A 136,911-nucleotide genomic window follows, 5' to 3' on the forward strand; every position below is an offset into this window, starting at 1 on the left:
ATTGCTAAGATTATTACAATTGTTTCTCCTTTTTCCCCCCATAGCTCCCTTCCACCCGGTTCCCACCCACCCCTGCCCTTACCCCCCCCCCCACCTTGTCCTCATCCATAGGTGTAGGATTTTAGTCCAGTCTCTTCCTGCACCCCCACACCCCTTTCCTAATAATTATCAATCCACTCCCTTTCTATGCCCCCGATTCTATTGTATTCACCAGTTTATTCTGTTCCTCAGATTTTTAATTCACTTGATTTTTAGATTCACTTGTTGATATATACGTATTTGTTGATCATCATTTTTATCTTGACCTTTTTCTGCTGCTTCTTCTTCTTCTTCCTCAAGAATACCTTTCAGCATTTCATGTAATACTGATTTGGTGGTGATGAACTCCTTTAGCTTTTTCTTATCTGTGAAGCTCTTTATCTGACCTTCAATTCTGAATGATAACTTTGCTGTGTACAGTAATCTTGGTTGTAGGTTGCAGGTGGCTATTCATCACTTTGAATATTTCTTGCCACTCCCGTCCGTCTGCCCAGCCTTTCCCCGCTGGCTGAGGGCCTGGGCTCCGAGCCACGCGGGCTGGCCTTTCTGGATTCTGATAAAGTGCAACGATGTCAATGAATTCCTGGCCAGGTCCCCGGGAGGCTGCGGTCCTTGGTCCCGCTGGAGGACCCGGGAGGGATTCTGTGGGGCAGGAGGAAGCCAGGCGAACCTCACCCCTCTCTGAGATCACCCCTTTTCCTAAGTGACTGGGGCCAGCTGGAGACTGGGCTTTCCTCTCTGGGAACAGTGCTATCGGTCCATCTAAGCAGAGAGAGCGATAAATAATAGAGCAGGAAGAGAGCAGCCCGGGTGAGGCCGCAGGGTCTGCTGTGGGCTCCAGCCTGCAGTTCTCTCGTAGTCCAGGCCCCTCTTCCTCTCTCGCCCACAGGAGTGCTGCAGAGGCCCCTGAACTGATCCTGGTGTCTCCACGGTCTCTGCCCTACGTCCCCTCCCCCTCCCCCTGCCTGCCTCCCGAGATCTGCCCACGCCTCGGACCTCGTCATAGCACATTCCTGCTTCATGCATTCCTCCTCCTCCAGGCTCCAGTCCTCATCCCTACCAAAGTACGCAAGGCTTTTCCCAATCTGTACCCCGCTCCAGCTCTCTCAGAACCCCCATCCGAGCCATTCCTCCCTGTCTTTTCATTCATTCACTCATTCATTCATTCATGTCTTCAGCCATTGTTTTTCAGGGCCTTCTCTGGGTAGTACTGTGCTAGGACCTGCTGGGAACCCCTCACCCTGGCCCGTTCATACTTCTTGTCCATCCCAAACACCTGGCTGCCTTCTAGGGCCTGGTGCCTTCTCCCGCACCCTCTCCTCAGCCGTGAGCCCCCTCCACGAGCCAGTCCCTGGGTCTCCCTTTCATTTTTTTAAAATTTTATTTAATTTTCCCTATTCCCTCTGGGCTTTCTTCCTCCTCCTCCTGCTTTATTTTGTAAATATATTGCCACTCCCAGTTCCCTTATCTTACCGGAAATGTAACTTCTCTCATCTCTGTAGCCCTGTGTGTTTTCTACACATGCCTATTTCCCCCTAAAAATTCCTATTTCACAATGGACCGCAGCTGGGAGCACAAACAAGCTAGCCAGGCGCTGGACTGGACTGCGTTTCAACCTGGAGCAGAAACCCTGGGCAGTAGCTTTAATTCTGACTCCGCTGAAGACAAAACGGGCCTTTTCCCGTGGCCGGCGGAGCACGAGGAGACCTCGAAAAGAGACATCACCGACAAAGCTTCCCAGAATGCCTCCTCCCTCTGTGGGGGCCTCAGAAAATCCTTATTCCTGTGGCACCTCTCCAGAGCACACTCCCACCAGTATCTGGTGGGGGTACTACTGGGACCCCACCAATAACACCAAGATGGCCCTGGCCAGTTTGGCTCAGTGGATAGAGCGTCAGCCTTCAGACTGAAGGGTCCCAGGTCCGATTCCGGTCAAGGGCATGTTGCAGGCACATCCCCAGTAGGGGGTGTGCAAGAGGCAGCTGATTGATGTTTCTCTCTCATCAATGTTTCTGACCCTCTATCCCTCTCCCTTCCTCTCTGTAAAAAAATCAATGAAGTGTGTGTGTGTGTGTGTGTGTGTATATATATATATATATATATATATATATATATAAAATAACACCAAGATGGTTCTAAAAGGCCATCTTCACAAACCAAAAGGCCATGACAACAAACCTAGATTTACTAACCTGAACTGATTGCACTTCCAACCTCTCCCAAAAACATCTTAAACAACCTGTCTGGAATTTTCTGGTCAAGCACCAGTAAGGTGATCTGTCACATGGGTCCTCTCCCCTAGAATCTCCCTTTCATTTATTTTATTTATTTATTTAATATATTTTTTATTGATTTTATACAGAGAGGAAGGGAGAGAGATAGAGTTAGAAACATCGATGAGAGAGAGTCATCGATCAGCTGCCTCTTGCACACCCCCCTACTGGGGATATGCCCGCAACCAAGGTACATGCCCTTGACCGGAATCGAACCCGGGACCCTTCAGTCCCCAAGCCGATGCTCTATCAATTGAGCCAAACCGGTCCGGTCCCGGCCTCCCTTTCATTTAAAAAAAAATTTATTTATTTATTTTTTTTTTATTGATTTCAGAGAGGAAGAGGGAGAGATAGAAACATCAACGATGAGAGAGAATCATGGATTGGCTGCCTCCTGCACACCCCACGCTGGGGATCCAACCGGCAATCCGGGCCTGTGGCCTGACAGGGAATCGAACTGTGACCTCCTGGTTCACAGGTCGATGCTCACCCCTGAGCCACGCAGGCTGGGTCCCGTGCCTCCCTTCCAGATCAAATGTTTTCCTCTGAGCTCCATGGCCTTCGACTTTTTTTCTTCGTTCAAGTTATCTATGTTTTGTGCTCATCCTCCTCCCGAAAAAAATCAAAATCCTGGTTACTGTTTCAGCAAAGAGGCGTAGAAGTCAGTTCCCTCGCACTGGCTTCATCTTCTCAGGTCCTCCTCCCGCCTGGAGTTTGGCGCTGAAGGGAGGACTCTGGGGGCGGATACCAGCATGGTGTGACAGGGCTACAGAGGAGCCAGCCCCTGCTGGAACAGCAGGGTCCGAGTGACCCCCCCCCCACTGCCCTGTCCCCCACCAGGGGCCAGCGGGAGTTTCCCTGCATCACCCTGCATCAGGTCGCACTTCAGCCAAGTTTGTGCAATGGTTCCTTTCCCCTGAGCCTGTTGGGGGGGGGGGGGGCAGTGTGAGTGATGTCTGGACCCCGCCCAGCTGGCCCTCCGGTATCTGGTCAAGTCATCTTTCCTCAGAACAAGAGGGGCCTGGTCCCCTCTGAGGGCTGGAGTGAGACCCTCCCCAGGAGAGTGTCCCCCTCCCCCCCCCCCCGCCCCCAGGGTCCTGGAAACCATCCCATTGAAATCTGAGGGCTCCTCATTAACGCCGGATTCCCAAGGCCTTACACACACACTCACCCCCCTCCCTCCGTTCACCCCGACTGCCCCCTCGTCCTCAGCCAGCTTTCTGCGCCCAGGGCTCCCTGCCAGCCCTTTCCTGGGGGCACCGCGCTAAGCAGCTCCATCCGGCGAGGGCCCGGGGCCTGGCGCTCCCCCTTCAGCGCCCCCAGCTTTATCTCCCAGCGCCGGGCCCAGCACTATCCAGGGAGTCCCCTAACGCGTCCGTCTCCCAGCGAGGCTGTGGCTTCCAGAGCCCAGAGCAGGGGCCCTGTCCTTCCTGCTCACGGCCCGTCCTGCTGCCTCGTGGCCTCGGCACCCGGAGAAAGAGCGGCGGTGCCCCGACCCTGTCTACGGACCGGCCCGGACCGCGGGTGACCGGGTTCAGGGTCCTGCACGAGCCCTTCGGGGGGGGGGGGGGCTGCGGGGAGGCGCCAGTGGGAGGCGCAGACAACGACGGGAATCCAGACTGCAGGCGCGGGGAGGGGGGTCCCCTAGCCAAGCCAGGGGTCCCCTAGCTCCGCGCCACCAGCCCGGGCGCCCCCCCCGGCCCGCCCCGCCCCGCCAGGGCCGAGCCGTCTTTGTGCCCCATCAGGTGCGAACCCAGCGAGCACCGGCCGAGTGAGCGCGCGCCCCTCCCCGCCCCCCAGCCGGGCCTCGCTCCCGCCCCCCCGCCCGCCCCTCCGGCAGCTCCGCCGGCGCCGGCGAGGGCGCGGGGGGGGGGGGGGGAAACACACACGTAGCCCGCCCGCCGCGGGGCGGCCCGCGGGCGGGCGGGGGAGCCGGACCGCCGCTCAGCCGCCGGCTTCGAAAGATCCTCCCGGGCCAATGGCAGGCGGGGCGGCGCGCGCCGATTGGTGCAGGCGCTCTGCTGATCGCCGTGGAAACCGCGGCGGGAGGATGCGGGGCCCGGGGCGGGGGGGACCCCGGGGGCGGGCCGGGGCGGCGGCGGGGCCCTGAGCGCCGGGAGGGAGTTTCCACGGGCGGCGAAAGGCGGGCGCCGGCTGCGGGCGGGGGCCCCGGGGAGCCGGGCGGTTCCGAGGGACCTTGGGCTGCGCGCTCCCGGCCGCGTCGAGGAAGTGGGGGGAGGGGCGCGGGGGAGGAGGAGGAGGAGGAGGGGGAGGAGGGGGAGGAGAAGACAAAAGCCGGAGGCGTGGCGGGCCGGGCCGCACTCTCGGGCTGCGGGCGCCGGGAGGCCGCGGGGCGCGGGGTGCTGGGGTCCGCGGGCGGCATGGGGAAGGGGGGCAACCAGGGCGACGGGGCCCCCGAGCGCGAGGCGCCGCTGCCCACCTTCCGCTGGGAGGAGATCCAGCAGCACAACCTGCGCTCCGACCAGTGGCTCGTCATCGACCGCCGGGTCTACGACGTCACCCGGTGGTCCCGCCGGCACCCGGGCGGCCACCGCGTCCTCCGGCACTACGCGGGCGAGGACGCCACGGTAAGGCCGCCCTCCGCCCGGCCCGGCGGCGGGGGAGGCGGGAGCCGTGCTCCCGGGGGCCAACCGGCGCTGCTGCTGGAGTTGGGCGCGGAGTCGGGGCGCCCGGGGAGCGGGGGAGAAAGTGTCTGCGGCTCTCCTCCTGCCCCGGGCTCTGTCCCGGGAGCAGAGGCCCCTGCGGGGGGCCGGATTGGGGCCGGATTGGGGGCTCCGGGAGGGAGGCGGCGCCGCGGGAGCCGGGGCGGGAGGACCGCGCAGGAGGAGGTTCCCGGCGCGCGGCGCCCACGCGGCCGCTCCTCCCGCGGGGCTCACGGCCCCGGGGCGCCCCGAAGAGGGCGCTCGGCCCCGGAGCTCTGGCGCCCCCCGGCGTGGAAGATGGCCGCCCGGCGCCGCGGAGAGCCCGGAGGAGCCAGGTGGCGGGCCCGGGCCGGCCTCACTCTCCGGCCGGCCAGGGGGAACCAGATCCGGCCGGGCCGAGCGGCCGCCAGGGCCGCCGGAGACCTCGGAGCCCCGTGCCCACGCTCAGCCTCCCGGGACCCCCTCTCCCCCGGACCTCCTTCTTGGGGGGCTTGGGGAGAAGGAGGGGGATAGGGGGGTGCAGAGCCCAGGTGGAGAGGCCGGGAGCCCGGGCATGCAGCCGCTCCGGGCGGGCTTGGCAACAGGTCCTCGGCCTCGGGGTTACTCGGGGGCGTTCAACTCAACGGCCCTCCGAGTCCAGCCGCCAGGGGTGCCCCGCGCTCTCCGCTGGCAGAGCCCTCCCCCAGGAGCTCCCTTCGTCTGCGATCGGACTCGCAGGCGAGAAACGTGAAATGGACCAACCGGGGGGACAGTTGGATAATGTGAAGTGACCGCCCAGAAAGTCATTCATTCTCCCCCGCCCCCCAACACGGGGAGTTTGGGGTGTATGGGAGGGGGACTTGGAATCCGAGGGTTTTGTTTTCAGGCTGTTGAGCAGGTGCTTTGCCCCCAGGGGCTCGGACTGACAGGGTTTGGGGAGCGCAGTGTTAGGGGCCATGGCGGTTTGGGGAGGAACCAGGCAGCAGAGGCCGCACTCCTGGAGCTCTTGATGCTCTCTGAGGAGTCCAGTGGGACTCGGGTCCTCAGGAGGCTGGAGGCCACGGGAACCTCTGGGGGTACCCAGGTTCTCAGTGGGGCGTTTCCCTGCGTCCGAAGGGACCTCAGGACCCAGCACCTCCTCTTCCCCAGAAAGGTGACCCAGAGGAGGGCCGGGCCGAGGCCCACTGGGCCCCCTGCGGCGTTAGGACGCCCTGGCCCGTCCGGAGAACAGCTGCTTACGGTGTACACACCCCATTCCTGCCTGCCGCCTTCCCCCGGGTTGGGATCAGCCCTGGACACACCTCTGACTTAAAAACGTGCCCCAGCCGGGCTGGGACTCAGCCGCTCGCTCAGTTTCGTGGAGTGTCCTCCCAAAACGCCCAGGTTTTGGGTTTGGTTCCCCGGCCCCTGGGCCTAAACTCGGGACCTGCCATCCCTGAGTTCTCCCTCCCCCCCTCCCTTATTTCACCTCGGCTCTCTCTCCCTCTGGTCCTCTGGCACTCTCTGCTCTTAGAAAATCTATATATTTGATTTCAGAAAGGAAGGGAGAGGGAGAGAGGGGGAGAGAAACACCAGTGATGAGAGAGAGAATCATGGATCTGCTGCCTTCTGCACACCCCACACTGGGGATGGAGCCCACAACCCCGGCCTGTGCCCTGACTGGGAATCGAGCTTCCAACTATATGGCCTTTTGGTTTACAGGTCGACGCATGGCATAGTCCCACTTCTGCGGAGCTCTCTCCACAAGGGGCTTTTATTTTTTTTAATTAATTAATTAATTTATTTATTTTTATAGAGAGGAAGGGAGAGGGATAGAGAGTTAGAAGTATTGATGGGAGAAAACATCAACCAGCTGCCTCCTGCACACCCCCTACCAGGGATGTGCCCAAAACCAAGGTGCATGCCCTTGGACTGGATGGAATCAAACCCAAGACCTTTCAGTCCACAGGCCAATGCTCAATCAACTGAGCCAAACTGGTTTCGGCTCCACGGGGGACTGTTAATCTCCAGCTACCGTTTCTCACACATCCACTCTGTGTCTCTGAGGCTCAGGGCTCAGAGCTGGGCCCGGGCAAAGGATGACTAAGGGAGGACTCCACTTTCCCTCCCAGTGGGGCCTGGACTGGGGATTCCTGCCTCTCCTCCCAGGTCCCTCCCCCGGCCTCCACCCCCTCTTGTCCAGCAGCTCCTGCCCTGTCCCCTCTGAGAGCCCGGAGAGGGAGAAAGGGGTCCGGACTCGAGCCTGCTCCCACGCTGTCCTGTCCCGAAAGGGCCGCGAATGGAAAGTGGGCGCCCTCCCCTCGGCCCGGGGCGGGACACCAGGAGAGGACAGCTCGGTGGGCATTCCTAGGCGGACACCGCCTCCCGCTCTGTGACCTGTGAGGTCACTGCTCAGACTTCTGACTGCCCTGCGGGTGTGAAGGATCTGACTTCACGTGTTCCCGGCACACAGGGAGGAGGCTCAGGACACAGGAGAAGGGGTGTGAAGAAGGGGTACACAGGTGTCCCCACTTTTACCAGAGGAGACACATTTATCCAAAAAGAAGTTCTCCGGGTTGTGCCTGTAGGGCAGCTCGACTCACCCAACTAGGTCGGGGGGGGGGGGGGGGAAGACCCCTGGCCCAGCCCAGCGTTCCGGTCTCTTAGGCCCCATCAGCCCAGGCTGCTGGGGGGGCGGGGACAGGGGGAACTGCAGCCAGGAGCTCTTGGGGCACAGCACTGCCCCCAGCCTCAGCTGCTCCTCGCCTCGGAGGGGACACGCCCTGCCTGCACATCTCTGCTTGGGAAGGAAGTCAGCCTCCCTGCCTCCAGCTGGGAACCCCGGGTCCCCCCTCGGCTTCCCCCTCACCACGTGTCCCAGGTCCCCTTCCCAGGGCCGCTGCCCAGCGCTGTCTGCCAGGAGCTGGCTCCTCCGCACTGAGTCCCACACTGCCCGTGCCGGCTCGGTGCCCCGTGTGCGGAGCTGGTTACAGGCCAGCGTGCTCTGCAGAGGGGCGGGGCACAGCGGAGACAGCATGGCGGGTGCTCGGGCCGGGGCCGGGCTGGGGCCGGGGCCTGTCTTCTTGCCTAAGTTGGCTGGCCTTGGAGCTGCCATGACAGAAGCAGAAGCCGCTGGCCGGACGTGTGACACCCGTCTTCCATTTGGGAGTCGGTGCTCTGGGTCTGGCCTCCTGCAGCCTGATCTGACCCCCACATGCCCTCCTTGTGGGGGGGGGGGGGGTGCTGCCCCGTCAGCCTGTCGCTGCCCGGCTCTCCCTGGGCCCGGCTCTCCCTGGGAGGTCTGTGGCTTCTCTCCCCTTCTTGTTCCCAAACCCACTTCGCTTGTCCCTGTCCTGCCCCCCAGGGGTGACGCTTCGAGGGGAGGCACAGAGAGGCCCTTCCTCAGTCCGGGAGACCTCTAGGCCCCGCGGAGGGGGCCGGGGTGGGCCCCGTGTCTCCCGGCTCTCCTAATCCTAATCTCTGGAATGGCCTGTCCCAGAGTTGGAAAGGTCGGCTGCTGCGTGCAGCCGGGGCTCCACAGACGCTGTGAGGAAGGGAGGGCAGTGTTCTGGGAGCACCCGCGGGAGTCTGAGCACAATTGCAGAGTGGGGAGTCTCCGGGGCGCGGGGAGCCGGGGAGCACAGTGTGGGGTCCTGGGTGAGCCTCCTGTGAGGCTCTGTGGGAGGCCCCGGGCTGCAGCGCGAAGGAGGCAGGCGGGGCCCTCCTGGCCGCGGTACCCTGGCGGGAGGTGGTAAGAAGTGAGTGCAGACGGCCCCGCCGTACCATGTTGGACGGGATTCTTTCCTCCCGATGCTGCCAAAGTGATTGTGGAAGTTGCATGAGGTACTGGACCCTTCATTGTCAACAGGCGTGGTGGTGGTGGTTTTGCCCATCGGTGGGCTCCTTCCTGTGTGTTCTGAGCACGTGGAGGGCAGGCTGGGCTGAGCTCCGACCCGTGGGCTCGATGCAGTGAACGCGCTTCCTGCCTCGGGATGGAGCCCTATGGGAGGTCGGGGAGCCTCTTCAGAACAGAGCCTGTGGTTTCTTTTCTTTTTTTAAAATATATTTTATTGATTTTTTTACAGAGAGAAAGAGAGGGATAGAGAGTTAGAAACATCGATGAGAGAGAATCATCGATCAGCTGCCTCTTGCACACCCCCTACTGGGGATGTGGCCGCAACCAAGGTACATGCCCTTGACCAGAATCGAACCCGGGACCTTATAGTCTGCAAGCTGACTCTCTATCCACTGAGCCAAACCGGTTTTGGCTGGTTTCTTAAAAAATGTATTTCTATTGATGTCAGAGAGGAAGGGAGAGGGAGGGAGAGAAACATCAATTGATGTCGAGGAGGAAGGGAGAGGGAGAGAGAGAAACGTCAATTGATGTCGAGGAGGGAGGGAGAAGGAGAGAGAGAAACATCAGTGAATCACGGATCAACTGCCTCCTGCACGCTCCGCACTGGGGATCGAGCCTGCAACCCGGGCCTGTGCCCTGTGCCCCGACCGGGAATAGAACCGTGACCTCCTGGTTCCTTGGTCAGTCACTGAATTTGCCAAAATTGAGCACATTACTACCTTCTACGGGGAAAGAACATTAGGATGCATAAGCTCTTCTTAGTGGCAAAAGCTCCATAGCAATGGGAGAGGAGCACGGGAAGTGATGGCAGTGACCTCGCCCTGAAGCCTCCGGGTCCGTCACACCCTCTCACGGCACGTGCTGCTGCTTCGAACGGGGAGGAAGCTCGGCGGCCGCGCTCGGACCCGAGCCTGCGTTGGTTTCTGGTTTCCCATCGTCTCCCGGCGCCTTTTCTCGCCGTGTGGTCGCCGTCTCACCGATGGCCGCCTGCGGGCTCCCAGGCCCCCAGCAGAGGAGCCGAGGCCATGTCCTTCCCTGGCCCTGCCCAGCCCGGGGACTGCTCCCTGCCTGTCCGCGGGGGGCCCTGCCCAGGGGGGCATCCTTGGCGAGCTCAGCGGCCCCTCACCGAGGCAGAGGCCCAGGTGGCACCTGGGTGGGAGCCCGGCACTGAGGGATGGGCCCTGCGTGGGGCCTGAGGGAGCTTTTGGGGCTGGTTCGTGGGAGGCACACAGGTTTGCTGGTGAGCCCTGCCCTCCCCAGTAGGGGCGCAGGCTGAGGTTGGGGTCCCCACTCACCGCTCCCCCGCTGCTCCCCAGGATGCCTTCCGCGCCTTCCACCCAGACCTCAATTTTGTGCGCAAGTTCATGAAGCCCCTGCTGGTCGGCGAGCTGGCGCCCGAGGAGCCCAGCCAGGACCGCGGCAAGAGCGTGAGTCGGACCGACCGCGGGAGGAGGGGGTTTGGGGGGGACGAGGACCCCACCTCAGGTGGAGGGTGCTGGTGTGGGGCAGGGAAGCCTTGTGTCACTCAGGGGGCGCCACCGCCAAGCCCTGGGGCCATGGAGGACTCAGCCCCTCCCTGCCCAGCCTGGCTGCCAGCCTGGCTGCCCCCCACGTGGAGGAATTCATTCCCAGCCTCTACCTCTGGGCAGGGGGCCCAGGCTGGGCAGAGGGTGGTCCCCTCCTGTCCGTGTGTCCTCCTGGTCAGCCCCTCCGCCCACTGACCTCCACATCCGCCCCTCCTCTCCTCGAGGCTCCTCCCCAGCTGAGCTGGGCTCCCGCCGGTCAGTCCCACAGGCCCCTTCCTGACCTGCTTCCCTAGCCCCTGCCCTTCCCCCTTCCACACTGTGTAAGTGGTCTCCAGGGATGCTCTTCCGAGTCTTCCTTACCTCGCAGGCGCCCAGATCTGCCCCCCGCCCGCCCGCCCGCCCGCCTGTCCCAGGACCCTGGGCGAGTCCTGTGGGTAGCTCTGCACCTGCACTCCCGCCTCCCCTCCTGCCCTTCCCCCAGCGATGCCCGCACTTCCTCGGAGCCATCCGGGCTCTGCCTCCATCACCCCTCGCCCCACCGTCGTCTCCTGCCTCCCTGCCCAGCCCTGGGGGGCAGGGACTTGGTCATGTGTCTCCCCACCTCCACCTCAAGGCCCAGCAGGGTGCCCAGGGCGCAGCATCCCGGAGCAGAGGCTGCAAGCTTGTGGGGGTGGGGCCAGAGGATGGCGTGCCCGTGTCACCATTCCGGGGGTGCAGGCCAGGGGTTCGGAGCCCACTGTGTTCACCCAGCACCGCCCCCTCCCGCCCCCCAGCGTGGTCGGCACTGCTCTCCCTTCCGGCTGGCACCTCAGGGAGCGGAGCCCACCGGGGGCCTGTCTGTTTGTGTCGGGCTTGAGGGCACTGAGCCCAGCGTCTTACGTGTGAAGATTCCTTCCTTTTTTAAAAAAGATTTTTACTGATTTCAGAGAGGAAGGGAGAGGGAGAGAGAGGAACGCCAATGATGAGAGAGGACCATCGATTGGCTGCCTCCTGCAGGCCCTCCCTGGGCATGCACATGCCCTGACAGGAATTGAACAGTGACCTCCTGGTTCACAGGTCAACGCTCCACCACTGAGGCCCCCACTGGGCCTTCTTTTTAAGGCGGAAGAGTATTCTGTTGGCCGGAGCTGGTTTGGCTCAGTGGATAGAGCATCAGCCTGCGGACTGAGGGTCCCGGGTTCAATTTCTGTCAAGGGCACCTGCCTGGGTTGCGGGCTTGATCCCCAGTAGGGGGTTGCAGGAGGCAGCCAATCAATGATTCTCTTTCATCATTGATGTTTCTATCTCTCTCTCCCTTTCCCTTCCTCTCTGAAATCAATAAAATATATATATATTTTTTAAAGAGCATTTGTTGGACGAATGGGCTCGGCTCGTTCAGCCATTCATCCACCAACCTGTCTGCTCTGCCTCTGCCTTCTGTCCATGGTGCATGCTGCGCTGAGGGGGGTGTGCACGGGGCAGGCTGTGGGGTGAGGCCCATCCCGCGCCCTCGCTCCGCAGTCCCAGATCACCGAGGACTTCCGGGCGCTGAGGAAGGCGGCCGAGGACATGAACCTGTTCAAGAGCAACCACCTCTTCTTCCTCCTGCTGCTGGCCCACATCATTGCCATGGAGAGCCTCGCCTGGTTCACCGTCTTCTACTTCGGCAACGGCTGGATCCCCACCGTCATCACCGCCTTTGTGCTGGCTACCTCGCAGGTGAGGCGGGGCCCCGCCCCGGCCCCGCTGCAGGCCCGGCCCCAGCCCCAGCCCGGGAGCCCGCACCTGCACCGCCCGCACGCCCCGCTGGGACAGCACCTGTGCCTCTCCCCGCAGGCCCAGGCCGGCTGGCTGCAGCACGACTACGGCCACCTGTCCGTCTACAAGAAGTCCATGTGGAACCACATCGTCCACAAGTTCATCATCGGCCACTTGAAGGTAAGGCCGTGGCCCGGTGCAGCCCCACTGTGTGCAGTGGGGGAGCTGTCGCTCTGAGTCCAGCTGTGAGGCTCCCCGCTCCCCGCTCCGCCACCCTCCCAGCCCGGCTCCCTATCTCCCTAGAGCCACCAGCCCCGCTGCTTCTGAACACTGACCCTCACCTCTTGGTCTGTGACTCAGCGGCTGGACGGCTCCTTATCTGAGCCGCTGAGCCGCCCCGTAGCCGTGGAACTATGTGAGCCGTTTACCACGTGGAGTTCTTCCTTCTCCCTCTTCCTCGTTCTTCTTTTGTGAAATGTGTCCTCCCCTCCCCTGAGGCGCCTTCGGGTCATTTACCGCCTTTCAGACCTTTTGTTAGAAGGAGTCCTGGGTCGTGAAGCGTCTCACTGCGCTTGGGGTTGCAAAGGGGTCTGGGATCTGCAGACACGGGCGTCACGCAGGGCCCCCCCAGACCGGGCGGCTCAGGGCCCCCCCAGACCAGCCGGCCAGCCGCGGCCAGTGTGTGTGAAACCCCAGCGGGAGGTGCCAGGGCCTGTGCTGATTTGATAGCTTATCTCCTTGGCTTCAGAAATACGTCCCTGCCGGCTCTCTCCCTGACACGCCACCTCCCCCCCAGCTGCTCCTTAGGAAAGGCTGTGTCCTGAAGACTCCCACCTCCCCACCCATGAGCCCTCCCCTCCCCACACCCTCCCCATCCCCCGCACGCTCCCCACCCTGAACCCCCACCCTCCACCCCCACCACCCCGCACCCCGGCCTGGGGAGAGCCCTGTGTCGGGGCTAAGTCTTCCCGCTGTGACCCACACGCGGCGGCCCCGGGCTCAGGCCCGGGTCTGGCTGGGGTGAAGGGCCATGGAATCGGGTGCCAGTTCTGCAGCGAGCGGCTGGCCTGGCCCTGAACCCGCAGCCGCCTGAGAAGGTGGTTTCCCAGGGTTTCGGGGCGAGGGGAGGTGTGCACAGGAGGGTGCTCTGTTTGGTTTTTGGTGGATGCTTTTTGGAGGATAAGCCCCCCTGGCATGGAAAGCAGCGTTTACCGCCGACCATGTTGTCCCCACCATGCGGTCCCCAGGCGCTCAGCTGGGCCGGAGCTGCTGCCCCTTGCCTGGGGGTCCCCCTGGGTGGGCGGCCTCCACGGGGCCTGTCTCAGGAGATGGGATCCTGGGTGGCGGGAGGCGGCCCGCTCGCAGGTGGAGGAAGCCAGGTCCTGCCGCCGCCCTCCGTGGGGCCCGGGCCAGTGGCGTGGCCGTGCAGCTCGCCCGGGTGCCCAGCCGGGAAGTCGCCAGAGGTCCTGGAGCTGGCCGCCCGGCCCGCCGCGGCACAGGCTCTCCCCGGGCACTGGGGCTGTGACTGGGCACCGGGGGGAGACTGGCGAGATGGGCTGTGCCCACGGCCAGGGGAGGCCGTCCTGGACGCACGGGCGTCGGGTGGAACGAGACCTTCGGATCCTGCCACTCCTTTGCTGCCCCAGAGGTTCTCCTTTTCGTTCTCACTAAGAATTTGGTTCCTTTTGTCTGAAAGACGAATGTGTCCTCGGAGCCAGCGGTTCTCAACCTTCCGAATGCCGCGACCCTTTAACACAGTTCCTCGTGTTGTGGTGACCCCCAGCCATAAAATATCTGTGTTTTCCAATGGTCTCAGGCTCTACAGCAGCCCACAGGTTGAGAACCGCTAGCAGGATCACCTAAGACCTTCGGAAAACACATAATATTTACATTATGATTTGTAACAGTAGCAAAATCACAGTTAGGAAGAAGCAACGAAAATGATGTTATGGTTGGGGATCACCACACCATGAGGAGCTGTGTTAAAGGGCCTCGGCGTTAGGAAGGTTGGGAACCTCTGCTCTGAGCGCTCACTCGCTGACTCTGCTCGGATCTGGGGGCTCTGAGGTGCCTTCGTGTAGCAGCCTGAGGTCCCGCCCAGCCCACTGGTCCTGGCTGGTCCCACCCACGGAGTCCACAGACTCTCCCTGGCGACACGTGTGTTGTAGCGACTAGGCCTTTGCAGGTGGCTGGACCCTGGGTCCATGCTGTGCTGGGCACTGAGCTCACCCTGAGTCTGACGTGACAGCTCAGCCTGTGCGTCACGGGGCCGCCCTCGGGAGTGAGTCAGGGGCTTGAGCGGGGAGACGCGTCCGTGGCCGGGAAGGAAGTGTGTGTGGGATGCTTCTCATCTGCTGGACGCTTAAGCTTGAGAGCCGGGAGCTCCTGCCTGTGTGTGTCAGCGTGAGCCAGTCCGCCCTGCAGCACCTGGGCCCCGGCCGCCTCCCGCTGGCAGAGCGTATCCCACTGCTTCGGCCCTTGTTTGTTTAAAACGCTTCCTGGTGATACAGCTCACATACAGTCCCGTTCGCCATTTGAAATGCACAAGCCAAGGGCCCAGGCGTGTGTCTCAGTGGTGAGCATCGACCTCTGAACCAGAAGGTCAGGGTTCGATTTCTGGTCAGTGCATGTGCCCAGGTTGAGGGCTCCATCCCCAGGGCGTGCAGGAGGCAGCCGACCCATGATTCTCTCTCATCGTTGATGTTTCTCTCTCTCCTTCCCTCTCCCTCTCTGAGATCAATTAAAATACATATAAATATAAGTGTACGAGCCGTTGACTTAACCATAATCACAGCCAATTCTGGAGGCTCTTCATCCCCCAAAAGATACCCCTGCCTCCGAGCCAGCACCTCCCATCTCTCGCCCCATGGCAGCCCTGGGCAGCCTCTCTTCCTGTCTCTATTTTCGTAGACATGGGGTCACCCGTGTGGTCCTGTGGGACTGGCATGACGTGTTTCCATGTGGAGACGCGTGTCACTGGTTCCTTGAAGGCCTGGCCGAGCGCATTCCGTGTACAATCAGCCACATTTTACTCACCCACCTATCACTAGCCCCTCAGCAGACAGTACCCTCACCTCGCCTCCCCCGCAGGGTGCCTCCGCCAACTGGTGGAACCATCGCCACTTCCAGCATCACGCCAAGCCCAACATCTTCCACAAGGACCCGGACGTGAACATGCTGCACGTGTTCGTGCTGGGCGAGCGGCAGCCCGTGGAGGTAGGAGGCGGCCGTGGGGGGGGCGGGGAGTGGTGGTGAACGGGCGGCGGTGCGGACGGGGCGGGGGAGGAGCGGGAGGCAGTGTGTATGTGTGTGTGTGCGCGTGTATGGAGGCACCATGTGGATGGGGCATGTGAACAGGGGGCAGGAAGACACATCCAGGGCTGGAGCTGCTCCAGGAAAGCTGGGTGGAGTCCCAGGCCTGGAGGCTGGAGGGCCTGGGCGAGGCCGTCCACCTGCGCCCCCCGAGGGAGGGGCTGTTCAGGGTCACACGGGAAGTGGAGGAGAGGCCCAGACCTGACAGCTCGCCTTTCCTTCTGCTCTGCCTCACGGCCTCATTTGAAGATCAGTGTAGTTTGCATCTCCTATTGTCTCCACCGCCCCTTCCCCAAACGCCGTGTGTCTTGGTGGCCCGTGACTGCATGCTGTATGTCCTCTGTGTGTGAGTGTGCACGCCTGCTTGTATGTCCTCTGTGTGTGAGTGCACGCCTGCTTGTCTGTCCTCTGAGCGAGTGAGCACGCCTGCTTGTATGTCCTCTGTGTATGAGCGAGCACGCCTGCTTGTATGTACTGTGTGTGAGCGAACATGCTGCTTGTATGTCCTCTGTGTGTGAGTTCACACACCTGCTTGTATGTCCTCTGTGTGAGCGAGCACACCTACTTGTATGTCCTCTGTGTGTGAGTTCACACACCTGCTTGTATGTCCTCTGTGTGAGCGAGCACACCTGCTTGTATGTCCTGTGTGTGAGTTCACACACCTGCTTGTATGTCCTCTGTGTATGAGCGAGCACGCCTGCTTGTATGTCCTCTGTGTGTGAGTTCACACGCCTGCTTGTATGTCCTCTGTGTGAGCGAGCACACCTGCTTGTATGTTCTGTGTGTGAGCGAACATGCTGCTTGCATGTCCTCTGTGAGCGCGCACGACGGCTTTTCAGAGGCAAACACCGAGCCAGAGGCTCTGTCTGCAGCTCCCGCCTCGCCCAGCCAACCTCCGGGAGTCCCAGCCCAGCGGCCCTGCCGGGAGCTGTCCCGGGCTCTGCTCCGTCCCTCTTCTGTGATTTCTCCCGCTGTTATAATTTCCTTTTAGCAAAAACCCCCAATTTACTTAAGCAACGTGCTCCTTTAATGCATTTTTTAAGAAAACGCCTCTGTGACGGCCTGTGTGATGGTTCCGTTTCCCCCCAGAAAGGAACTTTGATGTGGGGAGCCCACTGCTGACGGCAAACAAGGTCGGCCATCCTTGCTGCTCTGGGGCAGCCCGGCACTCCGGGGACGGGCGCGAGCAGGGGCTCCGCGAGGTCCGGGGCGGTGGGCCTCTGCAGCAGGGCCTGGGCCTCCGTGCTGTGCCCCGCGGCGGGCATTCTCACTGCCACCGGGAGGGGCGGCCTCTGCCTGGGGCCTGGTCACTGGAGGAAATGAGCCCAAACCCGGTGCTTCGGGGCGGGGGTCCTCGGGCCAAAGTCCTCCGGCGTTTCTTCCAGAAGCGCCCGCTGGCTGAGGAGGGTTAGATCGCAGCCTGGTGCTCGGGCCTCTGGGCCTCCAGGCCAGCGGGCAGGGGCCGCCCTTGCTGAGGGCCTGCCTGTTGGAGCCGCCGGCCGTGCTGACCTGAGCGCTGCGCCCGCAGGGAGACCCCTGTGCCCGGCAGTGCTGGCGGGAGGCGTCTTTCCCGCCGCGCAGAGCGGTCAGACCTTGCAGACGCCTCTCCAGGGCGCTGGGGGCAGGGCGGGCGAGGTTTGGGGTCCGGGACCCAGGTGCCGGGCGCATTTGAGCGGCCACGTGCTCCGTGCTATCCTCTCACTGTGGGGGCAGGGCGGCTGTGTCGGTTCCTGGCTGAGCTGTGCTGGACAGGACTCCGGGCCTGATAGGCTGTCTTGTGTCAGGCCCACCCCACCCCGGCCGCCCTTATCTCCGCCGTAAACCAGCTGCGGGCGCCTTCTGCCTCTGGTCTTTATGACTTCCGGGAACTTTCTTGGTTTATGTGGCAAGTCGTCCCCCAACCCCCATCCTCCATCCCCCGCCCCCAGGTCCTTTCATTTCTTCAGACAGACTGCTCCCAGGGGCTGTAGCTTTGCTTCTGGACGCTTCGCTTTTGCCCACTGTATTGGGCTGAGTTGATGGCCTGCCTTCACACCTTTCCCCAGCTCCCGCAGTGGGCGCCCTGCGCGCCCGTCCCTGCGTCACAGTGGGGACCCCGGCGCCCGGCTGGGCCCGGCTGATCTCCCTCGGACCCCTCTGGGTGACTGGGCACCCAGTAACTCACTGGAGTGGGCCGCCTTCCCTCTTCTAGAAAGAATCTGTACTTTACTTATTTTTTAATATATTTTATTGATTTTTTTACCAAGAGGGAGAGGGAGAGAGAGTTAGAAACATCGATCAGCTGCCTATTGGGTATGTGCCTGCAACCAAGGTACATGCCCTTGACCGGAATCAAACCCGGGACCCCTGAGTCCGCAGGCCAAAGCCGTATCCACTGAGCCAAACCGGTTAGGGCAGAATCTGTACTTTTAGTCCTTGCTGGTTTTCTCAGTGGATAGAGCGTCAGCCTACAGACTGAAGGGTCCCAGGTTCGATTCCAGTCAAGGGGACATGCCCAGGTTGCAGGCTTGATCCCCAGTGGGGGGCGTGCAGGAGGCAGCCGATCCATGATCCTCCCTCATCATTGATGTTTCTATCTCCATCTCCCTTCCTCTCTGAGATCAATAAAAACATTTATTTTCATTTTTAAAGAAAGAAAATAGTGAAAATGCAGCCCCGTCCTTTCTGTGTTTGTGTCGGTTTTTGAGCTCCTGAGCGTCCGGAACAGAGTGAAGCAGCGTGACGCTGCTCATCCTCGTTCTGGGCCACGTGCTCAGATCCTCCTCCACCTGCCTGGGCGCCCCCGCCCCCCACTGACCCCTGCTTCCTGGGCCAGGCAGCCCCTGTGCGGCCAGGCCTTTCTGGGAGTGACCGGGCCTCCTGCAGGCCGGAGCTGGGTTTTGGGGTCTTGCTGCTCTGTGCATGCCCGTGGGGGGAGGGGGGGAGGTTGTTGCTCCTTCCCTGTGTGGGAGTCCGCAGGTTCCCAGAGGCGGGTGCTGGACTTTGCGACCGCTCCCCTCCCCCACTCCGGGGCAGACAAGGAGGGCCTTGTCCTCCTCAGACATTCTGTTCCAACGCTGAAGTCCCCGTCCGCGCCCCTGGCATCCAAGCCTGGCCTCGTGGTCCGCCGAGAGCCTGGGGCGGGAGGGCCCGCGGCGGGCAAAGGGCGGCGGAGCTCCAACTCCAGGAAGCCAGGCCACCCGCGGGCCCCCTCCCCGTGCCCTGGCCCGCGTCCCAGTCAGCCAACGCCTGGGAATGCGGGGGAGAGAGCCCTGTGTGCCACCACCTCCTTCCTGAGCATGGGGCCCCCCGTACCTCCCTGGGTGAAAGCACCCTCTGTCCCCCGTGTCTCCCCTCCGACGGCCACACTGCCCCAAGCCCTCTCCCTGTGGGGTGAGGCTGTCCGGGAGAGGGCTGGGGGGGCCCAGTGGGGAGGGCGGCGCGCCCACCAAGCAAGTCCAGAGCCCAGCCCTGAGCTGAGCGAGGCACGAAGGTCATCACTTCGTCCTTGCTGAACCCTAGTCAGGAGTCATTTTACAGATGTAACAACGAAGGCTGAGATGGAGTAACTCGCTCCAGGTCACAGCTAGGAAAAGCCACCAACCAAACCCATGCGTCTGCTCTACACCCGGGCTCTGGGTCCCCTGGCGCCTTGCCTGCGGCCACCACCTAGTGGACATTAAGGGAAATGTGTTTTCTGGATCACCCCAGTGTGTGTGTGTGTGTGTGTGTGTGTGTGTGTGTGTGTGTGTAATGTATTTTTATTGATTTCAGAGAGGAAGGGAGGTGGTGGGGGGGAGAGAGAGAGAGAGAGAGAGAGAGAGAGAGAGATCGACGATGAGAGAATCCCTGATCAGCTGCCTCCTGCACGCCCCCTGCTGGGGACTGAGCCTGTTCTGTGGGTCCTATGCCTCCCAGGCCCCTGGGCAGCTGCATTTTCCCCTTCCTTGAATGGCCACTTGGGGTTCCCCTCCCCCCCAAGTGCAGGCCCCTCCACCCACCTCTGAGAGCTCCCTGGCTGGGCCCCTGCAAGGCCAGCCTCAGCCCTGGCCGTAATGAGCAAACGGACACGCCTCGGGGCGTGAGGGGGCCTGCGGGAGCCCAGGAGGCCCCACGGAGCCGAGGGTGGACGCACCCCGGGTGCTGGGACACGGCCCTGGCGCCAGGGGGCGGGGCCTGGGACAGCCGGGCTCAGTTCCCGTCGGGGCCCTCCGAGCAGGAGCCCACAGACTCCTGTGGTTTTGAGAATCACTGTCCTCTGTCCTCACCCGGGAACCAGGGGCATTGGCCTGGACAGCACCCGGCGCCTCCTCCCGGCTCTGATTCCCCAAAGGAGTGGGAATGGATGCATTGCAGAGGCGGCTCTGGCCCTCGGGCCCAGGGAGGGCTGCCAGGAGCAGTGTCCCGGCGCCAGCACCTGGCGCATCGGCGAGAGAGCGAGACATGGACGGGCTGCCCCCTGCACCGCCCCTCCCAGGGGTCCAGCCTGCAGCCAGGCCTGTGTCCTGACGGGGAATTGAACCAGCGACTTTTTTTTTTTTTTTTTTTTTTTCTCACCTGAGGATATTTTCCCATTGATTTTTAGGGAGCGTGGAAGAGAGAGAGAGAGACAGAGAGACATCGATGTGAGAGAAACACATCAACTGGTTGCCTCCTGCACGACCCCAATCAGGACCCAGGCCGGGGAGGAGCCTGCAACCAAGGTACATGCCCTTGACCGGAATCAAACCTGGGACCCGCTGGTCCACAGGCCACTCTACCCCCAGAGCCAAACTGCCTAGGGCTGAATTAGCAACCGTTTGGAGCATGGGACAACTCTCAACCAACTGAGCCACATTGACCAGGGATCATTGGCTTTTACTTTTTAAAATATATTTTTATTGACTTCAGAGAGGAAGGGGGAGAGAGAGAGAGAGAGAGAGAGAGAGAGAGAAACATCGATGAGTGAGAAACATCTATCAGCTGCCTCTTGCACACCCTATACTGGGGATGTGCCCGCAACCAAGGTACATGCCCTTGACCGGAATCGAACCTGGGACCTTTCAGTCTCCAAGCCGACGCTCTATCCACTGAGCCAAACTGGTTTGGGCAATTGGTTTGTTCTTTAACCACCGGTGATATGGATGCCAAATGGGGCTGGGGCTGAGTGACCCGGACACGGTCTCGCCCTGGCCTGGCTCCCCCCACAGACCCAGCTGCTCACTGGCCTCGGGCAGCTCCCAGGAGGCCCGGCAGCGTCCTCACGCCCAGCGGGCGGAGGCCGGGACTCCCTCTGGGGCTGGGCCTGTGTGCGCTGTTGGGGTGCGCATTCACCAGCAACAGCTCCTGAGCGCTCTCAGTGCAGATCCCCTTGGCCCACCCCCTGTGGCCGTGGCAGGGGCCTGACCCTGAGCCTTGGCTTCGGAAGGGCCGGCTCCCGGCTCCCGGCTCCCGGGCTGGCATGGAGCGGGAGCTGAGGCTGCGCGCAGGGGACGCACTGAGCTGGCTGAGGGCGTGCTGGCCGGTCAGCCTGGGGTCAGCCCGGCAGCCGGAGGGGCAGATTGGCAGGCGAGGGACAGAGGCCCTGAGCCGGAGGGACAGTGGTGGCTGCAGAGCGGGTGGGGAAGGGCAGGGAGGCGGGGCCCAGGGTGCAGGTGCCGGCACTCAGGGTCTCTCCTCTGTCTCTCTCCTCAGTACGGCAAGAAGAAGCTGAAATACCTGCCCTACAACCACCAGCACGAGTACTTCTTCCTGAGTGAGTGCTGGCGCCGCAGCCTCTTCCCCCCCCCCCCTCTGTTCTCCCACCGACACCCTTTGCAGACTCGGGAAGTGACACTGACCCTGTTAGGAAAGAGCCCTCAGCAGCCTCCCCTGCAGGGCCCTCCTGGGCCCTCAGACAGACGGGCCCAAGGCCAGCAGGGCCTGGCTCCTGATCCCGGGTCGGGTGTGGAGGTGTCTGCTCCCGGCCGTCTCAGCGTGAGCTGCAGCCTGTGTGCTGGCCGCAGTCCCTCCTGCTCTTCCAGCCGGGATGGGGACGGGACAGGACAGGAGGGGACGGGGACAGAACGGGATGGGGACCGAATGGGACAGGGACAGAACGGGATGGGGACCGGATGGGACGGGGACAGAACGGGATGGGGACCGAATGGGACAGGGACAGGACGGGATGGGGACCGAATGGGACGGGGACAGGACGGGATGGGGACCGAATGGGACGGGGACAGAACGGGATGGGGACCGAATGGGACAGGGACAGGATGGGATGGGGACCGAATGGGATGGGGCCAGGACGGGATGGGGACCGAATGGGACGGGGACAGGACGGGATGGGGACCGAATGGGACGGGGACAGGACGGGATGGGGACCGAATGGGACGGGAACAGGACAGACAGGACGCTCTGAGCACCTCTGCACCTCTCCCCCGCAGTCGGGCCGCCGCTGCTCATCCCCATGTACTTCCAGTACCAGATCATCATGACCATGATCGTCCGCAAAGACTGGGTGGTGAGTCGCAGGGCGTTGTGGGCCGGGGCGCGGAGGGGGTCTGGGTGGTGGACGGGGCCTGCCCTGCCCTCCTGCCTCTGTGGGGCCAGGCGTTTCCCCTCGGGCGCTGCCTTACCACTTGGGACAGGACCGGCTCTGGGCTGCCAGGGGCCGGCAGGCCCTGCACCCACCCGCAGGGCCCCGGCACAGGGGAGCCCCGGGAGCCCTCAGAAAGTTCCCGAAGGCAAGGAGGCCCGAGCGCAGGTGGCCCGCCACCCGGCTCTGCACCAGCGGGGCCTCCCGTGTCCTCCCGTGTCCCTGAGGCCCAGACGGGTCACACGCCGGGCAGGCAGGGCGGGCGCTGGCTCTCGCGGAGGCGCAGGCGTGCGGGGAGCCGGGCTGCGTGTGAAAGCGTCACGGGCTGCGTGCGTGGTGGGTCCGTCAGCAGCAGGACCGTGGTCCACGCCCGGGCTGTGGCCGGGGCGGTCCTGAGGCAGTGAGGAAGGGGCTGGGCGGGCCCCTTCTCCATGCGCCTCCTCACTTCACCTGCCCTGTGCATGGTCTGCATCTGTGCCCAGTGCCCCCTCAGAAGGGCACCTCCCGTGGGCACCGGGCCTCCCACCAGCCTGGCTCTGTGTGGACCTGAGAGGGCACTGTGCCCACGGCGGCCTGACCCGGACGGAGCGGGCAGCCTGGGCAGAGCGGGGTCCAGTGGGTCGGGACAGGGCCCGCTCTCTGGGGCCACTGGTGCCGGTGCCGCCGGTCTCTCCTAACTCGGCTTCATGAATGAAGAGGGTGAGACTTCCCTGCAGTGACACCATGGGGTGGAGGGCTCCAGAACCCAGGCTTCCCAATGACGCCACGTTCCGGGCCCCCCACGCCCACCACCAGCCTCGGAAGCAGCAGGGCCTGTGTCCCTATCGCATTCGATGGCCGCCGAGCACTTCCTCCTGCGTCCTCTCAGGGAAAGGATGGGTCGGCCCGCGACTGTTGATTCCTGTGTTTTGGGTTTTTGTGTGATAACGTTTTTATTGTTGTCATAGAGGAAGGGAGAGGGAGTGAGAGAAACCTCAGTGGTGAGAGAGAATCATGGGTCTGCTGCCTCCTGCACGCCCCCTACTGGGGATCGAGCCTGCAGCCCGGGCCCGTACCCTTGACCGGGAGTTGAACCGTGACCTCTCGGTCCAACCATTGAGCCGCACCGGCCTGCCCGTGGCGGTCCGTTCTCCTAAGAGAGCGGGACTGGACGGACTGGACTCCGGAGACGGGTGGTGGCTGGGGAGGCGGCGGGACTTTGCGCCCGTCCGCCAGGCCCGAGCTGGCGGGACCTGCCCCGCTCCCCTTCCAGACGCGCTCTCTCCCCGAAGCGAGCGTCTCGTCAGGACGGACACTGTAGTCCGGCCCTGGCATCTACGTTGTGTCGTTTAACCCCGTTTGCCAGGAGGCTGGAAGGGAGGGGCTGGAGGGATGGAATTTCCGGACCATGGAGTGATGGGAACTTGACCCCCGGTCTGAGCTCCGTGACCACGGTCTGCCCCCGGCTCCCGGGCCCGTGGCCGCGTGCCGAGAGCAACGTGAGCCGCGGCGTGGGCCGGCCGTGCTGCCGGGTGTTTTAATCTGCTTTGTGCAGGTGCTGGGAATACTTCGCCTGTTAACTGGTTGTTCCCTAAGGAACAAAGCAACTAGATAGGGGCGGCCGGAAAGCCGATCCGACGGTGCACCTGAGCGGGCTCAGGGCCGGGAACCCGATCGGCCCGCGCCTTTGCAGGGCCTGCCCTCGCTCTGCCGGGAAATGGGGTGCAGCGGGAAATGGGGTGCAGCCGGGCCTCCTACTGCTCCCAGACTCGGTGCCTGAGGCTCTCGGGGCCCACACTCAGGCCCCCTCCTGATGAGGCTTCTAAACGCCAGGGAAGCCCCGGGACCCGGGTCTCGATCCCCCGAGACCACCAGCCCCTCCCATGGGGTGTTCAAGGTTCCTCTCTGAGCCTGTCCTTGAGGCCCGGGCTCCGAATGACCTTTGCCCCCGGCAGCCCACTGAGCCTCTGACTTGGAGAGGGCACTGGCCGGAGGCTGTGGAGTGAGCGGACAGCTGCCTTGCAGGGCGAGCTGCTGAGCAGATAGGGGAGCAGCCGCCGCCGCCGCCGCCGGTGGACACGGCCTGGACATGGCACGTCCTGGCAGGCGCACGGGGCCAGCGGACGGGCTGCGGGCCAGGCAGGGGCGGGCCAGGTGTGGGAAGGGCTCGTGGGTCCTCCGCGGAGGCTGGACCTGGCCCGTGGGCCGGCAGGGAGCGAGGCCGCAGTGGCTCGGAGCGTGGCGGTGCGACCGGGTGTGCGGGAGGGGGACCTCTGGGCGGCCACGTGGTGCCGGGGCGGGCTGAGCTCAGGTGCAGCTCCACGCCCTGAGGAGCCCCCGTGGGAGGTCCTCCCCGTCCTGCAGGCGGGAGGGGGGACACACAGCTGAGGGAGCACCCACAGCCTCAGGAAGCTGGAGTTGGCTCCTCCGGGGAGGAGAGAGATGGGGGACCCCGCTCCGCACCCACATTCCTGGAGAGGACACAGTCCTCAGAGGCCCTGAGGCGGCTGAGGAGCTGGGCTCCCCGGGGCGGGGGGAGGGGGGCAGGGAGAGACGCGGTGCTTGGTTGGGAGGGACCCTGTGCCACCCGCGAGGCTCCGCTGTGGACGCAAGGGAGGCCGAGCGCGCGCCTGCGAGGCGGGGTGGGAGTGACTCTGTCCTCTGTGCTCTCTCCCCTCTACCCCCCCCCCCCGCCCTTCCCACACCCCTTCACCCTCCCCCACCCTCCCGGTGCTGGGTGAGCGTGGGGGAGGGGGTTCCTGGTGCTCATGAGTCCGGACAGGACCCGGGCTGTTCGTGAGCCTGCCGATGGGGGTGCACCGTCAGACTCCCCGGCCCACGGGAGGGCAGCTGGCCTCTGGCCCCGCCCTGTGGGGCCTCTCACTTGTCCCCGGTCCCATCCCTGTTTCTGTCCCTGAGAGCCAGCGTGCAGCTCCCTCCTGGACACCAGGCGGCCTTGCCTGCTGCCCCCGAGCCGAGCGCCCTTGGGTGCTCTGGGACGACTCTGCCGGCGGTGGGGTGCGGTGCCGGCGGGGTGCGCGCCCCGGGGAGGGGTGGGGCTGCAGTGCCAGCGGCAGCGGGGTGCACGCCGGGTGGGGTCGTGGTGCCGGAGGCAGGGCCCCGCGTCTCATCGCGCTTCTCTCGCAGGACCTGGCCTGGGCCTTCAGCTACTACGCCCGCTTCTTCGTCACCTACATCCCCTTCTACGGCGTCCTGGGCGCCACCCTCTTCCTCAACTTCATCAGGTGCCCTCCCTCCCTGGGCCGCGCCGGTGACGAGAGGGACCCTGGGCCTCGCGTCCTTACCCCCACGCCCGCCCGGGCCCCTGGGGTGGGGAGGAGCTGTCCCCGGGGCCGGGCCGGGAGAGCAGGCAGGCTCCGGGCTGAGCCCCCCCCTCGCCCCCCAGGTTCCTGGAGAGCCACTGGTTCGTGTGGGTCACGCAGATGAACCACATCGTCATGGAGATTGACCGGGAGCCGTACCGGGACTGGTTAAGCAGCCAGGTGGGTCACAGGCCCTTCGCCCACAGCCGGGGCTGCCCCTCGGACCCAGAGCCGTGCCCGCTCCTGGGTCTGACTCCCTCCGCCGCGGGGCCGGGGCGGCGCGGGAGAGGTGGGGGGCCCTGGGGAGGGGCCGGCGGGGACTGGCGGGGTGAGGGCTCGGCCGATCAGTATGACACGGAGGGGCGGCCTGGGACCTGGGCGGGGCTGGGCCTTGTGGGACAGACGAGGCTCCTCCATCCTCACCCCTGGCCGCCCCTCCCTCCCGCCCCGCCCCGCCCCCAGCTGGCGGCCACCTGCAACGTGGAGCAGTCCTTCTTCAACGACTGGTTCAGCGGGCACCTCAACTTCCAGATCGAGCACCAGTGAGTGCGGGGGGTGGGGGGGCGGCGGTGGTGACAGGCAGTGAGAGGGGTAGAGGGCAGTGTTTGGGGGCTCCCTCTCTCCTCCACTTGGGGAGATCGCCCACCTCCCAGCCCTCGAGCATGCTCCCCCGCCAGCCCCTGAGGCCGGGAGGGGCGCCCTGTGCCCCCGTCATGGGGCGGCCGCCCGTGTGGCTGGAGCGTCGCAGTCACAGCTTCCTCACAGCGTCCGCCTGCACCTCCTGCTCCGTGCGCCTCGCGGGCGGGCGGGGCGTCCGTCCCCCTTCACTGACGGGGAAACTGAGGCCCAGCTTCCCCAGAGAAGATGCCCCCGGGCTTCCCCCCAGACCCCCATCCCTGCTGCCCTCATCCCCGTCTCCGCCACCTCCTCTTCCTCTCACCCCTCCAGTTCTCTCGTTTCCTTTTTATTCTTTTACTTTTAAAATGTATTTTTATAGGTTTCAATTTTTAAAAAATAGGTGTTTATTGATTTCAGAGAGGAAGGGAAGGAGAGAGAGAGACATCCAGATGAGGAAGAAACATTGACCGGCTGCCTCCCGCACGCCCCCTACTGGGGACGGAGCCCACCCCGGGCAGGTGCCCTGACTGGGAGGGGAACCGGGACCCCTGGTTCATAGGTCAGCGCTCACCACGGGCCGCCCCGGCCTTGAGAAAAGCGCGGTGTTCCGTCTCCAGCATCACATCCACGCCGCCCCATCCCGAACACAGCCGTCCACGAACAGCCCCTCCACATGCCAGCTGCCAGGGAGGCACGCGGGGAGAGCTGCAGACGGGCCTCCCGGGCCTGCAGCCTCACCCCTCCCCTCCCCCAGCCTCTTCCCCACCATGCCGCGGCACAACTTCCACAAGGTGGCGCCGCTGGTGCGGTCCCTGTGCGCCAAGCATGGCATCCAGTACCAGGAGAAGCCGCTGCTGAGGGCCCTGCAGGACATCGTCCGGTGAGGGGGTGGAGGGGACCTGGGAGGACCCCAGGGGGGTGGGGAGGGACTGTGCACCCACACAGGAGGGGGCCCAGAGGCTGGCGGGGCCTTCCCTTTGTCCTCCTCGGGGCCCCGGGTGCCCTGCACTGCACCCCTGGCTGAGAGCAGAGAGGAAGCACCTGCACCCCAGCGAGGCTGCCCCGTCCCCTCCCCCAGGGCTCCCCGCCCTCCCCCAGGGCTCCCCGTCCTCCCCCAGGGCTCCCCGTCCCCTCCCCCAGGGCTCCCCATCCTCTCCCCCAGGGCTCCCCGTCCTCTCCCCCAGGGCTCCCCATCCTCTCCCGGGGCTCCCCGTCCCCTCCCCCAGGGCTCCCCGTCCCCTCCCCCAGGGCTCCCCGTCCCCTCCCCCAGGGCTCCCCGCCCTCCCCCAGGGCTCCCCGTCCCCTCCCCCAGGGCTCCCCATCCTCTCCCCCAGGGCTCCCCGTCCTCTCCCCCAGGGCTCCCCGTCCCCTCCCCCAGGGCTCCCCGTCCTCTCCCAGGGCTCCCCGCCCTCCCCCAGGGCTCCCCGTCCCCTCCCCCAGGGCTCCCCGTCCCCTCCCCCAGGGCTCCCCGTCCCCTCCCCCAGGGCTCCCCGCCCTCCCCCGGGGCTCCCCGTCCCCTCCCCCGGGGCTCCCCGTCCCCTCCCCCGGGGCTCCCCGTCCCCTCCCCCGGGGCTCCCCGTCCCCTCCCCCAGGGCTCCCCGTCCCCTCCCCCAGGGCTCCCCATCCTCTCCCCCAGGGCTCCCCGCCCCCTCCCCCAGGGCTCCCCGTGCCCTCCCCCAGGGCTCCCCGTCCCCTCCCCCAGGGCTCCCCATCCTCTCCCCCAGGGCTCCCCGCCCTCCCCCAGGGCTCCCCGTCCCCTCCCCCGGGGCTCCCCGTCCCCTCCCCCGGGGCTCCCCGTCCCCTCCCCCGGGGCTCCCCGTCCCCTCCCCCGGGGCTCCCCGTCCCCTCCCCCGGGGCTCCCCGTCCTCTCCCGGGGCTCCCCGCCCTCTCCCAGGGCTCCCCGTCCCCTCCCCCGGGGCTCCCCGTCCTCTCCCGGGGCTCCCCGTCCCCTCCCCCAGGGCTCCCCGTCCCCTCCCCCAGGGCTCCCCGTCCCCTCCCCCAGGGCTCCCCGTCCCCTCCCCCAGGGCTCCCCGTCCCCTCCCCCAGGGCTCCCCGTCCCCTCCCCCAGGGCTCCCCGCCCTCCCCCGGGGCTCCCCGCCCTCCCCCAGGGCTCCCCGCCCTCTCCCCCAGGGCTCCCCGCCCTCCCCCAGGGCTCCCCGTCCCCTCCCCCGGGGCTCCCCGTCCTCTCCCGGGGCTCCCCGCCCTCTCCCAGGGCTCCCCGTCCTCCCCTAGGGCTCCCCGTCCCCTCTCCCAGGGCTCCCCATCCTCCCCCGGGGCTCCCCTTCCTCTCCCAGGATTCCCTGTCCCCTTTCAGGATTCCCTGTCCCCTCCCAGGATTCCCTGTCCTCTTCCTGGGCTCCCCATCCTCTCCCCTCTCCCTCCGCCTGCCTGTCTCCTGGCCCCTGACTGCCCCCCTTTCTCCCCAGGTCCCTGAAGAAGTCTGGGGACCTGTGGCTGGACGCCTACCTCCACAAATGACAGCGCCGTGGGCGGGGGAGCAGGTGGGGTGGCCGCAGGGGGTGGGGTTTGTTCTGAGGGGGTCCCTGAGGCCGTCACAGCCATCACAGCCCCCGTGTCTGCTCTTGCTGGCTTCCTCTCCCCGTTCCCCTCACTGCACCCTCAAAACCCCCTCGGGGGCCCGCCCTCCGTCAGCCCCGGGAGCAGGGAGAGGTGGCCCCAGCCTGCCTCCTCCCTCCACCCCAGAGGCCACCTGCCTGGGCCCTGCAGCCCGACCCTCCCTCCCTTCCTCTCTCCCTCTCTCCCTCCCTCCCTCCCTCCTCTGCTGCTTTCTGTCCGGGGAGATGGCTCCCCCACCCTGTGGCTGGGCTCCCTCGGGCCCACAGCCTGCCTTTTTGTGGGGAGGGGCTGGCTCTGACCAGGCTGGAGCACTGCCATCTGTCCCCCTCTCCCCCACTCCCAGCCTCCTCAGCCTGTGCCCTGGGCCCAGGGGCAGCCACAGAGGTCAGGGGCCTGTAGGCTCAGCCCCACCCCCCCTCCAGAAGTTTGTCCTAGTTGGGCCGCCTTAGATTCTGGAGCCTTCGAACCCTCTCCAAGGACTCTTGTCTTCCTAGCTCGCACCTTCTGCTGGTTCCACCTTTGCTGCGGGATGCATTCGGCAGACAGCGGGGTGGCCCTGGGGCTGGTGTGGCAACAATCTGCCCCTGGCCACCTGCCCTCGGCCAGTGGGCTGAGCCGGGCTCACTCCCAGGCACTGTCGGGGCCACCACTGTGTGTGTGTGGGGGAGGGGTTTGGGGGGGGCAGTGGGCAGAGGAGGGGGGAGCCAGGAGGTGGTAGGAGGTGGCGCAGAGGAGCTGGGGGTTGTGAGGGCCTGAGGAGGGCCGCGTGGAGGTGGAGTGGGAGGAGTTTGGGGCTGGAGGCCAGGAGCTGAGGGACAGGAGTGAGGGGTGTGAGGGGAGCTGAGGGGAGCCCGCTCCCGGGAGGACCCAGAGCCATCGCGTCTGGAAACCTAACCCACTAACCGATTTTTAGCTGCGGGGCAGGGACGGGGCAGGGACAGCTCGGCGGGGGAGTGGCCAGCCCCAGCCCGCGCCCTGCCGCCGAGAACAGGCCAGAGAGCTGCTGTCCCTCCGCAGCCGATGGCCCATGGGGAACTGGTCTTTGTTTTTATCCTGTTGCCCCCCGCCCCCTGCCCTACACTTTTTGGAAATAAAGAGGTAATTTTATTCTCACTTCCCTGTTGTGCTCAGTCCATGCCCGCTGGGGGTGGGGGTAGGGGAGGGCGGCAGCTGGAGCCAGGCCACTGGCAGCCCTTCTGTCCCCTTCCCTGCAGCCTCTGACCTGACCCACTGCCTCCCTGATGTGAGCTTCGGGCAAAGGATCCAGAGAAAAGGGCCACCGTCCTCCTGGGCCCTCGCAAACCAGCTCCCACCAGGAGCACGGGGCCCCGAAGGTGTCCGGAGGCAGAGGAGGGGCTGGTGTCATTCCTGCCCCCTCACCCCGGACCCGCTGAGCGCCCACAGCCTCATGGGCTGGCTTCTGCCGCCTCCGCCTGGCCCGCTTCCTGGTCCACACACATCCCTGGGGCAGAGAGCATCTCCGGGCTGAGGAAATAAGTCCCCGGAGACGCTGCTGTCGGTGGCTCTGAGGTCCCAGCCTCGCCTGGCTCCCCAGCCCAGGCAGGTTGGCGTCCAGGGGGCAGTCCCACAGGTGGACGCCAGCCCAAGCCTGGGAAGAGCCCAAGGGACTGCGCTGGGCACGCGTACAGCTGGGCCCCTGCTGACCCCCACTGTCCCCCACCCTGCTCCATGGCCGCCTGCCTCTGGGCTGGCTCAGTGGGGGAGTCCAGCTGGACAAGCCAGGGAAGGGCCAGAGGGTCAGGGTAGTCCACCTAGGGGCGCCCCCTGGCCTTTCCTGCCCCCCCCAATCTTCACAGTGGACCCTCGTCCCCCGCTGTGTGGCCTGTGACCTCAGTACAGCCGGGGGGTCAGCCAGGTGACCGGGGAGGGTATGTATGGCCCCCAGTGGCGCAGGCTCAGGTCGGACGGAGGAGCAGGAGCAGCCTGAGCTGGGGGCACAGACCGCCCCGGCTCAGTGGGGGGCTCCGGGCTCTGGGCTGTCTCAGCCACGGGTCAGAGGTACAGGCCTGGTGGATGCAGTGTGAGGGCCCAGGGGACCTGTGACTTCTCCCCCAGCCTCACCCTGAAGTCTCACCTTTGGGTTAAGGAGCTGGGATGCCCATACCTGCTGCCCCCGTACTTCCCTGAGGCTTATGGGTTTCTGACCCCCCTCCAGCCCCCATCACAGCTGTGCCACCTTAACATGCAACGCCCCGAGGGAGCCCAACACCCAAAGCTTCACCCTCCGGAGGCCGAGACCCGGCGTTTGGCTGACCTCCTTCACTTCCCACAAGGGAAGGGCTGTTTCCCAGCCCTCACCCGCCCCCCTCACCCCGCCAAATGTCAGCTCTCCCAGGAGGCCCCGGGGCTGGGCCAGACAGCCTGGAGCCTGGAGGAGACCAGCGCTCACCCACAGGGAACTGAGGGGGCCGCCTTCATAATAGGGCGTCACTTGGGGGGTGGGGGTGGGGGCATGGGCAGGGTGCCGGGCACAGAGGAGGGGCCGAGGCAGCCAGTGGTGTCAGCGGTCACTCAGAGGAGGCCTTCCAGAAGGGGCAGGACTGAGGGCTGCCCTCAGGAGTGACTGGCCACACTCCAGTGAGAGCCTTGAGTCACTCCAGACCCCTCAGCTGTCCCAGGTGCACACCCACCACCACCACCACCACCCCCCCCCAGGCCCGCCCCTCCGGACAGGAAGTGAGAAGCTATGGGTCCCGGGGGGCCCTACAGCCATCTATGAGGACATTGAGGCCTGAGGGGCGGTGGCCGGTCAGGAGCTCGGTGCACTTGTGGCTGGACTTGGTCTCTTCTTGTTGAGGTGGATGTTTTGGGGGGAAGGGGCCTTGTTCTGGCCGCAACTACGCAGAACAAGGGTCCCCCAGCATGCTTGTCCTTCGTCAGCATGAACGATTCTTTCCTTAAATTATTTTTAATTCGTTAATTTTTTTAAGTTGATTTCAGATGGAGGGAGAGGGAGAGGGAGCTAGAAACATCCATGATGAGAGAGAATCATCCATCGGCTGCTTCCTGCACGCCCCCAACTGGGATCCGGGATCCAGCCCACAACTCTGGCATGTGCCCTGACCAAGCATCGAACCCTGACCTTCGGGTTCATGGGTTGATGCTCAGCCACGGAGCCACGCTGGCAGGGCGTGAATGTGGCCCTTTTGAAGGCATTTGGGAGCAAATGTCCTGGAGGGTTAGTGACGGGCCCACGGGGACATGTGCGGGGAGGGGTGTGAGAAGACCAAGGAGAGCCAGGACCTGTCCCCACAGAGCTTGCCGCCCCTCCCAGCCCCTCGGGACACGGCCCGCAGGGACCGGCTCTGTTCTGTGACTCCTCGGCCACCCTGGCCGGGCAGCCCACAGGGGTCACAGCTGAGTCACCGCTTCCCTCCGTCCTGTTGCGTTTCTTCGGGGCCCAAGGCTCTGTGCGCCCCACTAAGCAGGGACCCGGGGTTCCTTGGAGGCCCCCCTTTCACAAACCCCGCCCATGCTCCCAAATTCTTTTTTTTTTTTTTAATATATTTTTATTGATTTTTTACAGAGAGGAAGAGAGGGATAGAGTTAGAAACATCAATGAGAGAGAATCATCGATCAGCTGCCTCCTGCACACCCCCCACTGGGGATGTGCCCGCAACCAAGGTACATGCTCTTGACTGGAATCCAACCCGGACCCTTCAGTCCGCAGGCTGACTATCCCCTGAGCCAAACCGTTTCAGCGATGCTCCCAAATTCTTGCTCCGCAGCTGCCTCAGAGAAGGGAGCGCTCCGCTCACAGATGGGCGGGCCCTGCCCCAGGGGTGCCCGCTTGGGGAACTGTGAGGGGAGGAGGAGATGACTGGTGACCGCCCTGGAGGATCCCAGACCGTAAGGGGGGAGGCGCTTCCCCAGGGCCTGTGAGCGAGCTCCTAGGCAACCACCCATTTGCTGATGAGGGCGCACTCCCCATGGCTACCACCAGGGGCAGTAGGGAGCATGGCCTGCCGCCGATGGTGCAGTTACTCCGGGCGCCCCTGGGTGGCGCTGCAGGCTCAGCGTCCGCGCTGGGTGGAGGACGTGCCTGTTGTTTTTAAGTATCGCTGCTTTTATTATTATTAAGATTTTTAAAATTTATTTTTAGGGAGAGAGAGAACATCGATGTGATAGCGAAACATCAATGGGCTAGACCAGTGGTCGGCAAACTCATTAGTCCATAGAGCCAAATATCAGCAGGACAATGATTAAAATTTCTTTAGAGAGCCACATTTTTTAAACTTAAACTTCTTCTAACACCACTTCTTCAACATAGACTCGCCCAGGCCGTGGTATTTTGTGGAAGAGCCACACTCAAGGGGCCAAAGAGCCGCATGTGGCTCGCGAGCTGCAGTTTGACAACCACTGGGCTAGACTCCTGCACACTCCTCATCGGGGATCGAACCCACAACCCAGGCATGTGCCCTGACCGGGCATCAAGTCGGCAACCTTCCGGTGCACAGGACGCCGCCCAACCAGCTGAGCCACACCAGCCAGGCCAAGGTGTTAATATCTCCCCAATAAAGGCATCTGAGCCACCGCAGCAAAGGTCCAGGCCCGGCTGCCCAGGCAGGGGGCAGGGGAATGCCACCCTTGGCACCAGGAGCCAGCAGGGCCTCCCCGGGGAAACCCCGCCGGAAGGGGACTCCTGGCCGAGGAAATGGGAAATGGCCTGGGCATTGCACGGAGTGTGGGCCCCGCCCTGGACAGAAGGAATTTGCCTTCGAGGCAGAATACCTCTCACGGAGTAAACAGGCTCAGGGATTACAGGGCCCGTCCCAGTCGGTGTAGGCGGTGGTCCTAAGGCGCTGAATCGCAGGCACAAAACTTGTAAATAAACTCAGCTCGGTGGCTGGGCCCCACACCAAGAGCCTCCCATGCATGTTTTATCTTCCCTCAGCCCCGGAGTCACCCTGCCCTCAGGCCGAACAGCTGCCCCACGGTCACAGCTGGGAGTCCTGCGGGTCTGCCAGGCCCAGAGCAGAGGGGACCCTGTGGAACGGGCCAGGGTGGGGCTCAGGGGTCTCAGGGAGGACCGAGCAAGAACTGAAGTATCGTGCCCCTCCTGCTCCCCGGGGGGACCCAGTCCAGGGCAGTGGGGGCCCTTATAAAGTGGGGGACAGGCCTGCAGCTGGTGGGGAGACTGGCTCCCGCTCCAGAAAGGCCCTCCAGTATTCTAGCTCAGCATTTTAATATTTTTAAAGAACTGCTGACATTCTTCAGATGGAACCCCTAGCTAGATTGGCTCCGTGGACAGAGTGTCAGCCTGCTGACTGAGGGGTCCCAGGTTGGATTCTGTCCGGTCAAGGGCACATGCCTGGGTTGCGGGCGGGCTCGATCCCCAGTGGGGGGGCATGTAGGAGGCAACTGATGGATGACTCTGTCATTATTAATGTTTCTGTCTCCCCCTCTCCCTTCCTCTCTGAAATCCACAAAAATATATTTTAAAAAAACAACACACACACACACACACACAAACACACACACACAAATGGAACCTTCCCCTCAGCTTGGGGCTGCTGCAGTGTGTGGGACCGGGCTTGCAGGGGGCCAGCGGCCCAGCTCTCCCTTCCTCCCACCTTCAGGAAGCCCCGAGGGCCAATGTTAAGCCCTCCACAGAGCTGTGGAAAGCCGCAGGCCCACGGCCAGCCACACCCATTTCTCAGGCGAGGAGCCTAAGGCTCGGTGAAGGGCAGTGGCTGCCTAAGGATACCGCCCGCAGGGTGAGCCCACATGCTGCTCTCAGACTCCAGGATGGAAGTCTTTGCAGCTGCAGCAAAGCACCCGCTCCCGGCAGGCCAGGGAGAGCCGGCACCACCTGTGTGGGGGCTGCACCCAGTCAGGCTGCGCCCTTCCAGGCGATGGCAGGGGTGGTGCCGAGATGGGCAGGCGACCCCCGCACATGCTCCCTGAGGCCCCTCCTCAGAGGCTCCGGGAGAAGGCAGTGCAGGTCCAGGACATACTGGCTTCTCCATCCCGCGTGCGTCCACCTGCACGGTGGCCCTCAGCCAGGACCTGGTCCGCTGGGCCAGCCCCTGCCCCGCTGTGCCCAGGAGTACAGTGAGGGGGCCCGTGTGACCCCCCAGGTTGCTGGGGAGGGGGTGCAGCACAGGAAGGAGCCAGGCCCTTAGCTGTGTAAGCCCACCGTCCCCCCATCCTCCCGCCCCCAGCACCCCGGTGGCCCTCAACTCCTCTTGGGGATCTCGGCGGAATCCAGCTCCAAAATTCATGCGAGTTCAATACTTTATTCCATCGTAGATCTGGGGTTGTCTTTATATAAAAATAACAGGTCGCCTAAACTTTTGCTCCAGGAAAACGTGCCATGCTCACCTTGCGGCTTCATGTCCCATCCCCCTCGCCCTGTCCTGTAGGGCCCAGAGCTGTGGTCTTAGGGCTGCGAGAGGGCGGAGGGAAGGTGGCAGGGCCAGGAGGTGGCGGGGCAGAGCCTGCCCACTGGCCGTGGGGCGCCCCGGGTGCCACCTTCACTGCTGGAGGTAGGCTTTCAGCCAGAGGTTGCCAGACTTCTTCAGGGACCTGGGAGGCAGGGGTGGGGTGGGGTGGGTGTTGGGGGTCCAGCCCCGCTCCCCACTGCCCAGGCCCCCGCCGCCCGGCCTGCCGTCCCTCGCCGCCGGGACTGCTGCAGGGGCCCACCCGCTCTGTCTGCTTCCGCTCTCCCCCCTCCTGCGCATTCTCACAGCCAGGCCATCTTCCCAGAACCCAATTCCTGCGGGTCACACCCCCCACCCCCCCAGTTCCCGCTCAGCGGCGCCCACTCAGCAGCACCTGCTCGGGTTTTTGCACTGCTTTCCCTGCCCAGAGTGTTCTTCCCCACACATCTCCATGGCCAGCCCTCTTCACCCCCCGGCCTGTCTGCTCCCTCGTCACCTCAGTGCCGGCCCCTGCCCGCCACCGGCCACTGTGGCCCCTGCCCGGCGCTCCCCGCCCCCTCCGGCCTCCATCCGTAGGTTCTGCAGTTTCGTGTTTTCTGTCACTTCCTTATTTTAGGCGCTTGCTCTCTGCGTCCCCTGCGAGGATGCCAGGCCTAGGCGGCAGGGGTCCAGAGCCCTGGTGGCACCTGGGACGGGGCCTGGGCCCAGGGCAGGGGGCCCGTGCCTGAAGGCTGGGGAGGGAGGCCAAGGGCTGGGGACAGACAGGCTGCTGGGCACGGCCTCCCGGCCAGCTCCGAGGGGGGCTGGGGGCTCAGAGCGGGCAGGGGGGACGGGGGCAGGGCCCGGGAGCCACCAGGAGCCGCACCTGACGATGTCCACCAGGGCGGTGAGGAAGGGCTTCACTTCGTAGGCGAGGCCGTGCTTGGCGCACAGCGCCCTCACCAGCGGCGCGATCCGGTGGTAGTTGTGCCGGGGCATCGTGGGGAAGAGGCTGGGGGGGGGGGGAGGCACGTGTTGGCACCGGAGGAGAGGGTGCCAGAGGGGCCACCACCCATTCCCCCTCCTCCCCCGGCCCTGCTCACACCCTCCCCGGCCCCAGGGAGCCAGATCTGCCGTGGAGGACGCACGCCCACCCCGGGGCCCGGGCCGCACTCACTGGTGCTCGATCTGGAAGTTGAGGTGCCCGCTGAACCAGTCGATGAAGGGCGAGGACTCCACGTTGCAGGTGGCCGCCAGCTGGGGGGCGGGCGGGGGCTCAGGTGAGGGAGGCGGGCACGAGGCCCGGAGCCCCTCAGGGCCCCCCTTCCCTCTCAGCTGTGCCCCCGCCCCCACCCCACCCCCACACCCCGCTGCCCACCTGCGAGCTGGCCCAGTCCCGGTGCTTCTCGTGGCCAATCTCCTTCGGGATGTGGTTCATCTGCGTGACCCACACGAACCAGTGGCTCTCCAGGACCCTGCGGGAAGGCTCAGTGCTGCCTCAGCTTCCTCCTCTGTGCGGTGGGCTGCGGCATCCCCTCCCCCGGGGGCGCGTGGAGCGGCTGCGAGGAGCAGGCTCCGTGCGGGCTGAGCCGCTTCCCCCAGACCCATGTCCCGCGCAGCCCGCCAGTCCTGTCACTCAGGTCTCCCATGCCCGGGAGGCTGTCCTGCTGGCCGTCCCGCAGACGGGCACGTGGAGGCTCCGAGGGCGAGGGCTGTGGCCGGCCCGCGGCCGGCGTGTGAACCCCGTACCTGACCGCCACGAAGAGCAGCAGGGCCCCGGACACGCTGTAGAAGGGGACGTAGGACCAGAAGAAGCGGCAGTAGAAGCTTGCGGCCCAGAGCAGGTCCTGAGGGAGCGGAGGGCAGAGGTCGCCAAGCAGCCGGCGGGGGCGGCGGTCACCCCCTTCCTGCTGGAGGTGCCTCGGAGCCCTGGGCAGGACACTGCCCCTCGCAGCCGGGGGAGGGGAGGGGGCTTGCCCGACCCAGTGAGCACGGAAGTGAGGGTGCCAGCAGAGGCTGGGGTGGGGAACCCCTTCCTGGGAGACACTTGCTGGGTGGAGTCATCCGGGAGGATCCCCACCCCCGGGAGAACCCCGCCCCCCGCCCCCAGCCCCGCCCCCAGCGCCCCCTCCCGCCCTCACCTGCCACTGCAGGCACACCAGCATGTAGGCCAGGTTCTCCACCTCGAAGTTCACCAGCGTGAGCAGCGGCGGGCCGACTGCAAGGACAGAGGCTCAGACCGGGCAGCGCCCACGGGCCTCGTGGGGCTGCGACTCCGGGACGCCCGGGCCTGGATGCGGGGCCCAGCCAGGGACGGCCCCATCACCCCCAAGGCCTGGTCCCCCTCCTCCCCTCCGCGGCCGAGCCTCCTCAGGCCGCCCCTGGCCTCACCGCCTCCGTGCCCCCCTGCAGGCGGGGGCCAGCCTACGTGGCCACGCCCGTGAATCCTCACCCTGGGCTCCCCAACAATTGCTCTGACCCCCTAGGGCTCTGGGCAGGGCTGTGATGACCGCTGGCAGGGGGCACCCCAGGAGGGGCCAGCGAGGGCACAGGCGTGGCAATGGGGCGGTCGGCTCAGGCTGCGGGCAGGGGTGGCAGAGCAGGGGCTGGGAGGCGCCCTGAGGAGGATGGCTGACAGGTGCCCCTTCCCCGAGGGGCGGCCGGCAGCTGCCCAGCGGGCACAAGCGGACAGTGCAGGCTCAGGCGTGCCCCCCGCCGTGCCCCCGCCGAGGGGGGACAGGGACTCACTGAGGAAGAAGTACAGGTGCTGGTGGTTGTAGGGCAGGTATCGGCGCTTCTTCCTGCCGTACTGTGGAGACAGGCGGCGGCTGGGGGGGCGCTCTCCGGGGCCCCCTCCTCCCGGGCAGGGGCAGGGGGCCGACCGGGGCCCCCCGGCAACGACAACTCTAGATTCTAGCAACCACGCCCCTCGTCACAGCAGGCTGGGCGGTGGGGAGGGGGCACCTCTGGGCTAGGGGCTCAGCCTGGAACTAGAGTGGGGGCTCGGTCAGGGCCCGGCCCCCCTCCGCCGGGAGGCCCAGCCGGTGGGGTCCAGCCCTCCCCACGAACCTCGACGGACGACTCCCCCAGGAGAAAGATGGGCGCCAGGGTCACGTCGGGGTCCTTGTGGGACACGTTGGGCTTGGCGTGGTGCTGGAAGTGGCGGAAGTTCCACCAGTGGGCGGAGAAGCCCTGCGGGGAGACGGGGCTCAGGCGGGCCGGCCACGCCCACCACCCGTGCCCGCGCGCTGGGCTCAGCCCTTGCTTGCCCGCCACATGCCCGCTCTCACCTTGAGCTGCCCCATCACAAACTGCTGGGCCACGTGGTTCCACCGGGGCCTCCGGAAGACAGACGTGTGGCCCAGGTCGTGCTGCAGATACCAGCTCTGGGCCTGGGGACAAGGGCAGGCTCAGGGCCCCTGGCCCCTGACTCCGGCCATGGGAGAGGGTGCTGGCTGCCGGGGGGGCCCAGCCCTGGAGTCCCAGTGAGCCCCCAGCTCACGGGGCACACCCACAGCGACCCGTCCCTTTTCGGACCCGGTCTGCCAGCTTCCTCTTTGCACAGAACACCGAGTTCCCGGCGGGCTGGGGCCTGCACGTCATGGAGCCCGGGGAGCGCCCTCTGGCTCCCTGCCCTGTGCTCACTCAGGGCTAAGGAAGGCGCTTCCTCAGCTCGTTGCAAATGCAGCTGGAGGCCTGGCCGCATGCTCCGGGGTTAGAACATGGGCCCAAGGGTCGCCGGTTTGATTCCCTGGTCAAGGTCACGTACCTCATCCCTCGGTGGCAGGTTGCCCAGCCCCAGGGGGGAGTATGCGGGAGGCAACCCATCGATGTGTCCCTCTCAGGTAGACACTTCTCTCTCTCCCCTGCTCTTCCCGCCTCCCCTCCCCCCTTCCACTCTAGAAACCCAGAGGAAAAGGTCCTCAGGTGAGGCTTAAAGTAATTCATTTATTAGTTAAATAAAATGCAGCTTGACCCTCAGATACACACCTATGGAGTCTCTGCTCAGTCGTTCATTCATTCACTCGTCCATTCATTCATTCATTCATTCAGCAAATGAGTCTGGAACGTCCACGTGTGTCCGCTGGGCAGGTCGGGGGCTGCAAGAGGGCGGGGCACGTGGCGGTCACCTGGGAGACGGTGAGGATGAGGGCCGTGAGGGTGCTGGGCAGCCAGCCGGGGCCCAGGAGGTAGACGATGAGCCAGGCCAGCAGCTCCAGGGCCAGGATGTGGGCCAGCAGGAGTGCGAAGAAGGCGGGCTGGGCCTCAAACAGCCTCATGTCCTCGGCCTCCTGGCGCAGGGCGCGGAAGTCCTCCACCAGCTGGGCCTGCACGGCGAGTGGCCGGTCAGGGGGGGAAGCCAAGTCCCGGCTGCCCCCAGAAGTGCCTCGCAGCCACTCTGCCCCTGCCAGGCCCCAGGGGTGTGGCCGAAGGGGTCAGAGAGACAGGGGCTCCGGGCTTGGGGTGTGGCCTGGATTGCTACCTGGAGGCAAAGGTCCCCCTACAAAGAGTGGGCTTCTGGGAGCAGCAGGAACAGCCGGAGTGGGCTGCGCCATTCAAGCTCAGCTCATCCAAACGCTCCTTGTAGACGGGGATGCCAGGCCCAGAGCAGGGAGGGCTCCTGGAGGCAGCCCTGCAGCTCACCCTCACCTGCCTGCCGAGGAGGGGCCGGCAGACACCGTGGCCCTGGTCCCCTTGGGACCAGCTGCTATGGCCGTGCCCCCCACACCCCCCGATGGTTCAGCCTCCATCAGCCCCTGCTCACGTTCTGGGCTCCGTCCTGGCTGGGCTCCTCGGGGGCCAGCTCTCCGATCAGCAGGGGCTGCAGGAACTTGCGCACAAAGCTGAGGTCCTGGTGGAAGGCACGGAAGGCGTCCTGAGGGAGAGCAGACAGTCAGGTGGGCGGACAGACAGGCAGACGGACTGCAGAGCAGCGCCTGGAGGCCGCCAGCGAGCTGGAGGACGGCTGACGGGAGGGCACAGCAGACAGACAGACGGGCGGATTCCGCTGGCCGTCCCGAGGCCACAGGACTAGCCGCACAGGGGTCAGCCTCGCCCGGGAGCCGCCTGGTCCTCTCCCAACCCAGGCCCGGCTGCTCGGACCGCGTGCAGCCTTCTCCCCACCTGCTGGTGCACACGTCTCCGGGTTTGGAGGAGGTCTCCTTGAAAGCCTCGTGATTCCTTTTATGATCGTTTACAACTAAAAAAAAAAAATCTCTGGGAAGCTTTCTGGAAGTCACATGCTTTTCTGCGGCATCGAAAATAAGGTCTGGGTCACGGGCGTCCTGTTTGGCCGCGGGGGAGGGACGGGGCGCTCGGGGGGCGGGGGGGCCAGGCAGGCTGAGTTCTCGGGGGTTTGCAGGGAGGACACTCAGCAGTCAAACCCGTTAGGTTTATTTATTTTTTTAAAATATGTTTTATTGATTTTGTACAGAGAGGAAGGGAGAGAGATAGAAACATCGATGAGAGAGAGTCATTGATCAGTTGCCTCTTGCACACCCCCTATTGGGGATATGCCCGCAACCAAGGTTCATGCCCTTGACCGGAATTGAACCCGGGTCCCTTCAGTCCCCAAGCCGACGCTCTATCCATTGAGCTAAAGCAGTTTCGGCCAAACCCGTGAGGTTTTAAAAGCCGGAGCAGAAACTGGGCCTTTCAAAAAGGAAATGAAGTAAGTCTGACCTCCTCTGTGAAGAGCAGGGTGGGTGGGAGCAGTGCAGGTGCGGGGATCGGAGGGAGAGACAGATAACGGGCCAGACACTGGCCGGGGAGGGGCCTGGGCATGCTGAGTGCGGTGACCTTGACCGGCACCCCGGGACCCTCAGCCTTCCCGCTCTGGCCTTGGTGCCAGGGGCTCGCTGCCCCTCACAGCTCAGCTGCTGTCACCTTGGGGCGCTCAGAGGCGGAGGAGCCGGCCACAGCCCCCGCCGCCGAGCTGAGGACCGGCGGTGCTGTCCCTCGGGCCCCGGTAGGTGACTGGGTAGGTGACTGGGCTGCTGACGGAGGCGCCGCTGAGGAAGGGGACTGGACAGGGGCGGCCCCTGTCCTCTCATAGTGAGCCTCCAGCTGCTGGTGAGTTAAACAGAAGTGGCAGCCGGGCCTGTCCTCACTGCTAGGCGTCCTGCAGTCCTGGGGGGGAAGCAGCTGGGGAACCCCGCCCCCCCCAAACCCCCTTCCGGGTCCTCAGGGGCCACACCTGCAGGAGGCCTGCTCTCTCACTGGCCCGGGAAGCCTGGGCGGGAGGAGTATGGGGGTGGGGGGTGGAGAGGGGAGCTGGGAAGGTGAAGCTTATGGAATCAGCAAGGCCCGTGGAGAGGGAAGAGGCGGCTGTGTACACTGTGGGGTGCAGACCCTCTCCTGGAGGAACCCTGACGGAGGGGCACACGGCTGGGAGGGAGGGTCGGAGGGAGGCTGGTCCCCCGGAAGCTGTCAGGACCCTGCCCAGCTGGAGCGGGCAGGGAGGGGCTCTGCGGACCCTCTTTGTGACCTCGAGTGGGTCCGTTCTGCCTGGAACTAGGCAAATCCAGGGGCAAGACTCCAGGCCATTCTGGCTCTGGACTGCTAAGGTTGTTTTCCTTAATTACGAAAATACATATGTTCTTATTGGTTTTAGAGAGAGGTGGGGAGAGGGAGATGGAGAGAAACACTGATCAGCTGCCGCCCGCATGCACCCTCCCGTGCACAGGATGACCTCCATGCCGAGCCCCCGGCTTTAACCTCTCACCCGGCAGAACCACGTACGTGCACGCGGTCACCGTTCCCCAGATGCAGGCAGGCACGACGTGTATTCACTGCGTGGGCAGCCATCACCGCGCCCCGCGCCCCCCGCCCCCAGGGCTTTCTCATGTCCCGAACTCGGCGCTCCCACTGACCGCAAACCCCTCCCCAGCCCGCGGCCCCGCAGTTCTGCGTTCCGTCCCCTGACTGTGAGGGTCTGGGACCTCACGGAGGAGAATGGTACAGCGTCTGTCCCTTTGTGACTGGCTGCCACTCAGCATCCTGCCTGTGAGGCTCATCTGCTGACACGTGTCAGAACGTCCTTCCTTTCTAAGGCCCATGAGCGCTGACTCCGATTCCCTCTGAACCTCCCCTGGCAGCGCACAGAGGCACATGCACAGGAATACGCACAGGGGTGCACGCACTGGGGCACACACAGGGTCACACACACAGGGTCACACACACAGGGGCACACACACAGGGGCACACACACAGAGGCACATGCACAGGGGCACCCACAGGGGCACCCACACAGGGGCGCACACACAGTGGCACATGCACAGGGGCACAAACAGGGTCACACACACAGGGGCACCCACAGGGGCACCAACAGAGGGGCGCACACACAGTGGCACATGCACAGGGGCACACACAGGGGCACCCACACAGGGGCGCACGCACAGGGTCACACACACAGGGGCACACAGACACAGAGGGACACACACACAGGGGCACACGCATAGGGGCACACACACAGAGGCACACACACACACAGAGGCACATGCACAGGGGCACACACAGGGGCACCCACACAGGGGGGCACACACAGTGGCACATGCACAGGGGCACCCACAGGGGCACACACAGGGGCACACACACATACAGGCACATGCACAGGGGCACACACAGGGGCACACACACACAGGGGCACACGCAGAGGCACATGCACAGAGGCGCAGCAGGTCCTTGGAGAGCAGGGCGGTATGGGTGGGGCGCCCCCTGCCTGTGCTCCCAGCGAGGTGGGTCCCTGGCCCAGACCACACCTTGACTCCCAAGCAAACTGCTTGCTTCCCTGGAGCCTGTCCCCTCTGTGATCCCGGCCCCGGCCGCTGCCTAAGGACCGGCCGCAGCCAGGCTGAGCCGCTGTGTGCTCCCTTCCCTGGGGGCCGGCTCAGAACCCTCCGACTGGACAGAGTGCTTGTGGGCACCCAGCAGCCCTACGAGGTGTGTGTGTGTGTGTGTGTGTGTGTGTGTCTGTGTTGGGGGGGAGCCCTCACCATGAGGCTGGTCGCCGTCCCACCAGCCGAGGACCCGCTGCCCTGGGACGGCTGGGGGAACGGGGGGGGGGGGGGGGGGTGCTGGCGTCTCTTGGCCACTCTGGCCACGTTGCAGGAAGCAGCGGGGCACCCGTCGTCCGCTCTGGGGCGCTCAGAGCTGTCCTTCCAGGGACGTGTGCAAACCCAGGACCCCCTCCCACCTGGCGAGCTGGAGGTGGCACTCCAGGTCTCTCCCTGAGTCATGGGGCAAAGCTGGGGGTAGCACTGTGCCCCTCACACACTGCTGCCGGTGGCAGGCCCGGCTCTGCTCACAGCGCTGCCCCGGGGCGGGGGCCGGGTAGGGACGGGGACCAGGTATGGCTGGGGGCCGGGTAGGGGGCAGGGGCCAGGTAGGGCTGGGGGCTGGGTATGGGGCAGGGGCCAGGTAGGGCTGGGGGCCGGGTAGGGGGCGGGGCCAGGTAGGGGGCAGGGGCAGGGAGCAGGTGTGGGACGTGGACAAGAGTGGACCCTGCACCGCCCGAGGCGGGTGAGGAACGGAGGCCGGGTGCTGGGAGCCGAGGGCAGCCTGCAGGGCAGAGCTGGGGGTGAAACCCAGGTCCTCTGCGATGCCCACGCCCTCAGCACAGCTCCGCAGCCCCGCCTCGGCCCCTGGGTCCCTGGGAGTGGCTCTGCCCGCTGAGGGCGGGAGGGGGAGGGCGCCGGGCAGGGAATGTGAGCCGCCACTCTGAGCGGGGCTTGGGGTCACCAACATCACCCCTCCACTCAGTTTCTCATCAGGAACCCAATGTCCCTCTGTGGGAGGACACAGCCAGCAGGTGGAGCACTCAGAGGGGCCTGGTGCTGACCAGAGCCGCTGTGGCCTGCCCTGAGTCCCTCCGATGGGGAGCCGAGAAGGTGGGCGCAGGGTGGCACGTGCTGTGGGTCCTGCGTAATCAGGTTCCGGGCGAAGTGAGGGGGCACCCCTCCACCCCGGAGATACAGTAGGAGCAAGGGACCATTTCTGGCCACGCTCCAAAGATTCTGGAATATTCCAGATCAGACAGACGGTGGAGCCCCGGCCAGGTTGGCTCAGTGGATAGAGCATTAGGGTCCCAGGTTCAATTCCAGTCAAGGGCACAAACCTCGGTCACAGGCTCGATCCCCAGCCCTGGTGGGGCACGTGCGGGGGGCAGCCAATCAATGTGTCTCTCTCACATTGATGTTTCTCTCTGTCTCTATCTCTCCCTTCCACTCTTTCTAAAAATCAATGGAAAAATATCCTCAGGTAACAAAAAATTTAAAAAAAGAAAGAGGGTGGGGCAGGCAGGGGGTGACCTGGGCCTGTGCCTTAAGCCTTTGCTGAGGAGGCAGTGGCTATGGAGATGGGGGTGAGGGGAGACCTACCTCCTTCCTTCCCTCCCTCCCTCACTTCCTCCCACCCTCCTCCCTCCCTCCCTGCCCCTCCCTCCTCCCTCTCCCGGGTAGGGGGCGGGGCCAGGTAGGGGGCAGGGGGCAGCCGCTGATCCTTGAACGCAGAGCAGGTCCCTCGGGGCCTGTGCTCCAGCCGGTCCGCCTGCCCAGGGGCTCCCTCCTAGAGGTTTCCACAGCCGTCTCCTCGGTGAGGACAGACACGAGGATGTGCTCCCTGGCTGTCTGCTGATGGCACCGCAACTCAACATGAAAACCAGTGAGCGAGTGAGCGAGCAAACGGAATGAACAGCTAAGTCCAGTGTAGCATGTGGCAAAGAGCATGTGCTGTGGCTTCAAATCCCAGACCAGACTTTTAAAAAAAATAAAAAAAATAAAATAAAAAATATATATATGATCTCTGAGTGCATAATAATCTGGCCACTCAGTGTATATCTTATATAATAAAAGGCTAACATACAAATTGTCCCCTTGACCAGGAGTTTGACCAGCAGGCAGGCCCATGTCCCCTTCCCCTGGCCAAGCTGGCCGGGCCCCACCCAGGCACGAATTCATGCACTGGGCCTGTAACACACACACACACACACACACACACACACACACACACACAAACATTATTATGCCTTCAGAGATCATAATAATCTGGTCACTCAATGTGTGTGTGTGTGTGTGTGTGTGTGTGTGTGTGTGTAATGTCAGAGAGGAAGGGAGAGGGAGAGAGAGAAACATCAATGGAGAGAGAGAAACATGGATCGGCTGCCTTCTGCATGCTCCACACTGGGGGTCAGGCCCACAACCCAGGCATGTGCCTGACTGAGAATCAAACCGTGACCTCCTGGTTCATAGGTCGATGCTCAACCCCTGAGCCACGCCACAGATCTAACTTTTAATTTTGAGTCACTTCACCTGGCTGAGCTGAGCCCCTGCTTCCTCATCTGTGAAGCGGGAATGATACAACGGGACGTGGGGTGAAAAGGGAGGGTAACTATAAACCTGGCTTCAGAGCCACGGTGGGTGCCCAGCCAGGCACACTCTGGCCGTGGAGTCCAGCAGCTCTGAGGAGAGAACGCAGCCTCTTTGGCAACAGCCAGCACTTGCCTCTCGCGCTGGTTCCGCTCCCTGCAGGCCTCCTGACTCTTAGACAAACCTGGCCCCGAGCCCGGAGCTTCTCCCCGGGGTGCCGCTCTGGATCCCAGGACGGCCACAGGCTGACTTAATGGCCCAGGAACTCTGGGAATTTCCTGGCAGGAAGGCCCCTGTTGCCTGGACATGAGCACAGCTGATGGACGGCCCTGGCAGGACAGCTGCCCCACCCCCACCTGGTCTCCCGGACCTGGGATCCGAAGCCTGGGGTCTGGGCTAGATCCCGCAGGGCAGGCACTGGGCTGGTCCAATTCCTGGTGTGTCTGGTGGGGCCGTATGGACAAAGATGGGGGTACCCCAACCTCAGCCACCTCATAACCCTTTTGGCCTGAACAGACCAGGTGTTCCTGGCCATTCCCACCCAGCATTTGGGGCCTTGAGGAAGCTAAGAGGTGGCTCTTTCCTGTGACAGACGTGGCAGGACCAGACACGGTCACCCAGCAAGGAGTGGCTATGCCATGGCTGTCCCCACGCACCACGCAGTCTGTAGGGCACACACACTCATCCGGCAGATACCGACCAGGAGCAATGATGTGGCCGCCCTGTGGCCACGGAGCTGCGAAGGCCCAGTCCTGCCCTCAGCTGCTTGCTGTCTGGCCCCGCTCTCCCCATTTTACAGATAAGGAAACTGAGGCTCAGAGGAATGACATGCCTGGTTCAAGGTCACTCGGGCCTCCAATGGCTGAACCGTGACCCAGCCCCAGGGAACATTTTTTTCTGAAACAAGAAACAGACTTCATTGGTGATGAATCAGTAAGAAAACCATCTGATGGGAGTCTCAGGGTCAAGGGCTAACTGTGTGATATGGTCCCACACTGCATGGGGGGGTCCCCACACCGCATGGGGGTCCCCAGCACGGGTCTGGGCAGCAAGGAGGAGCACGCAGTTCCTGAAGGCTCTCCGTCGACTTCTCGCCTCCCCACTCCCGCCCTACAGACCAGAGTTTGGAAAAGGCCAGCACGCGCTTCCACAAGGTCCGTGAGGGGCACCAGGGCCCAGCCAGGCTGAGAGGGGCAGGCTGTGGCACCTGGTACCCCCAGACCTTGACAGAGGTGCACACACGCACAGCGCTCTCACACATGCGGGTCTGCACACGGTCACACACTTACTGGCCATGGTCAGCTTCACCTCCGTGGCCACCACCTGGCCTCTCGGCCCAAGGACAAGGCTTTCTGTCAGTTTCTGGAGGTTTGGGGGGCTTCGGACCCTCACCCCTCAGCCTCCTGAGGTGGAAGTGGGGAAAGAGGCCCTCTTTCCTTTAGAAACAGCCTTTTCAAACGGTGTGCCCCGGTAGGAACACCGGCACGCTGAAGAATGTTTAAACTTTGCAATATCTGCCCCCACCGGTTTGGCTCAGTGGATAGAGCGTCGGCCTGCATGCAGACTGAAGGTCCCGGGTTTGATTCCCATCATGGTTGCAGGCTCTTCCCTAGCCCGGGGCCCTGGTTGGTGCAGGTGCAGGAGGCAACCGATCAATGTGTTTCTCTCACCTCCATGTCTCTCTCTGTCTTTCCCTCTCTTTCACACTCTCTCTAAAAATCAATGGAAAAATATCCTTGGGTGAGAATTAAATAATAATAATAATAAAACATGCAATACCTGACTAGTCAGGGGCACTGACCTCTTTGCCTTCGATGGTCAAATTTTTAAAAAATGACAATAGGTAGCACAGTAGTTGTCCGGTGTGAATGAATCAAAATTATACGTGTGTGTGTGTGTGTGTGTGTGTGTCCAGAGGAGAACACGATCATTTCTGGTGTGTTGTCACAGAATGGTGACAGCTCGGGAGCCGGGCGATGAGAGGCTGGGAATCGCTGCTCTGGAGTCCCGGTAAGACTGGGCGGGAGGCGGGAGGCAACAGGGAGCCGGCCCTCCTGGGACGGGACACGCTCCCTTTGCCGCCTAAAGTTTTGACGGGCTCATCCCCTGGAATCTGGTACCTCCCAAGGCCAAGGACAGAAGAGCACGCCCGGCTCCCGTGCCCCCGAACCGGCGTGAGGAGTCCTAGTTGGCTGCTCTGCCTCTGCGCTCCAGCCAGATGGTCCCCCTGGACCAGGCCACACCCCTCCACGGCCGGCAAGTCTAGACATGGGCTGGGAAGGGGAAGCCGGGGTCCCGGGAGCCAGCCTGTGCCAGGGGTGACTGTGCTTCCCGAGGAGGCCCACCCAGCCCGGCTGGCAGAGTGCTCCCACGGCAGCTGCCAGGCCTGGAGAGGTGAGTCACTGACCCTCTGACATTCACCGCGGCTCTTGGGCAAGCCGCATACCTTTGGGCCGGCCTCTGCCGCCCAGCCCCCAGCTCCGATGGAACATCCTCGCCCAGCCCCCAGGGTCCCGCCCTGCCCTTGGCACCCAGCGTGAGGGACCTGGCTGGGAGGGGGGGGGAGACCCCAGAACTGAGAGGAGAAATCTCAGAGGTGTGTGTGGGGGGCTCTTTCGGTCATGACACACCCACCTCTGAGAGCCCCCCTCCACCCAGCTCCGACCCCGGCCCACGGCCCGAGGTGCGTCCTCCCAGCAGGGACCTGGCCCGCTTCCTCCACAGGAGGCCCTGGCCAGCCCATCCCAAGTCAGGGTCCCGGGCCAGGAGGTCAGAGGTCAGCTAGGGGAGGGCGCTAAGCCCCCCCCCCCATCCCCCGCAGGCGAAGCGGGGCGTCGTGCCCAGGATCCGGCCCCGGGCGCCCCTGTCTCCCTCCCGCGCCGGCGGCCCCTTACCGTGGCGTCCTCGGCGCCGTGGTGGCCGATGAGGCGGCTGCCCCCCGGGTGCCGCTGCGCCCAGCGGCTGATGTCGTAGACGCGGCGCTCGATCACCAGCCACTTGTCGCCGGGCAGGTCGTGCGGGCGGATCTGCTCCCAGCGGAAGGCGGGCAGCGGCCCCCCACGCCGCGCGGGTCCCCCGTGCGCCCCCGGCCCCCCGCCGGGCTCCCCGACGCCGCCCATGGCTGCGCGCAAAAACCCTGGGGCGCTGGGTCCCCCCGAAGTCCCCGCGGGACACCCAGGCGAGCGAGGGGGCCTCTCCGGGCTCCTGCCCTCGCCACCGGCTCCCCGGTCCCCCCGCGGCCACGCCCGGCGATGCCAACCCCGGAGGAGCGCGCGGCTCTGCCCTCCGAGCGGAACTTTCCTGCTTATAACGCGCCGCCCGCCCCGCCCGCCCCGCGCGCCAATCCCCGCGCCGCGCCCCGGGCCCCGCGCGCTCCATTGGCTGCGGGCGCCCCGGCCCGGAGGCCGGTCCCGGCGGGCCCGCCCCGCCCCGGCCCGGCCACCGCCGCCCGCCGTCCCCAGTCCCCGGCTCTGTCCTCCGCGGGCTCCCGGCTCGGCGGGCGGGGCGGGAGGGGGAGGGGACGGGTCCGTCGCGCCCTCGGGGGCCCCGTCTGCTCCCCGCCGGCCGGAACAGCGGTCCGTCCGGTCTGTCCTATGGGCTTCCTGCCTCGCATCCCGGGACGCGGCACCAGAGCGCAGAGGTGGGGCGCTACCTCTGGGACCGCAAACAGCAATCAGACAGCAGACCCCCAACGTCTGAGCCAAAGGCTGAGGGCTTGGCCCTGTCCGGCGGGGTGTCGGGGTGAAGCGGGGCAGGTTAGGGTAGGGGTGGGGGGCAGTGGTCTTCCCGCCGCCGTCGCTGTAGGGTTGAGTGAGGGGTGGCCACTGGGGCGAATGGGAGGGAGGGGCACCGGAGTCAGCAGTAGTGAGGCGCTGCCATTCACTGAGGGCTCGGCTGTGCGGCTTGCACCCCATTTTTTACTGAAATAAACTCAGGTTCTTTTGGGAGTGTGGGTTTTCTCCAAACGACCTCGTAGGTCTCTGAATAAAGATCTCACGTTGGAGTTGACACCCACGGCAGATGGAGCCAGGCAGCCATGCTGGGGGCAGCTGTCAAACTTGTCTGCGGGTCTGGTTCCCAGGGGCTCACTGAGACCTGCCTGCAGGGCCGCCTGGACGGGGACTCGGGGATCGCACCAGTCCCCAGGCGGAGCTGATGGCCGGGTTCAGGAATGCACTCGGAGAACCCCAAGCCTGTGGACCCTTGAACAACAGGGGATGGAACTTCGTGGGTGGATTTTTTCCCGTAAACACCGTGGGCCTCCACATTTCTGGAGACGGAAAGCAGCGTTTTCCAGGCCAGGGTGGGAGTCCCTGGGTGCAGAGGGCCGACTGGATGCTTCGTTCTACACCGTTTCACATGAGGGACTTGAGCAGCCACGGATCTTGGTATCTGGGGGGGGTCCGTGGAACACTACTGTTTGGGAGACTCAGCAGTGATACGTAGATTTAAAGCAATTTTTTTCTTACGTATTGATGTGAGAGAGGAAAGAAGAGAAAGAGAAACGTGGTTTGTTGTCCCCCTCATTCACACATCCGCTGGTTGATACTTGTCTGTGCCCTGACCTGGGGCCACACCTGCAACCCAGGCCTGTCAGGGTGACATTCCAGCCGACCGAGCTCCCCGGCCAGGGGTACATGCAGACTTCCGGCTGCAGGGCACTGGCACCCCTCGTCCCTGTGCTGGTCCAGGGCCAGCGGTGTAGTTCTCCGATGTGCTGCTGTTTTGTCTGGTCTAACCATCTGTAGGCCATCATTGTGGCTAGCATTTGTGGGGCGGGCACACCAGGGCCCAGAAGAAGGGCTGAGGGGGCCTCTGGGCTCTCCCTGGTACCAGGAGCACCTGCTTTGGTTGTCAGGACAACTGGAAATGCTGTGAAGTTATCACCAGTGGAACTACCTACTCCATCCTCGTGACCATGGTGGGAGCAGGGGGATCTGCAGTGACCTCCAGCCTCAGCTACCCCCCACCCCCTACACACACACACACACACACATAGGCTGTGGAGCGGGTTTGAGGAAGCAGCCTCTTAAAGGAAAGATAGAGCTACTAGAGGCCTGGTGTACAAAATTCATGCATGGGGAGGGGTCCCTCAGCCCAGGCTGCCCTCTCTCACAATCCAAGACCCCTCGGGGGATGTCTGACCCCCCCTGCCTCTGTCTCCGCCGTGGCGGCTTTGTCTGGAAGGACATGCGGAATGACATCTGGAAGGCCGTTCGGCTGCCCAGTCTAATTAGCATATTATACTTTTATTATTATAGATAAGCTGATGGGGGGAGGGGGATGAGTGAAAAAAAACACCAACAAAAAGCCTCTGGGGCTGCCCTAGCCGGTTTGGCTCAGTAGATAGTAGATAATCAAACCTGTAGATAATCAAACCTGAGACACCTTCGGACTGAAGGGGGTCTCAGGTTTGATTAGAGTCAAGGGCACATGCTCCAGTTGTGAGCTCGATCCCCAGTAAGGGGTGTGAAGGAGGCAGCCAATCGGTGATTCTCTCTCATCATTGATGTTTCTATCTCTCTCTCCCTCTTCCTTCCTCTCTGAAATAAATATTTATTTATTTTAGAAAAAAGCCTCCGGCGTGGCGGAGTCCATGCTGGCTGCCCGCTCCTTCTGGCAGAGGTGGGTCAGCAAGTAGCAGGAGGAGGAGCCGGGCCCACCCCCTGTCCCTGCAAATGACTCTGAGTGATGCAACTGCCTGGTGTGTGTTGCATGAGTTCACCCACAAGTATCCCTTTGCCCTGGTAAAATATATACACTTAGGCAAAAAAAAAATAAGGAGGAGGGGGAAATTAAGGTCCTAAACATAGGACATGAAACCAAAAACTCCTTAAAGGAAACATGGGGGGGGGGGAGCCCCTTGACATTGGTTTTGGCAACAATTTTGTGAATATAACCCAAAAGCACAAGCAACAAAAGCAAAAACTAATGAGTGGGACTACACCAGTGGTTGGCAAACTGCGGCTCGCGAGCCACATGTGGCTCGCGAGCCGCAATTTGCCGCTCTGTTGACACATGAGTTTGTGGATCACTGGGGTAGGGCTTAATCATAAGGAACAACAACAGCCTGTCATTATTGGAATCGAGAATCTAGGTCAGTGGTCGGCAAACTCATTAGTCAATAGAGTAGCAAACTGTGGCTCGCGAGCTGCAGTTTGCCGATGACTAAATTACACCAAACCAAATAGCTTCTGCACAGCAAAAGAATCAGCAAAATGAAAAGGTCACCTCTAGAATGAGAGAAAATACTTGCCAATGCTCTCTCTGGTAAGAGGTTAATATCCAAAAGATGTAAAGAACTGGATAGCAAAACAGCAAACAGTCTGATTTAAAAATGAGCGAAGGAACTGAACAGAGATTTGCCAAATAAAAGGTGCCTGGCCTCAGGGGAACGCCAATCAAAACCACACTGAGATATAACCTGTTAGAAGACTTCATAAAAAGGACGAGAGCTAACAAGTGTTGTCGAGGATGCGAAGAAAAGGGAGCCTTGTGAGCTGTTGGTGGGAGTGGAAACTGGTGCAGCCACTGTGGGGAGCAGCATGGAGACCCCTCGCACATCAAAGACTGCACTCCCGTGAGGCCTGGCAACCCCAATTCCGGGTATACATCCAGAGAAATGAAAACACAATCTATTTTTTTAAAATATATATATATATTATTTATTTTTTACAGAGAGGAAGGGAGAGAGAGATAGAGAGCTAGAAACGTCAATGAGAACGAAACATCGACCAGCTGCCTCTTGCACACCCCCTACCGGGGATGTGCCCGCAAGCAATGTACATGCCCTTGACCAGAATCGAACCTGGGACCTTTCAGTCTGCAGACCGATGCTCTAACACTGAGCCAAACCTGCTTCGGCCTGAAAACACAATCTTAAAGAGGTATGTGCACTCCCATGTTCACTGCAGGATTGTTCACTGTAGTTGAGCTGTGCTGTGGGAACATCGCGGTGTCCACTGACAGATGAATGAAGAAGATGTGAGATAATCTATATATATAAAAGCCTAAGCAATGACAGAACGACACAATAACCAGAATGGCCCGTTGCTATGACGTGTGCACTGACCACCAAGGGGCAGGTGCTTAATGAGGAGCTGCCCCCAGCCTGCAGGCCCTGATTGCCAATGGGGCCTGCTGGTCAACCTCCCAGCCCCTCCCCTGGACTGGCAGGTCCCGATCTCCAAGTCAGGGCCAGGCCCAGGGTCAGGGCTGGGGAACCGGGCTGGGGGGTGGGGGGCGGGATCGGGGGAAGGCAGAGGGCGAGAGGCAGGGCGGGGAGGAGGCAGGGAGGTGGGGAGCCTAACCGGCCCTGATCCCCAGCCAGGCCCAGGGACCCCACCCATCCACGAATTTCGTGCCCCGGGCCTCTAGTGTGGAACACTCTTCAGCCATGAGAAAAGCAGGCACTCCCGCCATGGTGCCAACATGGAGGGCATTCTGCTAAGCGAAGTAAGTCAAACAGCAGGAGACAACTACCGTATAATCTTCCTTCTAGGTGGACTCTACAAAGCCAGCTCGTAGAGGCAGAGCGAAATGGCGGTTGGCAGCCGGAGGGACGGGGAAGCGGGGAGATGCTGGCTGAAGGTAAAAGCTTTCAGCGATGAGATGACTAATCTGGGGACCTGAGGGGCAGCGTGGTGACCTCAGTGACGCTATATTCCACGCTTGGAAACGGCCTCCACAGCAGCAGCCCTCACCCCTTCCTCCGGGCCGGACCTGACCCCTGGTGCCCTCTCTGGACCTGGCCTGCTCTCAGCGCATGGTGAGGCCGCTGGGGGTGGGGTGCGTTAGGTCCTCCACACCCCCAGCTGCACCCAGGAAGGTGAGGCCGGCACCGAGTCCCTCAGGAGGGAGGCAGGGACAGGGCCCAGTGCCATCCCCCCTCCAGGCACTGCACTGGGGCAAGAAGAGCCAAGGGCCCAGCCCTCCCGCCGCCCCATAAAGCCTGACCTGTGCCTCCTCCCCACCGCGCCCCACGTGACTGCTCTGCCGGCCTTGGGGCTTCCATAGGTCCCTTCACCTCCCTGGGCTGCAACTCAGGGGCTCCTGAGTCTCCTGGAGTGTTTGTGGGGTGGGGGTGGGGTGGGGTGGGGGGAGGAACTTGGGGCTCCATTGTCCCCACACCCCGCAGAGCGAGCGAGCCTCTCTGGCCACTTGGAGAGGGAGAGGCACCGCTTGACATTCCTGAGCGGCCGCTGGGCCGAGGCCAGTGCTGGTTCAGGGAGGAGGAGGAGGGGGAACTGGCCCCAAAGGCGAGGGAGGGCCCGGGCATGAAGCATCGTGGGAGGGGGCCCTCCAACACGGCCCTAGCCCAGCCCCCGCTGCACTGGCCCTGCCAGGAGCTGCCACACAGGCCCCTTGTTGGACACACCGACGTCTCCACCCTGCGGAGCTGCCAGCCGCTGTCCGGGAGCCAAGCACTGCATGTGCCCTCTGGCCGGCCAGCGGGGCTCGGCCAGGGGCATGGGCGCACCGGTGTGTTAGGGGAGCGCCAGGCACCCCCTCCCCCCAGGGCAGCCACAGAGCCCGATGGTCCCTCCTGGGCACACACACAGCGGGCAGCTCAAGCTCACCTCCCGGCCGGCTTGGTCCCCGCACATCCTCCTCTGTGAGGGGCTGGGGGCAGGGCCGCAGGGTACTCACACCCGCCTCCCTCCCCGCCACGAAGGCTCCCCGCGGCGAGGCCGGAGGGCGCACAGAGCTCCTCAGAGCCTTAGCCAGGAGGCCGCACAGATGCCGGAGCACAGGCACACGGGAAGATGCTCAGCAGCATTAGCATCAGAGAAATGCAAGTCAGAACCGCAAGGAGCCGCCCCGCAGCCATTAGCAGCCCATTATCCGCGGGCAGCGAGGGAGGGGGTGCGGGAGGAGGTGCCGGGACGTGGCGCCATCGGAACCGTGCGCACCGCGGAGGGTGGTGAAGCAGCAGGCGCCATGGAAGATGGTGTGGAGGCTCTGAGCGCACCTGCCACCCCATCCACCTCTCAGCGAACATCCAAAGGAATGGAAAGCGGGATAGGGGAGAGAGGGAGAGAGGGAGAGAGAGGGAGAGAGAGGGAGAGAGAGAGAGAGAGAGAGAGAGAGCGCTGCGCGCCACGCCACGGCGGCAGGGGTGGCAAGTCTGTGTCCATCGGTGGGTGGATGAGGCCGTGGATCCATACGCACCACGGAATGTTACCCGGCCCCCCGCCGCAGTCCGTGTGAACCGGATGTGGACAAACACGGCACGGTCCGCGGACAGCGTCTGCAGTGACCGTCCCAGGAGTGAGCGCGGCCGCGGCGCCCGCGGCAGGGAGGGCTGTCTAGGGCAGAGCTGCAGACCGGCAGGATGAGAAAGCGCCGGACATGTTTCACAGCGGTGTGAACACACCCAACACGACAGGCCGGTGTGGCTCAGTGGTTGAGCGTCGACCTATGAACCAGGAGGTCACGGTTCCATTCACGACTGGGGCACAAGCCCGGGTTGCAGGCTCAATCCCCAGTACGAGGCGTGCGGAAGGCAGCCTATCAATGAGCCCCTCTCATCATTGATGTTTCTCTCTCCCTCTCCCTTCCTCTCTGGAATAAAAAATACTATATATATAATTTTTTTTTAATGGTTAAGATGGTAAACTTTTCTTTACCACAATAAAATAAATGAGAAAAGAGGGAGGGGACCTTAAAGGGGACGTCAGCCATTCTTCCCAATTCACAGATACGAAAACTGAGGCCCAGAGAGGAGCACCGGGGCCCAGGTCCAGAGCCCCGGCAGGATCAGGCCAGGACAGGTGTGGCAGGCTGTGAGATGTGGCCGAGTGGTTGCTGGGCTCAGCTCAATGGCCTGGTGGTGCTAGCTTTCAAGAGGTGGCCTCATGTGCCAGGGCCAATGGGTTATCTAGAAAATTCACTCAAGAGGAACAACACCTGTGCGGCTGATGTCAGCCGACTGTCGCCTCCCTGAGCCCCCGCCTACCTCAAGCCAGAAGAACAGGGCGGGGCAGGTGTCACGGGGCAAAAATGTGGAAAACAAACCTGGACTCAAACCTGCCTCTGCCACGGCCGCCACCTCAGCTTCTCCACCTCCGAGACCCGGGGAAGGGCCTGGCTCCTCACCAGGAACATGGCAGGGGTTTGAATCTTATTTTATTTTTTTAGAGAGGGAGAGCAACGTCAACAGGAGAGCAAGAAATCCATGGGCTGCCTCCTGCACACCCTCTCCCGGGGATCAAGCCTACAACCCGGACACACGCCCTGACCGGGAACTGAACCGGTCACTTTGTGCGTGGAGACGTTTGGTAAACGGAGTCCAGGACACTGGCTGACACTCTGGGGCCGGGCTCATGTTATGGGGACCCCGGTTCCTCTGTGTGCCCTCCCAGTGCCTCAGTCTACTCATCTGCAGAACGGGGATAACAGTACCGCGTGGGGCTGCTGTGGGGATCACAGGAGCTTGTTCATGGAAGGGGCTTGACACCAGGTTTGGGACGGGACAAGTGCTCAGCAGTGAGGTAGTGTTGGGAGATAATGGGGCCAGAGTGTTCCCATCCCTCACACACCCTGGGTATCTCAGCTACTGCTCGCTCCTATGGCCCCACGAGGGCCTGACAGCAGAGGTGCTCTTTGTTGCCGAAACCGGTTTGGCTCAGTGGATAGAGCGTCGGGCTGCAGACTCCAAGGTCCCGGGTTCGATTCTGGTCAAGGGCATGTACCTTGTATGCGGGCACATCCCCAGTGGGGGGTGTGCAGGAGGCAGTTGATGGATGATTCTCTCTCATCGATGTTTCTAACTCTCTATCCCTCTCAATCCTTCTCTGTGTAAAGTCAATAAAATATATTAAAGAGAGAGAGAGAGAGAGAGAGAGAGAGAGAGAGGTGCTCTTTGTTGGAGGGGCAGGCAGAGCAGGCCTGGAGGGTGGGGTCCTCGGCCAGGCCTCTGCAACGTCGCCCTGTGTTTCCCTGGCCCTGGGTGTGACTGAGTCAGGGCAATGGGTATGGGGGGAGGGCAGAGATGGGTAGTGCCAGGCCCCAGCCCTTCATCCTCCCGTGTCCCTGATGGCTGCCACGGTCCCTGCCTGTGCCGCCAGCAGACACCACCACCCAACCCTGCCACAGTCCCCTGAGCGCCAGGCAGCTGACTCTGGGCTCCAGGCTTCCTTTGGCCTGAGGCAGGGAGACTGGAGGGGGAACCCCCCCACACAAAGGCCCTCAGGAGGCACGGCCTAGCCAGCCATTCTCCCGACAGCAGCCGCTCCTCCCCCAGCAGCCCACAGCCCCACGGAACCCCGGGAGCACCAAGGAGTCCTCCCTACAGCTACCCCGCAGGATCTGGCTTAATCCCGAGCACGAGGGCGGTGGGCGAGGAGAGGATTTGGTTTCATTCCTGCCGATGCCCGCGCCTTGGCCCGGGCCCCGGGGCACAGGAGTGAGGCCGCGCCTCCGCCAACAAAGGCTTCCTTTATTAGACGGAGATGCGCTGCATTCCATTCCGAGGCGGACCCTGGACGTGGGGAGCTACGTGTCCGGTGGTACCGGGTCCTGAATGGGCTGGGAGGGGTGAGGAGGGCCTGGGGCCGGCCTGTCCCACCCCTGTCCCGCGGGCAGGGCTTGGGGACCTCGGCCCACACAGTCTGAAGGCAGGCATGGCGCCCTGAGGCCCCGTCTGTGCTCTGCTCTGGGGAAAAGTGCCCGGTCCTTCCAGCGGTGGGGGCAGTGCCTCCCGGAGCACAGGGCTCAGAGGGGCGGGGGCAGGTCAAATGGGAGGGCCCTTGTCCATCGGAGGAACTTGGAGGCAGTTCTCAAGCAGGTTCCAGCTGGCATGGAAGTCCTTGGCACCACTGCCCCGGGGGCAGGTCCACTGGGACGGGGAGAGGGATGGCCACAAGGGGGCGCTAATGCGCAGGGCTTGGGAACTGGGGTGGGCAATCCCAGAACACAAGCCCAGCAGCCACAAGCACTGCAGGCAGCAGCTCCCGGCCGGACCCGGAGCCGAGGGTGCTGGCCGCCCGAGGTGTCCCCTCCCGAAAGCTGAGCCCTGAGTGCGGTCCGGGTCCTTGGTCTTTGGTGCCTTCTAGAGTCTCGTGGTGGCTGTGCCAGGGGGAAGGGAGAAGGTCCTGTCTCCCTGGGCTGGGCGTGTGGGGCCGGCCCAGTGTGCCTCCTCGGCTGGCCGTCTGTCCGGCTGTTCAGCTTCCGGCTCGGGGCGGCTCCTGCCCCGCCTTCCCGTCCGTCTGCCGGGCCCAGGCAGCTGCTGCTCCGGCTCCGAGCCCCGCCAGGCCTAGGCCTCCTGGGGGAAGAAGCCCAGCTTGGCCAGCGACATCTCCTTCCGCAGCCTCGTGACCTCCCAGAACATGGGCTCTGCTGCAGGGGAGAGAGGGGACGGCTCGGGGTCACCTTGGGCGGACAGCCTGACTCTGGACAGGGCAGCGGCAGGCACTCTGGGGCTCCCCCGGCCCCCAGGACGAGGGGCTGCTCTCTCTGGGGCTCCCGTCTGCGGCTCTGGGGACTGCGGAGGGGCACGTGAGGGAGCTGCACTGTCCGGGGAGCGGGTGGCAGGGGCCCCCACAGCCGGACACATCAGCAGGTCACATGGCCACACACTCCCAGAGCCTTCCCTCCTCTCCTCCCGAGGCCACACCGGGACCCTGAGCAGGGTGCAGGGCAGAGGGCAGAGGGCGCAGGGCGCAGGGCCAGTCCCTGCAGCTGGAAGGAGGTGGCCCCTCTGGATCAGCCGTGGCCTGGCCGTGGCCTTCCTGAGGGAGGGACTTGGCCCCCCAGGCTCACTCCAAACTGGCTCAGGAGGCTCTCAGGGAACCAAGTGTGGAGAAATGGGAAGCCAGGCTATGCAGGGGGGTAGGAGGGGGCCAGGGGCATCCGAAGGCCACACCTGGAGGAGAGGGGTTCCTAGGGGAGGCCCCTCATGCAGGTCCTCAAACGCCAGGCCAGTGACAGGGAGCTGTCCCTGCAGGGCCCTGGGCCAGGGAGAAAGCAGTCCCACCCAGGTAGGCGGGTGGCATCAGGCTAGCGTTCCTGGTGAAGCGGGGTTCAGAGGCTCCTTTGGCAGCTCCCATCAGCGCCTGGCTGACCAGCGCTTTCCTAACCCAGCGTCTCCCCCTCCGGGAGTTCTGGCCCCAGCCTGGGACAGCAGAAGCCTCGGATGGACCCCAGGGCGCCCTCCCCTAGGCGGCCACCAGGGGGCGCTCACCGTCCTGCCGCACCAGGCCTTGCTGGATGTAGCGGATGTAGGTGAAGAAGTTGCACACGGCAGTGATCTGTGGGAAGAAGCGGGGAGCATGTGACCAGCCAGTCCTCAGACTCGGGGTCCCTCAAACGCCAGGGCAGGTCAGAGACCAGAGAGGGACGCCCCGTGTCCTGCCCATCAGAATCGGACGGGGCTGGGCTGTTTTAAGAATAACAGTACTATTTACGACTTGTACTGAAACAATAGCAGCACTAGCACTGCATCAAGGGCACGCTCCACGGAGGCAGCCAGGCCTCTCCTGCCCTGTTCCTCGGGGAAAACGAAGGCTCCAGAAACGAAGCCAGCTGACAAGTGTGGAGGTCACGGATACCTTGGCTGCTGCCCGGGGGACCTGATCTGGGCACCCTGCTAAGCTGGGCCCAGACCCCTGACCAGGGAGGTGAGAAGCAATGGGTGTTGGGAGCCATGGCGTTTATGGCATTTGTTCTGGCGTGGCTGTGTGGCCTGATCCTCTCTGAGCCTGCTCTGTAGACCAAGGTCGGGGGCCCAGAGTCCCAGCCCTGGGGGCCCCTCAGGAGCCACGCGGTGCTAAGCGGTGACTCACCCTGGCCCGGGACGACGGTGAGATGTAGTAGTGGCTCTCGGAGTCCCCGAGCCGGATTCGGTGGCGACAGGCCCGGGCCAGCCCGCTCAGGGCGCACGTGCTGCGGGGAAGCAGAGGGGCCCAGGGGGCCGGCTGGGCTCACCCGCCCGCTCATGCAGGGGGAAGCGCAGCCGAGGCGGAGGCAGTGGGAGGGGCGGCAGACGGACACCGGGGCGGACCTGGCGACCTCTCCCCAGGCCCAGCCTCCTGAGGAGCCCAGGGTGGGCCAGGCCAAGCCCCTGCCACCCCCCCTCCCCCGAGGGCAGAACGTGGGGAACCACATGCCGGGTGTACCGAGAAGCCCTTACCATGCCTCTCCCACTTCACTGGGGCCTAGACTATCACCCCTTCCCGATGAAGCAGAGGCCACCCTGTCCTCCCCTTGGTCACCAAGGCCCTAGGCGAGGCCATGCCAGCAGGGCCTTTGCCAGCTCCCCTCAGCTCCGAGCAGCCCCGTGCCGCCTTCTCCTTCACGCGGCCGTGGGTGCCAAGGAGCCGGCGCCTCCAACGCTCCACACCTCGCCCCTGTCTCCTCTGCTGCTCCCCCTGCCCCGGAAGTAGCCACGGAGAACCCCGAGCAGAGAAAGGCCAGCCAGGCTGCTCGGCTGGGGGACTTGTCTGGGCCTCTGCTGCCCCCGGGTCACCGAGGCCTCCGGTGGACCAGGGAACCCCTTTTCGGGGACATTGTCGGTGGTTTGAGAAAGGCTGGCCGAGCAGGTTAACGCCCAGGTCTCACTGGCTCCCACCCCTGGCAGCCACGGGCACTGCTCCCCAAGCTCCACCCTTGCTCTCCACCCCCCACCCCTGCCGCCCCCCCAGGCCTCTTGGTTCTGCTCTGGCCCTGCTCAGTGCAGCCTGAGCAGAGGAAGGACAAGGGGCCAAGGGCCCTGGGCCCTTAGGACCAGAAGGTAGAGCTGGCCACTGACACCACTCACAGTCGAGGCCCGGACCCCACTGTGGGAGAGAGGGGGTGGGGAGGGTGTGCCAGGCCAGCAAGGAAGAAGGACACCCCACCCCCGGACTCCCTGGAGAGTCTGGGGCCCATGACTAGGGGCAGGATGGTCAGTGGGCAGAGCCACCGTCCCTCTGCTGCCCAGTGCCCCTGTACCCGCCCCCTGCCCACCCGGAGCCCCGCAGCGCTCCCGGGGCGTGCCCTGCGGAGCTCGCCCTCCCCGGCCAGGCCCTCGGGGGGAGCAGCAGGGGCAGGGAGCCGGCTTACTTGGTGCTGCCGTAGCCAGTGGCGGCTGCCTTCACCGTGGGCGGCGTGTGCGAAGCCACGGGCTCGATGGTGAGCGTGTTGTCCTCCACGGCGGCACGCACCAGCGCCGAGAGCTGCGCGGACCAGGGCGCGGTTGGGCGGTGCAGGCGGCCGGCCGAGGGGCTGGGCCCTCCAGCCGCCCGCGCCCACTCACCTCCTGCGCCGTGAAGTCCAGGCAGGGCCCCACGTCCTCGCGGTACACGCGCCCCAGGAAGGGGCTGTCCTTGTCCAAGCTGGGCGACTCCCGCCAGGCCTGGAACTCTGCAAACAGCGTGGTGTCCACCTGCGGGGGAGGGAGGGGAGGGTCAGGGCGCGGGGCAGACGCAGGGGCGGGCAGAACCGAGGAGGGGGGAGCAGGGAGGACGCAGGGCAGGCAGCAGCATGCCGGGGTTTCCCAGGGCCCCCCTGGGCCTGCAGGAGAGCTCAGCTCCGAGGAGGAGCTCCGGCTTCCTCTGCACCAGCCGCTGGCCGGCTCGGCCCCCTGCGCTGTCTCCGTGCGCCCTGGGCACGCACCTGGTCCAGCCTCATCGGGAAGAGCCCTGCCTCCTCCAGGAGGAAGGGATGGAGTGCCCCCACAGGTCCACCAGGCCCCGCACACCGAGCATACACACAGGAGGGAGCACAGGGCGCGGGGGGGGGGGGCATGCAGAGTGAGGCACAGGGGCAGAGGGGCGGCCCCCGGAGCCGTTACCTGGCGGGAACAGGAGAGAGAGGCAGCGGAGGTGGGGGCCGCTGGCCGCTCCCCAGGCAGGAGCTGCCAGGCCGGCTCGTAGGTGAGGTGAACCGCCTTACTGGGGACCACACAGAGGAGCAGGGACAGGAGAGGGGGCAGCCCGGGCTGGGCAGGCGGGGCCAGCAGGGCAGACAGACAGCGGGTGCAGGAGACAGAGGGAGGAGCAGAGGTTAGTGTTCGGTCAGAGCTCAGAACGCAGAAGGGGACAGAGGCCGGGCCCGCACCTCCTCCTCGGAGGCTCTGAGACGCGGGGCAGGATGGGGCTGGGGCCACATGGGCATTAGAGACCCAGGAAGCCTGGGCCCACTGGAGCCCTCGGGGGCGCTTGCTGGGTGCAGCCCCGCGCGGAGCTCCCGACACCCACGCTCCTCCACCCCCTCCGCCCCGAGCCCCCAGGTCCCACGCGAGGAGACTGAGGCGCCGATAGGAGCCCCCACTTGCTCGAGGACAAGGGTACCCCGGGCCAGCGTCCACCCGACCCACGTGCTCCATGTGCCCGGCCGAGGAGGGAGACGGCCCCTCAGGGGCCATGCCTGTCCCGGCACCACAGCCACGGGGTCCCCAGGCCTCGAGTGCAGGGCATCCCAGGTGGTGCCGGCCTCAGGGCTGCGGCCACAGGGCCCATCGCCTCCACGGAGGCTCAGCGTGGCCGCTGGAGGGCAGGCGCTCAGGCCAGGGCACTTCGGCGTGGAGGAGTGGGGAGGAGGGCCAGACCCCAGGCTGCACACTGGGAGCTGAGGGCCATAGTGTCCTTTACAGGAGCCTGCCAGCCCTCATGGCCAAGGACACATGCCCAGAGAGGGCCGGGCAGGCTCCGGGGGTGGGGGTGGTGGGGGAGAGGTCCGGCCTGGACCCATCTGGCCCCACTGCCTGGCTGACAGTGGGTCAGTGCCACGGCCCGCCCTCCGCCCTCACCTCTCTGCCCTCCTTGTCCGGGGTGAGGATGTGGCCTGCCGCGGGGCACGTGAGGGGGCAGAGGGCGCCGCTGGTGCTCTTGTGGCGCAGGTGGCCCTTGCGGGGCCCGGCCTTGGTGGGGCTCAGCAGCTGGGGGTGCAGCTCGCGGTTGGGAGAGGCGGGCGTGGACGTGATGACCAGCGTCTTCAGGGCGGTCACCTCCGCCTGCAGCATGTCGATCTGGCCGGGACGAGAAGGCTGCCAACCGTCGCCCAGGGTGACGCCGCCCCCCCGCTGCCCGGCAGCCAGGACGGCAGCATGGAGCACCCACCCCCACCAGGTACCCCCACTGTGAGCCGGACCCTGAGGTGCCCTGTCGGGGAGCTAGCCTCCCACGGAGGGGCACCCCGGAGCTAGGACAGCCAGGCCTCCCGTTTTACAGACGCACAGACACACTACTTGCCCAGGCTCTCACAGCCAGACAGAGGACCCTGCTGTGTTGAGGGTGTGTGTGTGTGTGTGTGCGCGCGTGTGTGTGTGCTGGGGGGCGGTGGGGCAGGGGGTGTGTGTGACAATGACCATGGGGTCCTCCCAGCCCCTGGAAGGCCCCAGGTCTCTGTGGCACCATGAATTCCAGCCCCACCCTCTGGGCCTCGGTGTGCCCACCCCTGGCGCCCCGCCAGGCCGTGCGGGGTGTGTGCGTGTGTGTGTGTGTGTGTGTGTGTGTGTGTGTGTGTGACTGAATGGGGGGAGGTGTGGGCAATGCGGGGGCTCACCTTGCCCCGAGCCTCTTTCAGCTGCTTTTCCGACGCCGCCTGCTTCATGTTGGCTTCTCGCACCATCTTGTGGGCTTCCTGGAAACACGGCGGTGGTGAGGAGCCGATGGCGCCCAGCAGCCCGGCCCCCGCCGCCCCGCCGGCCTGCGTACCTCGAACAGGCTGGCTGTCAGCTCCTCCAGCTCCCGCTCCAGCTGCTCCCGGACCCTGCACAGCCGCTCGCACTCCTCATCCTTCAGCTTCAGCTCCTGGGGGCACCGGGCGGGCGGCTGTCAGCCCCTCCGGGGCCCTCGGGCCTGACACTGGGACGACTAGGCCCCTTCCGGGCCCCGTGCCCGGGCCCCCTTGGTGGCGGGGGCTGAGCTCGCCTCTGCTGCTCTAGCTCGTGAGGCATTTTCCATTCAGCTGCTGGCAGGGGGGACCCCCCGGCTGCCCATGCCTCAGAGCCTGGAGCAGGTTTTCGGGGACCACCCTTCTACAAGGCACCCTACAACTGCTCTGTCCTCTGTCTGCACTCCCCCGTGCCCGTGCAGGCCTGGACCAGTGCCTGAGGCCTCTGAGCACCCGGCCCCCCCCCCCCCCCCGCTCTCCCCGGCCCCCGGCCCCCACCTTCTGGGCCTTGTGCAGCTCCTCCTTCAGGAACTCCGAGCCCTTCTCGCGGATCTCCATGGACGAGCTGCACAGGCGGGACACGTCCAGCTGGGCGGCGGCGGCGGCAGGGCCCTCCTCGCCTCGGGTCCCTTCCCCTGCAGCGGCCTCCGCCGCGGCTCCCGGGGGCTCCCTGCAGCTCTTCCAGGAGGCCGGGGCAGCTTCGAGGGGCGGTGGGCGGCCCTCGTCCGGGTGGGGCTGGCTGTGAGGCAAACGGCAAGCACAGGATGCAGTTCTCAGACCTAGAGAGCTGAGCCTCTGCCTGCCACCCCGGGCCTCAGTTTCCCCATCTATAAAATAGGGATGCCAGCACCAGGGTTGTCCCAAGGGCAGAATGGCCAAACACGAAATACCTTGGGGGCAAGACTCCTTCATCTTTGTCCACCACACCCACTCCAGCCTAGGGCTCTGTGTGGCACCCAGTAGGTGGTCAGCACCCAGTAGGTGCTCGGCTCTGGGTGTCCAACAGGTGACTGTCCATTCATTGGGGCTGAGAACCTGAGCGTCCACCTCTGTAGAGCGTGGACAACCCGTGTGGTCCTGCCTCAAGGGCAACTGAATGCAGAGAGATGTGCATAAAGCCTTGGCACCCAGGAGGCACCTAAGTGGGCACTGTTTTTGTTGTTACTGTTAATGCAAATGTTATGCAAATTAAGGACGGATCAAAGACGAAGGACCAGCCATGGCCGGCAGGGCTGAGGCCCAAAGGTTCTTCAACCACCAGGCAAGGCAGACCCACCCACTTCCTGCCTCCCAGACCCAGCTCTCCCTGGCCAGCCCAGTGGCCTCCCCCGACCCCATTCTGGGCCTCAGGACCCTCCTCCCCGGGAGGGGGGGGCACCAGCCTCTGTCCTCACCTCCTTAGGCTAATCCACACTCCCCCCTCCAAGAGGACCCTGGGGAGGGGGCAGGGAGGGAGAGAGGGAAGAGGCCTTAGCCAGCGGCGCTTTGTGCCAAGACAGCACCTCTGGACTCGCTCACTCAGCAAAAGCTGGCGGCTCCTGAGCCAGCAGCTTCTAGGCGGCCGCGGCTGGGCTGAGGGTGGGGGCTGGGCCAGGCCGCGGGTAACATGCGGAAGTGGAGGTGGGGGGCTCCGAGGGGCCCACCCAGGAGGCAGGAAAGACAAGGCCAGAGTCGTCGGGTTCGGGATTGCTGCAGGGAGTGGGGAGAGGCAAGGCCAGGGACTGGCCTCCTCCTGTCCTCTGGACCCTGGAGCCGGCACCAAGCAGCCCCCCAGCCTCAGGTTCCCCCAGGGTAACACAGAGGGGCTGGCCACCCAGGGAGCCCAGCAACGAGCCCTTTCTAACCCTTCACACGGCCCTGACCAGCCGGCCAGCCCGGCCCGGCCTCTGCTCTGGAGCTGCCCAGAGTGTGGCCTGGAGGTCTCGGAGCTGGTCCTGCTGGTGAGTGGATGGACGGGACACCGGTCCTCCGCTCCATCAGCAGAGGGTGTGCCAGGCAGATCTCCCTACTTCCCTCGTGGGAAAGGGTCTCGTTGGCAGGGCGTCCCTGGGGCCTGTGGGCATGGCAGTGCCATGGGGTCCCCGGCCTGCAGCCGGCGTCCCAGGCTTAACCCTCACTAAAACCATCCGGGGTGCTCTGCTCACACATCTCATTCCACACTCAACAGCAGCGAGGCCAGGCCCCGTCCTAAGAGGAGGGGGAGTCTCAGCGAGGGACACCACCGGGCCAGGTCACAGAGCCAGCTGGTGGGTGGCAGTGCGGGGACAGGTGCCGGGTCTTCAGTCCAGGCCCAGCGCCCCCAGTGGGCGGGGTGTGAGTGGTGGGATGGGTGCTTGGCCCCGGAGCCGGGACCGCTGGGCCCAGGGGACCCGGGAAGCCGCCCCCCCCCCCCCCCCCCAGGTGCAGCGAGCGCAGAGGCCAGCGGTGGGCAAGCCCAAGGCCACATCAGACTCCGAGCTGCAGCCCAGGCTGCACGTGAGCCCCTGGGAATGTCCCGGAAACACCTGCCCCTGCTTCCCGGGGCTAAAGCCTGCAGGAGGTGCGCTGACAGTTAAAGGGCAAGTCCCCGGACACAGCCCCAGGTAGATGGTGTGCAGTCCACAGCCCGTTTGGCAGACACCACTCCCCCACCCCACCCCACCCCACCCCACCCCACGCCTGCTGGCTCTGGGTCCCACCGCTGAGCCCTCTGGCCCGGAGAGCTGTGCCCACTGGCCATGCGGAGGTCAGGGGCTCGGCCCTCAATGGGGTGGGGGGGGCAGCAGGCCCACCTCGGAGTTGCCCACTTGGATAGAATAAGCAAGAATCAGACCAGAGGCCAAGGGTGGGGGTGACCCCCGGGGACAGCACAGGTCACGGACAGGACCCCAGGCCTCAGGCACCCAGTCTCCGAGATTGTCCCTCTGCAAGGCCCACCCGGCCTGCCCAGGAGGAGACGGCACCAGCCCCGCCCAGAGCACCCAATGCTGCCCACCAGTGTGGCCTGGGCCTCTCCCGCTGGTCCCAAGGGCAGGGTGGGGGTGGGGCCCGACAGGCCCCCATCATTTTCCCAACCGGCTCTCACTGCAGCCCCTGCCAGGGGGATGGGACCCTGTTCTGCCACCGGAGGAGACGGAGGCCCCGAGACAGTCTCTGCGTCACCCCCCAACCCCGAAAAGCCCAGCACAGCCCAGCGGCAGAGCGTGGGGACAGCAGGACCACCCTGTGGTCACCAGCTGTCCAGCTGTCCAGGGCCGCGGCCAGGGCGCAGGCGCAGGCAATGCCCAACCTGCCCCGGGAGGGAAGCTCTGATCTGAGGACCCTTTTCCTCCCACTTCCGGCCTGCGAGGCCAGCTCGGTGACTCAGAACCTTCAGGCTCAGCAGGGACCCAGGCCCCTCCCTCCTAGGGTCCAGCCCAGGCCGGAATCCTGTCCCGCACGCTCAGCCTCGCACAGGCCCGCGGTGCCCTGGGCGTGAGCCCCTGCATGGGGCGGCCACGCTCTCAGCGGAGCGGGGGCTCCCTCGGAAGTGCTTCCCTGTCTCCCCCGCAGCCCGACCCCATCCCCCGCCCAGACCCCCCCCAGTCCCCGTTCCCCGCAGACAGCCCAGCGTCCAGGATACGGGCCCTGGAAGGTCGGCTCCGGGGCAGGAGACGGGAAGAGTCAAGGCCACAAGGGGGGGTGTTTCCTGGAGCCCCGGCAGTTCAGACAGGAAGTGTCCCGTGGGGTCACTTCCCCTGGAAGCACGCCGGGGTGGGGGGAGTGCAGCCACCGCGCCCCCACACCCATCCAGGCCGCCCAGGAGGGCCGCGGGCTTCTGTCCCCAATCACAAAAATGGGCCAAAATGGAATCCTACGGTCCCGTCACCCAGCAACCCCACTGGACCAGAGGCCATTCCTGAGGCCAGGAGGGCCCCCCGGGGTCCTCTGGGCCCCCCAGCCCCCGCCGGCCCAGCCAGCCACACGTTCCCTCTGCCCCAACCTCTGCCTCCGCAGCCCCGGGTGCCCAGGTCACCTCTATGAGCCAAAGGCCCTGAGCTGATGGGCATCACAGGCTGGTTAGACAGGCAGCGAGGGAAGCTCCGGAGCTGGGGGAGCAGAGGGCTGGAGGGGCGCTGGGACCTTCCCCTCTGCCCGGGGCAGGTGGCTGCGGCCGGTCAGGTCAGCGGGCACCCTGGAGGGGCCAGGAGACCCCTGCCCTCACTCAGCAGCGCCCAGTCACCCCGAGGGCAGGAGGCTGGCAGTCCAGGGACCCTCCCCCGGAGACCAGCCGCGGAGGGAGACCCCAGGACAGGTTCCGCGTTGGCTCCCCACCAGCCTCCCGCCCAGCGGGCTCACCTGACCAGGAGGGGCCGGGACAGCTCCAACCCCCGCAGGTGGGAACCCCGAGCCCCGGCCCACCCGCCCGGGACGGAGAGAGGGTTGAGGGGCGCAGGTGTCACCTCGGGGAGGAACCTCCTTCGGCCGCCGCGGGTGATGTTTTCCCCATCCCGGTTTGACAGGAGATTCAGAGAAGGATGGCCACTTGGCGGGAAGTGGCCGGGTGGGAACTGCACCCGAGTGCTGGCACTGGTGAGTCATGTGACCTGTCACCCAGAGAAACCCCGGGGCGGCGGGGGGGGGGGGGGGCGCTTTCGGAGAAGTGAGGCAGGAGGCAGGCGGCTTTGGGGAAGTTGGAGACGGTGCCCGACAGTGGGGGGGAGGGGGCGGGCTCCCCAGAAGCCAGGTGGCTCGGAGCCAGGAGGGGCCACGCAGACACCAAGGACTCCCAGAGGGGGCTCGTGGGAAAACAGGGGCTGGGGGGAAGGGGAACAGAACAAATGGACATCGCAGCCATTAATTAATGTGATCGGAAACCCAGGAATGAGGCGAACAGTGGTACCCGGGGCAGCACCAAGAGGCTGGGGTGGGGGTCTTTCTGGGAAGGGAAGGGGGTGGCTGAGGCATTGGGGAAGGGGCGGCTGGAGGGAGGCACCCGGCCAGAGGGAGCACCCACAGCCTGAGCCTGGATGAGGGATGGGGGACAGAGGCGGGGAGGCCGGAGAGCCAGCCTGGGGACCTGGGAGGAGCACTGCCTGGCGGTGGAGAGGTGGGGAGTCCAGAAGAGGGGAACATAGTCGACAAGGGACAGAGCAGGACTTCGGCGGGGGGGGGGGGGGGGGGGGTGGTGGTGGCGGGGCTGGATCCACTGCAGGAAGGGGAAGCAGGTGTGTGCACAGGAGGGAGGGCGGGAGGGAGGGAGGGAGGGAAGGAGGGAGGAGGAGGAGCAGGAGCAGGAGCAGGAGCAGGAGCAGGAGCAGGAGCAGGAGCAGGGAGGGGCGGGGCAGCCTCAGGATGCTAAGGAGGGAGGTCAGGGCCTGAAGCAGGTGGGCCAGGCCACGCCTCTCCCCGCCCCCGCCCCCGGCGGCAATCCAGCCGTGTCCCACAGAGAGCCAGCACCCAGCATGTGCCTCAGTCCGTATGAAGAGAACCTGACACCCATGACCTCCGACATCCCACACACGCACCGTGAGTCCCCAGTACAGACGCTGGGCAGCGGGAGAGATACCTGCTGAGGGGACGGGAAGCAGGAGTTCCTGAGGGCTTCTGGGAGGCGGCCACGGAGGGTTGCACAACCCCTCCCCTGTTCCTGACCCAGAGCCCCAGGCCATACTTCAGGGAGGCATTTGAGATCTTGCCTCCTGGCCATGTGGTTAGTTTTTCTCAAGTAAAATTTATAAAAGAAAAGAAAAAGAAAAAAAAAAGGCTCAGAGCTGTCATCCCCATGACTTAGGCCTTTAGGCAAGAGTAGCACAGAGGGTAGCCGCCCAGAGCAGTTAAGTGACTGGCTCAGAACCCACCCGGAGCCCCCACCCCGCCCTGCCTGAAGCAGACACACCCTCCCTGGCGTCCGGGGCGTCTCATCCCCTTGGTGCAGCCCTCAGAGTGAGAGGTTTGCTTAGACCGGGGGCCTACACCAGTGGCCGGCAAACTCATTAGTCAACAGAGCCAACTATCCACAGGACAACGATTGAAATTTCTTTTGAGAGTCACATTTTTAAACTTCTTCTAATGCCACTTCTTCCAAATAGACTTGCCCAGGCCGTGGTATTCTGTGGAAGAGCCACACTCAAGGGGCCAAAGAGCCGCGTGTGGCTTGAGAGCTGCAGTGTGTCCACCACTGGCCTACACCAACATCCTGTGGCCGCTCGGTGGCAAAACCTGGCCCGGATTCCAGACTCTGGCCTCAGCGGACCAAGTCCCCAGCGCCTTGCACAGTGTTAGCGGCTGAAGCACCCAAGATGCTGTCCGGGCCCCAGCCCCTCGGAGCAGGTGTGGTGCCCACAACTATAGACTTGGGGCCTTTTGGGGGTTAGAGGGGTGCGGCCAGCTGAGGGGGGGGGGGCTGCCACTGGGTCCAGAGCATGGCCCACGCTCAAGAGTCCCAAAGGAGCGGGTGCACCTGAGCCCCCGCAGAGTCCTGGCCCAGCACCCGTCCTGGCCACGAGCAGCCAGCACCCCAAGAGCGCTGCTCAGAGTTCCCATGAGATGGGGGGCCATACACACAAGCAGCTGGCCAGAGTTAGGAGGGCAAGTTAGGAGGGCTGCTGGGTCTGGGTGAGCTCCTAGGGTCCTGGCAGTGGGCGCTGGCAGCTGGGCCCCTGATCTGTTCATCCCTGCCTCCCATATCCAAGTAAGGGGTCCATAAAAAGGCAGGGGTCAAGGTTACCCCAAAACCCTGCCTCTCACTCCGCGGGCACCCGGCTCCCCATCCTGCCCCCTCATGCTCTACGTCTGAATTTAGGAAGCACCTACTTTGTGCTCGGCCCCTCGGCTAGACCCGGGGGAGTCCCTGTTCATACAGGAGGAAGACCACGTGGGGCCACGTGGGGTGGGCGTGGCAGCGAGTTTATCCCGAGCTTCTCCAGCACCTTGAGTCCACTCTTCCACTCGGTCCTTAAAGAGGGGCGGCTCCCAGTGGGCCCGGCCAGTCGGTCCGGCCCCGGCTTGGATGCCTCCCGGGCCTGGATCACTCCCCACCCCACCTGCTCCGTCACCCAGAGCCCAGAGAGGGGAGCTCATACGCTCAAGGTCAGACAGCAACTGTGTGCTGAGGTTTGCTGTGGGCACACCCCAGCCTCCTCCGGGCCTGGCTGCCCTCAGGCACAGTTAACGCCAGGCTGCCCTCCTCTCCCCTCCCCTCCCCGGTACCTCCAACCCCCTCCTCATAGTCCCTAAACGCCTTCCCTCCGGGTGCAGCTCAAAGAACCCGCCTCCCTCTAGCAGCCTCCAGCCTCTCACCCCGGGGCTCAGGGTGGAGAGTTGACTTAAGAACCAGGAGGTCACGGCTCCGTTCCAGCCAAGGGCACATGCCTGGGTTTGCGGGCTCGATCCCCAGCAGGGGGCCCGCAGGAGGCAGAGAACCAGTGATTCTCCCTCATCAGTGATGTTTCTCTCTCTCTCTCCCCCTTCCTCCCTGAAATCATATATACATTAAATATATATTATATATAATATATATTTAAATATATATTTATATAAATATATTTTATTGATTTTCCACAGAGAGGAAGGGAGGACAGAGAGCTAGTACCATTGATGAAACACACCCCCAAGAAGGTGCATGCCCTTGACCGGAATTGAACCTGAGACCTTTCAGTCTGCAGGCTGACGTTCTATCCACTGAGCCAAACAGGTTTCGGCAATATATATATATATATATATATATATATATATATATATATATATATATATATAATTTTTTTTTTAAGAGTCTCCAGCCTCTCTACACCTCCCCGCTCCCCTCCCAGGAGCCCACTCTCAGCTCTCCCCCTCCCCCCTGAAGTACCAGTCCCGGTTGGAGCACCGGGGGTCTGGCCTGCGGGGAGCTCTCCCGCCCCCGCCCCCGGGCCGCCCTCACTCCTGGTGAGTGGGAGCCCTGCCCCGGGCCGGTCCATCTGGCCCTGTTCTTACAGGAACACAGCCACCCTCACTGGGGCCACATCCCGACCAGGACCTGGTCTTCCCGGGAAGAGGAAGTGTCTGCCGGCCCCATGGCCCACACCTTCCCCGGGCGCCCCTGAGCCAGCGGCAGACCAGGGTGCGAGGGGCGCCCGCCGCACCTCCGAGCCCAGCTGCCCAGGGCCCGGCCGGAGGCTCCGCAACTTGCAAGCGACTTCGGCGGAGACCAGCCCCTTCCCGACCGCGCTGCTTCCCAAGGGTGTCCCCAGCCTGGGCGCACCCCAGATTCTCTGACTTACACCCCACCCGCCCCCCACACACCCCCACCCGCCCCGCTCTGCAGATGAGCCCGGAGTTGGCGCTGTCACGGCGCAGCCCGGGACGGTCTCCGCCACCTCCCCGCGCCGCGCCCCCAGCCTCCCGCCCCGCGGAGGGCCCCCCTCGGCCCTTGTGCGGGGACGGAGCCCCGCCCAGCCCGGGGCGCAGACCCGGCAGGGATCCCCGATCTTCCCAGCCTGGAGGCAGCCGCGCCCGCCCCGCGCAGAGCCGCCGGGACCTACCCGCTCCACATCCCGGAGCTCCGGGCGTCTGTCCCGCCGCCGCCGCCGCCGAGACCCCCGGCCCCGCGTCCCCGCCGCCGCCTGTCCGCCCGCCCGCAGCCCGGCCGTGCTCCGGCCGCTCGCGCCCCGGCCCGTCAGCCCGAACCCTGCCCGCGGGGTCACGTGGCGCAGGGCGGCCGGGGGACACGTGCCCGGCCCCGCCTCCGCCTCCGCCGCCGCCGCCGCCGGGACTGGCCGCCGGCGCGGGGAGGAGCCGCATCCATCGCCCGCGGCTCCGGGGCTCCAGGCTCCCGGGCTCCACTCTGGTCCGCCGCTCCGCAGCTCCGCTCCGGGCCCACCGTGGTCCCGGCTTTCCGCTTCCTGATGCCGGTGGGATCGCACTCTGGATCAGCACACCCTCCACCCCACGGCCGAGCTCCCCGCCCCAGCTGCCCCCGGACAGCACTCCCCTCCCGTGACAGCACCCCCCGGGACAGCACTCCCCCCCCCCCAGCACTCCCTGGGACAACACCCCCTGGACAGCACCCCCACCCCCCGGGACAGCACCCCCCCTCCCCCCCCCGTGACAGCACCGCACCCCCCGTGACAGCACTCCCCCCCCCAGCACTCCCTGGGACAACACCCCCTGGACAGCACCCCCACCCTCAGTGACAGCACCCCCTGGGACAGCCTTCTCCCCCCCCCCCCCCACAGCACCGTTCTGCCTGTGGGCAGGGGGCAGACCCCAAAGTGTGGGTCCCAGGCAGGAGCCACCGTTGTCCCAAGTCACCAACCCTCACCCTGGCCCACAGTCCTCTCTCTGGAGCAATGCACACCCCCCCCCCCAACACACACACCTACCTGTCTGCTCCCACAGCCTCTGCACAACTCCCTGAACCCCAGACCCTGGGCCCTCCTGCACCTCAAACTCCCTGACCCTCGCTGCCCTCCTGAGCTGTGACCTGGATCCAGGGACAGCACAGCCTCCTCTCCTCGGGACCATGGCTCCCGCCCCCGGTTCCCGGGCCTGGAAGGAGGTACTTCCCACGGGGCCCAGGCTTGGCTCGGTCAGGTCTCCTTCTGGGGCACCTCTGCATTCCATTCAGTCATTCACTCATTCACAGAGTACAGGCTGGGGACCCAGAGGGAGCGGCTCTGGGACGGTGGGGGGATGGGAGGACGGGCCACACTCTCCCGCCTCCACGTCCAGGGCCACGGCTTGCCCAGGGCACTTCTGCTGCTGCCACCTTCCGGTTTGTCCAGAACGGAGAGCAGCTCCTTCCCTCGGGGCTCAGCTCACCCGGGCTCAGGGCTCCGGGAGTGGAGCAGCCAGGCTTCCGGTTTCCTGGGCCAGCTCCCCGGCAGGGACCCCCGGGGCCTCCTCTGGGTGAGTCCTTCCAGAATCATTCCGCCCGGGCCCCCCAGACCTCAGTCCGCAGGGCAATGGTTTCCAAGACCCTGGTTCCCCAAGGACAGGGACCAGCTCCTTCCTGGGGTTCCACCCACCCCACCCCACCCCACCCCACCCCAGCCCAGCCCAGCCAGGCCCGGCCCAGCCCAGCCCCCAGGGTCTGGCTGAAAGCAGATGTCACCGTGTTTGTTGATTTGTCACCAAACCTGCAGTCCGCCTGGCCCTGTTTACTATTTAGGGGAAGAGGGAGGCGACACACAGCAGCTCAGCAGGACCCTTCCCCTCCATCCTCACAGCCCGGACAGGAGACACCAGACCCGGGAGGGCCGGGAGGAGGGGTGCAGCGCAGGGCCTCCTCAGAGGAGGGCTGGTGGGCTGAGATGCTTGAGCGACACCTCAGCAGATGAGTGTGGGGTCACCATTCTGGGAGCAGTGACACCCCCCCGATTACTAACCAGAACCATCCCACCACCTATGGATCCAGTTATCCGGGACCCGCAGGCTCACCAGCTTCTCCCACCGCCCAGTTCGCCCTCCTGCCCGCCTGGAAAGGATGGGCTCAGAGAGGGTAAGGCACCTGCCTGAGGCCACACAGCCAGAGGCGAAGGGGCTGAGACCCCTTGTACCAGCGTCCTGAAAAGACAGCCCAGAAACCACTGGAAGCTACCGCCGCTCCCACGCGGCACCGAAGGGAGCCGACCAGGTTCGGGGAGAAATAGAAAAAGGCGTGTCCTCTGCTCCGAGCCATTGCCCCCCAGTCTCCCTCCCCGGCAACGTCCTGGCCGACCTGGCCCCCCATCCCAGCTCCGGCCCTTGGCTGGAGGTGGGTGTGGAGCAGAGCTGCCCGCCTGGACGACCTGTCTCCTGACTCTGTCCTCGGCCCAGGGCGCGGCCCGGGGACTGACAGCTCCTCTCTGAGCTCGGACTCTGCGGCTGCAGAACCACCAAGCTGGATAAGGAGGGCCGCCCCCTCACTGACCTCGTAAGAGGCTCACGTCATTCCTCCCAGCGCCAGGCCAGTCCCTGTGCGCAACCTGGATCTCACCCTCCCCTCGCCCCCTGGGGAGCGGCAAGGTCCCCCTCCCCTCCGCGCCCCGGGTCCCGCTTACCTGTCTGTGTCCGGGGGCTCCTCTCCCAGGCTCCCCTCCAGGGCAGGGCCCAGACCTGACGGGGCATAGCGAACAGTCCCTGAGCTCACCGCCAGGTACACGGGGCACTTCCCGCGGGCCGGGCAGCTGGGGCGCTCCTCCGGGGGGTTCATGCCGGGAGGGCGGACTGAGGGTCCCTCTGGAGAGGCGGGCAGGCGGGCAGGTGCCGAGCCCTCTCCCCGGCCCGGCTCACGCTAACCTTTGCTATCTCTGCGAAGCAGCTGCCTGGGAGGGCGGAGCCTCCGGACAGGTCTCTATCTCCTCAGACCCGTAATTATTAACTCCCCTGGCTCTGCAGGCCCCAGAGAGCGCTGGGGCCCTCCTTCCCGGCTCTGGGCCTGGGAACGGGGCCCTCAAAGGCTGCGGGAGCCTCCTCCGCGGGCCCCAGGCCCCAGGCTTCAGCTAGGCCCTTCCCTGCTCGCCTGCGTGGGCACTGGGCAGCCTGGCCCGCCCTGGCTCTCTCCCTCGCTGGCTGTGTGGCCCTGGGTATGGCCTCCCTGTCCCCTTCACACCCGCAGCCGCCCGCAGAAAGGGGCAGCTCAGCGAAGCGGTCTGGGGCCACACAGGCTGGACTCAGGGCCTCTCCCAGACTGCGAACCTCTGGACACATGGGGCTCTCTGCGCCTCAGTTTCCCCAGCTGTGCGATGGCATCTCAGCCCCTCGATGTCCCTGCCCAGATATGGCCGACAACCTCCCTCCCCTCACATTAACCCTCTCCCTCCGGTCTGCACCTGCCCCAGCCCGCTGGCGAATCTCTCTTCTGCTCTCGCCCCTCCTCCAGGGGGCCTCCTCTGTGGTTGCTCTCTTCCTCTGCAGGGGTCGGGCTCCACCCTCAGACACGCGGTGCGCGCCCCTGGGTGCTGGCGGACACCCCAGGGCGAGCGAGGCTGCTGACACCCCGAGAGCCCTGGGGCCCCTCCCCTGGCTCATGGCAGCCTCATCCACCCGGAGGGGCTGCTGGCTTCGCCCTGACCCATTCGGCCTGAATTCGAACCCTGGTCCTGCCACGCCCTGGCTGTGTGGCCTTGGGCCAGTCACTGAGCCTCTCAGTTGCCTCATCTGTAAAATGGGGACAGTTCTGCCCTGGGACGCTGCGAACACCTCAGGAAGTAGCATTTGTGAAGTGGCTGCCAAGGTGGAGACCGACCTTTCCTGTCCCTTCGCCCCAGCTTCCCTCTCTCTCCGTCAGCCTCCGGGTTCCCGCTGGGAGGAGCTAGCAGTCGCGCCCCGCCCGCGGATAACGGTATCTCCCTCTCGGCCTTGGGCTCCAAGCTCTCAGCCTAATGCAAACCAGATGTGGCCTCCCTTTCCTGGCGGAGAATTTTCCACGGCCTGCTCCCACCCCCTTCCTGTTTTTGCTCCTCACTGATCCCCTGCGAAATTCTTCTGTGCCCCCACCTTCCTCTGCAGGCCACCTCTGGGCCCACCTGGAAACAATTAATGGGAAACAGGATATGTGAAGGGGGGGGCGTCACCCCAACATGGCAGGAGGGGAAGGGGCTATGTGAGAGAGAGCCCTCCCTGCCACGTCCCAGCCACGGGGGTGGGGTGGGGGTGGGGGAAACTGAGTCAGAGTGGCTTTGGGAAGTGTGTAGAGTAAAAAGCGTGGCTGTTCTCTGGACACGTGGCACCGCTGGGGCAGGTGGGCGCTGGGCGGGGCTTATCCGGGGGGGGGGGGTGAGGGGTGGAGGGGGCTGGGACTTCTTAGGCAAACCCCAGCCCGAGAGGCCACCCCGCTTCCTGTGGCAGGTGAAGAAGCTGAGGCTCCGAGACACAGCCCGAGGCTGGAGAGAGCTGAGACTGCCCACCAATCAGAGCTGCAGCCCCGTCACCTCGGGGTGCTGACCCACGCCTCCCCTCCTGCCCCCCCCCCAGCCTAGTCACGAGGGGAGGCTCACGGCTGCCTGCCCCGGCTGCTCAGCCTCCTCCCGCAGCCCAGCAGCTCTGACCTCCCCCTCCTCCCTCCCCCTCTCCCCCGGGCCTCGGGTGAGCCCCTGAGCCAGGGCACCCCTCAGGGCGGCCCCTCCCCGTGAGGTCTCCACCACTCCATCCGCCCAGGGCCGGGCGCCGGCGGCCCCTCCCTCCGCCAGCTGTGCAGTGTTTGGACAACTGGATGGAATGTTCTGCGCGGAGAGTCCTCCTGGGTCCCTGAGCTCAGATTCCGGGGGAGGGGGAGGGGGAGGGCGAATGCCGGCTCCAGGGAGAGGGGAGGAGGCTCCAGAAGCCAAACGTGGGCCTGGAGGCTCCCCTCCCCGCCCCCCCTGTCACCGCTCTATCCCACCCCCCCAGGCCTGGCCACTGCACCCCACCCCCCTTCCCAGGCCTGACCACTGCCCTCCGGCTGGGCTCAGTGAGGTGGCAGCTGGAGTCGGGCCCCGGCCCTGAGGAAGGACAGGACGGAGCGGGGCAAACAGTCGCGATAGTGGATCGGGCCGCCCTGTGAGGCCAGGCCCAGGGCCGGGCTGGGCTCCAGGAGGGCCAGCCCAGGACGGCATTTTGAGAACCTTAAGCTCTCAGTAAGGATTGTTCTATGCTCCCCCCGCCCCCCTTTTCTTTTACAGATTGGGCAGCTGGGTGTAGAGGGGTCGGGGCAGAGCTGGGCTGGGATGCAGCTCCTGATCATAAGCTTGCTCCAGCTGTCCCCACTCGGACCCCCCCCCCCCCCGCCCCCCAGCGAATTGTCGTCATCCCTGCTCTTCCCCAGTGACCCGCTCAGTGCGGTGCTCTGGGGTCACAGAGAGCTCACAGGCCTGGGCTCCCCGCCAGCCAGCGCTGACGCTTCCGACAGGGTGGAGGCCCCGAGAGCCAGGATGCGTGGCAGAGCGCCCACGTCTCCGCCGCCCCCGCGGCCAGGCCTCCCCGAGCCCCCGGAGGACGGCGGGTGTGTGTGTGTGTGTGTGTGTGTGTGTGTGTGTGTGTGTGTAAGGCTGGGAGCCTCACCCCTGCTACACTTGGCCCGTCGTATTCGTGGGCGCTGATGGAGACTGAACTGTCTCCCAGTGACAAACCCCTTCGCGCTCCACGCAGAGCGGAGGGAGGAGAGGCCTGGGGCCCGATGGGGGTGGGAGTCCAACCGAGGTGCCTGCGGCCTGGCTGGACCCCTTGGGTGGAGCCTGTGGTCTCACCCAACTCCCAAGCAGAAAGCAGCCACCTATGGACTTCCAGAGCCGGCCAAACCTCCGGGGCAGAGGTGAGGGGGGGGGGAGAGGACACGCCCACCACAGACCCCTGGGGACTGAGGCTGGGACCAGGCTGGGTTACCGCCTTTGACACCAGACTCAGTTCACCCTCGCAACCACCCACTGCGGTCCCTCTTTGCCTTCTGTTCCCGAGTTAAAGATGCGGGAACTCTGAGCGCGGCTGGCGTGGCTTAGGGGTTGAGCGTCAACCTGTGTGAACCAGGAGGTCACGGTTCGATTCCCGGCCAAGGGCACATGCCCAGGTTGTGGGCTCGATCCCCAGTAGGGGGCGTGCAGGAGGCAGCAGATCCATGATTCTCTCTCATCATGGATGTTTCTGTCTCTCCCTCCCTCGTGCTTCCTCTCTGAAATCAATAAAAAATATATTAAAAAAAAAAAAAAAAAAAAAAAAAAAAAGATGAGGGAACGGAGACTTGGAAGGCCAAATAACATGGCAACAGAAACCAAGTGGTGGGCTCAGGATTTTAACCCAGGCTGTCTGACTCCAACGCTCATGCTCTTCCCACTCCTGCATTGGCTCTCTCGGGAGGAGGGGTAATGAGGGGTGAGGTGGGGCTGTTTGGAAAAAGGAGGGCTTGAAGGAAGAACACGACTTAAATAGATAAAAAGGAAGAAAGAAAAGCCAAGGAGGCCGGGCCTCCCATGCGGAGGGCCCTTAGCAGCAAAGGCGTGGAGGGGGCGGGCAGGACCCGTAGAGAGAGAAGTAGACACCACTGCCCGGGCCCTCGAGCTATGTGGGGACAGAGAGGAAGAGGAATCACGGAAAGCCTTGGGGGGGTCGAGTGAACGAGTCTGGAGTTTATGCTAAAGACCAAGGCGACTCCGAGCCGGAGAGCCTGAGCAGGGAGATGAACTTGACAGCGGCGCGAGGAACACACGTGGACACCCATCAGATATCCAGCGAAGGACGGGCTTTCTAAACTTAGAAGCGATCGAAGCGTCCTCGAGAGAAAAATCAATAGATCTGCTTACATCCGGATTTAAAGCTTCCCTGTGTTCCTCCCATCTCCCCAAGCCAGCCAGCATGAAAGGCAGGCAGCCTGGGGACACAGTGCCCGGCCAGTGGCAGCGCTAAGATCTTTACTGTATGAACAGTTCACACAAACACCAGGAGAAAGCCACAGGGAGCTCACACACAGCTCGTTCATCCACCCAGCGGCTGTGGGCTGTGCACCTGTGCCCGGCGCCGAGGAGATGGCGGCGGGCGAATCGGGGTTCCTGCACCCCTGACGCTTACAGTTTGGGGGGCGGTGAACGTGGAGGCGTTCAGACATCCAATGACAACGCCGTGTGACAGGCACAGGGGTGGGAAGGACCTCAGGGAAGCCTAACCTAGACTGGGGACTGGGGCCTATTCCCAAGGGAACACTGAAAGAGGGCTGTTGAGAGGGAGGAGTCTGGCAGGAGCACCAGAGCCAAGGTCCCGGGGGCCTGGGGTGCTAGGTGAGGTGCTCCAACTTCACACTGGAAGTCAAGGGGGAGTCGCTGAAGTGCTCACGCAGGAGCGTAATATGATCGGATTTACTCGTCAAAAAAAATGGCATTCCTACCTCTCGCTGGTTTGGCTCAGTGGATAGAGCGTCTGTCTGCGGACTGAAGGGTCCCAGGTTCAATTCCAGCCAAGGGCACATGCCTGGGTTGCGGGCTCGATCCCCAGTCGGGGGCATGCAGGAGGCAGCCGATCCGTGATTCTCTCTCTCATTGATGTTTCTATCTCCCTCTCCCTTCCTCTCTAAAATCAATCAAATATATATATATATATATTTTAAAAATGGGGTTCCCATGGCCCCTGTGGATGTGTGCAGAGTGGCCGGGAGGACGTCTGCTTCCAGAGAGGTGGTGGGCGTGGGGCCGTGGGGACCTTTCCCACCACAGAAGAACAATATCCTGGAAAGAGAGGCCATGATTGCTGGCGGCTCCGTTGTCTACCAAGGTCTCCAAACCCGACCACAGGAGGAAGCGAGAGCGATGTGAGAGGCCAGCCGGGAGGAGGGCAGGTGAGTCAGGAGCAACGACCCTGAGCCAGGACCCTCAGGAGGGCCGACGGGCCCCATGCAGGCAGTGCCCCCGGCTCCTGGCAGAAGCAGAAGCAAATCCTCTTGGGAGACAGTGTCCAGCTTTGCGTCTGAAGGATTCCATAATCCCTTTGGTTAATATGGATCAACGGGCTCACACCAGGAGTCACCAGAACCCAAGGCGGCTAGCCACTGTGGGTAAGAATCAGGAGAAACAAAACATAGGTCAACGTGCTGTGGGACCTCAGGCATCCGGGTCCTGATACACAACATGGGAAGGTTATGTGCGCATTTAAGATGAGTAAGCAACAAGAGATTATCAAGGAGAACCAAGAAGGTATTTTAAAAATATTTTTAATTGATATTTAGAGAGAGAAACATCGATGTGAGAGTGGGACATCAGTTGGTTGCCTCCTGCACACTCCCCACCGGGGACTGAGCCCAAAACCTGGGCATACACCCAGCTCAGGAATCAAACTGGCAACCTTCTCAGCCAACTGAATCACACTAGCCAGGGTCCAAGATTTTTAAATGGCCAAATTATTTCTATATATTAGAGGCCTGGTGCATGGGTAGGGTCCCTAGGCCTGACCAGCAATTAGGGCAAATCTGTGGGGTGACCGGAGGGGTGATCAGGGCACTGCGCCCACCCGCCTTGCCAGCCCTGCACTCCCCCTCTCTACCCCGTCCCCCACCACTGCCACCACTTGGTTGCCTCCCTCTGTGGGGCAACCAGCAGTGCAGTCCCTACCACTGCTGGTCAGAGCCTGTAGGCTGGGGGCAGCTCCTGCATTGAGCATCTGCCCCCTGGTGATCAGTGTGTGTCATAGCAACCAGTTGTTCTGTTCAGTTGATTTGCACATTAGGGATTTATATAGCTAGATGACCAAATTATATATACATACACAACAACAAATTAAATAGACTAGACAGGCCCTAGCTTGTTTGGCTCAATGGATAGAGTATTACCCTGTGGACTGAAGGGTCCCAGGTTCAATTCTGTCAAGGGCACAAACCTCGGTTGCAGGCTCAATCCCCAGCCCTGGTTGGGTGCGAGTGGGAGGCAACGAACTGATGTGTCTCTCGCACATCGATGTTTCTCTCTGTGTGTCTCTCCCTCTCCCTTCCACTCTCTCTAAAAATCAATGGAGAAATATCCTCTGGTGAGGATTAACACCACCACCAAAATAGACCAGACACAGCAAAAGAGAGAATTGGAGTCCTGGAAGATACAGCTAAGGAATTCATCAGAAAGCAGCACAGAGAGTCACACACAAGGAAAATATGAAAAGGAAGTTTGAAAGAGATATAGCACACAGACGGATGAGGTCTGTGAAACCCAAGCACAGAGGGGGGAAGCATGGAGGGGCGGTGATATTCGTTTAATAGAGACAGAGCTTCAGTTTGGGAAGATGAAAACAGTTCCGGAGATGGATGACTGCTATGGTCATGGTTGCACAACAAGGGACATGTGCTTAATGCCACTAAGCTGTGCCTTAAGATGGTGACAACGGCTTTAAAAACCCGCGCCTGGCACACCTCAGAGGAAGGCTATAGAAAACATATACCGTACAGAAGAAGGGTAGCGCGTGCCCCTATTAATTACTGAGCTTCAAGACAAAAGTCATTATTAAGGGTAGAGATGGCCACTATGCAGTAATAACATCAAGCAAAATAAAAGCTGAATTCACCAGAAAGATGTGACAATTCGTAAAGATAGACATACACGGAGTAGCCAGATTATGATGACCACCTGACGTTTGTAGGCAAATTAGCCGCACACTGCACGTATGGGATATGGAAGCCGAAGGCCTGTCCAAACACCTTTTCTGTCTGCAGTTACCAAGATAAAAATGTCTCCAATTTGCACAGGAACACAAGGATTGGACAGTCGAGCGTTGGAAAAAAAGTCACGTGGTCTGATGAATCACATTTCCCGTTGCATCATGCAGATGGCAGAGTGAGAATTTCGTGAAAACAGCATGAGTACAACCCTTCAAGCTGGTGGGGGCAGTGTGATGGTTTGGGGCATGTTTTCCTGGCATGATTTGGGCCCTTTAATTTGTGTGGAACAACGTCTGAATAGCACAACATGCCTAAGTATCGTTGCTGATCAAGTTCATCCTATCACGTTGATGGCGTATCCCAATGGAGATGGCTTCTTCCATCAAGACAATGCTCCATGCCCCGGTGCTCCCATTGTGTAGGAGTGGTTTCAAGAACGTGAGGGAGGCTTTACCTTGCTTAGGTGGCCCCACCATCACCAGATCTCAATCCAATGGAGCACTTGTGGGAGGAAGTTAAAAGCCATCAGGCAGCTGGTTCCACAACCATCAGATCGCACAGACTGGACAGTGCTATCCATCAGGCCTGGTGTCAGATTCCTCGCATCACCTTTCAACATCTGGTGGCGTCAATGCCGAGAAGAATCACCTCAGTATGGACGGTAAAAGGTGGCCCAACGAAGTACTGATGGGGTGGTCACAGTACTCTGTGTATAGGTCAATGGAACAGAACTGAGCGTCCAGAAATACTAGCAAACCCACACATCGATCGCCCATCCACTTCCACCAGGAGTGCTAACACTGTTCAATGGATGAATAACAGTCCTTCCAACAAATGGGGCGGGGACAGCAGGGTATCCGTAGATGGAAGAATGAAGTTGGACCTGCACCTCACACCACATAGAAGTTTAACTCAACACAGGTCCAAGACCTAAACACAAGAGCGAAAGCTATACAGGTTTTAAGAAGAAATCACGAGCTTGGATTTGGGAATCGTTTCTTAGACATGACACCAAAAACACAAACAGAAGGAAAAATTCGATAGACTGGACTTCGTCAAAACTAAAAACGTTTGCCTGGCTGGTGTGGCTCCGTGGTTGAGCGTCAGACACCCAGGAACCAAGAGGTCACCGTTCGATTCCCAGTCAGGGCTCATGCCTGGGTTTGGAGCTTGATCTGGGGGGTGGGGGTGGGAGGGGGCGCGCGTGCAGGAGTCAGCCTAGGCATAGCTGCATTGAGCATGTGCTTGTGGAGCTAAAACCACAGGAACATTCCGGAACAGTAAAGAGACACCCTGGTCTGACTCAGCCAGCAACCTCCTCCCCCGCCCAGCTCTGAGTGGCCTCTTGGGGACTCGAGGCGAGCTGACTTCTCTCTCCAGGCCTGGGTGTCTGTCTGCAATGTGAGCAGCTAGGGGAGAAGCCGTTCAAGTCCTCCCAGAGCCGTCGAACCCTCAACATGCCCATTCGACAGAGGAGGCAAACTGAGGCCACCGGCTTGTAGTGAATGCGAGACAGCTCCCAGGTCTCCTCACGCGCAGGAGAAGCCTGACCCAGGATGCTGCTGCTGCTCCTCCTCCTCCTCCTTCTCCTCCTCCTCCTCCTCCTCTCTGCCCACTGGCCCGGTCCCGCTGGGGGGTGGAGGGTGGGGGCGTGGCGGGCCGTGCCTCACCTGGCTGGCCTCAGAGGGCAGAGACCATGGGGTCAGCGTGGCTCAGAGCCCAGCATTCTCTCTGCCGGAGCCTGGCGCTGGCTAGTCCATGCTGTTCCGCTGGCAGGGCCGGCCTGGGCTTGGTGGCCCCGCTCTCCCTGCCTCTTCCGGCCCCTGGTCCTTCGGCAGGAGCCGCAGCTCACGTGTCCATCTCTTGGACGGTTGAGCCTGCGGCGCCCTCAGGGCTGAGGGCAGAGGAGTCTGTCTCTCTTCCGGGCCTCAGGCTGGTGTCCCCCTCCTCCCCTCCCAGTGTGCTGTGCCCTCCTTGTCTTTCGTGGCTTCTGCCCTGTTTGTTCTGTGTTTGTCCCGAGAGAGGGGTGTGGGCTGGCAGGTGTTCTCGGTTGAGCCTGGAGGCAGCATCCAGGCCTGGCTGGCCCACCCCACGGCCCCCTGCCCACTGCCCCCAGCCAAGCAGGGTCCCCTCCTCCTGCCGGCTGAGGCAGGCCCTGAGGGGCACAGTGGCAGACCCTCTGTGATGACCCTGTTGCCACGGTGATCCTAGAGGAGGACACAGCATTCTGCCTTCGGAACGCCCACCCATTGGCCCCGCTCCGCGCTGTGCCCGGGGACTCGAGAGCACGGGCCCTGGTGAGGCAGAGCCTCTTCCGGGCACCCTCACCCCCCCTCAACCCCTGCTGGGACCGCCACCCTGCACCAGGGCTCAGAATCTAGCCTCCGCTGGGAGGCGATGGCGGGTAGTGGACAGGGCCCAGGATTCCGAACAGAAAACCCACATTCCGGTCCCGACCCGGCCCTCATGGCTGTGTGACCGTGGGCGAGGCAGGCGTGGACTGAGCATCCCCTCCTGGGAGCTGGGTCATGCGGCCCGGCCCGCCTGTCCCTGATTCCTCCGAGGCCGTCCACAGGGTGTCCCCTGACCCACAGCGCCCTTTCCCGGCTCAGGGCTGCTGCGGGGTCTGTGTGCGGAGCCGCCGGCTGGCTGGGACCGTTCGGCCACACCCCGTGCCTGGGATGGTGCCAGGAGCATGTACTGCTCACGGGTGTTTGTGGGATAGCCTGGGGCGGTGGTCGGCAAACTGCGGCTCGCGAGCCACATGCGGCTCTTTGGCCCTTGAATTTTTATCTATCTATCTATCTATCTATCTATTTATTTTTGAGGGGGAAAATGCCAAAATTTATTTTCCAACAGTCAGCATCAGCAGGTAAAACTACAAGGTTTTCTCCGTAGATTGTGCATTCACAAGAGAAAGCCTTTCGCGTGTCCTCTGTAACAACAGCCACTTCACAGTGTAAATAGGTGCTAGTATTGTGTTCATTTACAATTTCAGAAGGAAAGGCACAACTTGGCAAAACAAAAACAAAAAAAATTTTTTTTTTTAAATCCTGAAGTCAGGTGCAATCACTCAGAGACCAGCTTTTGATACACATTTCCGCATCAAGAGGGCAAAGACCCCTTCACCCAGAAACCAGGGTCTTTCCTTCTTCTTCCTCGTTAAACCACCAGAGAAAGTTTCAGCATTTGCTTATTATGTATGCAAGAAAAGAATTTTTTTTAAAAAAATCACAAAACATCTTGAAGGTCCAGCCGCTCCCACCAATACATCAACTCTTAGGTTTAAGACAGGGACTGGGAACACTTTCAGCGGTCATAAAATAGGAAAAGAGACTAAAGCTACAAAAATAAAGAATAAATGAGGTAGATAAATTAAAGCTTTCATACCCAGGACTCGCCTGTTCCAACTTCATAACCTTCATGCAATACTCATGGGGGGAAAGAATCTTCACCATTACTTGGCATAAGTCACATCAAAGCTTTTGTAAAAACTTTGGTTTGGCTCAGTGGATAGAGCTTCAGCCTGCGGACTGAAGGGTCCCAGGTTCGATTCTGGTCAAGGGCGTGTACCTTGGTTGCGGGCACATCCCCAGCAGGGGGGTGCAGGAGGCAGCTGATCAATGTTTCTCTCTCACTGATGTTTCTAGCTCTCTATCCCTCTCCCTTCCTTTCTTAAAAAAAAAAAATCAATAAAATATATATATTTTAAAAATTAGTATGTGAACCTCTTATCGGAAAACTGCCCTTCCATGAGTTTCTTCAGAATGAGAGACTCATTTCTTCGCAGGAGCAGGCGCTGGTGAGCTACATTAAGTCACCTGAGGTCCCCTGCTCAGTGCCCACCTGTCCTGGTGCTCAGGAAGGCGGCATCCGGAAGCGGGGAATACATTGGCACTCAGGGCTCCGACTGAACTGTATTTCAACAAGCAGCAGCTCACACACTGACTCCCGAGGGCCTAAGATCGCGCCTTGGAGGGCATCCTATTTACGGTCCCAAGGTTGAAGGAATTTTGTAATTCCACACCTTAATTAAAAAGAAAGAAAGAAAAAGAAAGAAAGAAAGGAAGGAAGGAAGAAAGAAAGAACATTAAAAAAGAAGACTAAACGAAAGATGGGTGCAGGGTTGGGGGACATACAAAGCAGGTCACCAAGGACAACAGACCTGGTCCTCTGACCCGCCCACAGCCACCGGAAGCAGGCAGCTCCCCTCCCCAGTCAGGCCAGGCAGCTTCTTTCCCACTCCTTCGTGGTTTAGTAAGTTCCAACTTGAAGCAGGGTACAGGCTTTGGAAATAGTTTCTCTGGCTTGTACAAAGTCTTCCTATATACATTTTCTCTCGAGTAACTAAGCTACTTTGCAAGACCCGCTTTTTCCAAAATTAAAAAAAAGAAAAAGAAAGCAATACTAGTCTGTATTTGTTTTAATGGGTGTGTTTTTGGTTCGTTTTTTTTTTTTTTTTTTTTTTTTTTTTTAGCAAAGCAGCGTAGCAACCTCGTGGTTGTTGGACGTGCCTGAGGTTGTGGTCACAACCGTAAACACTTGCTCATCAGTCCAAAAACAAACTGGAGGAGACGTGTTCTCAAACAACAGCAACGACGACAAAAACAAAATACCGGTTCACGCGGTCACTCTGCGTTTCTCCTTCCCACGGCCCGCCCGCGGCGAGGCTGACGCAGTCCTGTTTTCCTCCAGGAGGGGAGGGAGCCGGGGTGGGGAGACACGTCCGCAGCACCGGCTTCTCCCCACCGCCGCCGCCGACCGATGGGAGCCATCCATCTTGGAGCCGGTGCCGGTGCTGACAGCGGAGCTGCGCCCGGGGACACCGGGAGGGGCGGGCGGCCTCCGCTCCGGGCCACCGAGACCTCGCTGGTCCTCCTGGCCAGACCGCCGCCGAGCATGGCCGCGTGCTGGTTCCACACACGGGGCCCACGTTCACGGAGGGGCCGCGATCTCCGTGGGACACACCTCGGGGACCCTCTCTGAAGGGCCGTGGTGTGCTCGACGGCCAGCTCCCTCCCGCGGCCCGGAGCTGTGGTTGGCGCCGTGCGTCACGGAGTGGACCTTCAGGGTGCCTTTGGCGGTGGAAGCTCGCCCACGTGTGTGACACGCGAGAGGCTTCTCCCCGGTGTGAGTCTGATCGTGAATCCGGAGGGCGCCGGCCGCCGAGGAGTCCTCCCTCCCGCACCGCGTGCAGGCGTGCTGCCTGCCCTGGCGGTGTGGCTGGCCGCCAGCAGAGGTGCCAGGCCTGGGCACAGGGCAAAGGCCAGCTAGGCGGACCCTAGTGTAGTTAATAACAATGGACCTACCTACATAGTTTAAGTTTAAAAAATGTGGCTCTCAAAAGACATTTCAGTCGTTGTCCTGCTGATGTTTGGCTCTGGTGACTGATGAGCTTGCCCACCACTGTCCTGGGGCACCTGGGAGGGCGGGAGGGGAGGAAGCCGGGCCGCTCTGCCAGCTGGTCCCGGTGGGCCTGCAGGGATGTGGTGAAGGAGGAAGGGAGGGAGGGAGGGAGCGAGGGAGAGAGGGAGGGAGGACTCCATTGTCTCCCAGCTCTCCTCATGGCTCCTCAGCCGCGGGTCGGGGTCGGGGAGCAGAGGTCCACACAGATCCCAGCTGGTCACGGGCGCCCTCCAGCGGCCACAGAGGCTGTGTGTCCCGGATTCCTTCGACCCACAGGGAGGAAGCGTGTCTGTGCCAGGCGTGGTGCCAGGCACATGTTTCAACTTAGAACACATCTCGTCAGTCACCTGCTAACCGGGAGGCTCTCGGTGCTGTGCAGGGGGAGAGGGTGCGAGGCGGGCCGAGTTCCTTACAGCGGGCTCTCCGCTCAGCGGGCATCAGCCTCTCATTGGCCTCCCCTGGGAACCCGAGAGAGACGCCCGTGCCAGGACCCCGTGCGGACGGCTGGCGCCGGAGGGCGGGGCACAGGCACCCCGGGTGCGGACGTGAGAGTCGACGAAAACGTTTCTGGTTTGGCTCAGTGGATAGAGCGTCGGCCTGCGGACTGAAGGGTCCCGGGTTCGATTCCGGTCAAGGGCATGTACCTTGGTTGCGGGCACATCTCCAGAGGGGGGTGTGCAGGAGGCAGCTGGTCGATGTTTCTAACTTTCTATCCCACCCCCCTTCCTCTCTGTAAAAAATCAATGAAATATATTTTTTAAAAGATAAAACGTTTCTTGCCCCCATTCTCATCTGGCTGCCGAGCGAGGTGTTACGGTCCCATTTCCCAGATGAGGAGACTGAGGTCCACGTGAACCCGCCCCTTTCCCGGGTGGGGCAGTGTCTCCCACGGCATGGGGGGAGGGGCAGGCCCACAAGCACCCCGCCGGCTGCCGGATCTGAGGAGGCGCCATAGGATCGTGTGCCGGGAACAGAAAAGGCCAGCCCCGAGGTCACTGGGAAATGACTGGCACTTTTAAGGCAGCGAGTTAAGAGGCCAAAGGGCACACCCGGGACAGCGTGGGGGGTGAGGGTGTCAGAGGGAGGGGAGGGCTCATGTCGGGCTCGGGGTCAGACCGCCAGTCGGGGCTCCCGGAAGTGGGTCCGAGGCCACCGCTGTTAGATGTGCAGCGGCCCTGGCTCCCGCCTCTGGGGAAGACCCTGAAGACCAAGCGCCTCCGCAGTTGTGAGCGTCCCTGCGCCCACGGGGACACGTCCTGGGCTCCATCCCTCCCGCCAGGAGAGCCCGGAGCTGGTGATGCAGGCGATGAGGAGCCGCTGAGCCGCTAACCTGCAGCCCTCGCCTGGGTTCCGCATCCACCGCGGGGAGGCTGGAGCTCACTGCCCACTGAGCCACCCTGCCATCAGCCCGGCGGGACCCACACAAGCTCCCGCCCTTTCTCCTTCCTCACTCACAGCCAGCCTGCTAACTCCTCACAGCCATGCCACAGCCATGTGACAGCCATGCCACAGCCATGCCACAGCCATGTCACAGCCATGTCACAACCATGTCACAGCCCTCACAGCCATATCACAACCATGCCACTGCCATGCCACAGCCATGTCACAGCCAGGTCACAGCCAGGTCACGGCCCTCACAGCCATGTCACAGCCATATCACAGCCATGCCACAGCCATGCCACAGCCATGTCACAGCCATGTCACAGCCCTCACAGCCATGTCACAGTCATGCCACAGCCATGTCACAGCCATGCCACAGCCCTCACAGCCATGTCACAGCCTTCACACCCATGCCACAGCCATGTCACAGCCATGCCGCAGCCATCAATGATTGATGGGCTGCCTCCTGCACGCCCCCTACTGGGGACCAAGCCCCAAACCCAGGCATGTGCCTTGACTGGGAAGCGAATGATGACCTCCTGTTTCATGGGTCGATGCTCAACCACTGAGCCACACCGGCCAGGCCCCATCACGCCATTTTGCTGCTTGCAGTTCTGTGTGCCCCGCGGCTTGCAGGATATCCCTCGACACCTTAGTGCAAGCACGTCAACCTCAAAGGCTGACACGGGCCAAATAAACAAGGTGTAAGTGGATGTGGGCCACAAAAAACAAAAGCTTCATTTTCGTAGAAATGGTTTATTTCAATAGAGACGTGCCAACTACAAAGGGCTGAGATAAATGAGTCATCGTGAGCATAGAATAATAGAACATTTTAATAAAAATTAATGTTTTTTTTTTTCTTGAACAAGCACTTACCAGACACGGAATAACTGCACAAATTAATAAGCGTAATACAAATAAACCTATTTTTCTATTTCTCCAAAAGCGAATTATTTCCTGTTGTGCACACCAAACAAGTCAGTCCAAGATTAATCATGTGGCCATCGGCTGCTGAAATATTCGCCGCTGGTGTTAGTGGAGAGAAATGGCGCACTTGCACATAAGGTGCATGAGGGAAATGAAGGCGACACGATTACAGTCATCAGTCATTAGCGAACGCTGTAGTCCGTTACTAATAACTGGAGGCCCGGTGCACAAAACTCGTGCCCTGGAGGGGCGTCCCTCAGCCTGGCCCATCCCTCTTGCAGTCGGTGGTGGGCACGCACTGACCACCAGGGGGCAGCGCCTGCATCGAGCATCTTCCCCCTGGTGGTCAGTGCACATCACAGTGACCAGTCATTCTGGTCGGTCCGCTGTAAAGGTTGCTTAGGTTTTTATTGTATAGGTTATGTATAACAGGATATGGTAAAAGTTGAGTTACGGAATTTTTATTAAAATGTTTCTTACATACTGTTACCTCGGCTGGGCTGCAAAAATATTTGTTGTGGGCCAAGAGTTTGACATGCTTGCCTTAGCCCCGTGGTCAGCAAACGGCGGCTGGCGAGCCACGTGCGGCTCTTTGGCCCCCTGAGTGTGGCTCTTCCACAAAATCCCACGGCCTGGGTGAGTCTATGTTGAAGAAGTGGCGTTAGAAGAAGTTTAAGTTTAGAAAATGTGGCTCTCTGAAGAAATTTCCATTGTTGTGCTGTTGATATTTGGCTCTGTGGGCTAATGAGTTTGCCAACCGCTGCCTTAGGCATTGTGCTCACTGCCACTACAGGCCTTGGGAGGCGGCAGAGGTCAGTGCCGGGAGTCTGCCCACCCGACTGACCCTTTCATTCAGCACAGCCCCAGCATGTATGCCTGTCACATCCAAAGGGCATGAATAAATACATGCCTGAAAGCATGAATGAGCAACTGAACAAATGAATAGGTTATACCACTGCCTGGCTCAGGGGAGTCGGAAAGGGCCGGAGTGCCAGAGGGAAAGGCAATGTGGGTGAGGGTCCCCCTGTGTGCGGGGCTGGAGCCTTGACACAGAGGCTTTGGAGACCATTGTCGGGGGGGGGGGGGGGAGGGGGCGGTCCTGGGAGAGGGGCAGGGGTGGAAATGCCGGGAGCGGAGGCTGAATCGAGGGGAGCAAGGCTGCCGGGCTGTGAGGAGGAGCCCAGGGCCTCCCCGGCCCCCCAGGCGGCAGAGCAGCTCAGCAGCCCGTTTGGAGAAGATGACGGTGACTTTGAGACCAGCTGGATCGCGGACCGGAGCTTGCAGGTACCGGGGAGGGAGGGAGTCCGGCTAGGAGCTCTCCCCGAACTGGACCCAGGGACGGGGGCCTGACATTCTGTAGACACTGGATGCCCTCCTCTCCCCGCCCAGGATTCTCACCCCAGCTTTTGAGGCTTCAGGTAGGTGTCAGTCTCTCCATTTCACAAGTAGGGAAACTGAGGCCCAGAGACACAGAAGTGGCCTCTGGCAAGTTCGCGGTCTTGCTTGGCTGACCTCTCTGTCGGCCTTCTGCTCCTGTCCCCGACGGCCAGGTGTCCCTGCCGGCCGTGGACGAGATGCACCGGGACCTGCCCCCCGTGGAGCGGGACCTGTCCTGGAACACCCCGGAACCACGGCCTCCTACACGGCCGCTTCTGCCCAGTCTCGCCGGCCTTCCTTCTTTGGCTCCACCTTCAACATCAGGTGGGCAGTGCCCGGGAACCCCTGTGGTGGGGAGAACGCCCCCCTCCCAGTGCGTGGGCCCGCCCGGGAACAGAAAGGCCTGGTTAACGCACACTGGAGCCCTCCAAGTGCCAGGCGCTGTGCTAAGCCCTCCTCCCCAGGAACCGGGGCTGGTTAGCTCCCGTGTTCAGATGGTGAAGGCCAGGTTCAGCGAGGTGAAGGCAGTTGCCTGCCCACCGACACATGGCCAGCAGGCAGCGGGGTGGGCCAGTGTGCCCGCTTCTCCGCCACACCTCTCACGCTTTCCGTGCCCTGCTTCCGGGCTCTTAGGTGCCTCCAGCCTAAGCCCCCGTGCCTCAGAGGGGCCCTGAGGCCAGAGAGGGAAGGACTTACTCGAGGGCAGTGAGTGAGTGACCAGGGACACCGCTGGGTGTTGGGGCCTGGTTCCTGACGCCGGCCCAGAACTGTTCTCTGATAAGCCGGAGCATGAGGAGCAGCGGTGGTGGGATGGGGTGTCCCTGAAATGGGGGCGGGTGGCAGGCACACCCCACAGGAGGCTGGGTCCTCGCAGGTGCCGTCGGGGCAGACTGTGCTGCAGAGCAGAGGCCTCGCCGCCCGCGTGAGTGCCGTCTCCCCGAAGTGGTCAGAACCCCTTTGCAGCTGCCGCTGGGCCTCCGTGGGCTGACGGGTCGCCCCGAAAGCTCTCAGATGGGAGTGGAGAGGACTCTGGTGCATGTCTCTCAGGGTTTCCCGTGTTAGGCTCAGCTCTCTCCTCGCTCTTTAAGGTCACGATATCCCGTTAGCTGGAACCAGAACTAGTGGGTCCCCGAGCGGTGTGAGCCAGGCTTGGGAAGGTGACCGATGGGGACATTCTGGAGGTTGCCTTCGATCTGCAGACCTGCTCCAGCCATGGAAGGCTGTGGAGAGGGAGAGGAGGGGCAGGAAGTTATGCAGAGGCCTAGCCTCCAGGGAACACGCTTCAGCGAAACTGGATCCACAGCGCAGGCCTCGGAGGCCTGGGAGGGGGCAGGACAGAGGAGGTCACTGCGGCCTCCTGGAGGGAGGGCCTGCAGCGGGGCCTGCAGCCTGGGGGTTTGGGCAGGGCGAGGCAGGCTGCTCTGGGTCGGTCGGTCTCTGGGTCGGTCTGTCGGGGGGCTTTCTCTCGCAGAGGAGAGGCCTTGGGCTCCGGAAGCCAGGCTTCTCTCCTGGGGACGCTGCTCCCCAGGCGGAACCACAAACGCCAGGCGAGGGAGGCTGAATGTTAACACGGGCAAAAGGGAGCCACGGAGCGGTTGGGTGAGCTGGGCCGGGAGGATGGCTGAGGGGGTACAGGATGGGTCAGGAGAGGCGGGCCAGGGCGCTGTGAGGAAGACTGTGTCCCTGACCTGGGGCCCCAGGGAGGGAGAGGGTGAGGGAGAAATAAGGTCGGTTTGGTCCTTTTGTCCCCCCTCCTCAGCCCTCGGTGCCTTGCTTCTTTCCAGTCTGCACAAGGAAGAGATGGCGTTCCAGCCCGGCCGGGGGAGGCAGGGGAGGAGGGCGCGCCCGCTGGCATCCTCTGCGCCTCCTGGGCTGCAGTCCCCCAGCCCCCACCAGGGCGAGCTCCCAGACCAAGCTACTGCTGCCCAGGAAGGAAGGCCTCCTGCCCGAGGGCCCCCCAGAGCAGCTCGGGTGCCAGCAAGTGCTCCGGGGACCAGGAGGACAGAGGCCTGGAAGCTGCGGGGGGGGGGGATGGGGGGGGAGAAGATGGGGGAGAGGCCGCTAAGCCCCCTGCACTGTATGGGAGGTCAGGCTACCACAGCGCCCCGCAGACACGGCTCAGCCCCACCCCCATGGCGTTCCCACCAGCACCCCCTGCACCCGCCGGTCTCTGCAGAGGCCCTGGCGTCTGGGCAGACCAGAGTCCGCAGCCTGGGGTGCGAGGGGCCAGGCGGAGCTTGGCGCTGCTCCCCGAGTGTGCAGGGGCCTCGATGGAGCCCCTGGAGCTGGGTCACATCAAGAGGAAGACGGTGGAGTTTTTTTTTTTTTTTTTTTTTTAAATATATTTTATTGATTTTGTACAGAGAGGAAGGGAGAGAGATAGAGAGTCAGAAACATCGATGAGAGAGAGTCATCGATCAGCTGCCTCTTGCACACCCCCCACTGGGGATATGCCCGCAACCAAGGTACATGCCCTTGACCGGAATCGAACCTGGGACCCTTCAGTCCCCAAGCCGACGCTCTATCCATTGAGCCAAACCGGTCCCGGCGGAAGACGGTGGAGTTTAACCTGACCGACATGTCAGCGGCCCAGAGAGTCCTCTCCGAGAACAACGCACGACACTCACAAACCACAACCCCTACTGGGCCTTGGACAGCAGGTCTGTGCTCTGCGCCAGCCAGGCTCACCGCACCCTCCCTGGGCGCCCTCCAGCCCCACCCCAGCTCCCCTTGCTCTGAGCCTACCCTTCCTCATGATTTCCTCATGGCCGACCTGTGCCAGCACTGGCTTGGGGCACACACTTGGCCACCTGGGCAGGGACCCTAGGAAAGCGTTAGGGGCTTTGGTGTCCCCGAGAGGAAGTCCCTGCAGCTGCACCGATGGGACCGCTGGGGAAGGGCGACCAGCCCAGGCTTCGATGGGGAGAGGTTGTCCTGGGTCCAGCTCACTTGGACAGTGTGGGAGACACAGAACCCACGGGGCAGAGCTGGGAGCTCTAGTAGAAGCCCAAGAATTCAACTCCCTGCCCAGGGTTAGCTGAGGTTGTATACGAGCAGTCAGTCCCCCAAGACCAATCATGGGCCTGAAGCTTGGCAAAGGGCCACACCTTTGGATGGTGAGGGCATGCAGGTCCCTTGGGGGCATCCTTGCTTTGGGCACCTGCTCTCCTTGCTTCCTGGGGTCAATCCAAGCTGTCACACCCACCAGTACCCCCTGATCCCAACCTTAGCACCCACCCAGTTATACATCTGCCCGCCCCACCCCCATCACGTGGGAGGGAAGTTTAACTTCCTATTTCTAGGTTCTCAAGAAGTTACTTGTGGTCAGAATACACAGCTTGGAGATCTTAAAAGGGCCACCATCTGCCTAGCTCCCAGGGCTGGATGGAAACCAGAGGCCACGGTGGCGGACTTGGGTGGGTAACAGCTCTGCAGCACCTGGCACCATCTTAATACTGAAGATGCCTCAACCTTAGCTCTCCCGCTGAGGCTCATGTTGTATTGGAATGAAGGTACCTTCCATATTCACGTGAACTTTCTCAAATTTTCACAGGGACCAAGCACACTCCTAGCCCATCTCCTCAGGGACAGCGTCTCCAGCCTGGTCCCACCGGTGTGTACACCAGCGGGACACTGACCCAGTCACAGACAGACAGCTGTCCACACTGCTGGTCCCGACAGCCTGAATTAAATGGGTTAGCTCAATGGAGAATCCTTAGTTTCAGGGCTACCTAAGCCTTTAAATAAAGCCTTTTGTACATAAAAATAATGGAAGCTAGAATGAGCTACTAGAAACATGTAATTCAGAATCCTAATTCCACACCCAAGCCTTGGCATCTTCCACAAACTCAGAAGCTTCATAGAACTAAGGATTAATAAACTAAGAATTTTCATAAACGAAGTCCTGTTAGGCGTTTCATCTGTAACCAGTGTGAAGCCCGGCATTTATGGATTTAGCTAAGGCGGCCTGGATATACTGCAAGGCGATCCCAAGAATTTAAAGACAACAGCTGGGTACCAAATTCCTTTATTTGAAGGAAGGTACAAATGAGAGGCATGAGGGCTGATTTGGTACAAGTTATAGAAAAGGGAAAGGGAACTCCAACATGCACACTGCTTGGTGACCAGGAAGTCACCCCCAAGGCTACCGGAAGCAGACAAGGCTTAGCTCTCGTCACAGCTGCCCAGGGTGTGCTTGTCAAAGAGATACTCGGCCATGCCAGCTTCGGGGGCCCCCATCCTGCGCAAGTTGGTTACGTGGTCACCCAGTTCTTTGATGGATTTCACCTGCTCCGTCAGGTAGTGCGTCTCCAGGAAGTCACACAACTGCAAACACAGAAAGGGGAGGAAACAGTCAACTGCCAGCGGCTAAGGAATACCGTCTCTTCCCTTCGCTCGGGCTGCCAATACTCACATGGGGGTCATTTTTGTCAGTGGCCAGCTTGTGCAGGTCCAGTAGTGACTGATTCACACTTTTCTCCAAGTGCAGGGCACACTCCATTGCATTCAGCCCATTCTCCCAGTCATCACGGTCTGGTTTCTAAAAGAAGAGGAAGAAGTTAGGGCAAGGCACCCAGTCTTTACCAAGCACACCATGGCAATGTGGCAGGCAAAGCTTTTGGTGAAAGGACATCTGAGTGTCCAACCCTCTCCTTCCCCTCTAAGATCACTAAAAACAGATTGAAAATGGAGCCTGCGCCATTTCCCACCCCCGAGGCGGCCGATTAGCCCGGCATCCCGGGGGGCCCTCACCTTGATATCCTGAAGGAAGATTCGGCCGCCGCGCTGGTTCTGCAGCTTCATCAGCTTCTCGGCATGTTCCCTCTCCTCGTGAGATTGGTGAAGGAAATATTTGGCAAAGTTCTTCAGAGCCACATCATCGCGGTCAAAGTAGTAAGACTGAAGGCGGAACATGAGCGTTAGGTTAGGGGCGGGCTGTGTTCCCGGACTGAACACAACCACCATCACTTTCCACTCTGCGATGGAAGGAGGAAGCCCGGGCTTTGAAACGGGAAGTCTGGGGTAGGAACTTTGGAGGAATGGCCTCCCGTGCGAACGTGCTGCTGCAGAGTTCTCCCAGCCGGTGTCCCATTTCCCCGGAGGGGGTGCTGGTGAGTTTCCCCGCCTTCGCCCCCTCCTCCCTGGAGGCATGTCAAAGCATGAGCGCGGCTTGCAGGCAGACAGCGATTTCTAAAATTAACCCCCGACGCAAGGTCACCACCGTGGCAACGCTCACGTCGGGAGAGGGCGTTGGATTCGCGTTTTAGACGCTCGCTGGGCTAGGAGCTCCTAACACCGAGCCGAGTCCCAGAAACCCAGGTCTGCTCGCCAGCCATCCTTGAAGGCGGCTTTGCTCGGGCCGCTGGCTCCCATCAGACAACTACAACCAAATCTCCCCCCCGCCCCACCTCCGCCCCCAAACCAGGCTTTTGGGAAGCTGACCCCCCACCCGTTACAGAGAAAAATGACTTGCCCAGTAACTGTTGGTGGATTTTGTCCAAGAACTGAGCGTCCAATCAGATTAGAGGGCTACAGTCCTTAGACCACCCCCTTCCCCCAAAGGATAAAAAAATGAAGGACGCAGGCACCAAGACGACCTGGTGTCCCCCAAACGGGAGCCGGCTCAGGGGCTCCGAGATAAGCAGGCCCGCGGGGCGGAGGCGGCGGCTCGGGAGTGGGCGCCCGCGGAAGATAAGCCTCTTCGCCCCGGCCCCCAATGCTATTCGACACCATTACCCAGAAGGCTCCGGCGCAGCTGGGGGAGGGGAGGGAGGGAGCCGGACTCTCGGCCCGTTATCCAGGCAGGCCGAGGGCACCGGGGCACGTGATCGGACGCAGGCGAAGGGATGAAAAGGCAAAAACCCCTTCCCGGCTGCAGAGCTGTGTCCGCGGCCCGTGTCCCCGGAAGCCAGGCTCCCCGCCGACACAAGGCGGGGCGCGGGGGCGGCCCTCCCGGAGGCGGCCCGGGAGGGCCAGGCGCCCGGGGTTTCTGCGCAGGGAGCGGCCTGGGAGGCCCCGCGCGGCCTCCAAGCTCCCGAAGGGCGCGGGGGGCGCGGGGAGAGAAGGGGGAGCGGGAGCCCCAGCCCAGCGGCCGCCCCGCCCCCGGGGCGCCGCCCGCACTCACCATGGACAGGTAGACGTAAGAGGCGTACAGCTCCAGGTTGATCTGGCGGTTGATGGCGGCCTCCGAGTCCTGGTGGTAGTTCTGGCGCACCTGCGAGGCGGGCACGGCGGACGTCATGGCGGCGGCGGCTGCGCGGCGCTGGAGCGGCGGCGGGGGCCTGGGGTCGTCCGGGTCCGGGGTCGGGGGTCTGAGGCGCTGCGAGGAGGAGGAGGGCGCTGCGAGGAGGCGGCGGCGGAGGCTGCGGGGAGCGCCGGTTCCGTCCAAGCACTGTTGAAGCAGGAAACCTGGCCGCTCTCCGCGGAGACTGTGGCGCAGGCGGCCGCCCGCGGGCTTTTATAGCGACGCCGCGTCCGCCCGCGCCGGCCAATCCCGCCGCCCGCCGCAGCCAAGCCCCGCCCCTTCCCCTGCGCGCGCCCGAGGGGAGGGGCGCATGGGGGGGCCACGGGGTGCGTAGGGGCCACGGCGGGGGCGGGGCGGGTGAGGATTGGGGGGAGGCGGGGGGGCGGGCGGAGGGAGAGGAGGGGAGGGGGGCTCTGCGCGGTGTGGAGCGCTCTGTGGGTTGGAGGGACGACCTAGGCGGGGATGGGGGGGCTGGGGGTGGGGGGCAGAGAGTGGGGACCCAGCTCAGGCCCGGACCCCAGTCCTGGACCGGACGGGAGGCCCCCCTGGCTAGGGGCGTCGGGGCGTCCGGGGTCCCTAAAAGCACCCCGAGGCTCCGGGTCGGGAGCCTGGTGTCCGTGGCGGGTACCGCGCCCCGAGATCGTGGGACGTGGGAGGCCGGGAGCCGGGCCGGGCCGGGCGGGCGCACTTTCTCTCCCCGGGCCTGGGCGCGGCCGGCGGCGGCTCCGGCCCCGGCGGGCTGCCCGCCTCTCCCTGAGCGGGAGGCGAACATGGCTCCCGGGCAGTTTGGGCGACAAAGGCGAGGCGGGGCGGGGGGTGAGGGGGCCGAGGAGCCGGAGTGTGGGGTGCACAGCTGTCTTCCCGAGGAGCCTGGGCGGGGCCGTCAGCTTTCTGAGAAAGTCGCAGGGGGCGCTTCAAACTCGGAGATCGGAGTTCAGGGGAGAAGGAGGCGGCTGGGAGCGGGAAAGGCCGGGCGGCCATGTTGGAGGGCCGCTTAGGTGGCGGGACGGGACCGGCGCCCGGGGCGAGGGCAGGCCCGGAGCGTGCGGCTCCTGGGGGGCGGCCGGGTCAGGCTGGCTCCCAGGTTCCCTGTTGGGCACGGGGGTGGGGACCTGCCCCAGACCCGCTGGGGGTGCTCACAAACGGGAAGCTGGACTTAACCTTAAAGAAAATAAAGAATTCTATTAAGATATCCCAACAAGTGCCCATGGGGTTGCGGTTCATTTCCAAATGAGCGCGGGTCACCTTGGGGAGAAGGGGAGAGGGGGGAGAGCTCCACCGAAGGAAGCGGACAGGCGCTGGGAGAGCAGGGGGCAGGGGCCGCCGGGGACAGGAGGTCCCGGGAGGCTTCCCTAAGAGCGACCCGGTTCAAGGACAGGTGAAGAGAAGGCCACTGCACGGGTGTGAACGTGCACACGGGTGTTGAGATGAGTACGTGCACACGGGTGTTGAGATGTGAATGTGCAAACGGGTGTTAAGGTACAAACGTGCACACGGTGTGAACATACACTCGGGTGTAAATGTGTGAATGTGCATATGGGTGTTAAGGTGCACACGTGCACACGGGTGTTGAGTGAACTTGCACATGGGTGTCAAGGTGTGAATGTGCACACGGGTGTTAAGATGTGAATGTGCACACAGGTGTTAAGATGTGAGCGTGCACACGGGTGTCAAGGTGTGAATGTGCACACGGGTGTTAAGGTGTGAGCGTGCACAGTGCCCCAGGTGCCTTGGGATGGTGCACTGGCCTGGAGAGCAGAGTCCTGTTGGACAAGGCTGGGTGGGCGGCAGGGCCAGGCCAGGAGGGGCCGCGGGCCCTAAAAAGGGGTTAGGTGTTGCTGGGGGACATGAGACACAAGGGATTTCTAGCCAGGGAGATACCAGGCTGGTTTTGTTTTCCGAAACCTTACACGGAATCCGCAGAAAAACGAATTAGCATAAGAGTACAGCAAAGTGACCCGTTGCAAAGTTTGCCTGGGTAACAGTCACCACAGTTAGAAAAAGTGATGAAAGAAAAATCATTTTACATTGGCCACAAGAGCTTGGAGTCCTGAGGAGAAAAGCCAACAGGAAGTGTGGGGAGAAAATTGTACATGTTCAACGCGGGGCAGGTAGGAAAACTGGCACCAACGAGGAGACCACGTTTCCAGAGAGCCAGCCTCCTTTGTGTAGAGAAGTCAGTTCTAAAATGAACTTATACATTCAATGCAACGTCTAGAAAACTCGATGGTTTGGGGAAATTGACAACTTCTGACGTCCATTTGAAGGAGTACGTGTATAGAATACATGATAAGCATTGGGGGAGGGGCACGAGGGGAGATTCGCCCTCTTGGCACATAGTTTAAAAATCACTGTAAGCCGAAACCGGTTTGGCTCAATGGATAGAGCGTCAGCTTGGGGACTGAAGGGTCCCGGGTTCGATTCCAGTCAAGGGCATGTACCTTGGTTGCAGGCATATCCCCAATAGGGGGTGTGCAAGAGGCAGCTGATCGATGACTCTCTCTCTCATCGATGTTTCTAACTCTCTGTCTCTCTCCCTTCCTCTCTGTAAAAAATCAATAAAATACATTTAAAAAAAAATTACTGTAAAGCCGGGACCGGTTTGGCTCAGTGGCTAGAGGGTCGGCCTGCGGACTGAAAGGTCCCAGGTTCGATTCCGGTCAAGGGCATGTACCTTGGTTGCGGGTACATCCCCGGTGGGGGGTGTGCAAGAGGCAGCTGATCGATGATTCTCTCGCATCGATGTTTCTAACTCTCTATCCCTCTCTCTTTCTCTCTGTGAAAAATCAATAAAAATATTTTTTAAAAAAATCACTGTAAAGTACTGCGAGCGGTTGGTACTGGCACAGGAAGACATGAGCCCATCTGCAACAAAAAGCCCTGCCCCACGGAAAGGGAACTGGAAAGGGAACTGGGCAGGTGCTGAAGCAGCATTTCAAATGAGGGAAGCAAGAGCAGTGCAACACATCACGTTGGCACAGTGGCGAGTCATGCGAAGACAATGACTCATTGTGTTTCAAAACACGCTCCAGATGGACGGGAGAGCCGAGCCGACAAGGAAGAAGCTAACGAAGTTGCTCGAACAAACGTATAGAAGATGCTCTTGGAATTTGGGGGCAGGGTGTGCGCTTCTGAGGCCGTCAAGGGCCATAAGAGGACAGTTGGCAGATCTGAGGCTAAAAACACGACAAGCTGTAAGCCAAAAGATGCCATAAACAATGTTCAAGTTCAGATGGCCAGCAGTAGTGAAGATGCATAGCCATAGTGTATGTCCATCTGTGGAAGTCACCCCTGCCAATGCCTCTTTCCTCTCCTTCCCCGCTACGGTGAGCTGCTGGAACAGGCACCACTTCTGTCTTCATCCTGGGCTCTAAGCATTTGTCAAGGTGCTTGGTCAGTGTTGGTGGAATGAACAGATGGCGGCGTGGGTTAGATGTGCAGGATGGACGGGGTCAGGCCGGAGGCTGGGTGCCGGCTGGGAGACAGCAGCCCCAGTTCTCACTGAGCCGAGGCACAGAGGGGGTTCTGGGAGGCCTGGAGAAGACCCGACCGGATGAGGTGGCTGAGTGGGTATCCTGGGGGGTAGAGGTGAGGAGTGGGAGGCGGGCAAGAGAGGCCCCCCTCTTCTTGCTTGCGCTGCCGCTGCCATTCACGGAGACAGGGAGCGCGGGAGGACATGCAGTTTGGGGGAAGGCCAGCCAGGCTTCGGACTGGAGGGGCTGTGGTGGGCAAAGCCCAGGGCCGGGGCTGTGGTGGTGGCTGTGAGGAGTGAGAGGAACATCTTGTGCTGGAGTGTGGGTGTGTGTGGGTGTGTTGCTTAGGGCATTTCACTTTCTGGGAACCTAGGTGTCAGAACTGCCAACTCGGAGCTTCTAGAGTCTTCCGAAGCCAGGGCCTGGTCTTTGGACCTTTGTTGACAAGGATTGGGCCTCCCTCCCCTGGGCCCAGCTCCTCGTGACTCTGACTCTGAGGCGGGGAGTTGGCTGGCCTCCAGCAAAGCAGCCTCCGTGGGCGGAGCCACCGGCGAGAAGAGCTGCTATGGTTTCTGGAAGTCTCAGGGGTGGGGGTGGGATGGGGGTGAAAGCTGCTGTCCCACCGTGACTCAGCACTCTGCTGGTCCTCAGGGGCTGGCCCCAGGCTCCAAAAGTGCTTGGTCATGGAGGCAGGGGGGAGGGCGGGAAAGCACCCCCCCTTCCTCCTGTGGCTGGCTGCCCAGCTGCAGGACAAGGGGTCCGGGTCACACACCCCGCTCAGGGCCTTCCTGCCTCATGGGGAGTTCTCCAGAGATGCTGCTGTGGGATACCACTTAGCCTTCCACCACAGGAAAAGCCACAGAATGTCAAGGCGTAGGAAGGGCTTTAGGATTTACAGATACAGAGGTGGAGCCTGGCCGCTCGGTTGGTTGAGCGTCTTCCCGTGCATGGGAGAGTCCCTGGTTTGATTCCCGGTCCGGGGTGCATACGGGAGGCAGCCAATAGATGTTTCTCTCTCCCCCTTCCCCTTTCTATAAACACCAATAAAAACATATATTTAAAAGGAAGGAAAGAAGGAAGGAGAGAGAGCGAGAGAGAGAAAGAAGGAAGAAAGGAAGTAAGGGAGAGCGGGGAGTCCCATCGAAGTCCGGCCATCGTCACTGAACAAGCTACAGTGGGGACAGGGCGCGCACTGGGACGCGCCGAGATGAGCGGGTGACCCTGAAGGAGCACCACAGGCGGGAGCAGGGAGGCGGGGAGAACGGTCGATAAGGTTTAACGGGAGAGCCGGTGCTTTAACACCTGGGACTCCCCTGAGGTTACGTAGAGGGAAGTGTGTAAGAACGTAAGGTTCGGGAATTTCGAAACTGGAGAAAACAATACTGAGTAAGGCCGGTACATTCCTGGATGGTGCAACCATGACTTGGCTTGTCCTTCGCCGTTTCTTGAAAACCCGTGGAGCAATGCAGGCTCACAGCCTAGGCTTTTCCTGGAGGTGAAGGTCGCACCCTGACCGGGATGTGGACAGTAACAGCGGGCCTCGCTGCCTCGGGAGTTCTGAGGGGAGGGGCCCACACACACCTCGGCCAGACCTCCCGCCAGGCTCTGGCTTGGCTTTGCTGGTCTGCCTTCCCCCTGGACCCCTGAGCTCCGTTTCTGCTGTGCCCCAGTCCCTAGCTCAGCCCCGGGCCTCCGTGCCCCCAGCTCCTCAGCCTGCGCCACTGCCGTGCCCTGGCAGCCCCGGGTCATCGGCTCCGCCGTGGACTCTCTGGTGTTTACCGTCGGGCTGTGGGTAAACACCAGATAGTGTTGATTCTCCTCCGTGTCCTTCCGAGTGACCTCCAGAGTGTCACCCACATTCTGGACACTTCAGAGTAGTCACCGGCCTTTCTGAACGTGGGCTCCTATATTTGTTCACAGTGTCTGGGACCAGCCCTTTCCCATGTTACCATGGGTGCCCCCCCCCCCCCCCACTTTGGGTGCCCTTGTCAACACAATTCATGTTGCACCCCATGACCTAATACCCAGACACACGGCCTGACCACGCCATACACCCAGGCTCAGCCAAGCCGCCCTGGCCGCTGCAGGAGAGGCCTGAGGGCCCGGGCCGGTGGGGGCAGCGGGCGGGGGGCGAGGGCGGCACTTGGCTTAGGCAGCGGTGCCAGGGGCTGGGAGCTTCCCCGTGGAAGCAGACACGGGTGGGCCTCGGCCTTCCCTGGTGTGGGCTCTGCCTACCCCCAGGCAGCTGCCCCCTGCCCGCCGGTGACAGGAGTTCAGGGAGGAGCTGGAGCATCAGGCTGCACAGAGTTTCGGGGTGGGGACCCCAGCTCCCTAGTTGGGGGTGAGGAGGTGGGGACAAGACAGAGCAGCTCGCCAGGAATCCAGGTCAGCAGCCTGGAGGTGGAGGGAGGAGCGGACGGGGCAGCGAGGCTGAGCCAGTGGGCAGCGGAGGGGCTGCCGGTGGCTTTTCCGCTGCCAGCGAAGGCCCCTCTGTGCAGTCTGTGCAGCTTTTCAGGCTTTTCAGGCTGAGCCAGCGCTTGGGGCCCAGTGCGGTGGGCATTTTCTCTGTTTTCCGCGTCCCACAAGGAAAACAACAGGTTTCTGAGTGGAGGAGCTGGGGATTAAGAAATTAGAGAAAGAAAGAGACAAGAGGCAGAAATAGATTCATAAAGCTGGGAGCTAGGTGGGTGCCATCTCTCTGATGGAGAGATAGTCACACTCACCCCAGACAACACAGCACATTTATTGGTTTCCAAAGGGAAGTTTAAGGTCAAAAGGAGTTTCGGGTGTGCCCAGATCCTATTCATCAAGATCTGGGTAAACTCCTCATTTTTTTGGTACAAGATTTAGCAAAACCTGGGTAAGTCAAGGTCCTATTTGTTCCTCATTCCAAGCACATGGATAAAGATAAGAAATCAGTACTGATAACAGGATTCTGCCAGTGCCCTCGGGCTCAGCTGATAAGAATTAAAAGAATGTCCACGTGACTTCTCAGGTGGCTCGCTACAGCCCAGGAGTCAGCAGTGGGAGCCCCAAGTGTCCCAGGGGAGAGTCAGGACCGCAAAAACCTCGCCAGTGTCTCGGGAGAGGCCGCTGGGAGAGGCCGGTCACTTGGCTGCTGCGGGTACGCCACCCCGTCCTGCCTGCCTTCCCCATTTTGCTCCGCGTCACAGTCTCCAAGGCCCTGCCCGCCAGAGCTGAATTCAGCTCTCCTGTGGCCAAGGCCACCCCTGCCCACACACCCCTCAGGGAACTCCCTCCAGCTAGGCCCTGCGGCCCAGCTGCGGCCCCACACACCCTGGGCCTCGGCAGGGCTGGTCCCTCTGCTGACTGCCCTTCCCCGACTTTTCTGCCTGAAAATGACCCACCTTTCACACCCAGCTCACATCATGCAGAGCCCCTCACCCCCTCTGCCTCCATCCTGTGCTCCTCCCTCCCACCCCCGAGGGGCTCCTGCCCTACTCCCTTGGCAGTGCCTCTCCCTGCCCCGTTCAGTGCCCCGCCAAGTGCTAGGCTGGCAGACTGCCTAGGACCCCGTGTCAGGTTCCATTCAAGGCCCGGTTGATCCTCACCGGTCCTGTCATTGAGGATGCTCCTCCCACCCCCGTCCCTTGCCTCCCAGGTTGCCTTTTCGTCCTCACTGAAGGGAGACTGGCCCTTCCCACCGCCCACTGGACGGTGCAGAGCCGGGAGTCTTCCGGAGCCGGAGGCTCTTCCCGGCAGAGACCCCAGAGCATGGTGACCAGCCGGGCCCGGGATGGCAGCGCCATGGCCACGGGCTCCCTGCTCAGAACCGGTCCCGTCCCTGCTTCTGTGGCAAAGGGAGTGGTGGGCGGTCACCAGGGGCCGAGGAAGCGAGAAGGGTGGACTCTTTGCCAGAAAACCTGCCCTGGACCCGGGCCGGGAGCCTTCCTGGGGCCGCCATCACCCCATAAACACCGCGCCCCAGAGTTCCCACGAAGCAAGAGGACGCCTTATGGGGCGGGAGCCCCCACTCCTCGGAGGAGGGGGAGGCAGGTGCCTTGTCGCCTGTGGGCTCTCAGAGGAGGACACAGCCGGTCAGGACTGCCTCCTGAGGCCGCCCAGCCAGGGGGAGACAGGGCCGGGCCTGGAACCCGGGCTCCAATCGTGGAGCGGTCGGATTTCCCAGATCTGGGACCCGGAGCACCCACCGCGGTTCTGAGAATCAGCATGGCGCCATCCCGGGCGGGGAGGAAGGAGGTCCTTGAGGTTCCAGCTGCCTGGAGACGGACATGACCTTGCAGCTGGAGATGAGTTCCCGCCGCCCAACCCAGGCCAAGGCCAGCCCGACCTTAAAGGCACAGTTACGTGTGGTAGGACCCTGGGGCTGGCGGCCTCAGGCCGGGGCCCTGGGGAGCCCAGTGCCCTGCAAGTGGGTCTGTCGGGCCCAGCACCAGGTCCGGGGAGGGTGTTGGTCACCTGCCTGTCTCCGTTAGAGAAACACCTATCCCATTTTAAATAGGGTTGTTTGGGGTGTTGTTCTTTATGTATTCTGGATATTCACCCTTCCCTTGATGTAGCTAGCAAATGTTTCCCCACCCGTTTGCCTGTCCATGCTGTTGATTATTTCCTTTGCTGTGCAGAGCGTTTACGTTTGATGTCCTTCCATTCGTCTATGTTTGCTTGTGTTAATTGTGCTTTTGGTGTCGAGAAGTCATTGCTGGAGAAGTCCAGTGTCACGAAGTGTCCTCTGTGTATTCTTCCACAAGATGTATAGCCACAGGCCCCGTGGTGAGCGCTTTAATCCACTGTGAGCTAACTTCTGTGTGTGGCTGCTTTATGCCAGGACCTTACTGTTCTGATGACGGTAGCCTTGTTCTATATTTTGACATCAGGACGTGTGATGTCAAAATATATCTGCTTTGTTCTTTCTAAGGATCATTTTGCTTTGTTCTTTCTAAGGATCGTTTTGGCTATCAGGGGGTCCTTTGAAACTTCTGCTTTGTTCTTTCTAAGGATCGTTTTGGCTATCAGGGGGTCCTTTGAAACTCCATATGAAATTCTGGAATTATTTCCCCCCATTTCTGCAAAAATGGAGAAAGTGCTGTTGGGATTTTTATAGGGATTGCCTTGAACCTCTAGATTATTTGGGGCAGTATGACCATCTAACCATACGCAGTCTTCCGACTCATGAACCCAAATGTCTTTCCATTTATGTGTGCCTTCTTTAATTTTTCCGGCAATGCTTTGTAGTTGGCAGTGTGCAGGTCCTTTGCCTCCTTGGTTAAGGAGTCACTGAAGTTTCAAAATCCCTTTTATTACTGAGCATTTGCAGGGCTCACCAAAATGCAGAGGCAAGGCCAGGGAACGTCCATGTGCCCTCCCCGCCCCCGCGGCTCTCAGCTCAGGGCCATCTTGCTTCACTTGTACCCCCACTCGTGTCCCAGGCCCGACCCCTGGGCGGTCTGGAAGCAAATCGCAGACTTCATATCATTGCATCTTCATGGCTTAGTATGTGTTTCTAGAAGGGAATGGTTCCCTGTGAGGCACAGCCACAGAGGATGAGCATTTCCCAATAACATCAATTCTTCAATCCATAGCCACATTTCCTGACTGTCCCACCGATGCCTTAAAAAACACCCATGTGTTTGTTGAATCAGGATTCAAACAGAATATACAACTGGTTAGCATGTCTCTGTTTTACCAGCTCTCCCTCCGCCTCCCGCCCCACCCCTCACCGCCCTCGGCAGCGGGGATCTGTGTGCGGTTATGTAACATGCGCCTCTGCCCCCACATCTCCTGCCGTTGGACGTTAAGCCCAGAGGCTGGATCATGCTGTGGGAGGTGTATCTTCTGTCGAAATGCCCTGTGGTAGTATTTTCTACCCACGGAGCCGAGCCAGCAAGGGCCCGGGTTCTCTTTCTGGGAAATGGTATTGGAGGCCCCGTCTGGGCCTTAAAAGCACTCATGGCTTCTGCATTGTCCGGGAACCCTGGGCCTTGTTCAGAGCACAGAGCGAGGGTTGTTTTAAATTAATCTCAGAGAGGCAGGGAGAGGGAGGAGAGAGAAGCATCCATGAGGAGAGAGAATCACAGACTGGCTGCCTCCTGCACACACACACACACACACACACACACACACTGGGGATTGAGCCCGAAACCCAGGCCTGTGCCCTGATCAGGAATTGAACCCTGACCTCCTGGTTCATAGGTCAACACTCAATCACTGAGTCACACCAGCTGGGCTGGCATCTGCTCTTTTTCTCTACCCCATTCCTTCTTTTTGTTAAAACCACCAGCGTTGGCATTTTAATTATAAGAGACTATTTATGCCAAAACTGGTTTGGTTCAGTGGATAGAGTGTCGCCCTGAAGACTGAGGGGTCCCAGGTTTGATTCTGGTCAGGGGCATGTACCTTGGTTGCGGGCGCATCCCCAGTGGGGGGGCGGGGGAGGGGGTGTAGGAGGCAGCTGGTCGATGTTTCTAACTCTATCCCTCTCCCTTCCACTCTGTAAAAAAAAAAAAAAAATCAATAAAATATATATATTTTAAAAAGATCTATTTATGTTTTGTTTTTCTTTCTTAGGCAAACATTGCACACGCTTCACTCCGCCTTGTGCTTTGGACACTGGGTGCTGAGAACCGCACTGAGCTGGCACGCGCAGACCTTCCGCTTTCCTTTTTCTTTACATTGTGGTAAAATACCCGTAAGGGGAAGCTCGCGCCTAACCATGCCCTGGGTGCAGTCAGGCACGTGACGCACACGCACTGCGGTGCGGCCATCGCCACCGGTGCCCGTCTCCAGGACGCGCTCGGTTTTGTAAGACTGAAGCTCCGTCCCCGGGAAACTCTCATTTCCAGCCTCCGTCCCGCCCCCCCCCCCCCCCCCGCTTCCTGTCTCCCCGAATGTGACGAGGCGAGGAGACTTGCCCTTCTGTGACGGGCTCATTTCGAGGAGCTCGGCGTCCTCCATGTTTGTCCACGTGGCAGCATGCCATGGGCCTCCTCAATGAGGGCGAGTGCTGCCCATCGCACGGGCGGACACACCGCCGGCCCACCCGTCCATCAGCGGCCCTCGGGCGGCCGCTGCGGATAACGCTGCTGTGAACGCGGGCCTGCGAGCACCCCTCCGGGACCCTGCCTGCCCGTCCTCTAGTGTGAGCCCAGAAGTGGGACTGCTGGGCGGTTGGGTAGCCCTGCTTCTAGCTTCTGGAGGCGCTCTCCTCCTTCTGTCCATGCTGCAGAGTGCCCATGGAGCCCGGTGGCGGGCACGGGGCTAAGTGCCGGCTTCCGCTGCCGCCCGCAGAGCCGCAGTGAATAGCCGTGCCCCCCTGTCCCCTGTGCTGCTTGCGGTGTGTCTGTAAGATGGATTCCTAGAAGTGGGAGTGCAGGTTCGAGAGCACAAACACTGGCGGGGGCTGCCCAATGCCCTTCCACAGGGCGGGACCTGGCACCTTCCCACCAGCAGAGTGTGAGGACGCCTGGACGAGAGGCTATTTTGTTAAACATTGACATTTTGGCCAATCTGATCAGCAAGACAGAGATCCTTGTGGCGGGCACGTGCCCCGACCGGGAATCGAACTGTGACCTCCTGGTTCAAAGGTCGATGCTCAGCCCCTGGGCTGCGCCGGCCGGCCTGGCTGTTGTTTCTCAGAGTGAAGTTATGTGTGTCCACCTCATGTCCGCCTTCCACGTGTCCACCTCGGGGCGGCCCAGCCAAGCCGTCGCAGTGGCCTCCCGGGACGCCTCCTCTCTGCGGCTGGCGCTCACTCGCTGCCCTGCCTTTGCCCCGGTGCCCGGCTCCCCCGCATTCTCTGTCCTGGGCCCTCCAGCCTCACCCTCAGCCTGCTCCCCGGCGCGGGCGCGGAGAACAGAAGGACAGGCCCCTCCCCGACGGGGGGTCTGGCCCCCCCTTCCTGTTGCCCACCGTGGCAGCGAGGAATGGCTTTGGAAGGACCGTAAAGAGAAAGATGGAAAACCACGAAATGATGAAACATCCCTCGGGGCCTGGCCCTCTCTCCAGGTGCCTGTGATGAATTCCACGGAGAAACCGGGCTCCGGGCAGAAACCACAGCCCCGGCTGCTTCACTCTGGGGCTCCGAGTCCCTAAGCTCATCCGTCCTCCCAAGAGACGCTGGCAACTCCAGGAAAGCAAGTTCACTGCCGGGCCCAGCCAGCGAGCAGGCGGAGCAGGCCGCTCAGGGGCTGAGGGAGGAGTGGCTGGGGGAGGACGGAGGGGATGGTTCTGGGCCCAGGAGCCTTGGGGAAGGGGCGGGAGGCCTGCCTTGGGGAAGGGGCAGGGAGGCCTGGCCTTGGGGAAGGGGCAGGGAGGCCTGGCCTTGGGGAAGGGGCAGGGAGGCCTGGCCTTGGGGAAGGGGCAGGGAGGCCTGCCTTGGGGAAGGGGCAGGGAGGCCTGGCCTTGGGGAAGGGGCGGGAGGCCTGCCTTGGGGAAGGGGCGGGAGGCCTGCCTTGGGGAAGGGGCAGGGAGGCCTGCCTTGGGGAAGGGGCAGGGAGGCCTGGCCTTGGGGAAGGGGCAGGGAGGCCTGGCCTTGGGGAAGGGGCGGGGAGGCCTGCCTTGGGGAAGGGGCGGGAGGCCTGCCTTGGGGAAGGGGCGGGAGGCCTGGCCTTGGGGAAGGGGCGGGAGGCCTGCCTTGGGGAAGGGGCGGGAGGCCTGGCCTTGGGGAAGGGGCAGGGAGGCCTGCCTTGGGGAAGGGGCAGGGAGGCCTGGCCTTGGGGAAGGGGCAGGGAGGCCTGGCCTTGGGGAAGGGGCAGGGAGGCCTGGCCTTGGGGAAGGGGCAGGGAGGCCTGGCCTTGGGGAAGGGGCGGGGAGGCCTGCCTTGGGGAAGGGGCGGGAGGCCTGCCTTGGGGAAGGGGCAGGGAGGCCTGCCTTGGGGAAGGGGCGGGAGGCCTGGCCTTGGGGAAGGGGCAGGGAGGCCTGCCTTGGGGAAGGGGCAGGGAGGCCTGCCTTGGGGAAGGGGCGGGAGGCCTGGGGTGGCGGTGGGGAGGTTAATCAGTACCTGGGCTGGCTCCACAGCTCCTGGGAGACAGGTCATCGCCCTTGGCCCTCAGCTCTCAGGGTGTTTGGGGCCCGCGGTGCCAAAAGGACTGTTTGGGTTTGTAGGTTTTCAACCTGTTTGTGTCCAGAGAGAAGCAAGGCGGACGCCCGCACCGGCCCGGCCCCCGGGAGTCAGCAGCCGCCGCCCGTGACCAGGACGGCTGGCGCCACAAGGCCCAGAGGGAGCGGAGGCTCCGCTGTGAGTGCCCAGAGCACGGACAGCAGCGTCCAGGGCCCCGCTCCGCCGGCCACAGCCCAGGGCGGCTCTTGGACCCCCCCCCCCCCCCACTGCCCAGGCAGGCCAGGGCCACAGGTCCTCCCTCCCCCCGCCTCGGTGTCCGTGTCCCTGGGGCTGTGACCTCCGCCCTCCTGTGTGTCGCTCATGGCCGTGGACCCACTGCCAGAAAGGGGACCCCAGCCCAGGGAGCTGGCACGTCAGGGAGGGAGCTCCGGGGCCCCTTGTGGGGGTTCCAGGGAGGTGAAAGCTGATGTCAGCGCCAGCAGGACCCCGACCGGCTGGCCGAAGCCCAGCCCCCCAGCTCGCTCCGCCTGACACCCCTACTGGCTGGTTTCCCCTGAGCCGGAGCCCACAGGCCCCCGCGGACAAGGGCCGGGCCTCTTACCGCACCCGCCCGCTGTGTCCCCGGAGGGCCTGGGAGGTTAGAAAGACTCAGGCCTGGCCATGGACTAGCACTTAGAAAGCAGAGAGGATCTCTCTCTCTCTCGCTCTCTCTCTCTCTCTCTCCCTCCCTCCCTCCCTCCCTCCCTCCCTCCCTCAGGAGCAGCTGGCGGAGGACCCAGCCCTAGGAGAGGAATGGACCGGACGGACAAAAGGCGAGAAAGACATTCTGGCCCCTCAGAGGCGCGCCGTGTCCGCCCACACAGAGCTGAGGAGGACGGGCCCTTGATGCACATTTGGGACCAGAGTCAGGGCTGAGCCCCCAAAGGGATCTGGAGGAGGAAACAGTGCGAGAAAAATGGGCTCATCACCCCCTCACTCACCACCCCCTTGCTCTCTGAGATGCTTCTTCCACCCACGGCACCAGCCTGTCTGGCCTGGGACTGGTGTGTGTGTGTGTGTGGGGGGGGGGGATGGAAGGGGGGCTGCCCCCTCTGCCCCGCCAGCTGGCTGCACCCTGCAGGTCACGGGGCACAGGACCAGGCTCGGCGTGGGGTCCCCGGGCACCACCTGCGGGTCCTGCCCTTTGCCACCGCCCGGGACCGGGGACCGGGGACCAGGGACCGGGGGCCGGCAGCTTTCCTCCCCCTCGAACGCACAATTGGACTCGGAGCCTCTTGCTCAGGGGGTTGGTAGGAAGGGCACCTGATGAGACAGGGTGGGCACCAGCTTCCCGGGGAGGGGACTCCAGGCCGAGACCTGGTCGAGTCTGTGTGTTTCTCCGCCCCGGACAGCTGGCTGGGATGAATCGCTCGAGCGGCCTTGGGGGGGGGAGGTACCCCCGGCAGCGACAGTGCAGGGACCCCAGCGCTCACGGCCGCTGGGACGATGGCCAAGGCTTTCCGCCGGGCGAGAAGCCGGTCCCCAAAGGCGACAACTAAGCCCCCACGCGCAGGCCCTTCCCCAGGACCTTCCCGAGGACAGACCCACGGGAAGGGGACAGGCTAGTGGTTGCTCGGGGTGACGAGTGGGAAGGGATCGGGACAGCCAGAGGGAGTTTCCAGGGAGACCATGGGACTGTTGTGTATCCTGACTGCGGTGACAGTTCCAGGAATCCATACGTGTGCTCATTCAAACCCTGTACACCCAAAGGGCCATGTTACGGTAGTGATCATTTTTCAAATAAAACGCTAAAAAGTTCCCCGGCCGGCGGGCTCGGCGGTTAAGCATCGACCTATGAACCAGGAGGTCACGGCTCGAATCCTGTCAAGGGCACATGCTCGGGTTGCGGGCTCCACCCCCGTGTGGGGCGTGCAGGAAGCAGCGGGTCCACGATCTCTCTCATCATTGATGTTCTCTCTCCCTCTCCCTTCCTCTCTGAGATCAGTAACCACACATTTAAAAACACCCCCACCCTGAGTGAAGGTGGTGAGGCCCCTGCTGTCACTGGCTGGAGCCCTCTGTCCCGGGGCCAGGAGTGGGAGAATGGGGATTTTTAGACAAAGGGACATTTCTTTCTTTCTTTCTTTTTCTTTCTTTTAAAAAAAAATATTTTATTGATTTTTTACAGAGGAAGGGAGAGACATAGAGAGCTAGAAACATCGATGAGAGAGAAACATCGATCAGCTGCCTCCTGCACCCCTCCCCCCTGGGGATGTGCCCGCAACCAGAGTACATGCCCTTGACCGGAATCGAACCCGAGACCCTTCAGTCTCCAGGCCGACACTCCATCCACTGAGCCAAACCGGTTTTGGCAGGACATTTTTTTCTTATTTGCATGTCCCATAAACCCACTCCCCCCTTATTTTGTTAAAGAATGTTTTTCTTTCCCCCCTCCCACGCCCCCTCCAGGACTCAGGGACACTCTGTGCTCAGGAACCAGCTGTCCCAGGAGCCGGCTCGGGCCTCTTCTCAGACCCAGACGCAGTCCTGGTGGAGGCCGCACCCTGTCAGAGGGCACGTGCTGGGAGCTGCCAGCTCAGGAATCGGTGAAGGGTGCAGAGGGGGTGGGAGGGAGCGGGAAAGGGCCCAGAGCCCAGGCCCTGCCACTGCGCTGGGCTGGCTGAGGGGCGGGGCCTGGCTGCACGTGATGGGGGGGTGGGATCCCCGCCCCCCCCCTCTGCTCTGGAAGAGCCGCGTTTGGGTTTCTTGGGAACCCCCTGGAGGGAGGCCCAGCTGCTGGAAGGACAACCCTGACAGGAGTAGGCGCGGCTGGTGGCTGCCTTTGGCGTCGGCACTGTTTACCTCCTGACCTCACCCTGTTCTCCCCTCAGTCTCAGCAGTTGGCTGTGGGTGTGACAGCCCAAATAGAAGCGCTGGGGATGAGTGACCTCCAGGGGTCACGCCAGCCGGGCAGTGACAGGCCGTTCCCTCGGCCCGTTGCCCTCTGCCCTACTCCGGGCTGGCGTGCAGCCACCGGAGGGTGGAACCCAGGCTGTGCCCAGCACACAGGCTGCTGGCACTGGAGGTGGCAGTAGGCAGAGGCGGCGGCGGGCGCAGGGAGGGGAGAGGCCTGGTGGCTCAGGGCCTGTGGGCAGGCCCTTTCCTGCCAGGCTCCTCCGAGGCACCAGGAATGCCAGGAGGCGTGGGAGGTGGGGGGCACCGCCCAGCAGCTCGGGAGTCCAGCTCCACGCAGCACACAGCTCCGGGGTCTGGTCCCCACGAATTCTCACCTCCCTCTGCAGCCGTGCCCCCCCCCCCCCCCCCCGCCTTATTCTGGCCACGCCCCACAAGCCCCACCTAAGCCTCTCGAACATCCTGACGGCCCCTCCTCCTGTGACACAGAGTTCTTATTACTCAAAAAGCGAACTGTTCACGTGGAGGAAGCCTAGAAGGCCATGAACTTGGTCTAAACAAGCTTCCGTAGAACACGGCATCCGTGAAAGAGAAAAATAAAGGAACGGAAGGACAGTGGAAGTCCTGAGGAAGAAATCACTAAGAAACTTTAGAATAATAATAATAATAGGAAGCGACAGGAAAGAATAGCAAATAAGGTCTCAAAACATATCACAGAGGCCTGACATGGATATATGTCACACTACGTATTTACATACTGTATACGAGGGGCCCCTAGAACTGTAAGAAATGCAAGAAACTCCCTGTGAGTAACTCATCCTCAAATTGTCCCCGTAAAAATCACATTGCCCCCTGAGGGGTGTGTGCCCCTCGGAGGGAACCACTGCCTCAGTGTTTCAGCCACACCGTACCACCCCCCCCCCGTGCCCCGCCTTCTGCTCAGCCAATTCCCACGATGCCCTTGGGGTGCAGTGGAAATCCCGCGTGGGAGGGCGCTGGAGGCTCTGTCCCTCCCTGGAAGCTTGAAATGGCTCATAGTTAAAATGGACGCTCCTAGATCCCCCTGGGGCACCGAGGTGAGGGAAGCAGGGCCCCGAATGCTCTTCTGTAACCTCCCTGCGAGCAGGTCACCCCGTGGCCAAAGGGGCCTCGCAGAGGTGACGGAGGGCCTGGAGGAGGGTCCCGGGGGGGGAGGGGGAGGCAGGAGGCTGGGAGTCAGGGGGCAGGAAGGTGAAGTGGACGCTGGAGCGATGTGGCCAGGAGCCGAGGCCTGTGGGCACCCGGAGGCCCCAGGGGGTCTGTGTGATCCTGCCGGCACCCTCTCCCCCTGCAGGAGGCACCGCAGACCCGGCCTCCGGGCTGTGAGGGACCTGAGTCTGTGGCAGTGTGTGGCAGCAGCCTGGGAATGGACATAGGCCTGGTCAGCAACCACCCCTGTGTGATATGGGGGGAGCCGGCATCCCCGATCCTGAACCCCAGTCCCGGGCCTCCACCAGAGCCCGACAGCTCTCTGACGTCAGCGGGAAGGCAAACCCTACCCCCTCACCCCCTCACCCCCACCCCCGAGGGTCAACGCCAACACCATCCAGGCTTCCACCCCCAGTTCCTCCTCACTGATGTTTCTCCTTCTCTCTCTCTCCCTTCCTTTCTGACATCCATAAAAATATATTAAAAAAGAAGAAGAAGAAGAAGAGCCCTAACCTGTGTGGCTCAGTGGATAGAGCGTTGGCCTACGGACTGAAAGGTCCCAGGTTCAATCCTGGTCAAGGGCATGTACCTTGGTTGCGGGCACATCCCCAGTGGGGGGTGTGCAGGAGGCAGCTGATCGATGTTTCTGACTCTCTATCCCTCTCCCTTCCTCTCTAAAAAAATCAATAAAATATATTAAAAAGAAGAAGAAGAAGAAGAAGAAGAAGCAGCAGCAGCCGCCGAAACCGGTTTGGCTCAGTGGATAGAGCGTCGGACTGCGGACTGAAAGGTCCCGGGTTCGATTCCGGTCAAGGGCATGTACCTTGGTTGCGGGCACATCCCCAGTAGGGGGTGTGCAAGAGGCAGCTAGTTGATGATTCTCTCTCATCGATGTTTCTAACTCTCTATCCCTCTCTCTTCCTCTCTGTAAAAAAAAGAAAAAGAAAATCAAATATTTAAAAAAGAAGAAGAAGAAGAAGAAGAAGAGGAAGAAGAAGAAGACTTGCAGGAACCTGAAGTGAATACCATAAACAAAAGAAGCCAATCTGAAAAGGCCCCGAAGTGCGTGGTATGCTTCTAACTACGTCACATTCTGGAAAAGGCCGAGCTGGGGAGACGAAAACTCACGGTGGGTGTCCCGGGAGGGGCTGGAGGAGGCTGAGTACAGAGGGTTTGGGGTGCGGAAACGGCTGCATGAAGCTGTCATGGGAAACATGTGTCAGTACACACCTGTCCGAACCTGCGCTTGGAGCCGCGGCCGGAGTGAGCGCACGGTGAGCCAGGAGCTCTGGGCACCGTGCCGCCCGCGCAGCTCACGCTTGGCAGACCGCCTCCTGGAACGGGGGTGGGGTGGGGTGGTTCCCGAGCGCCCCCTGTCCCCCCTCCACACACACACACATGTGGGGGGACAGGGGGTGTTCGGGAACTCTCTGTACTCCCTCTCTATTTTGTTGTCACCCTAAAACTGCCCTAAACAAATAACACCTTAAATCAGGGAAGAGGCGGGCCCGCCCGGTCTCGCCTCTGTCCGGCTGTGGTTCGGGGCGGTTCCGGGACTGGTGTCTGCTGAGGAGGGCGTCACGGTGATCCATCCCAGGCCGCCTGGGTCCCTGGGTCCCAGGCGCCCAGCAGTCAATCACCTACGTGAGTGCCTGGGCCCAGCTGGCTCCGCTGCCTCTGCTCCCCCCAAAGATCTCAGAGCCCCACGCTGCCCCCCGACAGGCCCGCTCCCGCCGCCCACCCGGGGGAGTCAACCTGAGAACTCAGCGCTCTCTTACTCTGCTGTGAAATCTGGAAGTTTCCACCCGTCCCGGACCCGGGAGGGCGGCCGGGCAGGGTGTGTTGATGCGGGAAGCAGGGCACTCTGTGAGCGCGGGGAAGTGAGTCAGCGCCTGGCCACCCGCGGGTTTCCAAACAGGAGGGACAGGCAGACCTCACAGGCTAGCGAGGTCAGCAGACGGGGCAGGATGTGGGGTTTGTTGTGACCACACCCCTGGGAGCCACTCCAGATAAGCTGTCCCTCTCCCCCCCCCCCCCCCCCACACACACACACCATGACTGGCAGAAAAGTGACCCTTTGGGGGAAATATTCTCTGAGCCTCTAATCAAGAGGTCTAGTTTGATTATTTTTATTTCTTGGTAAAAAAATAAATGACGTCAAAGCTGAGAGGTATAATTTAAAAGGATCCCCAAAGACTAGTGATTCTGGGTGATCCTGAGGATTTAAAAAGAGGTTTCCCTGCCCGGCCAGTGTGGCTCAGTGGCTGAGCATCGACCTAGGAACCAGGAGGCCACAGTTCGATTCCCAGTCAGAGCCACGTGTCTGGATTGTGGGCTCGATCCCCAGTGGGGGCTGTGAAGAAGGCAGCCGATCCATGATTCTCTCTCATCATTGATGTCTCTATCTTTCTCTCCCTTCCTCTCTGAAATCAATATACACTAATAAAAGAGAAATATTCAAATTGACCATACCTCTATGACATCCACCAGCCAATCAGGAGTGAGCATGCAAATGAACCCAACAAAGATGGTGGGTTGATTTGCATATGCAGGCGAGGAACAAAGACTGAAGGCTTCGGCCTGACCAAAGACTGAAGACTGAAGACTGAAGAGGCTTGGCTGCTCCGCTGTGGCTGGAGCAAGGGCCTGGGTTCCTGGTGCCAGCAGCCTGGGGAAAGAAGGCCTATTGCACAAATCTTCATGCAACGAGCCTCTAGTTAAAATGTATTTTGCAAAAGGGGGATCTCCCAGACAGAGCAACCCGATGGAGCGCTGTTTTTCTGGAGAACATAGGCCTAGCCCTCCAGCCAGAGGGGAAGCTTTTCATCCCGAGGTTCACCACCGAGGCCGGCAGGGCCTTGGAGAGCGACGCCTTCAGGCAAATGGGTCCCCGAGGAAGACGGCACATGTCTGCCCCTTCTCGGCCTGGGACTCAGCTTCCACCGCCTGGCCCCAGCCTGGCCCTGGGCCCTGACTAGTCTGATCATCACCTGCCACCTTTGCACACAACGAGACTGGGGAGGAGAGGGGGTGGGGAGGAGAGGGGGTGGGGATTTTTAAATCAGGACTTTTTTTTTTTTAAAACGCAGAGGGATGCGGGACAAATTGTTAAAAATCGGGACTGTCCCACCAAAAGCTGGACGCCTGGTCACCTTAATTACAGACAGCGAGATGCCCTCTCTGGGCGCAGCATCCTTTCCTGACCATAGAAAGCCGCCTCTTAGAAGAGCGGGGAGGAAGGAGGCGTGAGCCAGATGTCTGTCGCCCCGCGCTGAGCACGCTGCGAGGGGCTGCTGGAGGGGAGAACAGGGTGGGTGTAGCTCCGTCTCCTGTGGCCCAGCCCATGCAGGGGACGTGGCCCCTGAGAGCGGCAGCGTGCCTTCTCCAGGGCGACCCCCCAGCAAAGGCCCGCTCGGGCGGCACTCGGTGTCGGGAGCGTGGGCCGTGTTGGGTTGAAACTCCCCCCTGCCTTGCCCTCTCCTCCCCCCTCTGCTGGTCCCTCTAACTCCCTGAACTTGCTGGTCTTTCTGAGCCCAACTCAGCTCGCGCTGCTCCTGCCCCACCTGGGGACACTGTCCACGGACAGCGCGCTTTCTGCTGCCTACACGCAGGAGGCCACGCCCGGGGCTGCCTCCGAGGCCTCTCCGAGCCCCAGGCCAGATGCCTGACGCCTCGCTGGACGCCTCTGCGGTGGGGGGGCTCCCCTGGCCCTCCCCACGCCTCCCTCTGCTGCCGCTAACGGGCCGCCCCCGGCCGGGCACGGGCGGGGTTGCACGCCAACCAGATGGGAGCTCTTCCCTTTCGGAGTCTCCTCCGGGACGGGGGTCTCAGGGAGGGCACGCGGGGCCAGGGTTCAGGGCGCCCTGCGTTGTGCTGGGGCCTCTGCTGCCTCCGCTCCCCTCTGTGTATTTGGGCAGGAGGCTGCCCACACCCCAAATCCGACGGGGCCCTGCGAGGGAACCCAACGTGGCCAGCTCTGCACACCGGCCTCCGTAGGGAGCAGCCGAGGGGAGTCCCCCAGGGGCCGGCCGGAGGACAGCACCCGGAGTGCCTGGGAGCCCCACTGGGACGGCCTCGGGCCCCAGCGCCTCCGAGCAGCGCCCGCTCCGCCTTCACAGGAAGGGATGAGGCTGGAGGGGGTGGGGGGCAGGGAGCGTAATGGAGTGGCTTGTTCTGCTTTTTGGCCAGAAGGCGGAGGAGAGAACGGACTGACCGTGGAGGCCGGCTGGGCCGGAGTGGCCCAGGGCTTCTGGGTAATGACCGCACTGCGTGACTCAGGCTCTCTCTCCGAGCTGTTTACACCCAGAGGGCTATAAACCCGAGGCCAGGAGCCAGGTGTTGCCCATAATTGCGGTAAATCTCGATAAGGCATCCCGAGGATCAGCCAGCCGGGTGATAGCGCCGTGGCCACAGCCGTGACAGCTCGCAGAGGAGACGCAGGCACCCTGCTCATCCAAGGACTGTCCTCTGGACACGGGAGACGCAGTCCCTGCCGGCCTGCGGGGGCCCGCGCCCCGCCCCCCGCAGCTCGCCTGCCGCCTGCCTGGCCTGCACCTGCCCTCCCGCGGGCCCGCAGCGAGAGGGTGTGGGGCTGAGGCGGAGCTGGCACCTGTGTCCCCAGCAGAGGCCTGGGCAGTGCCCGGAAGGTGGGCCCGAGCCTGTGGCATCCCCCGGGTTCTTTCTGGAACACTCTCTGGCCTCCTTCTGCTCAGATGCTCAGACTCTCGCTATGGGGGAAAGGCTGGTGGTTACTTTTCGTTTCCAGAAACCCTCCTGGGCTGGACCTGCGCGTGACCGATGCCCCAGCGGCTCCTCTGGCTCCGCCTCCGCCTTGGCCTGACCACTCCTGCAGGAGGTCAGAGCCCGTGGTGCGCCTGCCGCCCCGTGTCCTCTCTCACCCGCGTGGGAGGTGCCAGTGTGGCATCAGCACAGCCCGAGGCCCTGGGACCGTGCTCACCTCTCCTCGTCCCCCTCCTGGGCGGCCTGGCGGCCTACGTTCACTCCCCGGCCCGGCATTCTGGCATCTTCCTTCTCATTTGCTCTCCTCCCATCGTCACCACCCTGCTTCCTAGGATCTGATCAACCACCACATTCCGTCCGCCTCAGCCTCCTCAGCCTTTTCAGCCTCCGCAGCCTCAGCCCCCGCAGCCTCCCCAGCCTCCTCAGCCTCCGCAGCCTCAGCCTCTACAGCCTCAGCCTCCACAGCCTCAGCCTCAGCCTCCCCAGCCTCCTCAGCCTCTGCAGCCTCAGCCTCCACAGCCTCCTCAGCCTCCGCAGCCTCAGCCTCCGCAGCCTCAGCCTCCACAGCCTCAGCCTCAGCCTCAGCCTCAGCCTCCGCAGCCTCAGCCTCAGCCTCAGCCTCTACAGCCTCCTCAGCCTCTGCAGCCTCAGCCTCAGCCTCCGCGGCCTCAGCCTCTGCAGCCTCCTCAGCCTCCGCAGCCTCAGCCTCTACAGCCTTAGCCTCCACAGCCTCAGCCTCAGCCTCCACAGCCTCCTCAGCCTCTGCAGCCTCAGCCTCAGCCTCCACAGCCTCCTCAGCCCCCGCAGCCTCAGCCTCAGCCTCCACAGCCTCAGCCTCCGCAGCCTCCGGTGTGAAATACCGGCGCCTGGGGCTACGGTGCCCGCTGTGTGGAGGGTCCTTGCACCGCCCTCTCTCCATGGGTGTGAGTCGGGATGTTTCTGAAACAGCAAGTGAAATTGAACAAAAGAGAAATAAAACGTCTCAGATTGGTCCCTCTGCCCTGCCACTGCCAAACTCAGACGCCCAGCACCTCTTTTTTTTTTTCTTTCTTTTTTTTAATATATATATATAATTTTTAAAATACATTTTATTGATTTTTCAGAGAGGACGAGAGAGGGATAGAGAGCTAGAAACATCGAGGAGAGAGAATCATTGATCAGCTGCCTCCTGCACACCCCCTACTGGGGATCTGCCCACAACCAAGGTACATGCCCTTGGCTGGAATCGAACCCGAGACCTTTCAGTCCTCAGGCCGACGCTCTATCTACTGAGCCAAACCGGTCCCGGCTTTTTAAATATATTTTATTGACTTTTTACAGAGAGGAAGAGAGAGGGATAGAGAGTTAGAAACATCGATGAGAGAGAAATATTGATCAGCTGCCTCCTTCACACCCTCTCCTGGGGATGTGCCTGCAACCAAGGTACATGCCCTTGGCCGGAATCGAACCCAGGACCCTTTCATTCCAAAGCCATCCCTATCCACCTTCTATAGTAGGCATTTTGAATCTAATGAAACCCGAAACCCTCCCGTATTCCAAGGTCTCCTGCGTACGCACCCTTCCGTGTTTTAAGCACACGTTAACAGTCTGCACACGGAGATGCCCAGTGCCCTGGGCTTATTTTCCATGCTCGGAGCGGGGCGGGTGTCTCTATCCCTGAGTGAGTCTCTGGCAGGGAGCGAGCGCGGAGAGTAAGCCTTGGGAGCTTTGAGAAATCTCTGGGCCTCGTCCCGGAGTTGGGAAACCTTGATCCCCGAGGGCCCCAGCAGGACCCAGACGAACCATGCCGCCAGGTGGTTCCAGCGGGCAGCGGGCGAGGAGCGCCCTGTTGGGGAGGGGAGCTGCGGCAGGTGCCTGGTGGATAGTTAGCGGGAGTGGGGGGGGGGGGGCGCGCAGGCGGGGCCTCGCTGGTGCTCTGTGAAGGGGCTGGAACTGTGGGCGGTCCTTCCAGGAAGAGTTCCCGCAGCTCCCCATCTCGGAAAACACAGGGGCCTTGTCACCCCAACGAAGTGACAGGAACCCCTTGCTCAGGCGTCGGGTGACCAGGGGCCGTGCCTCGCACAGGCCTCCCCCCCCCCCCCCCGTCTCTGACCTCCTGCCCCCTACTTACATGTCTCACTTCTGTCACATGTGCTTCCCCCACTGGCATCATGGGACAAGGACACCGGCCATGGGGATGGGTCTGTATCCCGTCTCGCTCCTGTTGGGACTCGACCCTCAACCTCGGCTTAAAGAGAGAGCTTCACCGCTCACCGGATTTCCGCTGAGTTCTGGGTCAGCCGCTCCCATGAGCCAAGACTTTCAAAGCACACAGAGACATCCGATGAACATGGACCAACGAGCTGGTCCTCCGACGCCCACGGACACCCGGGCCTCCCTCCCCAGGTGCCGAGGCGCAGGGAAGGTGTTCTGAGAGTTTCAGAAGTGACTAGCATTTCACCGATTTACAATTACACTGGCAGAGGCCCGGTGCATGAACATCCATGCACTGGAGGGGGGTCCCTCAGCCCGGCCGGCCCCCTCTCACAGTCCGGGAGCCCTCAGGGGGTGTCCTACTGATGGCTCAGAGCCGATCAGGGAAAGGTGCCACCCCCATCACCCCAGCACTGTGGCCGCGGTCGCAGCTGCCGGCCACCACGGCTGCCTGCCCTCGGCCCTCACAGCTGCCGCGGCTTTGTCTGGAAGAACGCCTGGGCTAACTAGCATATTATGCTTTTATTATTCTATAGATTTCATTTTTTTTTTTCTTTTAAAAATATTTTCATTCACTTCGGAGAGGGAGAGGGAGAGGGAGAGAGAAACATCTATGATGAGAGAATCACTGATCAGCTGCCTCCTGCATGCTTCCCAAAGGGATCAAGCCCACAGCCCGGTCGTGTATGTGCCCGTGACCGGGAATCGAACTGTGACCTCCTGGTTCATAGGTCGACAGTCAACCTCTGAGCCCCGCCGGCTGGCGTATAATTCTATTTCAAATAGTGAGGCCAGGCTTCTGGCCACAGGGCCGTGGACCCAACGCAGACCGTTACTGCCTCCTAGTGGCCACAGCGGGGGCTGGTCTCTAAATCCAGATTCTAACAGGATTCCCCAGGGGCTGCTCCAGTTCATCCTCGGGCTGGAGGGGCCTTAAGCAGCCCCGTCTCATCTCCTCCACTTTGCAGGAGGGATGGTGACTCTCAAAGTCACAGGTGGAGCCCAGGGCTCCGCGTCCCCCGTCCCGGCCCCTCCCGCCACCTGGCCCCGCAGGCAGCTCAATGAGGCCGCGGACACCACGTGGTTCTGCGGATTCCCGAGTGCCACCCTGGCCTGGACCCGTGGCTGCGGAGGGCGCCTCGGGGGCAGCCGTGCGGCCACAGACGGCAAACGCCCAGGAGGACGCCGCGGGGCGTGAAGGAAGAAAGAGCGGGCTGGCCAGCACCGCCAGGAGCCCCCGGAGCCGGGAGGGCGGCCCGGACCGGTCTCCCTGCAGCTCTCCGAAGGGCGCACCTCCGCCCAAGTCCTGGATCTCGGACGCCCGGTCCCCAGAGTGTGAGTGAGGACAATGCGTTTCCATCCCTTATGCCACTCCGGTTGTGGTGCTTTTGCTACAGCTGCCCTGGACAACCTATAATATTCTGTAGGGCGTCCCCTGTCCAGCCCCTTCCAGTTGTCAATCACTCTTCCTGCAGGGGAGGCAGAGCTGCAAGAAGAAAGGAAGAAGCGCAGGACTCCCTGGGCGAGCAGCGCCAACACCCTCACCAGCGGACTTCCATTTCATGGGGACCCTCCGCTCGCTTTTGGAGGCTCAGCCTGAACAGCCTGAGGTTTCCTGAGCGCAACTGTGAGCCCTCCCCACCAGGGGGCGCCGTTCAACGCAGAACCCAGGCTCTCCCTGGACACATGCAGTCTACCACCCGCCACCAGGTGGCGCCTCAGGCTTCCTTTCTGCAGGCAAAGGCCAAAGAGACTCCAAATGAGTTTCACTTGGATTTGGACTTAAAACGACGGGTCAGCTCTTGTCTCCTTTTTTTTTTTTTTTAATTATTATTATTTTTTAATTCTCACCAGAGGATATTTTCCCATTGATTTTTCGAGAGAGTGGAAGAGAGAGGGAAAGGCAGAGAGAAACATTGATGTGAGAGAGACACATCCATTGCTTACCTCCTGCACACAGCCCAACCAGGGCCCTGGATGGGTAGGAGACTGCAACCAAGGTACCTGCCTTTGACCAGAATCGAATCCAGGGCCCTATGGTCCGCACACTATCCACTGAGCCAGCCATTCCGGGCCAGCTCTTCTCTCCTGGACAAAGAGACCTTTCCATGCCCCCCCCCATTCCCCCCTGCCCCGCAGCATGCTTAAGGGCTGCCTCTTCCAATGTCACACCAGGGGCTATGGCAGGTGCTCTGTGGGGGCAAGGCATGGGCAGAGCTCATGCGTGCCCCAGGAGCCGGGGGTCTGGATCTTGGGCTCAGTGCACAGGGCAGAGGAGAAGCAGTGGCATGGCTTGTGGAGTGTGTAAGGTGAGGCACGTTGCTGATCTGGGCCCCATCCGGGACCTTCCAGTTTTTGATGCTTCTTATCAAAGTGAAATGCTGTTGATCAATGTGTTTCTTAATGCACTGAAGGAGGTCTGGTTTCATGTTCTATTAATATATCGATGGGGGTGTTATTTATTGATCAAACAGAGGCCCTTTATTGGTGTCCCTCATTCAGGCATCATAATGCCGGGCTTCTTTTCCCAGCCTCACAAGGGGTTCAGCATTCTGGAGAAAGCGCCGTATGTAGATGATTAAAAAGTCCTGAGATGAAAGATAATTTTGAAAGACATTGGGGGTCAGAGGATCATCAGCTAAAGAGCTAAAGACTCACTGTTGTCTAAGGACCCATGGTATTTATTTAACACAATTGTCCTAAGGCAAGGTGGAGATAATACACTTCCAAGAGAAGCATTGTCAATTTGGGGAATAGCCTACAGCTGTTCAGGTGTTTGGCCAACAGGAGGCAATCAAATGCCCTGAGCTGTCTGGCAGCAGACAATCCTATTTAGGTTTGGGGGAAGGGCCGTTTAGCCATTTCCAACAGGTAAAGACATATGTGGCTCACCCTTATTGAGCCACCCAAACCCCATCAATCTTTTGATGGAACTCTTGTAATCATTACATCCTGGAATTGGTTCCCAGCAGTCCTTTTAGTCCTGGCTTCCATCCTTAGGGGCCTGACTCCAAACACGCTTGTCCCATGCTTGTGCGGATGTGAAGAGAATGAGCCATGTCACTCAATTCTATGGATCAAAAATGGCCTGCGATTTACCACTCACAGTTCTTGCAGTGGGGGCAGTGGTTGAGCATTGACCTATGAACCAGGAAGTCATGGTTTTATTCCCAGTCAGGGCACACGCCCGGGTTGCCTGTTCAATGCCCATTGGGGGGCATGCAGGAGGCAGTGGATCAGGTTTTCTCTCATCATGGATGTCTCTATCTCTCTCTCCCTCTCCCTTCCTCTCAGAAAGCAATGAAAATATATTAAAATTATTTTTAAGGAGCTGTCAGCCACAGCTAAGAGTCCTTATTGAATTCATTGGAAGTGAGGACAGGAGGCCACTGTCACAGAGTCCCACCAACATCATGACACTTGCTCGTTGGCGCCAGAGTTGTACCTGCGGAGTGAGTGCCTGCAGGGTCTGACGTGACATGGGCTCTTCTGTCGATAACACGGAACAGGATGTTTGTGATGGGAGGATCCCATAGGGAAATGTGTCTCCAGAGGCTGCGGAGACGGCACAAGCCCACTGGGACCTCATGACCTAGAGGTGACGTCTGAGGCGCCTCCACCCCAGGCACCTGGGACCGGTTAGAGCCTGAGCGCTGGAGGGGCCCTGGGACCCAAGGGACACACGTGGCCAGTGCATCCTGCTGAGGGCGGAGAGCAGAGACCCCGAGGGCCTTGGGGACATGATCCCCGTCCCCTGCTTCCTCCTCTTGCACCCTGACTCCAGTGCCCGTGTGCACGTCACAGAGTCACAATGAGCCTGGCTTCCCTGTGTCCACTGGACAGACAGGGAGGTGACTGGGAAGTGACAGCTGGTGGTGACTGTGTCAATCCAGAGCCCACGTAGGAGCGAGCAGCCGTAGGAGAGGCCGTGCCCTCCTGGCCGGGCGGTCAGGCCACCGGGTGTTGGCCGTGGGGAGGAAGTAAGCCACTTCTGTGTGACTGTCACTCACGGTTTCCTGTTCCGGGGCATAACTAGACAGCCGGCAAGGATGGCCAGGCACTGTGCCGAGCCTTTGTCCTGGATGAATCCCCGCCTCCTCACACGTCCATGGGGTCCCCCTGGTGATACAGACGGGGACACTGAGGCAGGCGGGGCAGCACCTGCTGGAGACCCCCCATGCAGGAAGCTCCAGAGCTGAGCTGGCCCCCGGAGTCTGGCCCTGACCTTGGGCTCTTGCTCACCGCCCCCACCCCTCCACGGGAAACATCCCACACTTGAAAGAGAGACCCACACGCCACCCCAGAATCCTCAGCGCTGTGTGAGCTGCTGACTAGCACCCCGAGGTGGCGGGACCCAACCTGCCCAGTCTGTGAGTCCCTTCCGGCGATGAGGACAAGCCCCTGCTGCCCGCAGCCCGCAGGCCGAGGCCCCTCAGGGGGCTTTCTGCCAGAGGAGGAGGAGGCAGCGAGCAGGGAGGATCGAGGTCGCCCTCAGCCAGAGTCCTGGATGGAGCAGAAACCCAGAGGCGAGCAGATGAGCGAGACCTTCAGGCCACGCACCCCCTTATGTTCGGGGCCCCATGCCCGGCACCGGTCAGAACCCTGTCTGCGCTGCGTGGCTTCACGTACGCCGCCCTGTCCTTGCCCCACGGCCTTTCTCCACATCCTGCGGCCTCCCTGCCCCATGGAGCAGCTGCCACGGCCGGCACAGGTGGAGGACCGGCCTGCGGGCGCGTCTGCTGGGGCCCGATACCCACAGGGGCCACCCCAGGACTGACACGTGGGTGCCGTAAGTCATAAATCGTGGGGGGCTCTGATCCGGGAGCTCGAGGCGGATGGGAGCGTTGGGAGTCCGTCTTCCTCTGGGCACTGCTTTCTCTGGGGAAGCAGACACCACGGACCTGGCTCCCTGCAGTGCCCGCAGCAGCCCTGGCACAGCGGGCACCATGGACCCCAAAGGGGCGGCCCCGCCACGCGGATCGCTCCTGCACTCGGGGTCCCTCCTCTCCCGCAGGGACACGTGGGGACCCCCTCTCTGAGCCAGGCCCAGGGTGAGGAAATGAGAACGCGGTCCCGGCTGCACAGAGGGATCTACCTCCCAGGGGCTCCATCCAGCGAGGGGCACACTGGCCACCCTCCCGCCTCGGGTGGTGCCCCAGGGAGCCGTGCAGGTGCCAGCGAGGCCTGGCTCCGACCCCGTCCCCGGGCTGTGGCGTGACGGATGGCATCAGCCCTCCTCGTGAAGGGGGGCTGGAAGCCAGGCCTGGCACCTGCTGGTCCCCTGAGGGCGGCACCCGGGAGGCTCACTGGCTACAAAAGGCCCCGAGCTCCCAGGCCGCTCACCCAGCTCCTCTCGGTTCCTGCTGACTCCGCTGCGCTCCGGCCACAGGCACCATGAAGCTGGCCCTGCCTCTGCTGCTGGCCACCCTGGCCCTTTGCTGCCCGGACGGTGAGGGTCCCTTCCACGCAGACACGGCGGCCGGAGGACCTTCTCCGGTCCCGGGACGTAGATGGGGAGGGGGACGGGTCAGAAGGAAACCTTTCCCATTCCCGGGGCACCAGCCCCCCAAGCCCAGGACTGGGGGTGTCAGGTCTCGCGGTCTGGAACTTCTACAAAGCACTGCTGGCAAGTGCGGGTCCCGCGGGCAGCCACGCCGGCCGGGGCTGGTGCAGAGGCAGCAGGACGGAGCCCGCTCTTGTGGTCAGGGCTCTGCCCGGCAGCGCTGGTACCTCCTCCCTCCCTAGTAGCTCTCCTCCATCTTCTGCGCCTGTACTGTCTCCCTCTGGGCCCATGGCTAGGGCCTCCCTCTGCCTTCCCTGGGAAGGCTGGCTGCTGACAGCTCTCTGCTCAGGCGCCAGGCTAGGCCAGAGGGGCTGTGTGAGAGGCAGAGCGGAGTCTGAGGCCCAAGCACAGTGACTGACACAGCAGGCCGGGATGTGGGGCAGCCCTGGGTGCACTTGGTGCGGTGAGAGTGACCAGGGCGTCCCCTGGGCGCCATCCCGGCCCCGCTGCGCGCTCTGCGCCTGCTCCATGAGGACGGGGGAGGCGCACTTCCCTGGAGGAGCCCTTCCCGCCCTGCGTCCTGTCTCGCTCTGGGGCCACAGAGCATGGCAAAGTGACTTCCTACATCAGCTGTGTTTCTCTCTCTCCGGCTCCAGCCAATGCAGGGGAAACTTGTCCAGCCCTTAATTCGCTGACGTACAGCTTTATGTTGGGGACCTTAGAGGAATACCAGCGGAAGGCTAGTAAGTTGGATGTATCTGAAGAAGCCGTTCAGGCCATAATGAACGTGAAGGCATGCGTAGACGAGATCCCCGGACCGTACCGATTGGCGGCGGCCCGCTTCGTGGTAACTTCCTTCTCCTTTCTGCACGAGGCTGCTGCTCAGCTCAGGGGCAGGCGGGAGGAGGGCGCTGCCCTGGGGGGCACAGGGGGAGCTGACCGCCACGCTGTCTCTCTGAGGAAACCAGACATTGCGGGGAGGGGGGTTAGTTCCTTCACCCCCAATGAGGCCGGGAGCTAGGCATGTGTCCCCCGTGTGGACACCCCAGGGTGCCTCCAGGTGTATGTCCGCGCCTGGGCTGCAGATCTCCACAGCAGATCCTCCCTCGGCCCATGCCCCCGCCCCTTCCCACCCCCACGTCCACTCCTGAGTGAAAAGTCCCGTCCTGGGACCTGGGACTCAGAGAAAGCACATCCCGGGGGCTTCATGCCGTGTCCCCCTCCCGGCTCCCTCAGACACGGAGGCCGCTCCTGGGCCCTAGCTCTGCGGGGCCGTGGCCGGGGCTCCGGGGGACGTGTCTGTGGCCGTGGCACCGGGACCATTGGATGCCCCACCCGCTCCCTGGCTGCCCAATGCCCGGGGCCTTCGCTGCTGGCAATGTCTCCGGTTTTGGTTGTGAACACACTCTGCCCGTGGCCTCTCCAGGGCAGCCTGACAGACAGCCTGTCACTCTCTTGGTCTATTGCAGGAGATTGTCGAAAACAAGTGTAAGAAGCAGTCTGAGTAAACCTTACCTGTGAGCGCCCTGTCTCTTAGTTACGGGCTGACCTTCCCTGGCAAATGCAGAGGTTTCAACGTCTTGCTTCAATAAATCACTTTCCCTGCACGATGTCTCTGCCTGTCTTGTTTTATCCGGTCTCTGGCCGAGGGGGAGGAGGGGGCCATCAGGAGGGGCCCTGAGGGGTGACAACAGTGCATCGCACTGACCTGATGGGCAGTGACCGTGGCGCCTGACCACAGGGATCAAGAGGGACCGTGGGCTCCGGGCCTGGCCCGTGTCCCTGCACAGGCTCCCAGCCCGGCCTGCATGAGCCACGCCGGCTCTGCAACTCCATCCCCGAGGCACCCACGCAGCCAGCCGGACGCCTGAGAGCTCTGGCCTCGTGTCCAGCGGCTGCTGTGGCTCAGGGACCATTCCCCAGGGGCCAGGACAGGAGGCTGCGTTCTGTCTCTCTGCCCAGACCCAGGTGCGGAGGCCCTGCTGGCTGCCCGAGGCCAGGGCTAGCTCTTCCTGGTGGCTTCCCGCTGGGCAGTGGATGGCAGGCCTGGTCTGTTCCAGGGGCTGCAGGGCCCCGCGGAGCTGCACATTGCCTCCTTCCCGTGGGGGACGGCAGAGCACAGACCTTGGAAACCCAGGGTGGTCTGTCCCTTGATCGCAGCTGCAAAGTCCCCAAGGAAAGCAGGGTCACCCAGGGCTCAGGGTGGGGAACTTGGGGAGATGACCCCAGGGCTGCTCCTCTGATCCTGACACCTGAGAGTCACCACGTGGCCCCTTCATGGCCCTCCCTCGCACAGCCTGTCCTTTCCATCTGCACAGCCATCATCTCCCGGCTTGTGCCCACGGCTGCTGTCCGGGCCCCTGGGCGGAGCTGCCCTTCCTGCCCTGCGCCTGCGCACCCACACGCAGTGACCTCCACAGGAAGGGGGTCGGCCCTCCTTCTGCCCCTGAGAGCCTGGGCCTGGGCCCCCATGTTTCCAGGACAAGGACTGGCCATGAGTCCTCAGCGCCTCCCGTGAAGAAGGGTACATGAGACCTCCGTGCTTTCTGCTCTCTGATGCCCCGAGCTCCACAGTGAGTGTCAGGGTCCCAGCAGGAAGACACACACTCAGCTGCCTCCTTCCCGAAGCCCAGGGTGTGCTCAGCCTCCCGCCCATGCATGGCGGGCCCAGGATTCTTGAGCTCTTGCCACAGCCTGAGAGACACAGGCTGGAGTTCCGCCAGGAGGGCCGAGGCCCTCGCTGGTGCTGCACACCGGGCCTGGCACGACCCGTCCCTGCCCCCTCCCCCTCTCCCTGCCCGGCCCAGATCTGTGCTCCATCATATTGTCTCCATGCCACTCACACAGGTGGTGTGCTAGTCACACCCCACACCTGGTCCTGTTGGAGTTGCTCTGCCTCCACATTGCCCCTTGCACAGGACAGGAAACCTCCTCTGTGAGGTCTATTCCACATCTCCCCTTACACGGCCCTCTCTCACTCTCACCCCTAAAATAAGCCTTTATACCCAGACACACAATTTACCCTCACCCACACTCACAGAGATACACATTTTTACACAGAGTCCTCCCTATGGTGTACACAGAGCAAGACCCATGCATACACCCAGGCACACACAGCCATGCACACACACAGCCATGCACACAGGCACAAATGAACAGACAGAGAAGCACACAGTGAGACACATGCACACACAGGCAGAGTGAGCCATCTGTCCTCTCTGTGTCTTTCTGTGATGTGCTATTCGCATTGCAGAGTGGCGGTGAGAGCACAGTGAAGACTGTGATGAGACCAAGGACAAATGGCATCGCCCACTGCTGTGGTTCCCAAACTGCCTCAGAGTTTGCCTGCAGCGAGCAGTCCCTGGCGGAGGGCAGACATGGTCCGGGAGCCTGGTCTCCAGGAAGGTGAGAGTCCATTGTTGTCCATTGTTGGAGGCTAAAACCAACAGCAGCTAACTTCAAAAGGAGGCAGTGGACGGCCAGTGGACCTGGATGGCCAGCAGGGCTCACTATCAGCTCCAGCTCTGCTCCTGCTGTGATGGCCATGGCTCCAGGCGAGTTTGGACCTGACTACCTTTACATTGTTTCCCCGAACTTTACCTTTGATTTGCTGTAGGCATTGCTAAAGGGCGAAGGGGTCTTCACAGTGAATAAAAAGCAAGGGGACCAATCTCAGGTGCCTTGTCAACAAAGAGGTTTCCACCTGACCCCCATGCATTCCACATTGGTATTTCTTGTATAGCATTCTCATTTGTGTGTCAGCCCCTCCTTTGATCCTGAAACCTCACCAAACAGGACACCACAGACTGTCACCCAAAGGACATGGGACGAAGGAAGTCCTCCCCCGGCCCCTGCAGCTTCGGGTCCTCTCAGAAAGCACCAGGAAGAATCAAAAGCAGAGATGCTCCTGCCCTGCCCAGGACTAAGGTGTGGGGATCTCTGTGGGGAGAGCCCACATGGTCCCCAGACCTCACCTCTCCCTGCGCCCCCCCCGTAGGGCACCCACCAGTGCCAAAGGGTCAGCAGCTCCCAACACAGCAGGTGCCCTGTGACCCTGCCCTTGGTTACCCCCTTCCCTAAACCTCCCAGCCCTGCCAGCCTCACAGCTGCAGGTCCAGCCTCACTCCCAGGCTCTGCCACTGAGAGACCCGGGCCCTAACCATCTGGCCATGGGGGAAGGGGCCCCAGGCTGCACAGGTGGGGCTGGAGGAGGGAAGGTGTCTGTTTGATGGGGAGCCCCTGTTTGGGCCAAATCTGGATGGACAGAAGTGACCTAAGGACAGTGCATGCAGCAATGCCAGTGAATGCTACATGCAAAGGAGGTGAACACGGTGAAGGCTATGTTGTGTATGTTCCACCAAACACACAGGAAAGCCCAACACAGCTGAGGGCTCTGAAAAGCAGCGCAAGGACATCTGGAAAGGGGGAGGAGGGCCTGCATCACACCCCGATACACCTTCCAGGCTGTCCATACTCCCGTCAGCCCATGTCTGCTGTCCACTCGCTTCCCTGAGTAGGAGCTGAGAGTCTCATTCAGAAAGCAGTCTCCTCAGGCCTGTGGGCACATCAGAATCTCCCCTCCTGTCCCAGCTCACACCTTGCCTTACTCCTCTCCTTCCCTTCTACTTTTCTCTCCCAGAAGCCACCAGCATTTCTGAGGTGGGTATGGCATGCAAAAAGAGAGAGACAGACGGCGGCAAGCTGTTCCTGGACCCGTGTTCTGTGAGACTGCTCCAACCCTCGGGGCCGGGAAGAGCTCTCCCATGGGGCCCTTCTCGGGTCTTCAGGAAGCTCGGTGACCGAGCTCCGCTGCTGTCTTCAAGGGGAATAAACATTCCAAGTCAAACAAACTGCTCTGGATTAAAAAAAAAAATACGATGGCTGGAAAATTATAATGCATCTGGAAGACTGAGCAGAATAGTGTAACAAGGCCTAGGAGACCAGAAACGTGAGGGAAAAGAACAGCATGGTAAGGCTGCCATTCAGGAGGTCCAACCAACAGGATTGCAAAATGAGAGCGGTCCAGGTGGAAAGAAAGTCACCAAAGAAACACATCAAGCAAATCTCTCTACAGTGAGGAATATGAAATGGGCCCGCCCAGCGCTGCTCAGTGGTTGAGCATCGACCTAGGAACCAGGAAGTCACGGTTCCATTCCTGGTCTGGGCACTTGGGTATGGGCTCGATACCCTGAAGGGGGCATGTAGCAGGCAGCTGATCAAAGATTCTCTCTCATCATGGATGGTTCTCTCTCTCTCCTTCTCCCTTCCTCTCTGACATCAATAAAAATACATTAAAATGAGAATAGGAGATGGAATAGACACTCATTCCCCACATCAGACCCTCTGTGCGCCTCTTTGGAACAAGGCTCTAAGGAAGGAGCTCCTTTCAGGTGGAGACACACGTCACAGGCATGGATGGGAACAAAACAGAATGCACACAAGACTGGGAGCCACTGAGGGACACTGACACTTCAGAGGTTCTGACCTGTCAGTGACCAGGACCAGCATCCTACATTCAGCTCACTACCATGTTAGCAGATAGAAATAAAGATTCCTGAATGCAGATCTTCAAAAGGTTGATCTGCAATGTTCTGTCCTCAGAGGCAGGGAGAAGTCCGCTCTACAAAAAAGAGTAGATGAAAAAATACCTACAACAAAGAGGCATGGAACCCAGTAAACATGGGATAGAACACAGGAGCTCACAGATCAATCAGTACTCCTCACAAGTATTTTCACAGCAGGAGACACAGTGCTCACGTTCTCAGAGAAGCTGTCTTTCAATATTTTATTTTTGGAACAATGCTCCTATACCATTATCTATATATAGAAAAGGCTAAGTGACCGTCCAACCATCTGCCCGGTACCTATGATGGGGAATAGTCACCAGGGGGCAGAGGCTCAATGCAGGAGCTGTGGAGCTGCAGTGACTTGGCAGCAGGGGATCCTGGGCGATGCACACTGGAGCCAGAGAGGAGGAAGCCCGAATCCCGGTGTATCCCCTGAGAACTGCCCTCTCTCAATCCGGGACCCCTTGGGGGATGTCAGAGAGCCAATTTTGGCCTCATCCCCCTATGCCATGCTGAAGGACCAATCACCCCGAAGATTCCCTTCAAACTGGGGAGGGTCTGTGGGAGGTTGGCCCCGGGGCATGTCTGGCCCATCTTGCCCAGTCCTGCTCCACTGGTCACCTTCTAATTAATTTCCTTTCAATGTGCATGAGTCATTGCACAGGGACACTATTTTCCAAATAAAAATGTATAAAATTACAGGAAGTTGTAAGATAGAAATGCAATGGAATGTCAGGAGTAAAGAAAAAGAGTAAAAAAATGGTTGTGGATAAAATATGGCAAAAAATAGGATAAAATGGTGCAAATCATTTCAGATAACTTGGCTGCTATGCTGAATCAAACTTAGGGGGAATGTGATGTGTTTTGTGGAAAGGATCAGTGGATTTTCTTAAGACAGTGGTAGGCAAACTCATTAGTCAACAGAGCCAAATATCAACAGTACAAGGATTGAAATTTCTTTTGAGAGCCAAATTTTTTAAACTTAAACTATACAGGTAGGTCCATTATTATTACCTTAATTAGGGTACTTCTAAGCTGGCCTTTGCTAAAAACTCAAGGGTCCAAAGAACCGGATATGGATCGCAGCCACAGTTTGCTGACCACTGCCTTAAGGAATCCATTATCATGTGAAATGTCAGGACTGAAGACAGGGCAGAGAGGAGAGTTGAAGTGTGTCACTAGCATGAGGTTCTATCACAGACATGCAAGGCCCACAGACATCCAAGGGAGACCAAGCCTGAGGAGCGAGTATTCTCCAGGAAGAGAAGCTCCGTGAGGAGCTGAGGACTGGGTTGGACCTTGAAGGACAAAGTCCATGAGGGGGACCGACAGGTATGCGTGCAGCCCTCCAGGAGTGAGGACCAGCCATGGGGGGTTACCACCTTGAGGCTGAGCTCTGAGCTGGAAGGCACACGGGCCCCATCCTGTAGGTCTGCACTGAGGCTCCAAGCACTGTCCACTGAGGGCTATGCACCTCACACTCCACCAGCACCAAGGCTTCCAGAGATTTCTCCATCACGGGTGTCTCAGCCATGGCTCTGGTGATGGAGATCAGTTCTCTTCTGGTGGATGCCCTGAGCACTGGGTACTGTTTAGCAGCAAACCTGGTCTTACCCAGTGGATGGCAACAGCACACCACCCACCTGTGAGGACACAAAGGTGTCTGTGGGCATGGACCAATGTCCTCATGGTGGGCAGATGGAGGGGGGCATCGGCCCCAGGAAAGAGTCACGGTTCTGGTATTGGAAAGAAGTATTCTGGGATATGTCATAGTCCCCTAGCCTTTCTCCGAAGGGCCAGAAGTGCCCACTCTGTAGGCCTATGGTTTGGAAGAAATCCCGGCATGACCTGGAGGGAAATTGAATAACAGATTGAGAAGATAATGGAAATCCAATGAGCCTTATGGGCTGTCACAAGTGTGTGGGAATTAAATATTTGACCACACATTTTGTGAAAACAACAAGTTATGTAATGTCAGTATTTTCGTGAAGGAGCAAAGGAGAACTGGCTGGAGGTGGCACCTGATACTGACTCAGCTTCCAAATCTGGTCCCTGTCCCCAGGCATTAGATGGATCCGGGTTAGATGGGATCAAGCTGATGTTTATTGTGGGGAGAAGAGGACAGCAGTGGCTGTGGGCCTGGATGTCAAAACTCAAACTTCTTGCTCTTCTGACCTGGTCCCACCTAAGGTAATGCCCCAGGTTTCTCCAGACACACACAGGACTCGGTGTTAGCACCAGGATGTCAGACTGATGCCTGGGTTTAGGGTTTCCTTTATTAATTTTTCTAGTTAAAATGTGTTTATCTTCCTAAATAAATCTAGTAAGTAAACGTGTTATATAATGAGATAATTCGTCTTAGAATCGCAAATCCTATTCCTCACAGAAGTTACACACCTAATTACACACCTTCTGTATCACTGTTGTCACTCAAAGACCAGAGAGCACAGGGCATGACCTCTAGGACTCAACAGGGGGAAAGGGCCATGAAGTCAGGTCCTGGTCACCAGGAGAAAGGTGCACCCAGAAGCCACAGGGTCTTGGGAGGTGATCCCTGGATATTCAAGGCTTCCTTTTCAAACAGGAAATGGGCTGTCTGTGCTGTGGCATCGGGGATAAAGAGTTTCAAGGTAAAGGGACTCAGGCTAGGACAGTGGAGAAGACTTCACCTTGAGCAAAGGCCTCGTGCACAAAACTGTGGGGGCAGTCCACACATTCGCCTGGAGTCCATGTAGGGCAGTTGGGCAAGTCCAGGTCACATGACTCCATCTGAGTCATAACCTGAAGGGCCATAAACATCACACTATGGAGACCTGTCTCAGAACACCTGGCTGCTTTCCTGTCTGTGCCCCCCGACTAGCTGTGTGCCCTTGATCAAGGGACTTGACCTCTGTGGTCCTACTGTGTGCAGCTGGGGAGAAATGGTAAACCTACTTCCAGGGAGGGAGACCACACATCTCAGTTTGCTGCTGCCCTGGCATTTCTTGCATTTAGTGGCCTCTTCTCCCTGCTGAGGTGCCCCAGGTTGGACACTAAATTTCTTTTTTTCCCCCACATGTTTTTCTGTTATGATTGTTGTTGGTCCTTTGTATAGAAATGGGTTGATTTAAAACAAAATATATTTTATTGATTTTTACAGAGAGGAAGAGAGAGGGACAGAGAGTTAGAAACATCAATGAGAGAGAATCATAAATCAGCTGCCTCTTGCACACCCCCCACTGGGGATGTACCTGCAACCAAGGTACATGCCCTTGACTGGAATCAAACCCGGGACCCTTCAGTCCGCAGGCAGACGCTCTATCCACTGAGCCAAACCGGTTCCGGCTGGACACTAAATTTCATCATCTCTATCCTCATTGCTGTTAAGACAAAGAGAAGTGATCACCAGTGTTCCGCAGGGAGTGAGCGCTGTCTCATTATTTGCTATCATGCTCTCCTGAAGCTGGAAGATGTAGCACAGGGAGCAGCTGGGTATTGAGAAGGTCCATAGGCCAACACTGTGTAGACTGTGTTTGAAAGAGAAGATCTGAGTAAACTGTATCTCATGAAGCTCTTTTAAGGAGTCAGAAAGATATCAGGTAAGAATGGATCCAAATTTGGTGCTTAACTTTCAACTTTGACCTTTCCCCTCGTATCTGAACGGATGACCTCTGTGTCTCCTGGAGGATGGAGAGCAGCAGGGAGTTCCATTGTCTGTAGTGGTCCTCCTAGGCCTCCAGGGTTTAATGGAAGAGCACTCTCAGGTTTATAATTAATCACTGGCAGCTGACGTGTAACTAGCACCTACTCTGTGCCCAGCCTCATTCTGAGGACTTCTGGGCTGCAAGTCATTCAGGCCTCACAACAAGCCTAGGCCTCTTCCCCTTGTACCAAGAGACCCCGCGGTGACAGCCCACCGCAGGCTTGGCTGAAGGTATGGGAAACACTAGTATCAATAAACCTCTCACTGCTATCAAGATGTCTCCAGGCCCAAGGGCTGTTGTGCATTTCGTCCTGGGAAAGCACCTCCCCAGCCAGCCTCCAGATGCTGGCAGGATCTTAAGGAAGAAGAGGCTCACCTCCAAGGACACCATTGCGGTCAGTGTGTCAACAGCCCTGGAAGCGAGGGGCAGAGCCCGTTTACAGAATTGGGGGGAAGTAAAGTGGAAAGTTCCTTGTGTCAAAATACCGTAGAACTAACTTCTTCAACTAACTTACAACGAGTGAGAAATTCAAGGATTATATGCACTAAAGATCCTTGTGTCGGTTTTATTCTCAGTGAATCACTGAGAATGAAAATAAATCTCACTGATTGTCATTACTTTTATTAAGGATGGCAAGACCTCAAATGAAGAAGATTAGTGTGGGTCCCCCTTAGGTCTTGGTTGAGCCAAAGTACTGGTCAAATAGAATTCTACCCGCACATTATGTCCCCCCGCTGACTGGATAGCTCACCTCTACGGCATGGTCTGTCACAGCAGGTGGCCAAGAGATGTCACATCAACACAGAAACCAAAGCTGACTTCCGTGCTCCAGTTTCTGAGCTGAATTTGGGGACTTGAGTCTAAGGATCTTTGGGAGCAGAGACCATCAGACCAGCAATATGAGCATGTGACCTTTGGGTTTATCTATTTCTGCTGTGAACACTTCTTTTAAATGAGTCTCTTATGAGCCTATTCATGGTTCTTGGACACCTGAGCACAGTCATCGTGGGCTTTGGAGAAAACATGGAAGTAAAGAAACACAGACTCAGTGTCCGTGGCAGGGAGTTGCTTCTGCCAGGAGGCCCAATGTCCAGCAGACAACAGGGCAGGCCCATAACCACGGGGAACCAGCAGAGCCCTCCCTGGGTCCTGTTCAAGGAGGAAGTCCCCAATCATTATGAATATCATTCATGTGTCTTTGGAATGATGGCCTACAACGGCCAACTGGGAGAGAGTACACACAGAAGAACATCACCTTCCCTATTCCTAGCATCTTCCTAAGTCAATATTGTGCTTGTCAACTTGGGGTGCAGCTGAATGATGGAAAGAAATGGCCCCCAAAATATCCACAGAGAAGACAGTGCATTCAAAGCTCATTAACTATTGCTCACCTCTCAGGCGCTCCCACCCATATTTCTTGCTTTACTTGAACCCACGATGGCTTTATCCATATGGGGGCATCCATCTTTGACCATAAGGGGCAGCCATTTTGTGTGTTGGAGTGGTGGGCATTTTGCATAGTACTCTTTTATTAGATAGATTTCAATGGGAAGCTTGTTTATTGACTTCCAGTTCGAGTTAAGCTGCACAGGTGCAAGGTCTCAGTCTACTTTGTCTCTATATCTGAATCTGTGACACGGAGCACAGGACCCAGGCTTAGGAGAATGATGGTTGTTCTGAGCGTGGATACTTATAGGGATGAATGGATGGATGGATGGATGGATGAATGATTGGATGGATGGGTGAGTGGATGACAGGTGGATGGAGGGATGGATGGGTGGATGAAAGGATGTATGTATGTGTGCCTGGATGGATGCATGGATGTGTAGATGAATCCTGTGTGTTAGTCATGATTACCCTTCCTAGGCCCTGTGCTCGGCTTCTACATGAAGTGCCTGGCACTCATACAAAAGCCGACTCAGTTTCATTCATGCTGCTTGTGGAAATTGAAGCTCTGGACAAGCTACACTGTCTTTCCCAAGGTCACCTCGTGGTTAGCAGTGGCATCCAAGATGCAATTCCACATCTACACGAACCCAGATATCTCCCACCATCCCGTGCTGCCTCCCTTAAGCATCAGGGATTCTACTTCTCACATCATATCCTGAATGAGTGGAAGGAAAACCCTAAAGCTAACAAAACTGAACAAAATGTAACTCTGCATTCATAACTTTCTACATTCACAACATTCATAAATTTCTAGAGTTGGCTTAACTAAGTGAGATCATCTTTAACCAAGGTGAGAAGCTATTGCTATTTCCCAGCAAAAGGCACCTGACTTAGTCCATGGGTGAGGAACGTGTGCCCTCCACAGGTGCTGGGTGGTATTGCACTCAGTCGAGGCAGGAGGCCCAGGAAGAGAAGGTGAAGATCTCTGTGCCTTATAGAAGAAGCAGAAGAAAACAGAGAGAAGTAAGGGGGCTCGAGGGAGAAGGCGAGGGGAGGAGACAGGTGGATGGAAAGGGAGAGCTGGAGGAGGAGGAAGAGATAAATGAGGATCCAATATTAATAAAACAAGGATGGCAACACAGACTCACAATG

General features: G+C 61.6%; 5 protein-coding genes across 10 annotated transcripts; 2 read left to right on the forward strand and 3 right to left on the reverse strand.

The window, feature by feature from the left end:
* The first annotated feature begins 4,615 nt into the window (after positions 1 to 4,615).
* FADS2 (fatty acid desaturase 2) lies at positions 4,616 to 29,512 on the forward strand. Its single transcript, XM_084895899.1, has 12 exons — positions 4,616 to 4,900; positions 10,106 to 10,216; positions 11,816 to 12,013; positions 12,131 to 12,232; positions 15,143 to 15,268; positions 21,017 to 21,077; positions 21,751 to 21,827; positions 25,029 to 25,126; positions 25,288 to 25,384; positions 25,667 to 25,746; positions 26,577 to 26,702; positions 28,249 to 29,512. The coding sequence occupies exons 1-12, from the start codon at positions 4,694 to 4,696 to the stop codon at positions 28,298 to 28,300; spliced, it is 1,335 nt and encodes a 444-aa protein (XP_084752025.1). The 5' UTR covers positions 4,616 to 4,693; the 3' UTR covers positions 28,301 to 29,512.
* A 5,127-nt stretch (positions 29,513 to 34,639) lies between these two features.
* FADS3 (fatty acid desaturase 3) lies at positions 34,640 to 48,437 on the reverse strand. The gene is made up of 12 exons (XM_084895897.1): positions 48,041 to 48,437; positions 39,548 to 39,658; positions 38,913 to 39,110; positions 38,073 to 38,174; positions 37,852 to 37,974; positions 37,531 to 37,591; positions 36,924 to 37,000; positions 36,532 to 36,629; positions 36,161 to 36,257; positions 35,960 to 36,039; positions 35,669 to 35,794; positions 34,640 to 34,948 (listed from the first exon to the last, which is right to left on the reverse strand). Exons 1-12 carry the CDS (start codon positions 48,263 to 48,265, stop codon positions 34,897 to 34,899), a joined length of 1,350 nt encoding a protein of 449 aa, XP_084752023.1. The 5' UTR covers positions 48,266 to 48,437; the 3' UTR covers positions 34,640 to 34,896.
* Positions 48,438 to 56,566: 8,129 nt separating this feature from the next.
* RAB3IL1 (RAB3A interacting protein like 1) lies at positions 56,567 to 73,973 on the reverse strand. Of its 6 annotated transcripts, XM_084895908.1 has the most exons (11): positions 73,721 to 73,963; positions 63,240 to 63,480; positions 62,783 to 62,878; positions 62,631 to 62,708; positions 61,876 to 62,094; positions 60,919 to 61,065; positions 60,382 to 60,510; positions 60,189 to 60,301; positions 58,931 to 59,030; positions 58,330 to 58,396; positions 56,567 to 57,485 (listed from the first exon to the last, which is right to left on the reverse strand). In XM_084895908.1, exons 1-11 carry the CDS (start codon positions 73,870 to 73,872, stop codon positions 57,403 to 57,405), a joined length of 1,425 nt encoding a protein of 474 aa, XP_084752034.1. In that variant the 5' UTR covers positions 73,873 to 73,963; the 3' UTR covers positions 56,567 to 57,402. The 6 variants fall into 6 exon arrangements, with proteins under 6 accessions (XP_084752034.1, XP_084752030.1, XP_084752031.1 ...); XM_084895904.1 differs by lacking the exon at positions 60,919 to 61,065 and having other exon boundaries at positions 73,721 to 73,973; XM_084895905.1 differs by lacking the exon at positions 60,919 to 61,065 and having other exon boundaries at positions 56,567 to 57,482; positions 73,721 to 73,959.
* A 16,059-nt stretch (positions 73,974 to 90,032) lies between these two features.
* On the forward strand, positions 90,033 to 92,589 carry BEST1 (bestrophin 1; the record flags this gene model as incomplete). The annotated part of the gene is given in 8 exon segments (XM_084894099.1): positions 90,033 to 90,108; positions 90,111 to 90,174; positions 91,635 to 91,671; positions 91,674 to 91,707; positions 91,710 to 91,818; positions 91,820 to 92,156; positions 92,405 to 92,510; positions 92,564 to 92,589. Coding segments are annotated over 8 exon segments (774 nt in total). The 5' UTR covers positions 90,033 to 90,047.
* Positions 92,590 to 93,861: 1,272 nt separating this feature from the next.
* Positions 93,862 to 96,326, reverse strand: FTH1 (ferritin heavy chain 1). Its single transcript, XM_084896141.1, has 4 exons — positions 95,975 to 96,326; positions 94,603 to 94,749; positions 94,265 to 94,390; positions 93,862 to 94,176 (listed from the first exon to the last, which is right to left on the reverse strand). Exons 1-4 carry the CDS (start codon positions 96,089 to 96,091, stop codon positions 94,015 to 94,017), a joined length of 552 nt encoding a protein of 183 aa, XP_084752267.1. The 5' UTR covers positions 96,092 to 96,326; the 3' UTR covers positions 93,862 to 94,014.
* Between the last annotated feature and the right edge of the window lie 40,585 nt (positions 96,327 to 136,911).

The sequence above is a fragment of the Pipistrellus hanaki genome, assembly GCF_964339955.1.
Source record: "Pipistrellus hanaki genome assembly, chromosome: 9".
Classification (NCBI taxonomy): Eukaryota; Metazoa; Chordata; class Mammalia; order Chiroptera; family Vespertilionidae; genus Pipistrellus; species Pipistrellus hanaki.

Coding starts and splice junctions, on each gene's coding strand:
- FADS2 (XM_084895899.1), top strand. CDS start 4,694: ATGGGGAAGGGGGGCAACCAGGGCGACGGGGCCCCCGAGCGCGAGGCG. Junction 4,901..10,105: donor ACGCGGGCGAGGACGCCACG/GTAAGGCCGCCC, acceptor GCTGCTCCCCAG/GATGCCTTCCGCGCCTTCCA. Junction 21,078..21,750: donor GCACGAGTACTTCTTCCTGA/GTGAGTGCTGGC, acceptor TCTCCCCCGCAG/TCGGGCCGCCGCTGCTCATC.
- FADS3 (XM_084895897.1), bottom strand. CDS start 48,265: ATGGGCGGCGTCGGGGAGCCCGGCGGGGGGCCGGGGGCGCACGGGGGA. Junction 37,975..38,072: donor TTGTGATGGGGCAGCTCAAG/GTGAGAGCGGGC, acceptor GTCTCCCCGCAG/GGCTTCTCCGCCCACTGGTG. Junction 37,001..37,530: donor GCACCTGTACTTCTTCCTCA/GTGAGTCCCTGT, acceptor CTGTCCTTGCAG/TCGGCCCGCCGCTGCTCACG.
- RAB3IL1 (XM_084895908.1), bottom strand. CDS start 73,872: ATGAACCCCCCGGAGGAGCGCCCCAGCTGCCCGGCCCGCGGGAAGTGC. Junction 59,031..60,188: donor ACTGGCTACGGCAGCACCAA/GTAAGCCGGCTC, acceptor GCTTCCCCGCAG/CACGTGCGCCCTGAGCGGGC. Junction 58,397..58,930: donor CACCGTCGTCCCGGGCCAGG/GTGAGTCACCGC, acceptor TTCTTCCCACAG/ATCACTGCCGTGTGCAACTT.
- FTH1 (XM_084896141.1), bottom strand. CDS start 96,091: ATGACGTCCGCCGTGCCCGCCTCGCAGGTGCGCCAGAACTACCACCAG. Junction 94,391..94,602: donor TCTTCCTTCAGGATATCAAG/GTGAGGGCCCCC, acceptor CTCTTCTTTTAG/AAACCAGACCGTGATGACTG. Junction 94,177..94,264: donor CTGACAAAAATGACCCCCAT/GTGAGTATTGGC, acceptor CTGTGTTTGCAG/TTGTGTGACTTCCTGGAGAC.